This window comes from Anolis carolinensis, unplaced genomic scaffold (genome assembly GCF_035594765.1).
Source record: "Anolis carolinensis isolate JA03-04 unplaced genomic scaffold, rAnoCar3.1.pri scaffold_27, whole genome shotgun sequence".
In the NCBI taxonomy this organism is placed as follows: Eukaryota; Metazoa; Chordata; class Lepidosauria; order Squamata; family Dactyloidae; genus Anolis; species Anolis carolinensis.
Window position 1 is genome coordinate 361,588 of NW_026943836.1, and position 121,896 is coordinate 483,483.

General features: G+C 44.7%; 3 protein-coding genes across 6 annotated transcripts in view; 1 reads left to right on the plus strand and 2 right to left on the minus strand.

The window, feature by feature from the left end:
- fndc4 (fibronectin type III domain containing 4) overlaps positions 1-19,028 on the minus strand; it is a 24,298-nt gene extending 5,270 nt beyond the window's left edge. Inside the window, exons 1-5 of one of the 3 annotated variants that reach the window (XM_062966699.1) lie at positions 18,629-19,026; positions 13,763-13,878; positions 11,536-11,752; positions 8,570-8,659; positions 8,336-8,472 (exon numbers count right to left, since the gene is read on the minus strand). In XM_062966699.1, coding sequence (XP_062822769.1) covers positions 8,336-8,472; positions 8,570-8,659; positions 11,536-11,752; positions 13,763-13,878; positions 18,629-18,704 — 636 coding nt within the window. In that variant the 5' untranslated portion in view covers positions 18,705-19,026. Of the gene's footprint in view, positions 1-8,335; positions 8,473-8,569; positions 8,660-11,535; positions 11,753-13,762; positions 13,879-16,582; positions 16,890-18,628 lie in introns of those variants that run through there. The other 2 variants (XM_062966700.1, XM_062966701.1) reach the window with 2 other exon arrangements.
- Positions 19,029-46,317: 27,289 nt separating this feature from the next.
- znf512 (zinc finger protein 512) lies at positions 46,318-77,410 on the minus strand. The gene is made up of 11 exons (XM_062966684.1): positions 77,269-77,410; positions 66,903-66,986; positions 66,261-66,385; positions 64,157-64,243; positions 61,869-61,967; positions 59,101-59,268; positions 57,298-57,486; positions 57,023-57,124; positions 53,246-53,308; positions 51,686-51,784; positions 46,318-48,583 (listed from the first exon to the last, which is right to left on the minus strand). Exons 1-11 carry the CDS (start codon positions 77,408-77,410, stop codon positions 48,275-48,277), a joined length of 1,467 nt encoding a protein of 488 aa, XP_062822754.1. The 3' UTR covers positions 46,318-48,274.
- A 112-nt stretch (positions 77,411-77,522) lies between these two features.
- Positions 77,523-109,051, plus strand: gpn1 (GPN-loop GTPase 1). 2 transcript variants are annotated; one of them, XM_062966685.1, is made up of 13 exons: positions 77,523-77,667; positions 82,627-82,720; positions 84,334-84,373; positions 86,528-86,594; positions 88,118-88,155; positions 93,119-93,197; positions 93,359-93,453; positions 98,304-98,349; positions 99,329-99,475; positions 101,851-101,933; positions 102,206-102,245; positions 105,273-105,486; positions 108,669-109,051. In XM_062966685.1, the coding sequence occupies exons 1-13, from the start codon at positions 77,566-77,568 to the stop codon at positions 108,752-108,754; spliced, it is 1,131 nt and encodes a 376-aa protein (XP_062822755.1). In that variant the 5' UTR covers positions 77,523-77,565; the 3' UTR covers positions 108,755-109,051. The 2 variants fall into 2 exon arrangements, with proteins under 2 accessions (XP_062822755.1, XP_062822756.1); XM_062966686.1 differs by lacking the exon at positions 82,627-82,720.
- Positions 109,052-121,896: the final 12,845 nt, after the last annotated feature.

The window sequence follows — 121,896 nt, forward strand, 5'->3', positions numbered from 1 at the left end:
TTGAAGAAGGGGAAAATCATTGAAAGTGAGGGCATAAATATGTCTAATGACCAAACAATAAAGTGTCACCAGCCAGAGGCCTGTAAATATCTGGGCATATTACAGCTGGACAACATCAAGCATGAACATGTGAAGACTGTGGTCAGCAAAGAATACACACAAAGGGTCAGAAAAATTCTCAAAAGCAAGCTCAATGGAGGCAACACCATCAAGGCCATAAACACCTGGGCCATACCTGTCATAAGATATACTGCTGGCATTATAAACTGGACACAGGTGGAACTGGACAATTTGGACAGAAAAACAAGAAAACTCATGACCATTCCTCATTCCCTGCACCCTCGCAGTGATGTTGACCGGCTATATCTGCCTAGAAGATCAGGGGACAGAGGACTCTTGCAAGTAAAACAAGCAGTGAAAGAAGAAGAACATGCCCTGGCAGAATACGTAAAGCAAAGTGAAGAACCTGCTTGGATTGAAGTCAAAAATCAGAAACTCCTCAAAGCACAGCAGACAAAAAACCAGTACAAGAAAACCGCACTACAAACTAGAGCTGACAGCTGGCACAACAAAACATTGCATGGGAAGTTCCTTGACAAAATTGAAGGAAAAGCTGATAAGGAGAAGACCTGGCTCTGGCTCACGAATGGGACCCTGAAGAAGGAGACAGAAGGCCTGATCCTTGCAGCCCAGGAGCAAGACATCAGGACAAAGGCAATTAATAATAATAATATTAATAATAATAATAATAATAATAATAGAAGACCTGGCTCTGGCTCACGAATGGGACCCTGAAGAAGGAGACAGAAGGCCTGATCCTTGCAGCCCAGGAGCAAGACATCAGGACAAAGGCAATTAATAATAATAATAATAATAATAATAATAATAATAATAATAATAGAAGACCTGGCTCTGGCTCACGAATGGGACCCTGAAGAAGGAGACAGAAGGCCTGATCCTTGCAGCCCAGGAGCAAGCCATCAGAACAAAGGCAATTAATAATAATAATAATAATAATAATAATAATAATAATAGAAGACCTGGCTCTGGCTCACGAATGGGACCCTGAAGAAGGAGACAGAAGGCCTGATCCTTGCAGCCCAGGAGCAAGACATCAGGACAAAGGCAATTAATAATAATAATAATAATAATAATAATAATAATAATAATAGAAGACCTGGCTCTGGCTCACGAATGGGACCCTGAAGAAGGAGACAGAAGGCCTGATCCTTGCAGCCCAGGAGCAAGCCATCAGAACAAAGGCAATTAATAATAATAATAATAATAATAATAATAATAATAATAATAGAAGACCTGGCTCTGGCTCACGAATGGGACCCTGAAGAAGGAGACAGAAGGCCTGATCCTTGCAGCCCAGGAGCAAGACATCAGGACAAAGGCAATTAATAATAATAATAATAATAATAATAGAAGACCTGGCTCTGGCTCACGAATGGGACCCTGAAGAAGGAGACAGAAGGCCTGATCCTTGCAGCCCAGGAGCAAGACATCAGGACAAAGGCAATTAATAATAATAATAATAATAATAATAATAATAATAATAGAAGACCTGGCTCTGGCTCACGAATGGGACCCTGAAGAAGGAGACAGAAGGCCTGATCCTTGCAGCCCAGGAGCAAGACATCAGGACAAAGGCAATTAATAATAATAATAATAATAATAATAGAAGACCTGGCTCTGGCTCACGAATGGGACCCTGAAGAAGGAGACAGAAGGCCTGATCCTTGCAGCCCAGGAGCAAGACATCAGGACAAAGGCAATTAATAATAATAATAATAATAATAATAGAAGACCTGGCTCTGGCTCACGAATGGGACCCTGAAGAAGTAGACAGAAGGCCTGATCCTTGCAGCCCAGGAGCAAGACATCAGGACAAAGGCAATTAATAATAATAATAATAATAATAATAATAATAATAGAAGACCTGGCTCTGGCTCACGAATGGGACCCTGAAGAAGGAGACAGAAGGCCTGATCCTTGCAGCCCAGGAGCAAGACATCAGAACAAAGGCCATTCAGGCCAAGATCGAAAAATCAGCTGATGACCCAAAATGCAGACTGTGCAAGGAAACTGACAAAACCATGATTCATATCCTCAGCTGCTGTGAGAAAATCGCACAGACAGACTACAAACAGAGGCACAACTATGTGGCCCAAATGATTCATTGGAACTTATGCCTCAAGTCCCACCTCCCAGCAGCAAAGAACGGGTGGGATCACAAACCTGCAAAAGTCTTGGAGAATGAGCACGCAAAGATACTGTGGGACTTCCGAATCCAGACTGACAAAGTTCTGGAACACAACACACCAGACATCACAGTTGTGGAAAAGAACAAGGTTTGGATCATTGATGTCGCCATCCCAGGTGACAGTCGCATTGACGAAAAACAACAGGAAAAACTCAGCCGCTCTCACCTACTCAAGAGAGGGGACATACACACTGTCTTGCACAAAAGGGACCCTGTCAATCCTCAAAGGAAACAGGTCTTGGTAGTAGGTGACTCCCTCCTTAGAGGAACGGAAACCATCATTTCCAGACCGGATGGGATGGCTCGAGAAACATGCTGCCTCCCGGGGGCAAAAATACACCATATCACTCAGAGGCTCAGCAGGCTCCTAAAGCCCCATCACCCTCCCCACCTTATGTTGATTCATGTAGGTACCAATGACACCGCTAGGCATACTTTTCAAAAGATCACAAATGATTTTCGAGCTCTGGGAACAAAGCTAAAACTGTATAATGTACATGTGATCTTTTCATCCCTCCTCCCCGTTGTAGGACATGGCTCTACAAGGGCCGGAAAAATAGTACAGGTCAATAACTGGCTCAGAAAATGGTGTCAAGAGGAGCATTTTGGCTTCCTTGACCATGGTCTACTCTTCCAAGAGGATGGACTACTGGCAAGCGATGGGGTGCATCTCACACAAGTAGGAAAACATCTTTTTGCACACAGACTCACAAACCTCATCAGGCGCACTTTAAACTAAATCCACTGGGGGAGGGGAACAACAGCCTGGCGAACACTATATTACCCACGACCACAGGGAACCGCCGTAAGGCTAAACGGAGGGCTGCACAAACACAGCAAGGACCAAGTACAGAGAGCACAATAATCCCAAATAAACAGTTCGAGGGGAGGTCACAGGGGCTTACATGTCTTTACACTAATGCTCAGAGCATGGGAAATAAGCAAGACGAACTCCAACTCTTAGCACAGCAGCACACATACGATGTCATAGGCATCACTGAAACCTGGTGGGATGACTCCCAACCCCTGAATTTAACCATTGAGGGCTATAACCTCTTTCACAGAAATAGAACAAAGGGGAGAGGAGGGGGAGTAGCTTTATATGTCAAAAACAGTTACGTTGCAGAAGAAATGCAAGACTGTAATCCGGGAAACCAGCTTGAAAGCATCTGGATAAGAATCAAGGGAACCGGGACTCAAAAAGATCTTGTCGTGGGTGTCTACTACAGACCTCCGAGTCAGGATGAAGGACTTGATGAAGCCTTCTGTCAACAGCTGACCAAACAGGCACAAAGAAGAGATATAGTAGTCATGGGCGATTTCAATTATCCCGATATCTGCTGGAAAACAAACTCAGCCAAGAGTACAAAGTCCAACAAATTCCTCACTTGCCTTGCAGATAATTTTATGGTCCAGAAGGTAGAAGAGGCAACAAGGGGATCAGCAACTCTTGATCTAATCTTAACAAATGTGGAAGACCTGATCAATACAGTTGAAGTGGTTGGATCCTTAGGGGCAAGTGACCATGTGCTCCTGCAGTTTGCAATACAAAGGAATGCTGAAACTAAGACAAGTCAAACACGCATTCTGGACTTTAAGAGAGCTGACTTCCAAAAAATGAAGGAATTACTGAGCGGCATTCCATGGACGCCGATATTAAAAAACAAGGGAGTTAAGGATGGATGGGAGTTTTTCAAAAGTGAAATACTCAAGGCGCAAATGCAAACAGTGCCAACAAAGAAGAAAAATAAGACAAGTGCAAAGAAGCCAGAATGGATGTCCAAAGAACTTCTAACTGAGCTAAAGCTCAAAAATGACATGCACAAGAAGTGGAAAAGGGGAGAAATCACCAAAGAAGAATTCAAACGTATAGCCAACACCTGTTTGCAAGGCTAAAGGTTTGCAAGGCTAAAGTGCAAAATGAGCTCAGGCTTGCCAGGGACATAAAAAACAACAAAAAAGGCTTTTTTGCTTACGTTGGTAGAAAAAGGAAGAAAAAGGAGGCGATAGGGCCACTGCAAGGAGAAGATGGGGTGATGGTGACAGGGGATAGGGAAAAGGCAGAACTGCTTAATGCCTTCTTTGCCTCGGTCTTCTCACAAAAAGAAAGCCATCTTCAACCTCAGCAACACGGAATGGACGAAGGATTGGGGGAAATCCAACCCCAAATAGGGAAACAAGTTGTCCAGGAACACCTGGCCACTCTAAACGAATTCAAGTCCCCAGGGCCAGATCAGCTACATCCAAGAGTATTGAAGGAACTAGCGGAAGTTATTTCAGAACCACTGGCAATTATCTTCGAGAGTTCTTGGAGAACGGGAGAAGTCCCAGCAGATTGGAGGAGGGCGAATGTGGTCCCTATCTTCAAGAAGGGAAAAAAGAACGACCCAAACAATTACCGTCCGGTCAGCCTCACATCAATACCAGGCAAGATTCTGGAAAAGATCATTAAGGAAGTGGTCTGCAAACACTTAGAAACAAATGCGGTCATTGCTAATAGTCAACACGGATTTACCAAAAACAAGTCATGCCAGACTAATCTGATCTCTTTTTTCGATAGAGTTACGAGTTGGGTCGATACAGGGAATGCCGTGGATGTAGCATATCTAGATTTCAGTAAGGCCTTCGACAAAGTCCCCCACGACCTTCTGGCAAACAAACTAGTAAAATGTGGGCTAGACAAAACTACGGTGAGGTGGATCTGTCATTGGCTAAGCGAACGAACCCAAAGGGTGATTCTCACCAATGCGTCGTCTTCATCATGGAAAGAAGTGACAAGTGGAGTGCCATAAGCAGGGCTCCGTCCTGGGCCCGGTTCTGTTCAGGATCTTTATTAACGACTTAGACGAAGGGTTAGAAGGCACGATCATCAAGTTTGCAGATGACACCAAACTGGGAGGGAGAGCCAACACTCCAGAAGACAGGAGCAGAATCCAAAACGATCTTGACAGACTAGAGAGATGGGCCGAAACTAACAAAATGAAGTTCAACAGGGACAAATGCAAGATACTTCACTTCGGCAGAAAAAATGGAAATCAAAGATACAGAATGGGGGACGATGCCTGGCATGACAGCAGTGTGTGTGAAAAAGACCTTGGAGTCCTCGTGGACAACAAGTTAAACATGAGCCTACAATGTGATGCGGCAGCTAAAAAAGCCAATGGGATTCTGTCCTGCATCAAGAGGGGAATAGCGTCTAGATCCAGGGAAGTCCTGCTCCCCCTTATTCTATTCTGCCTTGGTCAGACCACACCTGGAATACTGCGTCCAGTTTTGGGCACCGCAGATGAAGGGAGATGCTGACAAGCTGGAAAGCGTCCAGAGGAGGGCAACTAAAATGATTAAGGGTCTGGAGAACAAGCCCTATGAGGAGAGGCTTAAAGAGCTGGGCATGTTTAGCCTGCAGAAGAGAAGGCTGAGAGGAGACATGATAGCCATGTACAAATATGTGAGGGGAAGTCATAGGGAGGAGGGAGGGAGCTTGTTTTCTGCTGCCCTGCAGACTAGGACGCGGAACAAGGGCTTCAAACTACAGGAAAGAAAGGAGATTCCACCTGAACATCAGGAAGAACTTCCTCACGGTGAGAAGGGCTGTTCACCAGTGGAACTCTCTGCCCCGGACTGTGGTGGAGGCTCCTTCTTTGGAGGCTTTTAAGCAGAGGCTGGATGGCCATCTGTCGGGGGTGCTTTGAATGCGATTTCCTGCTTCTTAGCAGGGGGTTGGACTAGATGGCCCATGTGGTCTCTTCCAACTCTACTATTCTATGATTCTATGATTCTATGATTCTATGATTCTCAGGACCTCAAGATTGAACTTCAAAGACTCTGTCAGAAACCAGTGCAGGTGGTCCCGGTGGTGATGGGCACACTGGGTGCCGTGCCAAAAGATCTCAGCCGGCACTTGGAAACAACAGGCATTGACAAAATCACGATCTGCCAACTGCAAAAGGCCACCTTACTGGGATCTGCACGCATCATCCGAAAATACATCACACAGTCCTAGACACTTGGAAAGTGTTCGACTTGTGATTTTGTGATACGAAATCCAGCATATCTATCTTGTTTGCTGTGTCATAATAATAATAATAATAATAATAATAATAATAATAATAATAATAATAATACATCACACAGTCCTAGACATTTGGGAAGTGTTCGACTTGTGATTTTGTGATACGAAATCCAGCATATCTATCTTGTTTGCTGTGTCATAATAATAATAATAATAATAATAATAATAATAATAATAATAATAATAATAATACATCACACAGTCCTAGACATTTGGGAAGTGTTCGACTTGTGATTTTGTGATACGAAATCCAGCATATCTATCTTGTTTGCTGTGTCATAATAATAATAATAATAATAATAATAATAATAATAATAATAATAATAATACATCACACAGTCCTAGACATTTGGGAAGTGTTCGACTTGTGATTTTGTGATACGAAATCCAGCATATCTATCTTGTTTGCTGTGTCATAATAATAATAATAATAATAATAATAATAATAATAATAATAATACATCACACAGTCCTAGACATTTGGGAAGTGTTCGACTTGTGATTTTGTGATACGAAATCCAGCATATCTATCTTGTTTGCTGTGTCATAATAATAATAATAATAATAATAATAATAATAATAATAATAATAATAATAATACATCACACAGTCCTAGACATTTGGGAAGTGTTCGACTTGTGATTTTGTGATACGAAATCCAGCATATCTATCTTGTTTGCTGTGTCATAATAATAATAATAATAATAATAATAATAATAATAATAATAATAATAATACATCACACAGTCCTAGACATTTGGGAAGTGTTCGACTTGTGATTTTGTGATACGAAATCCAGCATATCTATCTTGTTTGCTGTGTCATAATAATAATAATAATAATAATAATAATAATAATAATAATAATAATACATCACACAGTCCTAGACATTTGGGAAGTGTTCGACTTGTGATTTTGTGATACGAAATCCAGCATATCTATCTTGTTTGCTGTGTCATACAATAAAATAATAATAATAATAGTAATAGTAATAATAGTAGTAGTAATGACTCTGATAATACACACTACTTCTCTCCTTCCTCAGCTTCCTCTCTGGGGGAATCCTTTGTTAGGAGGTGTTAGCTGTCCCTGATTGTTTCCTTTCTGAAATTCCCCTGTTTTCTGAGTATTGTTCTTTATTTACAGTCCTGATTTTGGAGTTTTGTTCATTTTCATGGTCAAATCAGGACAGTAAATAAGGAATAACACTAAAACAGAGGAATTCCAGATATGAATTAGTCAGGGCCAGCTCCCAACAAAGGATTCCGCCATGCAGTAGCGGCCAGATGTTGAAACTGAAAGGCTATTCAGCACTAGTCAAGCTGGCCAATTGCAACAAGAGTTCTTTCTCCCACCCTGGACATTATTCCACAGGGATACAGTAGAGTCTCACTTATCCAACACTTGCTTATCCAACGTTCTGGATTATCCAACACATTTTTGTAGTCAATGTTTTCAATACATCATGATATTTTGGTGCTAAATTCGTAAATACAGTAATTACTATGTATCATTACTGCATATTGAACTACTTGTTCTGTCAAATGTGTTGTATAACATGATGTTTTGGTGCTTAATTTGTAAAATCATAACCTAATTTGATGTTTAATAGGCTTCTCCTTAATCTTTCCTTATTATCCAATATATTCGCTTATCCAACGTTCTGCCGGCCCGTTTATGTTGGATAAGTGAGACTCTACTGTATATATAAATCCCACTTTGCTTTGTTTCCATCAGACCTCACAACCTCTGAGGATGCCTGCCATAGATGTGGCTGAAACGTCAGGAGAGAATGCTGCTGGAACATGGCCAAACAGCCCAGAAAGCTCACAGCAATCCAGTGATTTCGGCTATGAAAGCTTTCAAAAACACAATCTTGCCCATGTTCAGTTCTCTTCTCCAGGAGACGGAAGGAGGATTGGTCATGTACGCATGGAGGGTGAATGTTTACATATGTGTGTGTGTGAATATGTGGGGTGTCCCCCCCCCGGCACCTTGCTCCGGAGCAGCCCCCCTCCGGCCGGCCTCTCGGGGGAGCTGTGCTCGGAGGACGGCTTGGCCTTCTCCTTGCTGTTGTTGGAGTCGTTGTCCTTGATGATGTCGTACTGCTTGCAGAAGAGCGCGATCACCGCTGGGGAGAGAACAGGGACGCAGAGGAGAAGGTGACCCTGCGGGGTCCCCCCCCCACCCCGGCCCCCCCCACTCACCTGCCCCCGCCCCTCCCTCACCTGCCCACATCAGCAGCACGGCCACCACGATGACCATCTCCCCGGTCTGCAGGCGCCGCCCCGTGTCCAGGCCCTCCATGGTGATGTCCCCTGGAAGCAGAGGAAAGGAGAGGAGGGGGCTCCCGAGGCTCAACCCTGATCCCGCCCCCTAGAGAAGCACCTGAAGATCAGAATCTAAAGCAGGCCTGGGCAAACTTTGGCCCTCCCTCCAGGCGTTGTGGACTTCAACTCCCACCTTTCCTAACAGCTTCCGGCCCTTTCCTTTCCTTTCTACTTAAGTGGCTGAGGGAAAGGACCTGAGGCTGTAAGGAATACTTAAACAGACTCAAGCCTCAACTGACTTATAACTTCTAACATTGGCTTCTGTACTTAGAAAGACTCAAGCTTCAGCTGACTTCTAACTCCTAACATTGGCTCCTGAATTTAAACAGACTCGAGCCTCAACTGACTTCTAACTTCTAACATTAGCTTCTGTACTTAAACAGACTCAAGCCTCAACTGACTTCTAACTTCTAACATTGGCTTCTGTACTTAGACAGACTCAAGCCTCAGCTGACTTCTAACTCCTAACATTGGCTCCTGAACTCAAACAGACTTGAGCCTCATGTAACTTCTAACTTCTAACATTGGCTTCTGTACTTACAGACTTGACCCTCAAGTAACTTCTAACTTCTAACATTGGCTCCTGTACTTAAACAGACTCGAGCCTCAACTGACTTCTAACTTCTAACACTGTCTTCTGTACTTAAACAGATTTAAGCCTCAACTGACTTCTGACTTCTAACATTGGCTTCTGTACTTAAAACACACTCGAGCCTCAACTGACTTCTAACTTCTAACATTGGCTTTGTACTTAAATAGACTCAAGCCTCAACTGACTTCTGAAGTTGGCTTCTGTACTTAAACAGGCTCAAACCTCAACTGACTTCTGACTTCTAACATTGGCTCCTTAATTTAAACCTACTCAAGCCTCAACAGCCTTCTAACTTCTAACACTGGCTTCTGTCCTTAAACAGACTCGAGCCTCAACTGACTTGTAACTACTAACATTGGCTTCTGTCCTTAAACAGACTCAAGCCTCAACTGACTTGTAACTACTAACATTGGCTTCTGTCCTTAAACAGACTCGAGCCTCAACTGACTTCTAACTTCTAACATTGGCTCCTGGACTTAAACCTACTCAAGCCTCAACAGCCTTCTAACTTTTAACATTGGCTTCTGTCCTTAAACAGACTCAAGCCTCAACTGACTTCTAACTTCTAACATTAGCTTCTGTACTTAAACAGACTCAAGCCTCAACTGACTTCTAACTTCTAACATTGGCTTCTGTACTTAGACAGACTCAAGCCTCAGCTGACTTCTAACTCCTAACATTGGCTCCTGAATTTAAACAGACTCAAGCCCCAACTGACTTCTAACTTCTAACATTGGCTTCTGAACTCAAACAGACTTGAGCCTCAACTAACTTCTAACTTCTAACATTGGCTTCTGTACTTAGACAGACTCAAGCCTCAACTGACTTCTAACTCCTAACATTGACTCCTGAATTTAAACCTACTCAAGCCTCAACTGACTTCTAACTTCTAACATTGGCTTCTGAACTTACACCCGAGCCTCAACTGACTTCTAACATCTAGCATTGGCTTTTGTACTTAAACAGACTCAAGCCTCAACTGACTTCTAACTTCTAACACTGTCTTCTGTACTTAAACAGATTTAAGCCTCAACTGACTTCTGACTTCTAACATTGGCTTCTGTACTTAAAACACACTCGAGCCTCAACTGACTTCTAACTTCTAACATTGGCTTTGTACTTAAATAGGCTCAAGCCTCAACTGACTTCTGAAGTTGGCTTCTGTACTTAAACAAGCTCAAGCCTCAACTGACTTCTGACTTCTAACATTGGCTCCTTAATTTAAACCTACTCAAGCCTCAACAGCCTTCTAACTTCTAACACTGGCTTCTGTCCTTAAACAGACTTGAGCCTCAACTGACTTGTAACTACTAACATTGGCTTCTGTCCTTAAACAGACTCAAGCCTCAACTGACTTGTAACTACTAACATTGGCTTCTGTCCTTAAACAGACTCGAGCCTCAACTGACTTCTAACTTCTAACATTGGCTTCTGAACTTAGACTCAAGCCTCAACTGACTTCTAACTTCTAACATTGGCTCCTGGACTTAAACCTACTCAAGCCTCAACAGCCTTCTAACTTCTAACATTGGCTTCTGTCCTTAAACAGACTCAAGCCTCAACTGACTTCTGACTTCTAACATTGGCTTCTGTCCTTAAACAGACTCGAGCCTCAACTAACTTCTAACTTCTAACATTGACTTCTGTACTTAAACAGACTTGAGCCTCAACTGACTTCTAACTTCTAACATTGGCTTCTGAACTCAAACAGACTCAAGCCTCAACTGATTTCTAACTTCTAACATTGGCTTCTGTACTTAAACAGACTCAAGCCTCAACTAACTTCTAACTTCTAACATTGGCTTCTGTACTTAAAACAGACTCAAGCCTCAACTGACCTCTAACATCTAACATTGACTCCTGAATTTAAACCTACTCAAGCCTCAACAGACTTCTAACTTCTAACATTGGCTCCTGTACTTAAAACAGACTCAAGCCTCAACTGACCTCTAACATCTAACATTGACTCCTGAATTTAAACCTACTCAAGCCTCAACAGACTTCTAACTTCTAACATTGGCTCCTGTACTTAAAACAGACTCAAGCCTCAACTGACCTCTAACATCTAACGTTGACTCCTGAATTTTAACCTACTCAAGCCTCAACAGACTTCTAACTTCTAACATTGGCTTCTGAACTTAGACTCGAGCCTCAACTGACTTCTAACTTCTAGCATTGGCTTCTGTACTTAAGCAGACTCAAGCCTCAACTGACTTCTAACTTCTAACATTGGCTAGTGTTTCCCCCCCACTCTTGACCCTTGCCCGCTTACCCTGTGGGGAGGTGCCGTTTCCGCTCCCCGGGAGCCTGTCGGTGCGGCGGAGGGTGCGGAAGTGGAGGCGCTTGCTGGCGGGCCCCTCCCCGCCCAGGCCGATGCTCTGCACCTGGATGACGTAGTCGGCGTCCTCGGCCAGGTCCCACAGCACGCAGGACCGCGTGGCCGTGGTGTTCACCTCCCGGATGAAGCGCTGCATCTGCCCGTCCTGCCGCTGTGGAGGAGGGGGAGCGAAGTAGGATAGAATCATAGAATCATAGAATAGTAGAGTTGGAAGAGACCTCAAGGGCCATCTAGTCCAACCCCCTGCTAAGAAGCAGGAAATCGCATTCAAAGCACCCCCGACAGATGGCCATCCAGCCTCTGCTTAAAAGCCTCCAAAGAAGGAGCCTCCACCACGGCCCCGGGGAGAGAGTTCCACTGGTGAACAGCCCTTCTCACAGTGAGGAAGTTCTTCCTGATGTTCAGGTGGAATCTCCTTTCCTGTAGTTTGAAGCCCTTGTTCCCTTGTGTCCTAGTCTGCAGGGCAGCAGAAAACAAGCTTGCTCCCTCTTCCCTATGACTTCCCCTCACGTATTTGTACCTGGCCCTCATCATGTCTCCTCTCAGCCTTCTCTTCTGCAGGCTAAACATGCCCAGTTCTTTAAGCCTCTCCTCATAGGGCTTGTTCTCCAGACCCTTAATCATTTTAGTTGCCCTCCTCTGGACGCTTTCCAGCTTGTCAGCATCTCCCTTCATCTGCGGTGCCCAAAACTGGACACAGTATTCCAGGTGTGGTCTGACCAAGGCAGAATAGAGGGGGAGCATGACTTCCCTGGATCTAGACGTTATTCCCCTATTGATGCAGGCCAAAATCCCATTGGCTTTTTTAGCTGCCGCATCACATTGTAGGCTCATGTTCACCTTCCTCCCCACGAGGACTCCAAGGTCTTTTTCGCACACACTGCTGTCAAGCCAGGCATCGTCCCCCATTCTGTATCTTTGATTTCCATTTTTTCTGCCGAAGTGAAGTATCTTGCCTTTGTCCCTGTTGAACTTCATTTTGTTCGTTTCGGCCCATCATCTCTCTAGTCTGTCAAGATCGTTTTGAATTCTGCTCCTGTCTTCTGGAGTGTTAGCTATCCCTCCGAGTTTGGTGTCATCTGCAAACTTGATGATCGTGCCTTCTAACCCTTCGTCTAAGTCGTTAATAAAGATGTTGAACAGAACCGGGCCCAGGACGGAGCCCTGCTTGTGGCACTCCACTTGTCACTTCTTTCCATGATGAAGACGATGCATTGGTGAGAATCACCCTTTGGGTTCGTTCGCTTAGCCAATTACAGATCCACCTAACCGTAGTTTTGTCTAGCCCACATTTTACTAGTTTGTTTGCCAGAAGGTCGTGGGGGACTTTGTCGAAGGCCTTACTGAAATCTAGATATGCTACATCCACGGCATTCCCTGTATCGACCCAACTCGTAACTCTATCGAAAAAAGAGATCAGATTAGTCTGGCATGACTTGTTTTTGGTAAATCCGTGTTGACTATTAGCAATGACCGCATTTGTTTCTAAGTGTTTGCAGACCACTTACTTCCTTAATGATCTTTTCCAGAATCTTGCCTGGTATTGATGTGAGGCTGACCGGACGGTAATTGTTTGGGTCGTTCTTTTTTCCCTTCTTGAAGATAGGGACCACATTCGCCCTCCTCCAATCTGCTGGGACTTCTCCTGTTCTCCAAGAACTCTCGAAGATGATTGCCAGTGGTTCTGAAATAACTTCCGCTAGTTCCTTCAATACTCTTGGATGTAGCTGATCTGGCCCTGGGGACTTGAATTCGTTTAGAGAGCCCAAGTGTTCCTGGACAACTTGTTTCCCTATTTGGGGTTGGATTTCCCCCAATCCTTCGTCCATTCCATGTTGCTGAGGTTGAAGATGGCTTTCTTTTTGTGAGAAGACCGAGGCAAAGAAGGCATTAAGCAGTTCTGCCTTTTCCCTATCCCCTGTCACCATCACCCCATCTTCTCCTTGCAGTGGCCCTATCGCCTCCTTTTTCTTCCTTTTTCTACCAACATAAGCAAAAAAACCTTTTTTGTTGTTTTTTATGTCCCTGGCAAGCCTGAGCTCATTTTGCGCTTTAGCCTTGCGAACCTTTTCCCTACAGGAGTTGGCTATACGTTTGATGGGGGGGGGGGCAGCGGTCACTCCACCTTCCCCCCCTCTCCGGCATCCTCTGTTGTCCTTACCTGCTGGGAGATGGCGTAGCCGATGACCCCGTCGCCCTCGGGCAGGTCCCACGAGACGGTGGCCGAGTTCGACCGCAGCTGAGTGATCGTCACGTTGACCGGGGAGGGCGGGCGGTCTGTTTGGGAGCATAGAATCATACGTGGATAACACCTCCCAAAGAGAAGGTGCCTCCAGGCAACAGAGGCCAGGCTACCTCTATGCAGATACCCTCACTGGCTGACTTTGCAGCTTCACGGCCACTCAATGCTATTCAAGCTTGCTCATTGCAACATCCACATTTGCTTGAAACAGACAAGGGTTCTTCCTCCCACCCTGGACATTATTCCACAGGTATATATCTACACACACACACACACACACACTCCACTTGCCTCACTGCCAACAGACCTCTGAAGATGCCAAGAGCCACAGGTGCAGGCGAAATGGCTGCTCAAATGCTCCGAATGCTCGTAATTCAAATGGTCCTAATTAAAGTTTGCTATTGCAACATTCACATTTGCTGCAGACAAGGGCTCTCTGCCTCAGAGTGGGGTGGAGGCTCCTTCTTTGGAGGCCTTTAAGCAGAGGCTGGATGGCCATCTGCCGGGGGTGCTTTGAAGGCAATTTCCTGCTTCTTGGCAGAATGGGGTTGGACTGGGCGGCCCACAAGGTCTCTTCCAACTCTATTATTCTATGATTTATACCTGGCCCTCATCCTGTCTTCTCTCTTGCAGGCTCAACATGCCCAGCTCTTTCAGCCACTCCTCACAGGGCTTATTCTCCAGACCCATGATCCTTCCTCTGGACACATTCCAGCTGAGAGTCAACATCTCTGTTCAATTCAACAGCAGGATGTGTGAAAAAGATCTTGGGGTCCTTGTGGGGAACAAGTTAAACATGAGCCAGCGATGTCGTGCGGCAGCTAAAAAGGACAGAAGCCAATGTTAGAAGTTAGAAGTCAGTTGAGGCTTGAGTCTGTTTAAGGACAGAAGCCAATGTTTGAAGTTAGAAGTCAGTTGAGGCTCGAGTCTGTTTAAGGACAGAAGCCAATGTTAGAAGTTAAAAGTTAGTTGAGGCTTGAGTCTGTTTAAGGACAGAAGCCAATGTTAGAAGTTAGAAGTCAGTTGAGGCTTGAGTCTGTTTAAGGACAGAAGCCAATGTTTGAAGTTAGAAGTCAGTTGAGGCTTGAGTCTGTTTAAGGACAGAAACCAATGTTTGAAGTTAGAAGTCAGTTGAGGCTTGAGTCTGTTTAAGGACAGAAGCCAATGTTAGAAGTTAGAAGTCAGTTGAGGCTCGAGTCTGTTTAAATTCAGGAGTCAATGTTAGATGTTAGAGGTCAGTTGAGGCTTGAGTCTGTTTTAAGTACAAAAACAATGTTAGAAGATCCAGGGATGGATGCCCCGCTCCCCGTCTCTTCTCTTCTCCCCTGGTTGACCCCACCTGGAATCCCACTGTGTCCCATTCTGGGCACCACAACTGCGTCCAGAGGAACAGGGGCACTCAAGGGCCTGGACAACAAGCCCTGTGAGGAGCGGCTTAAAGACCTGGGCATGTTGAACCTGCAGACCCGGAGGCTGAGAGAGAGGAGAGAGGAGGAGGAGGGCCGGGGATCAAGAGGGGAGAGAAGGGAAGTCCTAGGGAGGAGGGAGGGGGCTTGCCTTCTGCTGCCCTGGAGACTCGGGCACAATGGGACAATGGGTTCAAGCTCCAGGGAAGGAAGGAGATTCCACCTGAACATGAAGAATTTCCTGACGGTGGGAGAGAGGGCTGTTCATCAGTGGAACTCCCTCTGCCTCGGAGGGAGTGTGGTGGCTTTGAAGCCAATATAAATTTAGAAATTATTATTATAAATTTAGAAATTCAATATAAAATTAGAAATCATCCCTAGTGCCATTAATCTATATATATAAAAGAGTGATGGCATCACGGCAGCGGACAAAACAACAAAAGTAAACACCCCACAACCTCGAAAATTGACATCACAACCCTTCATCCATGCCTCTAGGTTGATACAACAAAAAGAAAAGAAAAATAAAGTCCTAATTAGAGAGAGAGGAATAACTGCTTTTATCCAATTGCTACCAGTTAGAAGGCTAAGCTCCGCCCTAGCAACCCACTCAGCCCAGGGGACAGGCAGAGTTAGGCCTCACTTAGGCCTCTTCCACACTGAGAAGGAAGTGAAGCAGTGTGTATTACCAAAGTCATTATTATTACTATCATTACTAAAAGGTCGCAGGTTTGAATTGAGGGAGAGGAGAGAGCCCCCACTGTTAGCCCCAGCTTCTGCCACTTAGAAGGCTCTAAGCTCTGCCCACTTGGTCTCCTAGCAACCCACTCAGCCCAGTGTTAATAAAAGAATAAAAAATAAAATAAATACAAATAATACAATTAAAAACACTAAACAAATTAATACAATAAAATACTATAATAACAGAAAATAACTAAAAATAATACAAGAAAATAATAAAATATAATAAATAAAAAGATAGGTTACAATAAAATTAATTAAAAGAATACAAATAACGTCAAATAAAAATTCCACAACAATTTTTAACCAATACCACCACCACTTTGCCACAGCAACGCGTGGCCGGGCACAGCTAGTATTTTATATTGGACCATACAATGCTTTGTTGATACTTAAATTTATTTACTGCCAAGAACTTGCCTTGTATTTATAAATAAAATGTAGTTAACTACAAATGTTGCTTCTTGGAATTTCTGAAAATGAGTACAAACTGAACAGGGCTGACCTCAGCACAAACTCACATGCTTTTTACATGACCGTTCAAGCCTAGGACAACACAAGGAAAAATCAGGGCATGTTGCCACACACATACATATAAACATAGACATAGTCGGATGCGGTGGCCCATGAGGTCTCTTCCATCTCTAGGATTGTATGAAGGAGCTTCCACCACAGTCCGTCCCAGGCAGAGAGTTCCGCTGCTGAACAGCTCTGACAGTCACGTTGAGGCGGAATCTCCTCTCCTGTCATTTAAACCCACCCAATCCCTCCCGACAGATGGCCACCCAGCCTCTAAAAAAGGAAGGAGACTGCAATGGAAGAAGAGCTTCAATCTCAAGGAAAGGAAGGAGAGGGTTGTTGTATGTCTTTCGGGCTGTGTGGCCATGTTCCAGAAGCATTCTCTCCTGACGTTTCGCCCACATCTATGGCAGGCATCCTCAGAGGTTGTGAGGTATGGAGAAAAACTAAGCAAAGAGGTTAATCTATATCTGTGGAAAGTCTCGGGTGAGAGAGGTCAGTGTGAATGTTGTGTAGTTAATCACTTTAATTAATTAGTAAATAAAAAGCAATACTCTGAAAACAGAGGATTTCCAGACATGAATCAACCAAGGGCAGTTAACGACTCTAAACAAAGGATGCCCCAGAGGCAGGAAGAAGACAGCAGATAAGCTTTTCAATGCTAATTAAAGTGATTAACTACACAACATTCACACTGACCTCTCTCACCCTAGACTTTCCACAGATATATATTTACCTCTTTGCTTAGTTTTTCTCCATACCTCACAACCTCTGAGGACGCCTGCCATAGATGTGGGCGAAACGTCAGGAGAGAATGCTTCTGGAACATGGCCACACAGCCCGAAAGACAGACAACAACCCTGTGATCCCGGCCATGAAAGCCTTCGACAACACACCTCACAACCTCTGAGGGGATGCCTGCCATAGATGTGGGCGAAACGTCAGGAGAGAATGCTTCTGGAACATGGCCACACAGCCCGAAAGACATACAACAACACTCCATTCTATACCTCACAACCTCTGAGGATGCCTACCATAGATGTGGGCGAAACGTCAGGAGAGAATGCTTCTGGAACATGGCCACACAGCCCGAAAGACATACAACAACACTCCATTCTATACCTCACAACCTCTGAGGACGCCTGCCATAGATGTGGGCGAAACGTCAGGAGAGAATGCTTCTGGAACATGGCCACACAGCCCGAAAGACATACAACAACCCTGTGATCCCGGCCATGTAAGCCTTCGACAACACACCTCACAACCTCTGAGGATGCCTGCCCTAGATGTGGGCGGAACGTCAGGAGAGAATGCTTCTGGAACATGGCCACACAGCCCGAAAGACAGACAACAACCCTGTGATCCCGGCCATGAAAGCCTTCGACAACACAAAGGAAGGAGATTCCGCCTGAACATGAGGAAGAACTTTCTCTGAGAGAGAGAGAGAGCTGTTCAGCAGTGGGACTCTCTGCCTCAGAGTCCGGTGGCAGCTCCTCCTTTGGAGGCTTTGAAGCAGAGGCTGGGTGGCCATCTGCCAGGAGGGCTTTGAAGGCGATGCGGTGGCCCATGAGGTCTCTTCCATCTCTGGGATTGTATGAAGGAGCTTCCACCACAGTCCGTCCCGGGCAGAGAGTTCCGCTGCTGAACAGCTCTGACAGTCACGTTGAGGCGGAATCTCCTCTCCTGTCATTTGAACCCACCCAATCCCTCCCGACAGATGGCCACCCAGCCTCTAAAAAAGGAAGGAGACTGCAATGGAAGAAGAGCTTCAATCTCAAGGAAAGGAAGGAGATTCCGTCTGAAGATGAGGAAGAACTTTCTCTGAGAGAGAGAGAGAGAGAGAGAGCTGTTCAGCAGTGGGACTCTCTGCCTCAGAGTCCGGTGGCAGCTCCTCCTTTGGAGGCTTTGAAGCACAGGCTGGGTGGCCATCTGCCAGGAGGGCTTTGAAGGCGATGCGGTGGCCCATGAGGTCTCTTCCATCTCTGGGATTGTATGAAGGAGCTTCCACCACAGTCCGTCCCGGGCAGAGAGTTCCACTGCTGAACAGCTCTAGGAGTGTAGGATTCCTCCTCCGGCTTCAGCCCCCTCCCCAGTCCCCGGGACCCCTTCCCGGACTCACTTGCGCGGACGAGGCCGAGGAGCCCGGCCCCGAGGAGGAGGCCCAGCAGGAGGCGGAGGGGGTCCGGGGGGGCCATGGCGAGGCCGGGAGGCGGCTCATGGGGAGGGGGCGCCAGGCAGGGACCAAGGCGGGCTCAGCCGCACCGGGACGCCCCCCAGGGCCGGGGGGCCACCTCCCTCCTGGGCGGCGCTGGCGCTCCTCCGCCGCCCCCGGACGCCCCCTCCTCCTCCTCCTCCTCCTCCTCTCCGGAGGCTTCTTCTTCTTCCTCCTCCTCCTCCTCCACCCCCGCAGCCCCGGTGCTCCATCCAGGCGGGAGACCCCCCGCCGCCTCCGCTACTTCCACCCCCGAGAGAGAGAGAGAGAGACCGAGAGGCGCAGGACTGGGCGCTCGGCTGCAGCCTCCTCCTCCTCCTCCTCCTCCTCCTCCCCCAGCGCCTCCGCCAAGCCCCGCCCCCTCCCCTCTGATTGGCAGGAGGCCTCGCTCAGGCCCCGCCCCCATGCCCTGCAGGGGGTCTCTCTCTCTCTCTCTCTCTCTCTCTCTCTCTGGGCAAGGGGTTGGGCCGCAGCCCCTTCAGGTGCCCATTCCATTTTCATTCATCTATATATATAAAAGGGTAATGGTATCACGGCGCCGCGATACCATTAAACTAAATGCCCCACAACCTCAAAAAACAACTAAATTAAATGCCCCACAACCTCAAAAAATGGACAGCACAACCTCTCATCCACGCTTCTACGTTCATACAACAAAAAGAAAAGAAAAATTAAGTCCTGGCCACAGCAACGCGTGGCCGGGCACAGCTAGTTCCTTTACAGTACAGTAAAGTCTCACTTATCCAAGCTAAACGGGCCGGCAAAAGCTTGGATAAGTGAATATCTTGGATAATAAAGAGGGATTAAGGAAAAAGCCTATTAAGCATCGAATTAGGTTATGATTTTACACATTAAGCATCCAAACGTCATGTTATATATACAACAAATTTGACAGAAAAAGTAGTTCAATACGTAGTAATGTTATGTTGTAATGACTGTATTTACGAATTTAGCACCAAAATATCACAATATATTGAAAACATTGACGACAAAAATGGCTTGGATTATGCAGAAGCTTGGATAAGCGAAGCTTGGATAAGTGAGACTCTACTGTATTTATTTTCCGCCCTTCTTTCTCACCCCGAAGGGGACTCAGGGCGGATCACAAAGCCCATAGACATGGCAAACATTCCATGCCATTAGACATACAACATATATAGACAGACACATTTTCCAGCTTCCAGCTTCGTGAGGGTACGCTCGATTCCGGCCGCTTCAACCGTCCACTTGTGACACCAAGTCCTTGATGGACTACTTCCCCATTCCTTTCAGGACTCTGCTGGCAATTTTTATAGCATTGTAAGTTACGTTATTTATTTATTTATCGCTTTTACCCCGCCTTTCTCCTCGAGGGGACTCAAAGCGGCTTACAATAAATAGGCAAAAATCCAATGCCTAAAAACAATGTAAAAACAACAATTCATATAAAACAATCTACAAAACAACATTTCATATAAAACAGATACCATTGCAAAATACTAAAGAAAACATTCCCATTGAAACCAGAATATTACTTATTGGGGCTGACAGACTCGGAAACAAATTTCAATTTAAATGAAGACAAAATCTTTACATACATCTCCACGGCAGCAAGGATTATCTTTGCGAAATATTGGAAACTACAAGGCGTTCCAACTAAAGATGAATGGCTAGGAAAAGTTGATGACATTAGAGACATGGACGAATTAACATTTCTGTTAAGATCCTATAGAGTACAATCAACAAATAAGACTGACTGGAATTTATTCAGAGATTATATGGCAACTAATATCATTTAATTCCTTTTTTTTTTTAATTGGAAACTGGTAAAATGACTAGAAGACATAGGTTCTACCAGGACAAGACATAAATATAATATAAGTTAATTAGATTCTCATAAGGGACGAATGGAAGTACAAAACATGTTACATGTGCGTTAGTGTTTTGTTTTTTTTTCCCTTTCTTTTTTTGTGTAATCTATATATATATATATATATATATATATATATATATATAAAAATGAGTGATGGCATCACGGCGACCCACAAAACAACAAAACTACAGGCCCCCCAACCTCGAAATTTGACAACACAACCCATCATCCACGCCTCTAGGTTGATACAACAAAAAGAAAAGAAAAATAAAGTCCTAATTAGAGGGAGAGCAATAATTGCTTTTATCCAATTGCTGCCAGTTAGAAGGCTAAGCTCCTCCAACTTGGTCTCCTAGCAACCCAATAAAAAATAATAAAAAACACTAAAAAATAATTAAAAACACCAAAAGATTAATACAGTAAAATACTATAACAGAAAATCACTAAAAATAATACAAGAAAATAATAAAATATAATAAATAAAAAGATATCTTACAATAAAAGATTAATACAATAAAATACTATAATAACAGAAAATAACTAAAAATAATACAAGAAAATAATAAAATCTAATAAATAAAAATATAACTTACAATAAAATTAATTAAAAAAATCCAAATAACGTCAAATAAAAATTACACAACAATTTTTAACCAATACTACCACCACTTTGCCACAGCAACGCGTGGCCGGGCACAGCTAGTATATATATATATATGTATATATATTTTAAATCTTTCACCCTTCTCTTTTTCATTATTACTATTATTACTTATATATATATACATATATATTTTCTCTCTCCTTACTTAAATTTTTGTGTTGTTTGTGTTGTTTTTGTTAATGTGACACTGGTAAACTCAATAAAAATTATAATGCAAAATAAAATCATTTTAAGCATTCATCCAGAATCCTCAATAAGTCTTCGTACAGTTAAATTAGCCTCCCCACATAAAGCAGTACCCAGAATTTTCTACTTACAGACACATCTGCTTTTGAGCTACTCAGGTCGACAGCAAGCTAGGCTATTAACGGTTGGGAGCTTTAACCCCAAACGGGGCTTCAAACCAGTGACTGCATAGGTCAGTGATGATTTAGTGCTGCTGGCTACTAACCAACTGAGCCAGGAATGGGATGCGGCAGCAAAAAAAGCCAATGGGATTTTGGCCCATTGCCTAGTGCCTAGATCCAGGGAAGCCATTCTACTCCTCTCATCTCTCCTGCCTTGGTCAGACCAACCTGGAATCCCACTGTGTCCAATTCTGGGCACCACAATTGAAGGGAGAGGAAGGTGGAAGGTGTCCAGAGGAAGAGGGAGACTCAAATGCTCAAGGGTCTGGAGAACAAGAATCCCTATGAGGAGTGGCTGAAAGAGCTCGACATGTTTAGCCTGCAGGAGAAAAGGCGGAGAGAGAGGAGACAGGATGATGGTCATTGATCACGATGGGAGGAGAAGTGAGTCCTAGGGAGGAGGGTCTGTGGTGGAGGCTCCTTCTTTGGAGGCTTTTACACAGGGGCTGGATGACCATCTGTCGGGGGTGCTTTGAATATGATTTCCTACTGCTTGGCAGACTGGGGTTGGACTGGATGGCCCATGAGGTCTCTCCCAACTCTACGATTCTATGTGTGATGACTCATGGGCCATGTAGTCCCGTCCCTAACACTGTTGAGACAGATGAGGAGGAAAACTTAGGTTTTCCTCCGTTTCAGTCAGAATTGGAACTTTCTCAGCCAGAACTGGAACCCTTGCACCTGCAGGAGATTTGCCTTCCAGAAGTTTGCCAAACAAGCCCTGAGCCAAAATCTCCCCCTTTTTCTCGCCGTGATTATTGTCAACAACAGAGAGGAGCTCAACAGGCTAATCGCAGAAGCCTGAGAATCGCGGCCAAACAAATGGTTGATTAAACCTGTTCCCATGAGAAACTTTAGGGAGTCATGCATCTGGACCCAGAGAATGGCTTTCGCTTCTGGTTCCCCAGAGAATCTGCCCTTGGCGGGAAACCGAGACCCTACTTAGGTGTTTTGCCCACGAAGGAGTCTTGCGGAGTCAATTCGTCAGCTACGGGAGTAGGTTGTGTGTGGACTACGCTACTCCCGCGGTCGAGTTCTTGCTCCTGTTTCCAGCCCTGTATTGCTTCCCAGGACCTTGCCTTGCTTCACGGACCTTGCCTTGTTTTTGGACCTCGCCACGAATTTACCACGGATCCTGTCCTTGCTCCACGTTCCTTGTTGCCTTGAATCAAGCTTTGTGTACCAAGAATCAAGCTATTTCCTTGCCTTGCCTAAGTTTCATGGACTAAAGGACCTTGTCATCTCCCCTCACTTTGCTTGGCAAAGTGAGTGTTTCGGTTACTGGATTACAACTTTGGACCTTACTATTTCATATTGGACATTGTTTTCCTGGACTATATTTGACCTTTCCTGAAAGGTCATCTTCTGAACTATATTCTACATTTACTTTTATTGACTTTACATATTTCCTTAATAAAGATATTAGATAGATTCTGGCCTCTGTGTATGGTTATTGGTGCTCTGCAGCCTGGGTCGTGACACTATGATTCTAGGGAGGGGCCTTCTTTTCTGCTGCCCTGGAGACTAGGACTCAATGAAACACCAGCTTCAAACTCCGGGAAAGAAAGGAGATCCCACCTGAACATCAGGAAGAACTTCCTGACTGTGAGAGAGAGCTGTTCAGCAGTGGAACTTATTGTGCCAAATTGCTATGTGTGTGTGTGTGTAAAGAAATCCTTGCAAAGTTGCTTGCAAAAGATCTCTGCAAAAAGGGAGCTGAGCTTCTGCAGAGGCAAGCCACGCCTCAAACAATGTATCGGTTTGCTGGCAGATGGCTGGGTTTGTCAGTTGGGAATCTGAGCTTGCAGGGAGAGCACAAAAAAGACAGGCTCTCCAGCTACGGTCAAGTAGCAGTTTAAATATGCTATGCTGGGTATGTTGATTGCTGATTGATTAGTTATTGATCCTATGCAACTACAAGGACATTGTACGATTGCTGAACTGTTTATTTGACTTCAACTCAACAAGTAAAGTTCCTTTGTTCTTTCAATTCCTCTGCCTGGTCTGAGTCTTTTGCACATGGTGTTAACTGGACGCTGCTGGTTCCGCTATACACACTCGCTAACAGAACTCTCTGCCTCAGAGTGTGGTGGAGGCTCTTCTTTGGAGGCTTTCAAGCAGAGTCTGGATGGCCATCTGTCGGGGGTGCTTTGAAGGCGATTGTCCCGCTTCTTGTCAGAATGAGGTTGGACTAGATGGCCCACCAGGTCTCTTCCAACTCCAGGATTCTAGGATTTCATGATTGAGCTTCCCATGGAAGGAGGCGGCAGAACAAGTGGGAAAAGAGAGGGCTGCAAGGGGTCCAGGGCCAGCCCCCTCCCCAGTTCACAACCACTGCTTGAAAAAGGCAAAGTGGACCATAGAGTACAGACCTAAAAGTACAGACCTAAGTACAACAGGTGGAACTAGGCTGCTGGGAATTGTGGGAGTTGAAGTCCAAAACCCCTGGCGGGAAGGCCCAAATTGGCCCACCCCCAAGCTAGACTCAAGCCACAACCCAAATGTGCCTCTTCTGAGCAGGGGCTCTGGGGCCTGTTCCACACGGCCATATAATCCAGTTCAAAGCAGATCATCTAGGTCAGAGGTCCTCAAACCTTTTAAGTGGACGGCCGATTCACAGTCCCAAAGACTGTTAGGGGGCCGGACTATAATGAAATAGTCCAAAATTAAGATTGTTGTAGTTGTGTGCCTTCAAGTTATTTCAGACTTAGGTCAACCCTAAGTCTAAAGTTTAGGACAGGGGCCAGGTCAATGACCTTGGAGGGCCGCATCTGGCCCATGGTCCTTAGTTTGGGGACCCCTGATCTAGACGAACTCATAAGACCATAAGTAAGCAAAGAGACCTCCAAAGACCATCTAGATGGTCTCATAAGACCATAGATAAGGAAAGGGCCACCCAAAGACCATCTAGATGGTTTCATAAGAACATAGGTAAGGAAAGGGACCCTCAAAGGCCATCTAGATGGTCTCATAGGACCATAGGTAAGGAAAGTGACCTCCAAAAGCCATCTAGATGGTCTCATAGGACCATAGGTAAGGAAAGTCACCTCCAAAAGCCATCTAGATGGTTTCATAAAGCCATAGCTAAGCAAAGAGACCTTCAAAGACCATCTAGATGATCTCATAAGACCATAGGTAAGCAAAAAGACCTCCAAAACCAGATAGACTTAGGTCAACCCTAAATCTAAAGTTTAGGACAGGGGCCAGGTAAATGACCTTGGAGGGCCGCATCCGGCCCCCGGGCCTTAGTTTGGGGACCCCTGATCTAGGTTTTCATACACCAGTGTAAGAGGGGCCTGAGTCTGTTACATCTAGTTACATCAATCAAACCTCTCAAGATAGGAGGAATTTTTTTTAATTCAGATGGTAAAAACATGAGCAACGGAGAGCCTTGCATTTCAGATTCAGCCTCCTGCTTCCCCGAGGAACAACAACATCCAGATGTTCAAATGCGGTCATTGCTAATAGTCAACACGGATTTACCAAAAACAAGTCATGCCAGACTCATCTGATCTCTTTTTTCGACAGAGTTACGAGTTGGGTCGATACAGGGAATGCTGTGGATGTAGCGTACCTGGATTTCAGTAAGGCCTTCGACAAAGTCCCCCACGACCTTCTGGCAAACAAACTAGTAAAATGTGGGCTAGACAAAACGACGGTTAGGTGGATCTGTAATTGGCTAAGCGAACGAACCCAAAGGGTGATTCTCACCAATGCGTCGTCTTCATCATGGAAAGAAGTGACAAGTGGAGTGCCACAAGCAGGGCTCCGTCCTGGGCCCGGTTCTGTTCAGGATCTTTATTAACGACTTAGACGAAGGGTTAGAAGGCACGATCATCAAGTTTGCAGACGATACCAAACTGGGAGGGAGAGCCAACACTCCAGAAGACAGGAGCAGAATTCAAAACGATCTTGACAGACTAGAGAGATGATTGGCCGAAACTCACAAAATGAAGTTCAACAGGGACAAAGGCAAGAGACTTCACTTCGGCAGAAAAAATGGAAATCAAAGAGACAGAATGGGGGACGAGGCCTGGCTTGACAGCAGTGTGTGCGAAAAAGACCTTGGAGTCCTCGTGGGGAGGAAGGTGAACATGAGCCGACAATGTGATGCGGCTGCTAAAAAAGCCAATGGGATTCTGTCCTGCATCAAGAGGGGAATAGCGTCTAGATCCAGGGAAGTCCTGCTCCCCTCTTTCTATTCTGCCTTGGTCAGACCACTTTACCTGGAATCACACTGCGTCCAACTCTGGGCACCGCAATTGAAGGGAGATGTTGACAAGCTGGAAAGCGTCCAGAGGAGGGCGACTAAAATGATGAAGGGTCTGGAGAACAAGCCCCATGAGGAGCGGCTTAAAGAGCTGGGCATGTTTAGCCTGCAGAAGAGAAGGCTGAGAGGAGACATGATGATAGCCATGTACAATAACGTGAGGGGAAGTCATAAGGAGGAGGGAGGGAGCTTGTTTTCTGCTGCCCTGCAGACTAGGACGCAAGGGAACAAGGGCTTCAAACTACAGGGAAGGAAGGAGATTCCACCTGAACATCAGGAAGAACTTCCTCACTGTGAGAAGGGCTGTTCACCAGTGGAACTCTCTGCCCCAGACTGTGGTGGAGGCTCCTTCTTTGGAGGCTTTTAAGCAAGAGGCTGGATGGCCCGTGAGGTCTCTTCCAACTCTACTATTCTATGATTCTATGATTCGATGAAAGGTGCCTGCTTCAGCGGCTGGTCAGTTCTGGAGGCCGGGAAGGCCCCGGCCCCTTCCTCTCCTTCCTGCAGCCTTGGCTTCTTCTCTCGGCCACTCCTTCAGGTCTTCCACATTCTTCTTCCTAATGTTGAGGCTCGGGGCAGCCCAAAACCACTCCTATCTCTGTTTCAATCAGACACTAGACTCTCAATCAGACCCTCGGGTGAGAAGGGCGGGGCATAAATGGTGTAAATAAGTAAATAAATAGACGGGAGAAGATCTAATACTTGCAAATCATTGGTTTGTTTTGGCCATGCGCCTCAACTGCGCCCCCCAACAGAATGGCGTCACAGGCAAGTGCCTGGTTCGCCTGCCGGTTGAACCGCCTCTGGCAACAGAAAAAATAACACCACACGACTGAGATGCAAATTCCAGTCAGACACTAGAAGCGAGGAGATCCAATGCAGTGGGTTTGTTTTGGCCAGAGCAAAACATTCTTGAGGACCTAGAAAAAGCCTAGAGAGGTGTGGATAGTTAAAGCTGCGGGGTCCAGCCCCGCGGATATGGGGGCCGTTCTCTGTATGCCGGAAGAACTTTGGAGCTGTTTGCACCATGCCTTGTCTTCAAAGGCATTTTCTCGCTTCTCATCCTGCCTGGAAGAGCTTGGCTTCTCGCAGCACACAATCCTTTCCGTAGTCAATCATGCTTCCCTCCCTCGCACGTCCCTGCACAAACAAGGTCTTAATGATGAGGCTAAATATTGCCTTGCTGGCCCAGCATCAAAGGCGCTCATTATATCATCCCTCCCCGATCAATAAGTGCTCCTTCGGCTGTTGATCAATGTCCGTCATGCCGCCCAAACGAGTCCCGCTGTCGTCATCTGGCCTGGGCTCTTGCCCCCATTTGTTTAATTAGATACGTTTTCTGGGCTGAGATCTCTCTTCCGCAAACTCTTTGCAAGGCAAGCTAGGCACCCTTGATGCTGCTGCTGCAGTTGTTGTTGTAGTTGTGTGCCATCAAATCATGTGCAACCCTAAGGCAACCTAATCACATGTGGTAAATGCACCAAAACACAACATGAGCAGTGCTCCTTCTACACTCCACTTGATGTTTCCTCACTGTAATGAAGTGTGAATTCTGTTTGGTTTATAGATGCTATGTTTAATTGTATTTTAAAAGGGTCAATATTTCAGTTATTGCATCTCTGCACTCAGAAGTTGGTTGCCATGGAGAAGTGGGCGGAGCCAACTGCCGTTTTGTTGGAGAAGTGCAGGTTTAAAAAAACGAAGCAGTTAGTCTGTGCCCTGATGAGGTACAGGGAAGACTGATCCTCAGTTGAAGGGATCAGGGAGACTCAAATGCTTATTTTTGAGTCAGTTTAAAGTTTGGTGACTTATTTTAGGTAGTCTGTGCCCTGATGAGGTACAGGGAAGACTGATCCTCAGTTGAAGGGATCAGGGAGACTCAAATGCTTATTTTTGAGTCAGTTTAAAATAAGTTTGGTGACTTATTTTAGGTAGTCTGTGCCCTGATGAGGTACAGGGAAGACTGATCCTCAGTTGAAGGGATCAGGAAGACTCAAATGCTTATTTTTGAGTCAGTTTAAAATAAGTTTGGTGACTTATTTTAGGTAGTCTGTGCCCTGATGAGGTACAGGGAAGACTGATCCTCAGTTGAAGGGATCAGGGAGACTCAAATGTTTATTTTTGAGTCAGTTTAAAATAAGTTTGGTGACTTATTTTAGGTAGTCTGTGCCCTGATGAGGTACAGGGAAGACTGATCCTCAGTTGAAGGGATCAGGGAGACTCAAATGCTTATTTTTGAGTCAGTTTAAAATAAGTTTGGTGACTTATTTTAGGTAGTCTGTGCCCTGATGAGGTACAGGGAAGACTGATCCTCAGTTGAAGGGATCAGGGAGACTCAAATGTTTATTTTTGAGTCAGTTTAAAATAAGTTTGGTGACTTATTTTAGATAGTCTGTGCCCTGATGAGGTACAGGGAAGACTGATCCTCAGTTGAAGGGATCAGGGAGACTCAATTGCTTATTTCTGAGTCAGTTTAAAATAAGTTTGGTGACTTATTTTAAAGTAGTCTGTCTCCTGATGAGGAACAGATAATCTGTGATTGTAATTCACAGGATGCAGTTTAGAGCAGTAAAGAAAGAAGTGACATTTTAGGAAGTTTGAATCAACTCATTCTAATATTGCAACTGTTAACTAAAGTGTCTCTAAAGAGAAAGTTATTGTAACCATTAAGCTCTGTGCCATAATAAAGTTGTTATTGTTCTTCAAACATCTCAGCCTCTATCACATATATTTACCATCAAGAGTAGACAAGAAGGAGGAAGAAAAAGAAAATTTAAAAGGTCTCCTCTCTGAGTAGCTAGTGGCTGCATCTTCCCATAGTGGTGGCAAGCGTTGATAATCCCCTTTACATTTGGCGGCAGCATTAAAAAGACTTTATCATTGGGTGGCAGCGTGTAAATAAACATCTTTACATTGGTGGCAGCGGTTATATAATATATAATATTTAATTAATAAAAACATCCTCCATACTCACCTTTATGTGACCAGGAAGAAGAAGCGCACATCTCCTCCATGGATGATCCCCCTCCCTGAGTGGACTGGGCCCATAACCATTGTTGGAAGGAAAGGATGGATAGATGGATGGATGGATGGATGGATGGATGGATGGAGAGGGAGAAAGAGGAAGGAAAGAAGGAAGGAACTCAGACATCCACTCAGGTGGATGACAGTGAGGGCTGTTCAATGGTGGGATTCACTGCTGCCTTGGAGTCTCCTTCCTCAGTCTCTGGAGACTTTTAAGCAGACGCTAATGGGCATCTGTAAAGAAGTATGGATTTTAGTTTACAGATGTCATGTTTAATTGCGTTTTAAAAGTCATGTTTAACTATGTTTGAAAGGGTATGTATTAGAGCAGGGCTCCTCAAACTTTTTAAGTGGAGGGCCGGTTCATGGTTCTTCAGACTGTTGGGGGGCCGGACTATGAAATGGTCCAAAATTAGGATTGTTGTTGTTGTGTGCCTTCAAGTCATTTCAGACTTAGGTCAACCCTAAGTCTAAAGTTTAGGACAGAGGCCAGGTCAATGACCCTGGAGGGCTGCATCCGGCCCATGGGCCTTAGTTTGGGGATCGCTAACCTAGATGATCTCATAAGACCATAGGTAAACAAAGAGACCTTCAAAGACCATCTAGATGGTCTCATAAGACCATAAGTAAGGAAAGAGACCCTCAAAGGCCATCTAGATGATCTCATCAGGCCATCATGTTGTCGACTGCGTTTTAGGGGATCGGGCCCTTAAGGAGAGACCCGATCCGGTCCTGAGAGAACGGACCTTGGCGGAGCCAATAGGAAAATATGAGCCGCAATACAACCTGAAGCCGAAATGAAGAAGGTCCGCCAAAGTTGAAGGAAAATCCGCCAAGGAGTCTTTATTGAGCAATTCAGCTGAAGAGGACTCTAGTAGCGATCATTCAGTCTACTAGGGTACCATACAATCAAAATAAAGCCATATTTATACAAAATTTCAGTCTGACAGCCCTTTGAATTTCCCGCCCTGCTCCCCCGCCCTCCTGATCGTTGATAGGCTAGAAGGTTGAACGAGGCGGGCTTTCGTTTCCCGCCTTGCTCCGTTGGCCCAATAGGAAGCTGCCTTTTGTCTCTACTCGGGCCAATCAGGAAAGAGAAGGCGGGAGTTATTGAAACAATGAGGTGACAGGACAGGAACTGGTGGATTAAGTCCTGCTAGACCGATTTCTAAAGGGTGCTTAATTTATTAATGGCAGCAATCAAGGGTGTCCGGGTTTCTGTCACGTATACAGATTTCAGATATGCCTTGGGGTGTCAGAGGTGGAAGCAAAGATGGGTGGTGATGAGCCATATTGACAGGCTCTGCAGGGCGCCTTCCTGAGGTGTCCTGGATTTTCCTTTGGGTGAGATATGACAATGTTTGCCTTGGGGCGAATCACCTTTAGGTCAACACTCCGAATTCGGCGACTCAAGCCCTATATTGTCCATGCAATCTGAATTTGATTGGGTTAAGCGGTGGCAGATTATCCTTTTGTTTTTGGGAAGGGAAGCCTGGGTCATAGGAAATGGGATAGGTTCTGGGGTTCAGGTTGAGTTCAAAATATTTCCTATTTGATTTCATGACTTGGCAATTATATGAAATAAAATGAAAAATAAAATAAAGTTGGAATATAAACCCTGCTGGGAAAAATACATATTTTCCGGGGATCCTAAAGAGTACAAATACATATAGGCAGATAGATAGATTTCATGGAAATAAGGGAGAATCCATAAAAGTGAGTTACATTTCATAAAGGGGAATCATGAATGATATAAACAATTGAAAATATTTGATAAGAACGAAGTTCATAACATCTGGAGAACCCAGCATGGAAATTCATAAAAGTGGAGTTTTAGCAGCATGATTTTACAATTCATGAAGTTGTTATCTCTTGCCTCAGGCTAAAAGGTCAAACACCTTTTGTGCAGAGAGTCACAGTAAACTCCAGTAAAAAGTCTCAATCACCTTCTACTATAAATATATGGAATATAGAACATAAAGTCTTGATTTTTGAACTATCTTTTACAAAGTACTGGGGGGTGGGGGTGGTCACCTCGATCACAATCAGAAGACCATAGGTAAGGAAAGGGACCCTCAAAGGCTATCAAGATGGTCTCATAGGATCATAGGTAAGGAAAGTGACCTTCAAAGACCATCTAGATGGTCTCATAAGACCATAAGTAAGGAAAGAGACCCTCAAAGGCCATCTAGATGATCTCATCAGGCCATCAGAAGACCATAGGTAAGGAAAGGGACCCTCAAAGGCTATCAAGATGGTCTCATAGGACCATAGGTAAGCAAAGAGACCTTCAAAGACCATCTAGATGGTCTCATAAGACCATAAGTAAGGAAAGAGACCCCCAAAGGCCATCTAGATGATCTCATCAGGCCATCAGAAGACCATAGATAAGGTTAGGGACCCTCAAAGGCCATCTAGATGGTCTCATAGGACCATAGGTAAGGAAAGTGACCTCCAAAAAGTATCTAGATGGTCTCATAAGACCATAAGTAAGGAAAGAGACCCTCAAAGGCCATCTAGATGATCTCATCAGGCCATCAGAAGACCATAGATAAGGAAAGGGACCCTCAAAAGTCATCTAGATGGTCTCATAAGGCCGTAGCTAAGCAAAGACACCTTCAAAGACCATCTCAACGATCCCATAAGACCATAGGTAAGCACAGAGACCTCCAAAGAGCAGGTAGACTTAGGTCAACCCTAAGTCTAAAGTTGAGGACAGGGGACAGGTCAATGACCTTGGAGGGCAGCATCTGGCCCCCGGGCCTTAGTTTGGGGACCCCTGTATTAGAGTATTAGAGTGCATGGGGGATGGTAGCCAGCCCAGCATTCTGAGGCAGGTTGCCATAGAAACGTAGCTGCTTCTGTAGAAAGGTAACCAGCAAGAAAGGGGCGGAACTAGCTGGATGAAAAAGGAGGGAATGTTTTAAAAACAGTTTAGTCTGTGTTCTGTTGAAGCAAAAGGGAAGGCTGATTCTCAGTTGGAGAATCAGGGAGACTCAAATGGTTGATTTTTGAGTCTATTTAAAATAAGTTTGGTGACTTATTTTAAGGTAGTCTGTGTTCTTATGAGACACAGGGAAGACTGATTTTCAGTGAAGGGATCAGGGTGGCTCAATAGTTTATTTGAGTCAGTTTAAAATAAGTTTGGTGACTTATTTTAAGGTAGTCTGGTTCCAGATAAGGAACAGATAGTCTGTGATTGAAATTCACAGGGTGACTGCAGTTTAAAGCAGTAGGGAAAGAAGTGACATTTTAAGGAGTTTGAAACATCTCAATATATCGTTGCAACTGTTAGTCTAAGTGCCTTTAAAGAAGTTACTGTAACCATTAAGCTTGTGCCTGAATAAACGTGTTATTGTTCCTTTTAACATCTCCGTCTCTGAAATCTATATTACCATCAAAAGTAAACAAGAAGGAAGAAAAATAAAGATTTAAAAGGTCTCCTCTCTAAGTAGCCAGTGGCTATATCTTCCAATAGTGGTGGCAAGAGTTGATAATCCCCTTAACATCTGGTGGCCGCATTATAAACATCTTTACCTCTGTTGGCAGCTTTTAAATAAAACATCTTTACAATTGGTGGCAGCGGTGGGATCAAAAGATTTCCCCCCTTGCCTAGAAGAACCTCAGCCGTTATTAGGGATTCACTGCTGCTTTGGAGTCTCCTTCCTCAGTCTCTGGAGACTTTTAAGCAGACGCTAATGGGCATCCATTGGCAATAAACATGAAATGCACTGATATAGGAATATGGGGACACAGTGGCGCAGCAGGTTAAACCGCTGAGCTGCTGAACTTGCTGACCGGAAGGTTGGCGGTCCGAATCCAGGGAGCTGGGTGAGCTCCTGGTGTTAGCCCCAGCTCCTGCCAACCTAGCAATTCGAAAACATGAAAGTGTGAGTAGATCAATAGGTACCACCTCGGCAGGAAGGTAACGGTGCTCCATGCAGTGGTGCCAGTGGCCACATGACCAAGGAGGTGTCTACGGACAACGCCGGCTCTTCAGCTTAGAAATAGAGATGAGTACCAACACATAGAGCTGGAGATGAAGAGGGAGCCTGTGTTTCATTGTTCCGAGGCATTGAATGTTTGCTTTGTGTCTCTGCATATCACTTCGCACTTTAACGACACAACTGTTCAATGCTAAGGCTTCCCGCCAAATGGAACTGTAGAGGAGAATCTACTGAACAAGCCAGGACCTGCCGCAGACTAGGACTGCCATTTGTTGAGGAGTTACGAAGGTGGAGGCATTACTTTTCATTCAACCCTCGTATGTGTGCCCACGATCCAGAGTCACCCGCAGAACAATAACATGCCACTCAGGTTTGCAGAACAAACATGCCAGAACTTTACTGATTCCAATAGATCAAAAGAAAAACAGTAGAATTCACAATGGTCCCTCTGATCTATATCTATATATATAAAAGAGTGATGGCATCACGGCGACCCACAAAACAACAAAAGTACAGGCCCCCCAACCTCGAAATTTGACAACAAAACCCATCATCCACGCCTCTAGATTGATACAACAAAAAGAAAAGAAAAATAAAGTCCTAATTAGAGGGAGAGCAATAATTGTTTTTATCCAATTGCTGCCAATTTATCCAATTGCTGCCCACTTGGTCGCCTAGCAACCAATTCAGCCAAAGGACAGCCAGGTTTCAGTTAGGGGACAGGCAGATTTAGGCCTCACTTAGGCTTCTTCCACAGATTATCTAATTTGCACTGGATTATATGGCAGTGTAGACTCAAGGCCCTTCAACACAGCTATTTAGAATCTTATATTATCTGCTTTGAACTGGATTATCTTGACTCCACACTGCCATATAATCCACTTCAGTGTGCATTTTATACAACTGTGAAGAAAGGGCCTCAGATAATCCAGTTCTGAGCAGATAATTTAAGATTATCAATATGCAGTAGAGTCTCACTTATCCAACATAAACAGGCCGGCAGGATAAGTGAATATGTTGGATAATAAGAAGGGATTCAGGAAAAGCCGATTAAACATCAAATTAGGTAATCGTTATACAAATTAAGCACCAAAACATCATATTATACAACAAATTTAACAGAAAAGGTAGTTCCACGTGCAGTAATGTTATGTAGTAATTACAGTAGAGTCTCACTTATCCAACACTCGCTTATCCAATGTTCTGGATTATCCAACGCATTTTTGTAGTCAATGTTTTCAATACATCGTGATATTTTGGTGCTAAATTCATAAATACAGTAATTACTACATAGCATTACTGCGTATTGAACTACTTTTTCTGCCAAATTTGTTGTATAACATGATGTTTTGGTGCTTAATTTGTAAAATCATAACCTAATTTGATATTTAATAGGCTTTTCCTCAATGCCTCCTTATTATCCAACATATTCACTTATCCAACGTTCTGCCGGCCCGTTTATGTTGGATAAGTGAGACTCTACTGTACTGTATTGACAAATTTACCACTAAAATATCACAATGAATTTAAAACACCAACTACAAAAACATTGATTATGAAAAGGCAGACTGCGTTGGATAATCCAGAACATTGTTTAAGCAAATGTTGGATAAGTGAGATTCTACTTTGATATGAAATAATTTCTGGGATAGAATAATGCAGAACAATATAATCTCTAAAACCAGGACATTAAATAAAGAAAGAAAGTAAATAAAGCAGTGAAATTGGAAATTCCACAAAGGAAACAATCAGGGCCAGCTAACACCTCCCAAGAAAGGATTCTTCCAGAAGCTGAGAAGGCAGTGAAGCACTGTGTATTACCAAAGTCATTATTATTACTATCATTATTATTATTATTATTATTATTATTATTATTATTATTATTGTGTTGCGGTCAACCGTGATAATGAATACAATTTGGCTCCAAGTATTCAAAAACACTAAAATCAGAATATATAAAAATTAATGTGGTATAATAAAACAGAACAATACAATCTCTAAAATCAGAACACTAAATAAAGAACAACACTCTGAAAACAGGAAACAATCAGGGCCAGCTAACACCTCCCAACAAAGTATTCCCATCATCAAAGACTGGCAAATCCTCTGTTTTCTCAGGGCCACAGACATTAGAAGCACATAAAATATCGCAAACAACACCACTCTGAAAACAAGGGAATTCCAGACAGGAAACAATCAGGGCCAGCTAACACCACCCAACAAAAAAATCACTCAGGGGAAACAGCCAGGCTTTAAAGCTGCAAGGCCATTACATCCTAATCATTTTTCCTAATTGCAGCATTCATACTTGCCTCCAAGAGACAAAAAAAAAAAAAAATCAGAAATATTGTATATTCACAACTTTTAGGAAATAATATCCCCTGATGGCGCAGCGTGTTAAAGCGCTGAGCTGCTGAACTTCTGGACCGAAAGGCCGTAGGTTTGAATTGGGGGAGCGGAGAGAGCCCCCACTGTTAGCCCCAGCTTCTGCCAACCCAGAAGTTCAAAAACATGCAAATGTGAGTGCATCAATAGGTACTGCTCTGGTGGGAAGGTATCGCCGCTCCATGCAGTCATCCCACATGACCTTGGAGGAGTCTACGGACAACGCCGGCTCTTTGGCTTAGAAATGGAGATGAGCACCAACCCCCAGAGTCAGACATGACTGGACTTAACGTCAGGGGAAAATGTTTACCCTTGACTTTAACTACCACCAATTCCTCAATACTTTATTTCCCATACCACCAGACTTCGCCACAGCAACGCGTGGCCGGGCACAGCTAGTCACTTATATAAATCGACAGTCATAAACAGTCCTTTCTCAGTCCACAAATCTGCATCAGAGAATAATGCAGTCCTGTTTCTTCACCCTCTTTTCTCAGCAGCAAACAGGCCTCAAAATAGTAAGGCCTCTCTGAGTACACTGCTTTCTTCACCATCTGCACTCGGTCAACACCGAAAAACGTGTCCAAACTAGTTCTGCAGCAGCAGAACAGAAACAGTATCAAATCAATTCCTACGTGTTTGCAGGCTCAGCTAATCAGCTTTATGCACTTCATTTTCCAGTTAACACACACAGCACAGTGCCTTTGCAAACCAAGACAGAGCTCTGCACTGGTTCAGGGGGAAGCAAGTGACGAATGTGCCATCATCCACAGAGCCAGAGGACGCATCAGGCCCAGAGGCACAAGGAGAGCTTTTCCAGCCGAGAGAAACTACCAGAAGACGTTGGAAGCTCTCAGCCAGCACCGACCCCGTGCAGGAGGGAGGACAGGACACCCAGCCGTGTTCTGTCGTCCAAGAGAGAAGGATCCCAGCCAAGGACAAAACACGTTGCCACCAGGCGTCCAAGGCCAGGCCTTGTCAAGCGGAGTTATCACCCTGCGGAAGAGGCGCTGCAGGACGCAACGACGCCAGGGGTTCTGCTCTCTCCTCAGTTTTCTTGTACTGGTTTTTTGTCTGCTGTGCTTTGAGGAGTTTCTGAGTTTTGGCTTCAATCAAAGCAGGTTCTTCACTTTGCTTTACATCTTCTGCCAGGGCATGTTCTTCTTCTTTGACTACCACTACTTCAGGAGAGAATGCTACTGGAACATGGACAGACAGCACCAAAAACTCACAGCAGCCCACTCTTTGAATGGGCTTTTCCTGCATGAAGGAACCGGACGGGATGGCCCGTGCGGTCTCTTCCAGCTCTATTATTTTCTCCACGTAGGCAGTATCCTCTCATGAAGGAGGAGGTCTTCTGTGAGGTCCACCCACCATCTTAACGCTTTGGAGGGGATGGGACTGTTCCTTCCAAAGGGTGTGTGTCTTAGATGAACACTCCACTTGTTGTGGAACCCAAAGGCATGTCATGCTGCATTTGAGTTCCTTTCAGCCCAGTCCTCCTCCTCCTCTTCCTCCTCCTTCCGCGACATCTCCCTGCTCCTTGGTGTCGCAGTGTTTGTTGGGGCCGCGCATGGGCTGGACCTCTGCCTGGATGCCGTCATGGCTGGATGGAGGCCAAAGGCCGAGGTTGAGCACTTCCAAACCCGTGGGCAACTGTAGTGTGCTCACACCGTAAGACAATTATCTTCAAAGGGTCCTGGCTCAGGAGGGAAATCAGGCAGAAAAGCTCAGTCTCGTGAGAGATGCAACAAGAAAAGTTTATTTTCAGCACAACTGTGAGAAGGCGACAGCCGTACATACCTGTAACGCTCTAGGCTGCACGAACACTGGAAATCAACACGTAGGCCAATAAACTATCTAATATCTTTATTAAAGAAATAAAAGAAACAAACAAAAATAAGCAGAGTATATAGTCCAGCAATTGACCTTTGTGGAAAGGTGAAATTTAGTCCAATAAAATGAAATTCAATGTCTAGTATTAGAGTTCAAAGTTTTAAATCCAATAACCGAAACACACTCAAACTCTCAGGCAGTTTGAGTGGGGAAAGGAGCAAAGTCTTCCAGGGAAGTTCTTGGAATAAATGTCCAGAGCAAGGATTCAAGGCAAGGCAAGGTTGTTCGTGGTGGATCTAAACGCAGTCCACACTTGGCAAGGAAAGGGTTGTAACTCCCGGTCTTCTCAAGAGTAAGTGCGTGGGCAGGCCGCTGGGAAACTCAGGAACAAGAGTCGAAGTATGTTACTCAACAGTCACGTTGAACTCCGCAACGGGTAACCTGTGCACAGAACTTTTATGGAAGTTCAAGAGCTCCCCGAAACAGGTGCTTGACTCCCCATTTTCCCAAGAGAACGAACTGGTAACAACAAGCCTGCCAGATGTTAGCTTCCCTTAATCTTCCCAAGGGAATAGGCTCAGTTTGTGGGTTCAAACACAATCACTCCGTTCTGCTAATCTAGCACTCCTGCGGATAATCTGCCTCCGAGACCTATCTGTTAGAAAAGAAAGTCTCCTATCAAACACTGAGCTCTCCGGGGAGTCTGGGATAATTGCCTCTGGCTCAAGGCCGGTCTTAATTGGGTCTTGCAAAACATCAACAGACGGCATCTGGAAAGGGAGAGAGACTTGCTGGGCTGGGAAAAACTCCTCAGCAGCTTGATCAGTAATGACTGCGGGGTCAGGGGCCAAAGGTACCTGAGACATCACAATACCCCAGAGGGCTGTACCATGACAATGGCTGTCGCAAAGGCACGTTGCAGCAAACAAAGAATTTATACCTTTGGCTTATCTAAAATGGACCAATGACTGAGGGTCTTTCTCACCTTCCACACCCACTTGGCATAAGTGATACCTGTGACCTCACTTAATAATAATAATAATAATAATAAAACTTTATTTATACCCCGCCACCATCTCCCCAATGGGGACTCGGGGCGGCTTACATGGGGCCATGCCCGGGAAAAATACAATATAACACAATATAAAAACAACATATCATAATACAATTACAACAATACAATAAAGAATCATATACAGTACAACACAAAATCCAAAGAGCAGTATAACAGGGCAGGCCGCACTGACACTCAGTTAAAACTCGGGGTGAGAAAAGGATAAGAAAAAGGATAAGAATAAAACCACAGGGAACTAGGAAAAGATAGCAGACAGTCTAGAGGATAAATAATGGGGGCGTAACAAAAGCATGTAACAGTTACTCTCCGAAAGCACATCGGAAGAGCCATGTTTTTAGATCTTTCCTAAAGTCTGAAAGAGTGGGGGCTTGCCTGATTTCAATGGGCAATGAGTTCCATAAACGGGGGGCCACAGCAGAAAAGGCCCTCTCCCTAGTTCCTACAAGGCGGGTCTGGGATAAAGGCAGTGGCGACAGGAGGGCCTCCCCTGACGATCGCAGAGATCGGGCAGGTTTATGGTAGGAGATACGGTCACGAAGGTAGGTGGGTCCCAAACCGTTTAGGGCTTTATATATGATGGTCTGCACCTTGAATTGGGATCGGAAAATGAACGGAAGCCAGTGGAGCTCCTTAAACAGGGGAGTAGATCTCTCCCTGTAATTCGCCCCAGTTATTAATCTGGCAGCCGAGCGTTGGACCAGTTGTAATTTCCGAGCCGTCTTCAAGGGAAGCCCCACGTAGAGCGCATTACAGTAGTCCAGTCTAGAGGTAACTAGGGCATGGACCACCGTGGTCAAGTCAGACTTCACGAGGTATGGTCGCAGTTGGCGCACAAGTTTGAGTTGTGCGAAAGCCCTCCCGGCCACCGCCGACACCTGCGCTTCAAGCGTCAACGCTGAATCCAGGAGGACCCCCAAACTGCGGACCTGTGGTTTCAGGGGGAGTGCAACCCCGTCCAGCACAGGTTGCCACCCAATACCCCGATCTGACGAGCGACTGACCAGGAGGGCCTCTGTCTTGTCAGGATTGATCCTCAGCTTGTTCCTCCTCATCCAGTCCGCCACAGCGGCCAGGCACTGGTTCAGCATCCGAGGGGCTTCCTTGGAGTCAGGTGGGAACGAGTAGTGGATTTGTGTGTCATCTGCGTAGAGATGGCAACACCCTCCAAAACTCCGGATGACCTCTCCCAGCGGTTTCATGTAGATGTTGAATAGCATGGGGGATAGGATAGACCCTTGCGGGACCCCACAGGTCAATGGCCAGGGGTCCGAGCAGGTATCCCCCAGCTTCACCATCTGGGAACGGCCCTCCAGGAAGGACCGAAGCCACAGCAGAACTGTGCCACCGAGTCCCATCCCGGCGAGCCTCCCCAGAAGGATACCATGGTCGATGGTATCGAAAGCCGCTGAGATGTCCAAGAGAACCAGCAGGGTCACACTCCCCCTGTCCAGCTCCCTGCGGAGGTCATCCACCAGGGCGACCAAAGCCGTCTCGGTGCTGTGCCCAGGCCTGAAGCCAGACTGCGAGCGGTCCAGAAAATCGGTGTCATCGAGGAACTCCTGGAGCTGCGTAGCAACCACCCGCTCCAGAACCTTGCCCAGAAATGGGAGGTTGGAAATTGGCCTGTAGTTGTTACATACAGATGGGTCTAACGAGGTCTTTTTTAATAATGGTTTTACTACCGCCTGCTTAAAGCAGGATGGAACTGACCCTTGAACCAGGGAGGCATTTATAATAGCCACAAACCAATCCAACAACCCATCTTTGGCCAGCTTCACCAGCCAAGAAGGACAAGGATCCAGAGCGCAGGTGGTCGCCCTCACAGACCCAAGAATCCCCTCCACGTCATCAGGAAGAACAAGCCGGAAAGAATCCCATAAGATCGCACAGACAGGTACCTCGGTTACCTCCGCTGGGACCACAGTTAAGCTGGAGTCCAACTCACGGCGTATCTGAGCAACTTTGCCTGCAAAATGGTGCGCGAAATCGCTGCACCGAGTTGCCAAGTCATCAGGAAACCCCTGGGCCTCAGGAGGCCGCAGGAGCTCCCCAACAACTCGGAACAACTCCGATGGCCTGTTGGCTGCAGACGCTATGCGGGCAGTCGTGAAATCTTTCCTGGCTGCTCGCAGAGCCACGGAGTAAGCCTTAATAGCGGCTTTAGCCCGTGCTTGGTCGGACACGTCCTGAGATTTCCTCCAGATGCACTCTAGTCCCCTCCTCCTACGTTTCATCACAGCCAGCTCCTCGGTGAACCAAGGAGTCGACGCGATTCTACGCAGTGAGAGGGGACGTTCGGGAGCGATCGTGTCCAATGCCCTTGATAGCTCACTGTTATAGCGATCAGCCAGGACATCGACAGGATCGCCAGTCTCCAGGACAGGAAGATCCCCAAGAGACCTCAGAAGTCCATCCGGATCCATCAGCCTCCTGGGGCGGACCATCTTAATGGGTCCACCACCCCTGCGGAGGTTAGAAGGCACGGCGATACTTAAACAGATCAGATGATGGTCAGACCATGACAATGGAAGAATGTTTTGCTCTTCCACTCTGACTGTCCCACCGTCCACAATAAAAACAAGGTCCAAGGTGTGTCCTGCCTGATGTGTGGGCCCAGATATAACTTGAGACAGCCCCATGGTTGTCATGGCAACCATGAAATCCTGAGCTGCTCCTGTCAATGTGGTCTCAGCATGAATGTTAAAGTCTCCCAAAACTATCAGTTGTTGGGAGACAAGGGCCACATTGGAGACCACTTCTGCTAGCTCGGACAGAGAGACTGCTGGGTCGCGGGGTGGACGGTACACCAACAGAATCCCCAAGATGTCTCGGGCTCCCACCCTCAGGAAAACACACTCGAACCTCGGGGATTGCGGAACGGCGCATCTGATCAGGGCGATGGACTGCCGAAAGATCACCGCAACTCCTCCTCCCCGCCCCCCAACCCTGGCCTGTTGATGCACCCCGAAACCTGGAGGACACAGCTGGGTGAGATTCACACCTCCCAGCTCATCCAGCCACGTCTCGGTGATGCATGCCAGATCCGCCTCCTCATCCAGGATCAAATCCTGGATGACAGCTGTTTTACCATTGACGGATCTGGCGTTTAGAAGCAGGACCTTAAGGTTGGGGGGTCTGTCCTGAAGACTACCACACCTAAACCTCTCCAGGGTCGCAAAAACTCTGTTGCGCTTCTCCCTGGGTTGATAGTGACCGTGCTTTCTCCTCCCCCATATCACCTCAATGGGGCCACCTCCATGAGAGCCCTCTTCCCCCTTGTTGATTTCAAGCTAACTTTTGGTCTTGGAACTTTCTGGAGAAAGGCACCAGCTCACAGGAAGAGAGGGGCATATGCACAGGCAAAGCCACATAGGCAAAAGTTTAAAATTTTCTGGCTTATGGTCCCTTCAACACCACATACGAGGCTGCATGGCAGAAGAGGCTGGACTGGATGGCCTTGAGGTGTCTTCCAGGGTTCTGTGAAGGCTCCCCTTCAGTCATCTTAAGGGGAATGATCAGACTCTGGTTAATAAATACGTGCCTTTGTGAACATTTAGGCAATTTATTTACTTCAACGGGGAGATCCAGAGAGGGGTTTTGGGGTATATTCTTCTTCTATATATATAAAAGGGTAATGAAATTTCGGCCTAGGACAAAACAACAAAACTCCACACCCCAGAAACACTAAACTTGGCAGCACAACCCCTCATCCATGCCTCTTCGTTCATACAACAAAAAGAAAAGAAAAATAAAGTCCTAATTAGAGGGAGAGGAATAATTGTTTTTATCCAATTGCTGCCAGTTAGAAGGCTAAGCTCCGCCCACTTGGTCTCCTAGCAACCCACTCAGCCCAGGGGACAGGCAGAGTTAGGCCTCACTTAGGCCTCTTCCACACTACCTATAAAATACAGATTATCTGATTTTAACTGGATTATATGGCAGTGTAGACTCAAGGCCCTTCCACATTTATAATGGACTTAATGTCGGGAAAACCTTTACCCTTGACCTTAACTACCACCAATTCCTCAATACTTTATTTCTCATACCACCAGACTTCGCCACAGCAACACGTGGCCGGGCACAGCTAATAGTTTATATTTGTTCCAAACTTTCAGAATAGCCGATCTTACAAAATGATTTCCAATTTTTTTTTCTAGCTTCGTTTTTCCATACCAAAGGTATGCATGCCAGCCAATTCGTAAACCATGTCCTTCAAGAGTTAAATTTTATTCTCTTTTCAATGTCATCCATTCCTTTGCCCATAGTAAGGCGCATGCTTCGTAGTATGATTTTAAGCCCGGCATACCCAGACCTCCTCTTTTTGTCTCATCAATTACATTTATGTATTTGATTCTGGGTTTTTTTTTTACCTTGCCAGACAAATTTGATCAAATCTTTCTCCCATTTTTTAAATATAGCCATATTTTTAATGATTGGTAAATTTTGGAATAGATATAGCATTTTTGGTAATATACTCATTTTTATTGCCGATATTCTACCTAATTATGATAAATTTAAATTCTTCCAATTTTCTAATTGTCTTCTTATTTCTGACCATTTTGCCTCGTAATTGTTTTTGAATGATTGAGCGTTCTTGGAGGTGATGGTAATTCCTAAATAATTGATTTTGTTTGTAACTTGCAGTCCGGAGATTTCTTATAGCCTTTCTTGATCTTTCTTAGTTATATTTTTAGTCAACATTTTCGATTTGTTTTTGTTTATTTTGAAGCCTGCTACCGTACCAAATTCTTCTATAGTATTAAGCCATTTTTTAATATCTTCTATTGAGTTCTCTATGATACTTTTTCAAAGCAAGAGCTTGTTTCCTTTCCTCTTGGCCAGAACCATGAGCATCTCACTCTGGGCTCCTTCCCATTTCTGAGCATCAAACATCTCACCCCACAAAAACATCCAATCATTCTAGGCTTCTAATGTGGGAAATGCTTGATTCCAACAAATAGGAACGAGCCATGTAGGGACATCACAATCCTCTGAGGAGTCTCCACTAAGAGGCAGCTTGGTAAGGAACGAAGCATCATACCTGGAATCTGAATCTTGGGATCAAGGCTTTGACTTATGGACTTGGACGTCCACCTGACCCTTGGCTTCCTGGCTTGACTTTGGAACTCTTGACTACGGTTTGTTCTCTTGAATTCTGGAACGTTGTTCTAAGTGGACTCTTGGCACCGGACTTTTGGATTGCAAAGCTGGCTCTCGCTTGTTTTTGCTCCTGGATCGGCTTGGTAGAACTCTTTGCATTAATTAAATTAATTAACTTGGTAGTGCTCTCTGCATTAATTGGACTTTCGACTTTGATTTGTGTTACTCCGGCTGGTTTTGTAGCCAGATCTTTGAAAGACCCAAGGCTTTAGTTTTCCATCCAAGTAAAGATGGCTTTGGCTTCTCCTGTGTTTGCTTGACAGAACTCAGCCCTTGTTACCGGAACAGCCTCAGAACACATGGGTCCCGTTTGCCCTTCTGGGGAGGGAGCTTTTTATGTGCAGAACATCCCCAAGTTACAACCAACTGTAATGAAGTATGAGTTTTGTATTCATGTTTGTTGTGTTTAACTATTTGCTTGTGGTTTGGTTAGATAGGTGTGAGACGGCGGCAGCCATTTAGTGGCTCTCCTCTGAGGCAGTTGCCATGGAGATGCGGGCGGAGCCATCTGCCGAGGGGAGGAGAAGTGAAGAGGTTTTCAAAAGTGAAGCCTCAGTCTGTGCTCTGACGAGGCACAGGGAAGATTGATTCCAGGTTGATGGGATCAAGGAGACTCAATTGTTTATTTTGAGTTGGTTTTAAATAAGTTTAGTGACTTATTTAATGTAGTCTGTGTCCTGGAAAGGCACAGAGAATCTGTGATAGTATATCACAGGGGTGATTGTGGTTTGAAGTCACTGGATAGTCCAAGTTTCAGACTTTGGGAACCAATCCCAGCTGGACTCACAGAGATCCATTGAAATAACAGTATAAAAGGAGCAGAAGAAGAAGTTTTAACTACTTAACTAAGTAAAAGAAGTGATACTTTAGAGTTTGATTCATCTCATTCTAGTATTGTAACTGTTAATAACAATACCTCTAAGTGAAACATCTTTTGTAACCACCAAGCTTGTGCCCGAATAAACTTGATATTGTTCTTTTTTACATCAAAGCCTCTGTTGTCTATAGACTCCCTCAGCACAATGGTGCTACCATTTTAACACCGAATAAAGTAAAAGGCTTCCTCTGAGCTATTGGGTGGTTGAGCACTTTTATAATCTAAAAGGTGTCTCTCCACACAATGGTGGCTGCATTTCCACTAATCGGTGGCAGTTATCTTTTATTATTTGGGGCATCTGTTATTAATTGGGTCTTCTAGGCTACCCTCTTTTACAAATTGGTGGTAGCAGTGGGATAAAGATTCCCCCCTGCCTAAAAGAGCCTTAGTCATTCATAGTTCTTCACACCAGCCAACTTACAAACTGGATGTTCCAGCAGGCATTCGATCAGACTGGCCCCTACCCTGCCCATTTTTCACAAAGCCCTAAAGACGTGGATGTTCCGGTGCGCTTCTGAGTAAGCACTCCCACCAGATACTCAGCCCGCTTACAACTCACTATTAGTTATTGCACTCTATCACTGTTCCTTACTCCTTTATGGTTTTAGTGTTTATTGCGATTGCTCCTCCGCTCCTATTTCTAATCACCCTTATACCTTCTAGGAGCCCTATTCAGAGTTCTGCACAATTTTACCCCTGGAATGTTTCATTATTATTATTGACCTGGTTTTAAATTCTGTTGATGTGTTTTATTGTTTTATGCAGTTATAGTATTTTTGATTGCTCTGTTTTAAATTGTGCTGTTGGGCTTGTCCCCATGAAGACACCCAAGTCCCTTCAGGTCAGCAGTTCAGCTGTCATAATGGTTTAACCTATTGCACCACTCATATCATCATATATATTATCATTGTAATAAATGATGATGAAGAAGTCTCTGTCTCTGGAAGTTTTCAAGCAGAGGCTGGATGGCCATCTGTTTGGAGGGCTTTGATGGTGTCTTCCTGCCTGGCAGAAGGGGGTTGGACTGAATGATCCCTTCCAGCTCTGTGATGGTGTGAAGAGAACCGTGGTTGCCCGTTACATGCAACTCCAATATGAGACCCCCCTAACCCACTGCTCCCCACCAACCTTGGTTAAGCCAGGCACCAGTGTAATGAAGTATGAATTTTTGGTTTACAGATGTTATGTTTAATTGTGTGTTTGTGTTTTAAAAGGGTAAGTCTTACAGTTATGGCATCTCAGCACTCAGAGGCTGGTTGCCATGGAGAAGTAGGCGGAGCCAACTGCCGTTTTGTTGAAGAAGTGCAGAGTTTAAAAAAAGGGATTCAGTCTGTGCTCTGATGAGGCACAGGGAAGATTAATGCTAGGTTGATCAAGGAGACTCAATTGTTCATTTTTTGAGTCGGTTTAAAATAAGTTTGGTGACTTATTTAATGCAGTCTGTGTCCTGGGAAGGAACAGAGAATCTGTGATCGTATATCACAGGGTGACTGCGGCTTAAAAGTAGCAGAGGAAGAAGTTCTAACTACTTTAAGTAAAAGAAATAACACTTTAGGGAGTTTGACTCGCCTCATTCTAGTATTGTAACTGTTAATAAAAGTGCCTCTAAGTAAGAAACAATAATGTAACCACTAAGCTCTGTGCCTGAATAAACTTGTTATTGTTCCTCCAACATCTAAGCCTCTGCTGCATCTATATATATAAAAGGGTAATGAAATTTCGGCCTAGGACAAAACAACAAAACTACACATCCCAGAAACACTAAACTTGGCAGCACAACCCCTCATCCATGCCTCTACGTTCATACAACAAAAAGAAAAGAAAAATAATGTCCTAATTAGAGGGCGAGGAATAATTGTTTTTATCCAATTGCTGCCAGTTAGAAGGCTAAGCTCTGCCCACCTGGTCTCCTAGCAACCCACTCAGCCAAGGGGACAGGCAGAGTTAGGCCTCACTTTGGCCTCTTCCACACTGCCTATAAAATAAAGATTAGCAGATTTGAACTGGATTATATGGCAGTGTAGACTCAAGGCCCTTCCACACAGCTATATAACCCATTTATAATGGACTATGTCAGGAGAAAACCTTTACCCTTTACCTTAACTACCACCAGTTCCTCAATACTTTATTTCCCATACCACCAGACTTCGCCACAGCAAGTATATTATAAATCAAGTTGCGTTACCATTTAAAGTGAATAAGAAGAAAGGGGAAAAAATTAAAAGGTCTCCTCTCTGAGTCTTTTGTGGTTGCATCTTACAAATTGGTGGCAGCGGGTGGATCAAAAGATTCCCCCTGCCTGAAAGAACCTTGGTCGTTCTTAGTCCTTTACAATTGGTGGCAGTCGTTATAAATTTGTTACAAATTGGTGGCAGTCGTTATAAACATCTTTACAACCAGGAACGGTGACTCGGAGATAGGGATGGCTCCCTCCAGCACCTCCCGGCCTCCCTGGTATTGCTGCGGGTCCAGCGCGTAACCAGTCAGGCCCACAGAGTATTGGAAGGGGGGCTCCCACAGCAGCAAGACCCCTCCCGTGGTCAGGGAAAGGAACATCTGCAAGGCTCAAGGACTCAGGTGGCATGGTGTTTGTTGGGAAACCTAGCGGGGTGAGAAGGATGGGGTATAGAGACTGTAAATAAACAAAGAAATAAATGCATCTGGGTATAGTGTCTCAGAGACCCCCGAGTCATGACCCCGTCGCCATTATGGATCAGACCGAAGAATAGATGGGGGTTTCTGCCATTTCCGCACGATTCTGTTCCCTTCCAGATGTCCCCTGTTGACAGTTTTAGCCCACAGTTAATTAAAAAGGGCCTTGACTCACAGCCCGGTTCTCCAGAGAATGCTATGTTTGACCGCAAATTGTTTTGGGAAACATCTCGCGCGGAGAAGCAGAATTTGAGGGGAAGCGCTAGATTAGCGGAGCGAGCAAGCGTTAATTAAGCCGGTTCCCTTGAGAGTTTCCCGGGAGGTTTGCATCTGGCAAGTTGTTGTTTTCCCTTGGGAAAGAGTGTTCAGACACCTGGCTGGAGAGGAGAGCGAAGTTCCATAAAAGTTCTGGGCGCCGACTGTCCTTTGCGGTGTTCAACGTGTCAGTTGAGGAATTCACATCGACTCTAGTTCTGCAGCGCGCTACTCTCAAGTAGACCGGCGTTGCATCTCGTCTCCCTGTCAAGCCTGGACAGCGTTTCAGCTTTACACGACTAACTTTGCCTTGCCTTGCATCCTAGCCTCGGATTTGAGCCCTGGAACTCTTTGACAGATCTTGCTTTAATCCCCACGCAAACAGCCTAAAGGTTTGAGTGTGTTTCGGTTATTGGATTTAAAACTTTGAACTCTAATACTGGACATCTACTTTCACATTACTGGACTATATTTGACCTTTCCTGAAAGGTCTATTGCTGGACTATATACTCTACTTATTTTTAGTTGTCTCCTTTATTTCCTTAATAAAGATATTAGATTGTTTATTGGCCTTCGTGTCTGATTCCCAGTGCTCACGCTGCCCTGAGGTGTCACACTGGGGATGGGGTTGGAGTGAATGTCCCTGGGTAATACGTTCCATCTCTTTAACCATATGAGCCTATTGTTTCCACACCCTCCCTCTCTCCCCAAAGAGAAAGACTGCAGCAGAGCACTGGCCACCCCTTTAGTTGGGGGGAGGGGGTTGTAAGAGGGCAGTCGTTTGTTGCACCAGTCCAGGCAAGCAGCACTGCATGCTTCCCCTTCTTTCCATCCTTCCGCCCACCTGCAAGATTCCCCCGGCCTCCTCCCTGGAAAGGCAGCAAGTAACAGGAGCCCTTGCAGTCTCTCCCAGACGTGAAGAAGCTGAGATGCTGCAGCACCAGAGCCTCACTCAGCACTCCCAATTCCCCACTTTCCCCAGGGTCCACATGGGAAGGGAGCCTTGCTGGGGGTCGGCCAAGAGTTCTGCCGTTCTGGCTGCTTCAGGTGCATCACAAAGAGGAAACCCAGGACAAGGCCTCCGCGAATGGGCCAAGCATCAGCAGAAGCTCTGCACAGAGTGTCCAGGCGGTCCGTGGTCCGTCCCCACTACTTCCTTGCGCGCTTGTGGCTGAGCTTCAGGGGCAGGGTCACCGTCGCCGCGTCCTGCCCGGCGCTCCAGCCCTCCCCTCCTGTGCCTCGCATGCGTCCGGCCTTGGTGCACGGGGGCTGGCAGGGGTCCGGTCCTGGGCGCGGGGCCCTCTTCGGGGAGTGCGCCCTGGGCGCGGGCGGGCGCCTCTTCCGGCTGTGCGCGGGGGGCTTCCTCCGGTGCTGCCGCTGCTTAGACCTGGAGGGCTCCTCCGGCCGCCGGCGTTTAGCCAAGCTCCGGGAGGCAGAGGCGTCCATATCAAACCAGTCCTGTGGGGAGGAGAGGAGTTCAATATAATAATAATAATAATAATAATAATAATAATAATAATAATAATAATGGGTTGTTGTGCATTTTCTGGGCTTTATGGCCATGCTCCAAAAGCATTATCTCCTAACATTTCGCCCACATCAACCCAGTGATTCCAGCTATGAAAGCCTTTGACAATGCAATAATAATAATAAAAATAATAGCAAAGTGAAGAACCTGCTTTGATTGAAGTCAAAAATCAGAAACTCCTCAAAACACAGCAGACAAGGAACCAGTACAAGAAAACCGCACTACAAACTAGAGCTGATAGCTGGCACAACAAAGCATTGCATGGAAAGTTCCTTGACAAAATTGAAGGAAAAGCTGATAAGGAGAAGACCTGGCTCTGGCTCACAAATGGGACCCTGAAGAAGGAGACAGAAGGCCTGATCCTTGCAGCCCAGGAGCAAGACATCAGGACAAAGGCAATTAATAATAATAATAATAATAATAATAATAATAATAATAATAATAATAGAAGACCTGGCTCTGGCTCACGAATGGGACCCTGAAGAAGGAGACAGAAGGCCTGATCCTTGCAGCCCAGGAGCAAGACATCAGGACAAGGCAAATAATAATAATAATAATAATAATAATAATAATAATAATAATAGAAGACCTGGCTCTGGCTCACGAATGGGACCCTGAAGAAGGAGGCAGAAGGCCTGATCCTTGCAGCCCAGGAGCAAGACATCAGAACAAAGGCAATTCAGGCCAAGATCGAAAAATCAGCTGATGACCCAAAATGCAGACTGTGCAAGGAAACCGATGAAACCATTGATCATATCCTCAGCTGCTGTAAGAAAATCGCACAGACAGACTACAAACAGAGACACAACTATGTGGCCAAAATTATTCATTGGAACTTATGCCTCAAGTACCACCTCCCAGCAGTAAAGAACTGGTGGGATCACAAACCTGCAAAAGTACTGGAAAATGAACATGCAAAGATACTGTGGGACTTCCGAATCCAGACTGACAAAGTTCTGGAACACAACACGCCAGACATCACAGTTGTGGAAAAGAAAAAGGTTTGGATCATTGATGTCGCCATCCCAGGTGACAGTCGCATTGACGAAAAACAACAGGAAAAACTCAGCCGCTCTCAGGACCTCAAGATTGAACTGCAAAGACTCTGTCAGAAACCAGTGCAGGTGGTCCCGGTGGTGATGGGCACATTGGGTGCCGTGCCAAAAGATCTCAGCCGGCATTTGGAAACAATAGACATCGACAAAATTACGATCTGCCACCTGCAAAAGGCCACCCTACTGGGATCTGCGCGCATCATCCAAAAATACATCCCACAGTCCTAGATACTTGGGAAGTGTTCGAATTGTGATTTTGTGATACGAAATCCAGCATATCTATCTTGTTTGCTGTGTCATACAAAGTTGTGTCAATAACAACAACAACAACAACAACAACAACTGATTTGTATTCCTCTCTATCTCCCCAACAACAAGAACAACACTTTATTTGTATTCCTCTCTATCTCCCCAAAGGGACTCAGGGCGGATTTCAACATACAACGGCCAACATCCAAAGCCTCCATATACAGACTATACCAGCAAAACCCCACATATGAAAGTAGCAATTAAAACCTAACATCAAATTATACCTAACATCAGTGAATTAAACTTAACATCAATAAATTGAACCAACATAGTCAGACAAAATTATTATATCTATATATATAAAAATGCAATGTGCATAATGAGGACCAAGTTAACAACAAAACCACTGGGCCAAATCACACCAAATTTGGCCACAATACTCATCACTTTCCAAGGAGTGACCTTGCAGCTTCAAAGACTGGCTGCTCCATATTTAAGGGGACTCCATTGTTGGCCACCTTGAATACCATTGAATAGCCTTGCAGCTTCAAAGCCTGGCTGCTTCATACATAGGGGAATCCTTTCTAGGCCATCTTGAATGCCACAAAGAAAACCCCACTTAGGACTACACCACAGCAACACGTGGCCGGGCACAGCTAGTAATGACATAAAATCTGAACAAGCGCTCACATCAATTTACAGATTTCAGTTGGGGTTCACAAAGTTGTGTGGGTTGGTTGTGAGGTCAATTCTGGTAAATTGGGCTGACATAGACTCACAGAGCCCAGATGCAGAATAGTTCAGGGTCTGGTAGTGGCCACTCATTGTCTAATCCTCCTCTGCGTATGCTAGTGAGCAGAAGTAGGTCTTCAGTAGTTTATTTGAAGAAGAGGAGGGAGTGGGCCAGCCTTATTTCCTTAGGAAGGGGGTTCAGAGTTGGGGGGCGACCACAGAGAAGGCCTTCTCTCTCTCTCGTTCCCACCAGCCATACTTGAGATGGGGATGGGACCGAGAGTAGGGCCTCCTCCGCTGGCCACAGTGCCAGGAATGGTTTGTAAGAGGAGATGTATGTCAGAGCGCGCGGTTTGGAGAAACACACATGCAGCAGAAGGTCAACGAAGAATCACTGGCACCAATAAAGAGGCTGAAGCCTGTTTGGCTATCTACAAAAGGTTTACTAACAAACGGAAAACTCTCAAGACGATATATACAGACAGAGTGCAGAGAGGCAGAGGGCAGAGAGATAACACAAGGAGCTATTTATAACCACCTCTGCTGTCTGATGCAATACAGTTAACTCCTTACACACTCGTATAGTGGACAGCAGACAGTGCATGATGCAATTTCCAGCTCACATTGCAACACTATAACTCAATTACATTTAAACAACTCTATATACAATCATTCCCACTTCAACAATGTAGACCCAAGCCATTAAGGGCTTTAAAGGTAATGACCAGCACTTTGTATTTAGCCCGGAAGCAGACCGGGAGCCAGTGGAGCTGCCGTAACAGGGGAGTGGTTCTCTCACTATCTGGCGCTCCAGTTAGTTACTTGGCTGCCGATCTCTGAACTATCTTCAAAGGCAGCCCCACGTAGAGAGCGTTGTAGTAGTCCAGGCAGGATATGACTCAAGACAGACCCCTACGCAGGCTGCTCAATGGAGGGAGCAGAGGAAAGACGCCCAATATCCCTCCCCCACCACTCACAGGGAAGGGCGGGACTCACCTCTGAGTGGACGGTGTTGATGTGGTACTTGACCCCGCTCTCGGACACAAACTCCTTGGAGCACAGCAGGCACCGGTACTTCCCGGCCACAAACTCACCCTGCAAGGACGTATTTAGGAGCGGGGAATGTTGGAACTTAATCAAACACCATCCTCTCTTCTTTCCAAGTAGCTATATAGGCCAGGCCTGGGCAAACTTGGGCCCTCCCTCCAGGCGTTCTGGACTTCAACTCCCATAATTCCTAGCAGTCTACTGACAGTAAGAAATTGTGGAAGCGAAGGTCCAAAACACCCGGGGGAGGGCTGAAGTTTGCTCATCCCTGAGCAAGGCCCTTTACTTTCTTTGCCATAATTGTAGTTACAGTATAGTTCCGGTTATCCAGCTTCCGATTATCCGACCTACCGTATTATCCGATGTGCTTGCCGGAGGGATGAGACTCTTCCCTTCAGCAAGCACCCGGTTTAGGGAAGCCTAGCGACATGCACCGGGTTTCCCTAAACGGGGCGGGCACTCGCCGGAGGGATGAGGCTCGTCCCTCCAGCAACTGCCCGCACTTGCCGGGAGGGGATAATAGGGCCTCCCTATTATCCGAAAATTCTGGTTATCCAACATTCCACCCGCCCGTTAATGTCGGATAACCGGAACTCTACTGTCTATGAATACAGGTTTTTCCAACTTCTAAAGCTTGAATCTGCTCCTGATGTCCTGAAGTTCATTCGCTCTATTGTTAAGATTAAATAATAATAATAATACTAATAATAGTAATAATCATAATAATAACAATAACAACTTTATTTATACTCCGCCACCATCTCCCAGAGGGGCGGTTCACAAAGCACTCAAGTTTTGCTGTTGGAGCTTTGCAACTGTGTATTCCAGCAACACACGGGTTAATGGCAGGCCAGTTTGAGTGATAGCCTGCCTAGCCAATAGATCAAGCCTTCCGGTCTCTGATGGCAGACAGGACGTTCATCATTTTGCTCTGGAATGTGGGAGTTGCCAACTGAAGAGTTTTGCTGATGATCGGCAAAGAGTAAGGTCATGCTTTGCCTTGCTTAGGAAAGCATGAGCCCAATGAGCGATGGACTTTGTAACTGTAAATATTCTGTATATAATAAAGCCTAAGAACCGCTGTGTTCAGCTGAATAACGACTGTGGTGTCGTTTGTTGGTGCTGCTAAGCCGGATGCTTGAGCAGTCTGACGAAGGATGGATTGGTGAGAGGCCTGGCTCACCAATAAATCAGGGTGGTGCGGAGATGATTAACCCCCTGACATAACTAAGGTGTGGACCACCGTGGCCAAGTCAGGTTTTTCGAGGTACGGTCGCAGTTGGAAAGTAAAAGAAGTTTCGGATCGACTAAAACCACTGCTATTGTTGCTGATTTACATTCCTTATTGAAATTACCCAACAGGAGTCATGTTTTGCTCAAGCTCCTTCCTAATGACAAGGAGAGGAGGTGAGGACCCCACTTGCCCTTTGAAGGAGGCTCTTATCCCCTCTGCCTGGAGAGAGACCACCAACCCCCTCTATGCCCCCCCCCCTTTACTGGGCCACTTACCAAGGTGCAGCTGCCCAGGTGGGACTTGAGGCCCGAAATGCTGCTGTAGACACAGGCACAGCCCTAGGAGAGAGAGAGAAAAGAGGCAGGCAGGTGAGAAGGAGGGGCAGGTATCTCAGGCCTCCCACTTGCAGAGCCCCATCCTTAGCTGGGAGCAACCGGGGAAGGGGCTTCTCTTGATATCCTCAGCAGAAGGGTCTTGGAAATAGCAGCCTCCCAAGCCTTTCACTATTTATTTGTTAATGTATGTATTTGATCACCTGTATTCTATGTGTATCCTGATTTGCCAGTTTGACTAGCAAATTGGTGTGTGGTTATAGAGATGTGATTGTACTGAGCATGTTCAGACTCAAGACTCCATTTTTGTATTCAGCCTGCTTAAGACCTTATTGGAGGTGGATGTGTCTGCTGAACATCTCATTGGGGGTGGATGTAATTTGCATCAGACTTCAGTGGAGGTGAATGCATGTTGCTGTTTTGGACATCAATACAGAAGTAGGACTTATGGACTTCAGTGAGTACAACTATACTTAAAGACTATGGGCTATTGATTAAGAACAATAGCCTGTCTACTCAACACAGAGAGAACTACATCCTATCTATAACTGAACTTTAATTGGAAATGTGCCTGTATGGTGAATTAATGCAAGACGTTTGTGAGTAAACAAGATATGTTGTTTTTCAAAGAGGACAACATTAAAATCTCTGAGTGCATACTTTAAACTAAGAGATTTTAAGGGAGTGTATGTCTTTTTGGGCAATTACAACTGCAACTGCAATTCAACTTTAAAGAAAAAACCGTCCTCTGCTAACCAAATATATTTTTGTAGTGCCTTGTCTTTATCCTTGGCAGTTCAAAGACATGGTTCTTAGGTTTAACAACTGAATTCCCTACATGCCATTACACGAATGTTTGTGAATATCACTTTTTCAAAGGGTTGATTTCCAACAAGGCCATGCTTTTCTTGACTAGTGGTTTTCAAAAGGTGGTTTCCACCTGTTCATGGGAGATTCACATTTGCCAAACGGATATGACATCATTTTTACCTTTTCAATAAAGTTATAACTGCCATTTATTCCCAAAGGGATATATGCCCAGAGACTGGGTGTAGTTATTTCCAATAGGTTATGGGATTTCCAATAAAGGGAAGACTGGCACCAGGCCAGGGAGAGGGCAAAGGGCTCAACAGGAAAAAAAAGACCCACCAGAGAGTGCATAATAATAATAATCATCATCATCATCATCATCATCATCAGGACCTCAAGATTGAACTGCAAAGACTCTGGCAGAAACCAGTGCAGGTGGTCCCGGTGGTGATGGGCACACTGGGTGGCGTGCCAAAAGATCTCAGCTGGCATTTGGAAACAATAGACATTGACAAAATCACGATCTGCCAACTGCAAAAGGCCACCCGACTGGGATCTGCACACATCATCCAAAAATACATCACACCGTCCTAGACACTTGGGAAGTGTTCGACTTGTGATTTTGTGATATGAAATCCAGCATATATATCTTGTTTGCTGTGTCATGCAATGTCGTTGTGTCAATCATTATCATCATCATCTTTATTTATATCCCACCACCATCCCCCAGAGGGACTCGGGGTGGTACACAGAACACTCAAGGTGTGACATACAAAATACAACAAAACATAGACAATAAACAGTCAAACACAACATCATAAATGCACAGTATCCCCTGGTAAAAACAATAAAATATACTCGCTGTAGATAAAACAGCAGTATTCGATCTCAGAATTGTAAAGTGCAAACAAAGAATCTAAAGGCCCGCATATGTATTATTAGTAAAGGTAAAGGTTTCCCCTGATGTTAAGTCCAGTCGTGTCCGACTCTGGGGTTGGTGCTCATCTCCATTTCTAAGCCCAAGAGCCGGCGTTGTCCGTAGACACCTCCAAGGTCATGTGGGATGACTGAATGGAGCGCCGTTATCTTCCCGTCGGAGCAGTACCTATTGATCTACTCACATTGGCATGTTTTCGAACTGCTAGGTTGGCAGAAGCTGGAGCTAACAGCGGCCGCTCACTCAGCTCCCGAGATTTGAACCTGGGACCTTTCGGTCTGCAAGTTCAGCAGCTCAGTGCTTTAACACACTTCGCCACCAGGGTATTATTAGAGAGTCTAAATATTTTATTTATTTATTTATTTACAGTATTTCTATTCCGCCCTTCTTTCTCACCCCAAAGGGGACGTTCGGGGGCGATCGAGTCAAGAGCCCTGGCCATCTCGGTGTTATAGAGATCAACCAGGGTCTCAACAGGATCGTCAGCCAACATGACAGGAAGTTCCCCAAGAGACATCAGGAATCCATCTGGATCCATAAGTCTCCTGGGGCGGACCATCTTAATCGCTCCGCCACCCCTGCGGAGGTTTTGGGTGACGGTAAGTCTAACACTGACCAGATGATGGTCGGTCCATGACAATGGAAGGATGTTTTGATCTTCCACACCAACATCTCCCCCATTTGTCACAAATACTAGGTCTAAAGTGTGTCCAGCCTGATGAGTGGGACCAGATATCACTTGGGACAGTCCCATGGTCGTCATGGCAACCATGAAGTCCTGAGCTGCGCCAGATAAGGTGGCATCCGCGTGGATGTTGAAATCTCCCAGGACAACAAGTCGCTGAGAGACCAAGACCAGGCCAGACACCACCTCAGCAAGCTCAGGCAGGGAGACTGCTGTGTCGCGGGGTGGACGGTACACAAGCAGAATCCCCAAACTGTCCCAGCTCCCCACCCTCAGGTGGACACACTCAAACCTAGTTGGTTGAGGAACGGGGCATCTGGTCAGGGGGATGGATTCCTGATAGACTACCGCCACCCCACCTCCCCGCCCCCCAGGTCTAGCTTGCTGGTGCACTCCATAGCCTGGTGGACAGAGCTGGGTAAGATTAACTCCCCCCAGCTCATCCAGCCAGGTTTCTGTAATGCAGGCCATGTCTGCCTTTTTTTCCAGGATCAAATCCTGTATTATCGCTGTTTTACCATTTACAGACCTGGCATTTAATAGCAAGACCTTGAACCCGGGGGGTCAGTCATGGAGGCTACCTGACCTATCTTTCCTCAGGGTCGCAAGGACTTTGCTGCGCTTCTCCCTGGGCTGATGGTTTCGACCGCGCCTTCCCCCTCCCCACACCACCTCAATGGCTGCCCCCCGACCCCAGTCATCTCCCCAGACATCTCCCCCCCTAGGTCCCCCTAGAACAGGAGAGCAGTCGGAAGTTGCTAGTCAGCTCTTTAAGCCCAAAAGATCATGGGATAACCCAACCTGAGAGATTCCTAAAAGGGGGGTTTCATGGGAGGGGAATAGGGGGGAATCAATTGAAATGTTTGAAGGGGAGGCGTATAAAAATTAATACAACAGTTTTCCTGGATAGGGACATGGGCCAGATGAGGGGTGACTGGAGCTTTATCTGAGATCTCTGAAGAGGATTCTAATGATGCTAAACTAGAGGTCGGGATGGAAGACCTAGGAGTGATATTTAAGCTAGTTGTTATCTGGGGGGCTGGTCTCAAACCTGTAAGCAGAGGACGAACCACTGGGTCATATAAGACCCTCCTAATATAAATACCCCAATGATTTAATCTCACATTGTGATATGATCAAAGGCTTGTCGAAAAAGCCAGGTCTTTAATTGTGTGGGGCTGGAGCAGACGTGGCACAAAGGATCGTGATGAGAAGCAGCCAGCCCCACACCCTCCAAGCCCCGGCACTGGCGGTCCCCTCCTCCCCGTCCCAATGGGACAATCCTTACCTGGTTGGGGCACTGGACCTGGCGGTAGGCCTTGATCTCGGCCCTCCACTTGCAGAGCACCTCCTGGCTCACGGTGGGCAGCCCCGGCCGAGTATACTTCAGCTGGAAGGGGGGAGAAGAAAGAGATGGGAAGCCGAGGGAGCGGGAACCGCTGGCCTCCATCCTCCCCTGCCCCAAAGGTAGCAGCCCCGGGTAGCGCATCCCCCACAAAGTATGAAAAGGGTCACTCTGTACAAGACTGAGGGACATCCCTTCCTTCCCCCCCTGCCCCATACCTTCCGGTCGTCGGGGACGAGATCCTGGAGGACCTTCCTCTTGGGCCACTCCTTGGCCAGCTCCACGTGGGCCAGCTCGTGCAGGTAGTAGGCCGCCACCTTGGCCGACTTCCTCTGGAGCCGCCGCCCGCCGCTGGACTCTGTCCCCGACTCCTTTGGCGCCTGGGTCTCTTCACGGAGGAAGGGGGCCTGAAGGGAGGGGCGGCAGAGAGGCGGGTTGGGGGGCTCTCCTTCCCAGTGGGGGCTGCTTTGCCCCCCGCTTGCAGCCCCCTCATCTTGTCAGGGGAGCAGCAGGGTAAGGGGCACCCCAGGCTGTTTTGACTGTACAGTAGAGTCTCACTTATCCAAGCTAAACGGGCCAGCAGAAGCTTGGATAAGCGAATATCTTGGATAATAAGGAGGGATTAAGGAAAAGCCTATTAAACATCAAATTAGGTTATGATTTTACAAATTAAGTGCCAAAACATCATGTTATACAACACATTTGACAGAAAAAGTAGTTCAATGCGCAGTAATGTTATGTTGAAATTACTATATTTACGAATTTAACACCAAAATATCATGATATATTGAAAACATTGACAACAAAAATGGCTTGGATTATCCAGAAGCTTGGATAAGCGAGGCTTGGATAAGTGAGACTCTACTGTACTTTCCTGCCTGCCAGAAGGGTGTTGGAGATAGCAACCTCCCGGGCCTTTCACTATCTATTTGTTAATGTATATTTATTTATTTATTTGCAGTATTTATATTCCGCCCTTCTTTCTCACCCCGAAGGGAACTCAGATCGGATCACATTACACATATAAGGCAAACATTCAATGCCTTTTAACATAGAACAAAGACAAGACAAACATAGGCTCCGAGCGGGGCTCGAACTCATGACCTCCTGGTCAGAGTGATTCATTGCAGTTAATTGCAGCTGGCTTGCTCTCCCGCCTGCGCCACAGCCCGGGCCCAGATTATGTATTTGCTAATCTGTATTCTATGTGGATGTTGATTTGTCAGTCTGCCTGTATCCCGTTGGTGTGGGAGGGGTTATAGACATGTGATTGGACTCAGCATATTCAGACTCAGGACTCCATTTTGTAATCAGTCTGCTTTACAACTCATTGGAGGTGGGTGCATGTTGCTGTTTGGACTTCTGTAGAGAAGTATGACTTATGGACTTCAGTGAGTAAAACTATGCCTACAGACTATGGCTTAAGAATGATACCGTGTGTACTCAACACACATCCTATCTATAACTGAACTTCAATAAGAAAAGTGCCTGTATGGTGAATTAATACAAGACGTTTGTGAGTATACAAGATATGTTATTTTTCAAAGAAGACTTTGTTTTTTATCTGAGTGCATATTTAAACTAAGAGGTTTCAAGGGAATGTAGATCTTTTGGGTAATTACAACTACAACTACAAATTCAACTTTGAAAAAAAAATACCTATTTTGTGGTGGTGTGTCTGTCCTTGGCAATTCAAAGACACGGTTCTTCAGTCTAACAGCTGAGTTACCTGTGTGCCATTACATGAATGCTTGTGAATGTCACTTGTTCAAAGGGCTGACTTCTAACAGGGTCATGCTTTTTTTGACTAGTGGTTGTCAAAAGATGGTCTCCACATGTTCATGGAGATGCACATTTGCCAAACGGATATGACATCATTTTTCCTTTTCAATAAGGTTATGATTGCCATTTATTTCCAAAGGGATATCTGCCCAGAGACTGGGTGCAGTGATTTCCAATAAGAAGGGGTCGGCCTGGATGGCCCTTGGGGTCTCTTCCTCCCCTGGCATCCCATGACTCACCGGCCCATGTTCAGACTTCAGGTGGTAGACCAGGCCGGCCTTGGAGCGATAGGCCTTGCCGCAGTGTGGGCAGCGGGCCACCAGCGTCTCCAGCTCCTCCGCCGCCTTTCCGCACTTCTGCGTGTGGTAGAGATACCCCACGATGCTGGTGAAGCTCCCGGAGCAGCCCTGCGGATGATGATGAGGAGGAGGGCTCACCATGGGCCCTGGGCAAGCGCAGCGGGGAGCAAAAAGGCCAGCCAAACACCTCCCCTCAGCACACACACACACACACACACTGGAAGACCACAACAGTTGGTCCACTTGACCATCAAAACACAGAGACTTTTGTTCTTTCCCAAATGAGCAGGAAGGCTTTTCTTTCTCCTTTCTTGCAGCAACAGTATACTAACTTTATTTTTTATATCTTGCCACCATCTCCCCAAAGGGACTCAGGGTGGTTTTGTTATGGTTGAGCCTTCGGGCTCCGGTAATAGAAGAAGGGGTCATAAGACTCCTCGAGAGTCAGACTCTTTCGAGGAGCGTGAAAGAAAACGGCTCCGGGATTTGTTTACAGACCCGACAGATGAGGACTCATTTGAGGGTTTTTCTGAGGGTTTGGAGGAAGAGATGGCCAGCTCGGAGGACGACATGGAATGGACTCGTGTGAGGGAGGATTTGGGTGTTGGGGAAACAGGCAATGAAAGCATGGGAGGTGATTGGCGGGTTGCAGGATCAGACCCATGGACTGGCTGGAGGGATGGAGCGGGATCCACAGCTGGGGATGCTGTGGGGCGTAGTCAAAGGTGCTTAAGCTCTGATGAGGATGATGATGTTGGTGCACCTGGAATTGGGATGGCAGCTGACAGCGATGATGAGCTTGAACTAGGATAAATTGGGGTTTGGGACCAATGTCTAATTGCATTGGGCAAGGTAATCTGGACGAACGCTTGGGCTTTTGTTGGGGAACTTCCTGAAGACGGGTGTGATTCGTTACTGGAAACGTAAGTTTACCAAGGACACTGGGCATCGACGGCGGGAGGAACTGTGCGGGGTTTTTCTCTGTGCAACTTGTGTTTAATCTCGATAGCTTGGACCTCCGTCGTCTTTTTGACGGGCAATATCTACTCGCACTGGATTGACGCTGGACTGACTGACTTTGATTCCGGATTATCCCTTCTGCTGGCTATCGGTGAGACCTTTGGATTTCTAGACGACTACGCTTGGCTATTGACCTCTGGACCGGATTGGGACCCTGCTGACTGCCGTTACCCTGACTGCTGTGCCTGGACCTGGATATCGTTGGCCGCTGAACCTTAAACTGAATCCTGACTACGACCACGCTTTTCGTTTGCTGCAGGAAGGAATAAACAAGCCTGGTTTATTCTCCTGCTGTTTCTGAGTAGCAGAGAGGAATCTGCTACCAGTCTGTTGTTTACATTCTGACTCCTGTTGATCCTCTTTTGTTTGCATTGTTTGCCAGGCTGAAGTAAGCACTTTTGATTTAATCCGGATTATACTTCTGTTTAACCCGGTTTATCCTTTTGAATTGTTTAAGCTCAAACTGAGTTGTTTTTTGTTACTTATCACACTGAAGTCAAGTGTTTGCCCTGTTCTTTGTCTCCTACGGGCGTTTTTAGTTCTGTAACCTCAATAAACTGAGTTTTGTTTTACTCGCTGGCGTTCTGTTAACCAAGTAAAAACACATTTAAAAATGCAATAAACATATGAAGACCTAATTAAACAATTTAAACAGTAAAGTATAAACAACATCATTAAAACAAATAAAAGACAATCTCAATAACCAGAGCTAGGACGAGAGTGGCCATATCAAAATTAGAGAGTATATTACAAAGTATATAATAATAATAACAATAATAATAATAATAATTTATTTATACCCCGCCACCATCTCCCTGTGGGGACTCGTGGCGGCTCACAATGTTACAAAAGTAACAGCACAAATACATTAACAATACACACAGTTTAAAACACAAGAAGATGATAAAACAAGTTAAAACAAAGATTTAAACAACAGTAATAATATCAATAGTAATAATGTCAAACAACCACCAATGCGATTCAATCAACTTCAAAGGTGGGGGACTATAGCAGCAATATAAGATAAAATCATTAGATTAAAATATCCCAGTGAAAGGAACCTAATAACATTCAGAATAGAATTATAATTATAATGAGGCTGGTCATCCAATGGCTGTCTCTCCAAAGGCCAGCCCAAACATCCAGGTTTTCAATTGTTTCTTAAAGGATGGTAGGGAAGGCGCCAACCTAATCTATATACAAAGTATATACTACAAATGTGAGTAGATCAATAGCTACCACTCCAGCGGGAAGGTAACCTGCTCCACATGACCTTGGAGGCATCTACGGACAACGCCGGCTCTTTGGCTTAGAAATGGAGATGAGCACCAACCCCCCCGAGTCAGACACGAATAGAATTAATGTCAGGGGAAAACCTTTACCTTATATACAAATTATATAAAATGTATAGCTACTTCATCCTCACTACTTGAAGCACAAATTATTCAAAACACTATCTATCTCTCAACAAGTCTCAACAATCTTATAACTACAACCATCGCATTAACCCCCACACCCTAATTACAGTGGCTTAACTCTTTTACAGATGGTCAAGCCAGAGGTATTAACTCTGCTATCACTTAGAAAATGCCAGGTAATTTCCAAATCCTGACATTTTCCTGCTAGAGCCCCCCCCCCCCCCCCCGGCCCTATCCTGGTCCTGCCTGGGGGCCATCCGAGGGTCTCACCTCCCTGGTGCACTTGAGCTTTCCCAGGCGCTTGAGCACTTGCCGCAGCCGCTCCCGCTGGCTCTGCTTGTCCTGCGCCTCCGTCTCCTTCCCCGTCAGCTGCAAAGGAGCAGAGGAAAAAGTGGACACATCTCACAGACACTGGGGCAGTACTCTGTGTAGTTATTGTTCCGCTATTTTAACAAAATAACCTAAAGGATCATTCAGTTGCCTCTTGATCCTCTTACGAGGGTTATCCACAAAGTAAATTACGTTTTGGAATTAAAAATTAACGTATAGGAATATTTATTATATACATTTGAAAGCCACACTGCAATAGTACTTTTAAATATAGTCCCCATTCAAAATTTGGCACGTTTCATAACTATTAGTGATTTTTGAAAGTTATTACCCTCAGCGCTTTCCCGCCGCCGCCCTGAAGAGTGTGGAACCCGCGCTATTGCAATGCGGAAGCTCAGCCAGCTGAAGAATGAATGCAAAAAGAAGGGAGGAGCAAGCCAGGACCCCGCTCTCTCTCTTCTTTTGCAAGAGAGAATCAAAAGTTTCTGGCGTCCCTTTCCCTTCCCTTCCTGCCAGCTTTCTTGCCTCCCGAGAAGCAGCGGCCAGGATCGGCCAAGGCTTCTTGGCAGCTTCTCCTCCGGAGGCAATGCTGATCTCCTCCAGACTGCTTGGCTGATCCTGGCAGCTTTTCCTCGGGAAGGGAAAGGGAAAGAGACGCCAGAAACTTTTGATTCTCTCTTGAGATCTTGCAAAAGAAGAGAGAGAGTGGGGTTCTGGCTTGCTCCTCCCTTCTTTTTGCATTCATTCTTCAGCTGGCTGAGCTTCCTCATTGCAATAGCGCGGGGTTACACACTCTTCAGCGCGGCGGTGGGAAAGCGCTGAGGGTAATAACTTCACTCAACAAAAATCACTAATAGTTATGAAACGTGCCTAATTTTGAATGGGGACTATATTTAAAAGTACTATTGCAGTGTGGCTTTCAAATGTATATAATAAATATTTATTCCTATACGTTGTTAATTTTTAATTCCAAAACGTAATTTACTTTGTGGATAGACCTCGTATATTAAACATCCTGAAAGGTCCAGACTTGAGACTGTCTGGATGGCGTGTTCAAGATAAATCGGCCTGTTTGGGTGCCATCATTCTTCCTGAGTTGGGAGCCCAGGAGACCACAAAATGGCGAGAAAGACCTCCCAAGAGACAAGTCAGCTGAGAAAGAAGCTTCAGCCCCTCAGTCGAAAGCAGAGTGTGTTGGAAATAGCAACCTCCCAAGCCATTCACTGTTCATTTGTTAATGTATATATTTGCTAACCTGCATTCTATGTGTATGTTGATTTGCTAGTTTGACTTTGGTGTGGGAAGGGTTATAGTTATATGAATGTGCTGAGCATGTTCAGACTCAGGACTCCATTTTGTACAGTAGAGTCTCGCTTATCCAACGTAAACGGGCTGGCAGAATGTTGGATAAGTGAATATGTTGGATAAAAAGGAGAGATTAAGAAAAAGCCTATTAAACATCAAATTAGGTTAATTATTTTACAAATTAAGCACCAAAACATCATGTTAATACAACACATTTGACAGAAAAAGTAGTTCAATACGCAGTAATGCTATGTAGTAATTACTGTATTTACGAATTTAGCACCAAAATATCACAATATATTGAAAACATTGACTACAAAAATGTGTTGGATAATCCAGAATGTTGGATAAGCGAGTGTTGGATAAGTGAGACTCTACTGTATTTAACACATCAGTGGAGGTGGATGCATGTTGCTGTTTGGTCTTCAGTTGAGAAGTGTAACTTATGGACTTCAGTGAGTACAACTATACCTAAAGACTATGGACTACTGATTAAGAATGATACCCTGTGTACTCAACTCACAGAGAACTACATCCTATCTATAACTGAACTTTAATAAGCAATGTGCCTGTATGGTGATGTTTGTGAGTAAACAAGATGTTATTTTTCCAAAGAGATTTTTTTTAATCTCTTTGCATATTTTAAATTAAGAGGTTTCAAAGGAGTGTATATCTTTTTGGTCAATTACAACTGCAACTGCAATTTCAACTTGGAAGAAACAACCATCCTCTGCTAACCAAATATATATTTGTAGTGGCCTGTCTTTGTCCTTGGCAGTTCAAAGACATGGTTCTTCAGTTTAACAGTGGTTTAACATGAATGCTTGCTAATATTACTCATTCAAAGGGTTGACTTCTAACAAGGTCATGCCTTTTCTTGACTAATGGTTTTCAAAAGGTGGTCTCAGCAGAGTTTTCCTTACCAGGCTGTTGTGGTCTGCCATGAGGTGGTACTTCATCCCGGCCAGAGAGCGCAGCTGCTTCCCGCAGTGGTGGCAGGTGAACACCTCCTGGGAGCAGAGAGGGAGACACGGGCATCTAGGGTGAGTGACCAGGCTGCTGTCCATGAGGCCCGAGGCCAGCCAGACCCCTTGCAGAGACCTCCCTGGGAGGCTCTTGTGCAGCACAGAAGAAGAGCAGTTGGGGAAGGAAGGAGACTGTTGGAGTATGGTTGTATTTGTATGAAAAGTAAATCAAGTGTTTACTGCTGATGAGCTAGAGTGTGTATTTTTAGTAATGAAATAGTTAACAGCAGGCTAGTTTTGACTGACAGCCTGTTGTGATTACTGTGACCTATCAGGATTGATTTCCTGCCTTTGAGGGTTGGAACTTCCTCTGGACAGAGGAATGTGTGTCTTATCTTATCTGTTGAGTTCGGCGTGAGCATTTCGCTGGAGATGGACAATGAATGCTATGCTCCGAAGCCGGGAAATGTAACTGTAAATATGTAAATAAAGTTTAACAACAGTTGGATTTACAACTGAACCTCCGGCTGCTGGAATTCTGTTGGCCAGTGCTGTTTCTCCGCAAGAGAAGTCAGTCTGCGGAAGAAAGGGGGCAGTGAGACCAGAATGATGTTTTTGGGAATCCACTCTGCTACCAATCATCCCCCCAACAGAGACCAGCCGGGAACCTTACACAACAGAAGCAGAGAGCAAGCCTCTTCCCTCCCTCTTTCTCCTCTCTTCCTTGCATCTCCTGCCGTGAACACCCCCACCTCAGGAACTCCCTCCCTAAAGAAATAATAATAATTTATAATAATAATTTTATTCTTATACCCCGCCCCATCTCACCGGAGGGACTCGGGGCGGCTTACATGGGGTCAAGCCCGGTCATGACAATAAAGATGTCTCCCTCCTTCCTCTCCTTCAAAAAACAACTGAAGACTCATCTTTGCTCATTAGCATATGGAGAGGAGGAGGATTAGACAATGAGAGATTAGTGCCGGACCTCAGGTTGAGAACTATTGTTGTATTTGGGCCCTGCTTGTCCATGTTGGCCCAGTGGTCATCACTGGCCACACAATCAACCCACATGACTTTGCGAACTTTGGTTGCCTCCTGGAAATCAATATGGATGTAGGATGTACGTCATTATATAATTTTGTTTGCCTATGTTTCGCTTAATTTACTGATATTTGGTTCTAATTTTACATTTACATATGCATTTATTCTGGATGTTTTGTCACTACATGTTTGTTTTTATTAAGGCATTGAATATTTGCTTTTTTGTATATTGGAATCCTCCATGAGTCTCCCGAGGGAGATAAATAGGGTGGAATATAAACAAATAATAATAATAATAGTAATAATAATAATAATTATTATTATGACGGATACCATGGAGCGCACCACCACCCTATCAGCCGTTTGCTGCCCTCGGATCCTGGTGGTGGGATCAGGGTCCCTCTGGACACTGAGTGAGATCCCCTGAAAAGTGGGTGGCCTTGCTGGGGGCTTCCCAGAAGTGCCTGCCCGGCCTCTGTGTGAGAGGAGACCTTGCTGTTTTATTTATTTACAGCATTTATATTCCACCCTTCTCACCCCGAAGGGGACTCAGGGAAGGTCACAACACACACGGCAAACATTCAATGCCGTTAGACATACAGGACAGACAGAAAGAGGTATATCTGTATTTTTTCCAACTTCGGTATCTGGAGGATATGCTTGATTCCGACCACAGGGGGGTGCTGTTGCTCTATCTGCTATGACAACAAGCCCTTTGATCGCAGAATTTTTTCCTCCTTGTTCTTTGATTGCTGGCATTTTATGGTGCCGCAAAATATCTCCCTGCTTAAGCGGTGCCTAATATCTCTACTAACAGCTCAGCTGTTTTCGAACTCCTTGGGTGCACAGTGAGCTGGGCTGATGATCGGGTGCTCACTCCGACTCAGGCTTCGAACTACCAACCTTCGGGTTGGCAATGACCTCTTGCTGCTTGTGATTAACCAGCTGTGTTAAAGCCCGGCCTGTTGGATATTTGTGACACAGCCCGGTGCCTGGGAGTGGAGAGGGGTTCCTGCCTCACCTGCTGACAGTTGGCCATGTGCTTCCGCAGCCCCTCCACGGTCTTCCTGGTGGCCGCTCTGCAGATGGGGCAGGTGACCCGGCCCTTGCCCAGGATGGCCAGCTGCCACTGCTCTTCCAGGCTCCCTGCCGGAGGGAGGAAGGGTGGGCGGTAAATGCATGTGCGTGGGAAGGAGAGGCAGAGGGGAAGGGGGTCCTGGTGTTCCCTGGGAGGGACGAGAAGATTTCCATTTAAGGCCCAAGGATGTGGCGGGGGGGGGGGGGGGTTCCTGCAGCTCTGGACACAATGGCGTCAGGTCAATTGGTGGCAGAAAAGGAAGGCAGCACAGCCAGCAAAGGGGATTCCTTGCCACCGGCAGCGATAGTGACAAACAACATAGGCAGGTCCAGTCTCAAGGACTAATTTCTGTTTCAGAGCAGGAGAGGTGCTGTGTGTACAATGACAAATCTGGGAAAGGTATCGGGGGCCACAGAGTCTGCGCTTCCCATCTGCCCCACACAGGGCTCCTCCAGCCAAGGCAGCCACCGAGCATGAAATAGAAGGTGAGCCCAGCCGGGGTGAGGACTCCCTTTGGCACCATGATGCTTGAGTGGCACTCTTGCCAGGACCCCACCCCCACGCAATCCGCAAGGGCTGCCTCACCTGGTGGGTAGGGAGGGGGCTCTCTCTTCCGGTGCCGGCCCTTGGGCTCCAGGGGCACCTGCCTCGCTGTCGGGACCTGTTTCCCTGCAAGAGAAGAGGGGGGGAAGGTGAGGTTGAGCCTTGGTGCGAGGAGGCAAGGAGACCAAAATCCAACAGATTCATTTTGGCCGGAGCAAAGTTATTGGGTGTGCAACAGGAAAAATACAGTCTCACATATCCAACATAAATGGGCCGGCAGAACATTGGATAAGCGAAAATGTTAGATAATAAGGAGGGATTAAGAAAAAAAAATCTCAATTTCTAAGCCAAAGAGCCGGCATTGTCTGTAGACGCCTCCAAGGTCAGGTGGTTACTGGCATGACTGCATGGAACGCCAATGTTACCTTCCCACCAGAGCGGTACCTATTGATCTACTCACACTTGCATGTTTTCCAACTGCTAGGTTGGCAGACGCTGGGGCTGACAACGGGAGCTCACCCAGCTCCCCGAATTCGAACTGTCGACCTTTCGGTCAGCAAATTCAGCAGCTCGGTGGTTTAACTCATTGTGCCACCAAGGGCTCCTTCAGGTATATATTTGTAAAAATATGAGTGATGTATTGTTTATTTCACCTAGACTCAGAGGTTTGGTATTCCATTTACACTGCAAGTGAGACACAGTTTGGGTTAGCTCTGGTGTAGATGCGTCCAAAGATAGACCTCTCAGGAGGCAAGATAATAATAACAGTAGAGTTTCACTTATCCAACATAAATGGGCCGACAGAACATTGGATAAGCAAAAATATTGGATAATAAGGAGGGATTATGAAAAAAGCCTATTAAACATTAAATTACATTATGATTTTACAAATTAAGCACCAAAACATCATGTTTTACAACAAACTGACAGAAAAAGCAGTTCAATACACAGTAATGTTATGTAGTAATTACTGTATTTACGAATTTAGCACCAAAACATTGCAACATTTACTACAAAAACATTGACTACTAAAAAGCAGACTGCATTGGATAAGTGAAGCTTGGATAAGTGAGACGCTACTGTACCATGTACCATGAGGCTGAGATGCAACTCAGCCTTTTTATAGTAGAGGTTGCTAAATAAACACGTGCACGTCTTTTCCCCTCATTCACACTTCTGCGCTCCTTTGTCCTTTTCTCTGTGCCTCATATAATCTTTTGACCCACCGCCTTGCTGTTGCTGGAGTCAGGGGGACAGCTTTAAATTGGCTGGCCTCCTTTCTTCACAACCATGGACAGCGAGTGGAGAGGGGAGGCCTGGTCTCTGAGAGGTCCCCTCTACTTTGTGGGGTTCCTCAGGGGGCCATTCTCTCCCCTCTGTTGTTTAACATCTATATGCGACCACTTGCTCAGCTGGTTCGAGGTTTCGGACTCGAGTGCTACCAGTACGCTGATGACACTCAGCTTATGTTGAAGATGGAAGGCCGACCGGACTCTGTACCTGATAACTTTCATCAATGCCTCGAGGCTATTACTGGATGGCTGCGTGCCAGCAGGTTGAGGGTGAATCCAGCAAAGACGGAGATCCTGTGGCTGGGTCGACCGGGCAGTGGGGATATCCAGATGCCTACCTTGGATGGTGAGGCGCTATGCCCGTCATCATTGCTAAAGAGTCTGGGAGTCCTTTTGGACCCTCTGCTGATGATGGAAGCCCAGGTCTCCGCCATTAGTAGAACCGCCTTCTTTCACCTGCGGCAGGCTAGATGGCCGGCCCCCGATCTGTCAAGGGACGACTTAGCTACAGTGATCCAGGCCACGGTCATCTCAAGACTGGACTACTGTTAACGCCCTCTACATTGGCCTTCCTTTGTCAGTGATCCGGAAGCGCAAGTTGGTACAAAATGCAGCTGCTCGACTTCTTGCGGGAGTCTCGATGAGATGTCATATAACACCAATCCTACTACAGCTGCACTGGTTACCAATTGAGCACCGGATCACTTTCAAAGTGATGGTGCTTACCTTTAAGGCCTTACATGGTCCAGGGCCGATGTACCTGAGGGACTGCCTCACCTCCTACCAACCCCAGAGATCCCTCCGTTTGGAGGACCAAGATCTACTGGAAGTTCCCAGTTTTAAGACCTTGCGCCTAACAGCAACGAGACGTAGAGCGTTTACATCAGTGGCGCCATCACTCTGGAACACCCTGCCACCTGAAGTTCGTGCCCTGCGGGACCTATCAGTCTTCCGCAGGGCATGTAAGACACACCTGTTTCGGCAGGCTTTTGATCTCCGCTATTGCTGTTTTTAAATTGCTTAGATTTTAGCTGTTTTTGTAAGCCACTCCGAGCCCTGGGGGAGTGTTTTTAAGATTTTTTAAAAAAGATATTTTAAAGATGTTTTTAAATTGTTAGATTTTAGCCTTTCTTGTAAGCCGCCCCAAGCCCTAGGGGAGTGGCGGCATATAAGTTTAAATAATAAATAAATAAATAAAATAAAAATAAATATCTATCTTCATTCCAGCCATTTCCCCCTCTTTCTTCCTTCCAGCACTCCGCTTCCCTTCTCCTTGGTCGTAAACTCCTATCTCTTGAAGCTTCTCTCACTTCCATCTTTCTAAAACCCCATTCTGCTCTGCTGTTTTGACCAGTAAGGAGTTTCCTCCTTCTTTCAAGTCCCTCCTGATCCTCCTCCCCTCTGCCTTAACCTTCCTCTGGCCTTCTAGAGAGATGGGCCGAAACTAACAGACTAGAGAGATGGGCCGAAACTAACAAAATGAAGTTCAACAGGGACAAATGCAAGAGACTTCACTTCGGCAGAAAAAATGGAAATCAAAGATACAGAATGGGGGATGATGCCTGGCTTGACAGCAGTGTGTGCGAAAAAGACCTTGGAGTCCTCGTGGGGAACAAGTTAAACATGAGCCAACAATGTGATGCGGCAGCTAAAAAAGCCAATGGGATTCTGGCCTGCATCAATAGGGGAATAGCGTCTAGATCCAGGGAAGTCCTGCTCCCCCTTATTCTCTTCTGCCTTGGTCAGACCACTTTACCTGGAATCACACTGTGTCCAATTCTGGGCACCGCAGTTGAAGGGAGATGTTGAGAAGCTGGAATGTGTCCAGCGGAGGGCAACTAAAATGATCAAAGGTCTGGAGAACAAGCCCTATGAGGAGCGGCTTAAAGAGCTGGGCATGTTTAGCCTGCAGAAGAGAAGGCTGAGAGGAGACATGATAGCCATGTACAAATATGTGAGGGGAAGTCCTAGGGAGGAGGGAGCAAGCTTGTTTTCTGCTGCCCTGCAGACTAGGACGCAAGGGAACAATGGCTTCAAACTACAGGAAAGGAGATTCCACCTGAACATCAGGAAGAACTTCCTCACTGTGAGAAGGGCTGTTCAGCAGTGGAACTCTCTCCCCGGGGCCGTGGTGGAGGCTCCTTCTTTGGAAGCTTTTAAGCAGAGGCTGGATGGCCATCTGTCGGGGGTGCTTTGAATGCGATTTCCTGCTTCTTAGCAGGGGGTTGGACTAGATGGCCCACGAGGTCTCTTCCAACTCTACTATTCTATGATTCTATGATTCTGGCTCTATAGCAATATGTGTGAAAAAAAATTCTGGAGATCTTGGAGGCAGAAAAAATGGAATGCAAAGATACAGAATGGGGGGACGATGCCTGGCTCGACAGCAGTATGTGTGAAAAAGACCTTGGAGTCCTCGTGGACAACAAGTTAAACATGAGCCAGCAATGTGATGCGGCGGCGAAAAAAGCCAATGGGATTCTGGCCTGCATCAATAGGGGTATAGCATCTAGATCCAGGGAAGTCATGCTACCCCTCTATTCTACACCTGGAATCACACTGCGTCCAATTCTGGGCACCACAGTTGAAGGGAGATGTTGACAAGCTGGAAAGCGTCCAGAGGAGGGTGACTAAAATGATCAACGGTCTGGAGAACAAGCCCCATGAGGAGCGGCTTAAAGAGCTGGGCATGTTTAGCCTGCAGAAGAGAAGGCTGAGAGGAGACATGATGATAGCCATGTACAAATATGTGAGGGGAAGTCATAGAGAGGAGGGAGCAAGCCTGCAGAGTAGGACACGCAACAATGGCTTCAAACTACAGGAAAGGAGATTCCACCTGAACATCAGGAAGAACTTCCTCACTGTGTGTGTGAGAGACAGCAGTGGAACTCTCTCTCTCTCTCTTCCCTGGAGGGAGTGTTGGAGGTTTTGAAGCAGAGGCTGGATGGCCCTCTGTCAGGGATGCTTTGAATGCGATTTTCTTGCTTCTTGGCAGAATGCGGTTGGACTCGATGGCCCATGAGGTCTCTGTCACCTCTAGGATTTATACATGGCCCTCATCTTGTCTCCGGTCCATCTTCACTTCTGCAGGCTAAACCTGCCCAGCTCTTTCAGCCGCTCCTCATAGGGATTGTTGTTCTCCAGACCCTCTTCCAGCTTAGTCAACATCTCCCTTCAGTTGCGCTTCCCAGAATGGGATTCCAGGTAACCACGGTCTGACCAAGGCAGAATTGTTTTTAATTTTTACACTGCCTGCTTTGACTGGCCGTAAGCCGCCTTGGGCCCTTGACGGGGAAAGGCGGGGTACAAGTTTCATACATAAATAAATCCCCAATATGCTTAAATAGGAGCAAATTTGGGTCCTCCCTCTCTTCAGGTGCTTTGGACTCCAACTCCCAGCATTTCTAGCAGCCTCAGGCCCCTTCCTTTTCCCCCTCAGCCGCTTAAGCGACTGCTGTTCTTTATTTACCTCAGCTTTTGGACTCCAACTCCCAGAATTCCTCACAGCCTCAGGCCCCTTCCTTTTCCCCCTCAGCCGCTTAAGCGACTGCTGTTCTTTATTTACCTCAGCTTTTGGACTCCAACTCCCAGAATTCCTCACAGCCTCAGGCCCCTTCCTTTTCCCCCTCAGCCGCTTAAGCGACTGCTGTTCTTTATTTACCTCAGCTTTTGGACTCCAACTCCCAGAATTCCTCACAGCCTCAGGCCCCTTCCTTTTCCCCCTCAGCCGCTTAAGCGGCGGCTGTTCTTTATTTACCTCAGCTTTTGGACTCCAACTCCCAGAATTCCTCACAGCCTCAGGCCCCTTCCTTTTCCCCCTCAGCCGCTTAAGCGACGGCTGTTCTTTATTTACCTCAGCTTTTGGACTCCAACTCCCAGAATTCCTCACAGCCTCAGGCCCCTTCCTTTTCCCCCTCAGCCGCTTAAGCGGCGGCTGTTCTTTATTTACCTCAGCTTTTGGACTCCAACTCCCAGAATTCCTCACAGCCTCAGGCCCCTTCCTTTTCCCCCTCAGCCGCTTAAGCGACTGCTGTTCTTTATTTACCTCAGCTTTTGGACTCCAACTCCCAGAATTCCTCACAGCCTCAGGCCCCTTCCTTTTCCCCCTCAGCCGCTTAAGCGGCGGCTGTTCTTTATTTACCTCAGCTTTTGGACTCCAACTCCCAGAATTCCTCACAGCCTCAGGCCCCTTCCTTTTCCCCCTCAGCCGCTTAAGCGACTGCTGTTCTTTATTTACCTCAGCTTTTGGACTCCAACCCCCAGAATTCCTCACAGCCTCAGGCCCCTTCCTTTTCCCCCTCAGCCGCTTAAGCGACGGCTGTTCTTTATTTACCTCAGCTTTTGGACTCCAACTCCCAGAATTCCTCACAGCCTCAGGCCCCTTCCTTTTCCCCCTCAGCCGCTTAAGCGACGGCTGTTCTTTATTTACCTCAGCTTTTGGACTCCAACTCCCAGAATTCCTCACAGCCTCAGGCCCCTTCCTTTTCCCCCTCAGCCGCTTAAGCGGCGGCTGTTCTTTATTTACCTCAGCTTTTGGACTCCAACTCCCAGAATTCCTCACAGCCTCAGGCCCCTTCCTTTTCCCCCTCAGCCGCTTAAGCGACTGCTGTTCTTTATTTACCTCAGCTTTTGGACTCCAACCCCCAGAATTCCTCACAGCCTCAGGCCCCTTCCTTTTCCCCCTCAGCCGCTTAAGCGACGGCTGTTCTTTATTTACCTCAGCTTTTGGACTCCAACTCCCAGAATTCCTCACAGCCTCAGGCCCCTTCCTTTTCCCCCTCAGCCGCTTAAGCGACGGCTGTTCTTTATTTACCTCAGCTTTTGGACTCCAACTCCCAGAATTCCTCACAGCCTCAGGCCCCTTCCTTTTCCCCCTCAGCCGCTTAAGCGACGGCTGTTCTTTATTTACCTCAGCTTTTGGACTCCAACTCCCAGAATTCCTCACAGCCTCAGGCCCCTTCCTTTTCCCCCTCAGCCGCTTAAGCGACGGCTGTTCTTTATTTACCTCAGCTTTTGGACTCCAACTCCCAGAATTCCTCACAGCCTCAGGCCCCTTCCTTTTCCCCCTCAGCCGCTTAAGCGAATGCTGTTCTTTATTTACCTCAGATTTGGACTCCAACTCCCAGAATTCCTCACAGCCTCAGGCCCCTTCCTTTTCCCCCTCAGCCGCTTAAGCGACGGCTGTTCTTTATTTACCTCAGCTTTTGGACTCCAACTCCCAGAATTCCTCACAGCCTCAGGCCCCTTCCTTTTCCCCCTCAGCCGCTTAAGCGACGGCTGTTCTTTATTTACCTCAGCTTTTGGACTCCAACCCCCAGAATTCCTCACAGCCTCAGGCCCCTTCCTTTTCCCCCTCAGCCGCTTAAGCGAATGCTGTTCTTTATTTACCTCAGCTTTTGGACTCCAACTCCCAGAATTCCTCACAGCCTCAGGCCCCTTCCTTTTCCCCCTCAGCCGCTTAAGCGACGGCTGTTCTTTATTTACCTCAGCTTTTGGACTCCAACTCCCAGAATTCCTCACAGCCTCAGGCCCCTTCCTTTTCCCCCTCAGCCGCTTAAGCGACGGCTGTTCTTTATTTACCTCAGCTTTTGGACTCCAACTCCCAGAATTCCTCACAGCCTCAGGCCCCTTCCTTTTCCCCCTCAGCCGCTTAAGCGACGGCTGTTCTTTATTTACCTCAGCTTTTGGACTCCAACTCCCGGAATTCCTCACAGCCTCAGGCCCCTTCCTTTTCCCCCTCAGCCGCTTAAGCGACGGCTGTTCTTTATTTACCTCAGCTTTTGGACTCCAACTCCCGGAATTCCTCACAGCCTCAGGCCCCTTCCTTTTCCCCCTCAGCCGCTTAAGCGATGGCTGTTCTTTATTTACCTCAGCTTTTGGACTCCAACTCCCAGAATTCCTCACAGCCTCAGGCCCCTTCCTTTTCCCCCTCAGCCGCTTAAGCGAATGCTGTTCTTTATTTACCTCAGCTTTTGGACTCCAACTCCCAGAATTCCTCACAGCCTCAGGCCCCTTCCTTTTCCCCCTCAGCCGCTTAAGCGACGGCTGTTCTTTATTTACCTCAGCTTTTGGACTCCAACTCCCAGAATTCCTCACAGCCTCAGGCCCCTTCCTTTTCCCCCTCAGCCGCTTAAGCGACGGCTGTTCTTTATTTACCTCAGCTTTTGGACTCCAACTCCCAGAATTCCTCACAGCCTCAGGCCCCTTCCTTTTCCCCCTCAGCCGCTTAAGCGACGGCTGTTCTTTATTTACCTCAACTTTTGGACTCCAACTCCCAGAATTCCTCACAGCCTCAGGCCCCTTCCTTTTCCCCCTCAGCCGCTTAAGCGACGGCTGTTCTTTATTTACCTCAGCTTTTGGACTCCAACTCCCAGAATTCCTCACAGCCTCAGGCCCCTTCCTTTTCCCCCTCAGCCGCTTAAGCGAATGCTGTTCTTTATTTACCTCAGCTTTTGGACTCCAACTCCCAGAATTCCTCACAGCCTCAGGCCCCTTCCTTTTCCCCCTCAGCCGCTTAAGCGACGGCTGTTCTTTATTTACCTCAGCTTTTGGACTCCAACTCCCAGAATTCCTCACAGCCTCAGGCCCCTTCCTTTTCCCCCTCAGCCGCTTAAGCGAATGCTGTGCTTTATTTACCTCAGCTTTTGGACTCCAACTCCCAGAATTCCTCACAGCCTCAGGCCCCTTCCTTTTCCCCCTCAGCCGCTTAAGCGAATGCTGTTCTTTATTTACCTCAGCTTTTGGACTCCAACTCCCAGAATTCCTCACAGCCTCAGGCCCCTTCCTTTTCCCCCTCAGCCGCTTAAGCGAATGCTGTTCTTTATTTACCTCAGCTTTTGGACTCCAACTCCCAGAATTCCTCACAGCCTCAGGCCCCTTCCTTTTCCCCCTCAGCCGCTTAAGCGAATGCTGTTCTTTATTTACCTCAGCTTTTGGACTCCAAGTCCCAGAATTCCTCACAGCCTCAGGCCCCTTCCTTTTCCCCCTCAGCCGCTTAAGCGACGGCTGTTCTTTATTTACCTCAGCTTTTGGACTCCAACTCCCAGAATTCCTCACAGCCTCAGGCCCCTTCCTTTTCCCCCTCAGCCGCTTAAGCGAATGCTGTTCTTTATTTACCTCAGCTTTTGGACACCAACTCCCAGAATTCCTCACAGCCTCAGGCCCCTTCCTTTTCCCCCTCAGCCGCTTAAGCGACGGCTGTTCTTTATTTACCTCAGCTTTTGGACTCCAACTCCCAGAATTCCTCACAGCCTCAGGCCCCTTCCTTTTCCCCCTCAGCCGCTTAAGCGACGGCTGTTCTTTATTTACCTCAGCTTTTGGACTCCAACTCCCAGAATTCCTCACAGCCTCAGGCCCCTTCCTTTTCCCCCTCAGCCGCTTAAGCGAATGCTGTTCTTTATTTACCTCAGCTTTTGGACTCCAACTCCCAGAATTCCTCACAGCCTCAGGCCCCTTCCTTTTCCCCCTCAGCCGCTTAAGCGACTGTTCTTTATTTACCTCAGCTTTTGGACTCCAACTCCCAGAATTCCTCACAGCCTCAGGCCCCTTCCTTTTCCCCCTCAGCCGCTTAAGCGAATGCTGTTCTTTATTTACCTCAGCTTTTGGACTCCAACTCCCAGAATTCCTCACAGCCTCAGGCCCCTTCCTTTTCCCCCTCAGCCGCTTAAGCGACGGCTGTTCTTTATTTACCTCAGCTTTTGGACTCCAACTCCCAGAATTCCTCACAGCCTCAGGCCCCTTCCTTTTCCCCCTCAGCCGCTTAAGCGACGGCTGTTCTTTATTTACCTCAGCTTTTGGACTCCAACTCCCAGAATTCCTCACAGCCTCAGGCCCCTTCCTTTTCCCCCTCAGCCGCTTAAGCGACGGCTGTTCTTTATTTACCTCAGCTTTTGGACTCCAACTCCCAGAATTCCTCACAGCCTCAGGCCCCTTCCTTTTCCCCCTCAGCCGCTTAAGCGAATGCTGTTCTTTATTTACCTCAGCTTTTGGACTCCAACTCCCAGAATTCCTCACAGCCTCAGGCCCCTTCCTTTTCCCCCTCAGCCGCTTAAGCGAATGCTGTTCTTTATTTACCTCAGCTTTTGGACTCCAACTCCCAGAATTCCTCACAGCCTCAGGCCCCTTCCTTTTCCCCCTCAGCCGCTTAAGCGAATGCTGTTCTTTATTTACCTCAGCTTTTGGACTCCAACTCCCAGAATTCCTCACAGCCTCAGGCCCCTTCCTTTTCCCCCTCAGCCGCTTAAGCGAATGCTGTTCTTTATTTACCTCAGCTTTTGGACTCCAACTCCCAGAATTCCTCACAGCCTCAGGCCCCTTCCTTTTCCCCCTCAGCCGCTTAAGCGAATGCTGTTCTTTATTTACCTCAGCTTTTGGACTCCAACTCCCAGAATTCCTCACAGCCTCAGGCCCCTTCCTTTTCCCCCTCAGCCGCTTAAGCGACGGCTGTTCTTTATTTACCTCAGCTTTTGGACTCCAACTCCCAGAATTCCTCACAGCCTCAGGCCCCTTCCTTTTCCCCCTCAGCCGCTTAAGCGACGGCTGTTCTTTATTTACCTCAGCTTTTGGACTCCAACTCCCAGAATTCCTCACAGCCTCAGGCCCCTTCCTTTTCCCCCTCAGCCGCTTAAGCGACGGCTGTTCTTTATTTACCTCAGCTTTTGGACTCCAACTCCCAGAATTCCTCACAGCCTCAGGCCCCTTCCTTTTCCCCCTCAGCCGCTTAAGCGAATGCTGTTCTTTATTTACCTCAGCTTTTGGACTCCAACTCCCAGAATTCCTCACAGCCTCAGGCCCCTTCCTTTTCCCCCTCAGCCGCTTAAGCGACGGCTGTTCTTTATTTACCTCAGCTTTTGGACTCCAACTCCCAGAATTCCTCACAGCCTCAGGCCCCTTCCTTTTCCCCCTCAGCCGCTTAAGCGAATGCTGTTCTTTATTTACCTCAGCTTTTGGACTCCAACTCCCAGAATTCCTCACAGCCTCAGGCCCCTTCCTTTTCCCCCTCAGCCGCTTAAGCGGCTGAGGGGGAAAAGGAAAGGGCCTGAGGCTGCTAGGAATGCTGGGAGTTGGAGTCCAAAGCGCCTGAAGGGAGGCTTGAATTGTCCCTCGGCCGCTCTGACCTTTCCTCCGGCCGGGCGCCTCCTTCCGCATGGCGACCTCCAACAGCGCTCGTCCTGCTTCCGGCGAAGGGCGGGGCTTCCGGGAGGGGCCCGGGGGGGGCCTCCGGTAGACCTCCGCCGCGCCGCCGCCGACGCCCCGCATCTTCTCGGCCTCCGTCAGCGCGCGTCACTTCCGCCGCAGTGAGGCCTAACTTCCGGGAAGCCGCCTCTAGGCGTCTCTCTGACAGAAGGAAGGAAGGAAGGCCTTCTTCTCCGGAAGCGGAAGCGGAAGCAAATTGGCGCGGCCCTCGGGCGAAGATGGCGGCCTGTGGTGCGGAGTGTCCGAGCTCGGCCTCCTCGGGGCCCGTCTGCCTCCTCGTGCTGGGCATGGCCGGGTCCGGGAAGACGGCGCTCGTCCAGGTCTGTCCCTCCAGGCTTCATCTCTTCCTTCCTTCCTTCCTTTTTTCATATACAGTAGAGCAGGGGTTCCCAAACTAAGGCCCGGGGGCCGGATGCGGCCCATTGAAGCCATTTATCCGGCCCCCACAGCAAAAGGGCAGAAGGGGGTTGGGCTAAATGATCTAAGGGGTCCCTTCTTCTCTTACAACCTTTATTTATTTATTATTATTATTATTATTATTATTATTATTATTATTATTATTATTATATTGTATGATACAGCAAATAAGATAGATATGCTGGATTTTGTATCACAAAATCACATTATTATTATTATTATTATTATTATTAACAACATTGAGGCTGGGTGGCCATCCGTCACGGGTGCTTTGCTTGTGCTTTTGGTGCACAAAGGCAGAAGGGGGTTGAACTAAATGGCCCAAGGGGTCTCTTCCAACCCTCTTTATTAATAATAATAATAATAATAATAATAAACATTGAGGCTGGGTGACCATCTGTCAGGGATGCTTTGCTTGTGCTTTCGGTACACAAAGGCAGAAGGGGATTGGACTAAATGGCCCAAGGGGTCTCTTGTAATTCTCTTTATTATTATTATTATTATTATTAACATTGAGGCTGGGTGGCCATCTGTCAGGGATGCTTTGCTTGTGCTTTTGGTGCACAAGGGCAGAAGGTTGTTGGACTCAATGGCCCAAGGGGTCTCTTCCAACACTCTTTTTTATTATTATTGTTAATAATAATAATTATTATTATTATTATTATTATTGATCAGTAGCCAACTATAGTCTGGCCCTCCAACAGTCCAAATGATCGTGAACTGGCCCCGTGTTTAAAAGGTTTGGGGACCCCTGCAGTAGAGTCTCACTTATCCAACATAAACGGGCCGGCAGAATGTTGAATAAGCGAATATGTTGGATAATAAGGAGGCATTAAGGAAAAGCCTATTAAACATCAAATTAGGTTATGTGTTTACAAATGAAGCACCAAAACATCATGTTAGACAACAAATTTGGCAGAAAAAGTAGTTCAATAGGCAGTAATGTTATGTAGTAATTACAGTATTTATTAATTTAGCACCAAAACATCATGATATATTGAAAACATTGACTACAAAAATGTGTTGGATAATCCAGAACGTTGGATAAGCGAGTGTTGGATAAGTGAGACTCTACTGTACATTAGAGTCTCACTTATCCAACATAAACGGGCCGGCAGACTGTTGGATAAGCGACTATGTTGGATAATAAGGAGGGATTAAGGAAACGCCTATTAAACATCAAATTAGGTAACGCTACGTGGTGATTACTGTATTTACGAATTTAGTACCAAAACATCACAATGAATTGAAAATGTTGACTACAAAACATTGGACTACTAAAAGGATAATCCAGAACATTGGATAAGCCAATGTTGGATAAGTGAGACTCTACTGTATTACTTTCTTCATGTCTTGTCGAAGGCTTTCATGGCCGGGTTGTTGTATGTCTTTCGGGCTGTGGAGAGTCCAGGGTGTGGCAAGAGTCCTTTGTCACTGGGAAGCCAGCATTAATGTTTCAGTTAATCACCCTAATTAGCATTGGAAAGGTTTTGTCTCTTGCCTGGGGGCATCCTTTGTTCAATCATTAGCTGTCCTCTGCCCTCAGAGTGTTGGTTCCCATCTACTGCTTTGATTTTGGAGTTTTGTAATACTGGTAGCCAGATTTTGTTCATTTTCATGGTTTCCTCCTTTCTGTTGAAGTTGTCCACATGCTTGTGGATTTCAGTGGCTTCTCTGTGAAGTCTGATATGATAGTTGTTAGAATGGTCCAGCATTTCTGTGTTCTCAAATAATATCCTGTGTCCAGGCTGGTTCATCAAGTGCTCTGCTATGGCTGATTTCTCTGGTTGAATTAGTCTGCAGTGCCTTTCATGTTCTTTGACTTGTGTTTGGGCAATGCTGCGTTTGGTGGTCCCTATGAGAGTCAAGACAGGGATCCACCCAGAGGAAAGGTGTCCTTGCCAGACATCAAGGGAACCACTGACCGGATAGGCAAACTGATGAAGAAGCACAACCTACAAACTATCTACAGACCCACAAGGAAAATCCAACAAATGCTACGGTCAGCGAAGGACAAGAGGGATCCTCTCTCTTCTGCAGGAGTCTACCGGATACCATGCAGCTGTGGACAGGTCTACAGAGGGACCACCAAACGCAGCAGCATTGCCCAAACATGAGTCAAAGAACATGAAAGGCACTGCAGAGTAATTCAACCAGAGAAATCAGCCATAGCAGAGCACCCGATAAACCAGCCTGGACACAGGATATTATTTGAGAACACAGAAATGCTTGACCACTCCAACAACTATCATGTCAGACTACACAGAGAAGCCATTGAAATCCACTAGAAGCATGTGGCCAACTTCAACAGAATGGAAGAAACCATGAAAATGAACAAAATCTGGCTACCAGTATTAAAAAACTCCAAAATCAAAACAGTGGATGGGAACCAACACTCTGAGGACAGAGGACAGCTAATGACTGAACAAAGAATGCCCCCAGGCAAGAGACAAAATCTTTCCAATGCTAATTAGGGTGATTAACTGAAACATTAATGCTGGCTTCCCAGTGACAAAGGACTCTTGCCACACACTGGACTCTCCACAGATGTATATTCTTTCCTTTCTTATCTAGTTTATTCCATACCTCACAACCTCTGAGGATGCCTGCCATAGATGTGGCCAAAACGTCAGGAGAGAATACTTCTGGAACATGGCCACACAGCCCGAAAGACATGCAACAACCCTGTTTCTTCATGTCTTCCTTTCTTCCTTTATTCCTTCCTTCCTTCCTTCCTTCCTTCCTTCCTTCCTTCCTTCCTTCCCTAATTCATACCTACCTTCCTTCCTTCCTTCCTTCCTTCCTTCCTTCCTTCCTTCCTTCCTTCCTTCATGTCTTCCTTCCTTTCTTAATGTCTTCCCTTCTACCTGCCTGCCTGCCTCCCCTTTTCATATACAGTAGAGTCTCACTTATCCAACATAAACAGGCCAGCAGAACATTGGATAAACAAAAATGTTGGATAATAAGGAGGGATTAAGGAAAAGTCTATTAAACATCAAATTATGTTATGTGTTTACAAATTAAGCACCAAAACATCATGCTTTACAACAAATGGATAGAAAAAGCAGTTCAGTACATGCACCAAGCCGTTTCTGGTGTGAGAGAATTGTCTGTCTACAAGGACGTTGCCCAGTTGCCCAGGGGACACTGCCCGGATGTTTTGATGTTTTTACCATCCTTGTGGGAGGCTTCCCTCATGTCCCTGCATGGGGAGCTGGAGCTGATAGAGGGAGCTCATCCGCACTCTCCCCGGATTGGATTTAACCCTGGCAGCCTTCAGGTCAGCAACTGTCACGACCCAGGCTGCAGAGCACCAATAACCATACACAGAGGCCAGAATCTATCTAATATCTTTATTAAGGAAATATATAAGGTTAATAAAAGCAAGTGTAGGAAATAGTTCAGAAGTAGACCTTTCAGGAAAGGTCAAAGTTAGTCCAAAGAACCAATGTCCAATATGAAATATTAAGGTCCAAAGTTGTAATCCAATAACCGAAACACCCACTTTGCCAAGCAAAGTGAGGGGAGATGACAAGGTTCTTAATCCAAGGAACTTGATGTGATGCTAGGAAGTAATTTTGATTCTTGGAACACAAGGCTTGATACAAGGCAACAAGGAACGAGGAACAAGGACAAGATCCGTGGTAAATACTTGGCAAGGTCCGGGAAGCAAGGCAAGGTCCGGGAAGCAAGGCAAGGTTGGAAACGTGAACGAAGGCTTGGAAACAGGAACGAGGCTTGGAAACAGGAACGAAGGCTTGGAAACGGGAGTAGCGCTGTCCACACACAATCTACTCCAGTTGCTGACGAATTGACTCCGCAAGATTCCTTCGGGGCAAGGAACCTAAATAGGGTTTCGTTTTCCCACCAAAGAACACTTCTCTGGGGAATCAGAACCGAAAGTCAATCTCTGTGTCCAGATGCATGACTCCCTAGAATTTCTCATGGAAGCAGTCTTAATCAGCTGAATGCCTGGCTGCGATTCTCAGGCTTCTGCGATTAGCCTGCTGAACTCCTTTTTGTTGTTGATAATAACTACGGCGAGAAAATGGGGGAGATTCTGACTCAGGGCTTGTTTGGCAGATTTCTGGAAGGCAAACCTCTTGCAGGTGCAAGGGCTCCAATTCAGGCTGGGAAAGTTCCAATTCTGACTGAAATGGTGGAAAACCCAAGTTTTCCTCTTCATCTGTCACAACAGCGCTAGGAACGGGACTACATGGCCCATGAGTCATCACAGCAACCCACCCTTCAAGTCACAAGGCTTTTATCCCCTAGGCCACCGGAGGTTCCATAAATATAAACTGAAAACATTTTAAAACTATCCAACAGATATTATACCATAAGCATATAACATTTAAACCTTGCATCAGCCCTATGATTATCATTTAGCTGCTCCAGTGATGCTATCACTCTCCAAATGCCTGCTTGCAAAACCAGGTTTTAAGTTGGCCAAGTCTGACTTCCCAAGATATGGGTGCAGTTGGCATGCAAGTTTTAATTGTGCGAATGCTCACTTGGCCACCGCTGAAACCTGGAGCTCCAGGCTCACAATGAACTCCCAAGCTGCCAGCCTGTGTCTTCAGGGGGTGTGACCTCATCCAGCACAGGCTGTAACCTTATACCTTGTTTGGCCTTGTGACTGACCAGGAGGACCGCTGTTTTGTCTGGATTCAGTTTCAGTTTGTTCACCCTCATCCAGACCGCCATAGCTGTCAAGCAACAGTTAAGGACCTAAACAGCCTCCTTATCTTCCTTCCTGCCTTCCTTCTTTCATATTTTACTTTCTTCATGTCTTCCTTCCTTCTTTGTTGTCCTGGGCCCCTCAATACTGATGCTTCTCCCCCTTTCTCCCTCCCATATAGCGCCTGGCGGCCCACCTGCAGGGAAAGCACTGCCCACCCTACATCATCAACCTGGACCCTGCTGTCCACACGCTGCCCTTCCCGGCCAACATTGGTGAGCACGGCTGCAGAGGGAAGGGCTCTCGCCTCTGGAAGAAGGAGTTTGGGCCTCTCTTGGGAACAACGGAGTGCCCTCGGGGCGGAAACTGAGGCCCCTTTTACACTGCCAGATAAAATCCATATTATCTGCTTTGAACTGGATTATCTGGCAGTGTAGACTCCTATGATCCAGTTTAAACCATATCATTTATATTCCGCCCTTCTCACCCCGAAGGGGACTCAGGGCGGATCACATTACACATATAGGCAAACATTCAATGCCTTTTAACATAGAACAAAGACAAACAAACATAGGCTCCGAGGGGGCCTCAAACTCATGACCTCCTGGTCAGAGTGATTCATTGCAGTGATTCATTGCAGCTGCTCTCCAGCCTGCGCCACAGCCCGAGCTTAGATTATCTGAAAATCTGTAGTATATGCCATTGTAGAAGGGGCCTGGGCCTACACTACCAGATAATCTGGAGTAAACAGGTAATCAGAGGTCGGACCCTGGGATCTAGAGCAGTGTAGATCCAGCCTTAGTGACTCAGGAAGAAGGGGGCCGAGAGCAACAGGCTGCCAACAGGAACTAAGGCTACTGTCATGTCTTTTCTTTTTACAACCATTGGTCCTTCCACACAGCCATATAACCCAGAATATCAAGGCAGATAATCCACAATATCTGCTTTGAACTGGGTTATCTGAGTCCACACTGCCATATATTACATTTCAATTATTCTTAGCCCAATAATCTACTAAAATTTGACTTCATTTCTTTATTTATTTAAAACATTTATATTCTACCCTTCTCACCCCAAAGGGGACTCAGGGTGGAGCACAACATATATATGGCAAGCATTCCATGCCAGGAAATAAAGTAAATATAAATATACACAAACATTAAAACATTAAACATTAAAATCAGTTATAACTTCTTTCCTTTGCTTCCCTAAGTTGGACAACAAAATGAGCAAAACAAGCGTGGTTGAAGATGTAAGACTAATTGAAAGCATAAAATAAGCAAAAAGAAGTTAGGAGGGTGGACTATGAATGTAGAAGCCCCAATTGGCATCTCGGAATCTGTTGTAGGCCTAGCATTCCAGTCTCTCATGATACAGTCAGAACTGGAGGCAGATACAGCTCTCTGCCATCAAATGTGAAAGCCGACTGTTATTGTTGTATGTTTTCCGGGCTGTCTGGCCATGTTCCAGAAGTATTCTCTCCTGAAGTTTTGCCCACATCTATGGCAGGCATCCTCAGAGGTTGTGAGGATGCTTGCCATAGATGTGGGCGAAACGTCAGGAGAGAATACTTCTGGAACATGGCCACACAGCCTGAAAGACATACAACAACCCTGTGATCCTGGCCATGAAAGCCTTCGACAGCAGACTGTTATTCCTGAGGGCAGAAATATAGCAGTTAGTAAAAGTATACAGGTTAGCCAAGGAGGCAGAATATTAAACTTCAAGCTCAGGTATTACATGTTTTCACAGTGAAATGGTGCAAAAACACTGTGGCGTGCTGCAAGTCTGTCTAGACTGTCACAAACCTGTGGGACGTGCTGAGGGTTGTTTGACTGTAGAAAATGCCTCACTTTCATGCCTCCTCTCTGTCTTCTTTTTTCAAAAGATATCCGGGACACAGTCAAGTACAAAGAAGTCATGAAGCAGTATCCTTGCCTGAGCGCCTGTTTCTGGGGCCTCGTGGGGTCACGGTGGGTGGTCTTCCCTTTCCCTGTGGCCAGCTGGGGAGGGGCAGGAAGGCTCCGGAGTGTGCCTGCAAAGATGCACAGCTGACCTGGCAGCATGCTGGCCTTGGCCCCTGGAAGCTCCAGCAGCTTGAGGGCCATCTAGAACAGAGCCTAGCAAAATCCCTGCACAAGAAACTTTCTGTTGCCCATGAGGCTCAGCATGGCTGCCTTTATTTTTATTTATTTATTTATTTTCAGTAAGATTATCCCGCCCTTCCTTCTCACCCCGAAGGGGACTCAAGGCTGATCACAATGCACATATGCATGGCAAACAATCAATGTCATTAGACATAAGATATATAGGCACAGACACAGGCAATTTAACATTCCAGCTTCATGAGCGTATCCTTGATTCACTGTCCACTTGTGACACCGAGTCCTTGGTGGAATGCTTACTCCTTTTTCTGCACGCTGCTGGAAGGTTTTTTAAAATGGTGTTGTCAATTAGTTAAATTAGCCTCCCCGCATAAAGCGGTACCTTAAATTTCCTACTCGACAGGTGCAACTGTCTTTCAGCCTGCTTAGGGCAACAGCATGTTAGACTATGAAATGGTCGGGAGTTCACTCCAACCCAGGCTGGATTTGAATCATGACAGTAGTGATTTATTGCAGCTGGCTACTAACCAGCTGCGCCACTGCCCGGTCCTTTACTGCTGCCTGTGGGCACCTTCATGAGTTCATAGGCGTCTGCGTGAAATGCACATGGTGTTTCTTCCTGCAGCTTTACCTAGCCTCAAGTGTAATTCCTCTGATGATCTGAGAGGCAGCCATAGGGACCACAGGAACCATCTAGTCCACCCCCTTTTCTGCCAGGCAGGAAGACACTGCTAAAAAAATACCCAAAAGGTGCTCAGTCTTCTTCTGGGGTCACCTGTCCCATTGTCAAGCATTTAGGTGGACTCTCTTTTCTTTTTGTCTCATCAACGCCATCAATTGAGAGCCCTATTCTCTGCTTCTGCCCAGCACTGTTTTGAGGGAGTCCCAGCTGAGACTGAGGTCTCATCCCAGCGCTAGGCAAGAAGTTGGCTTCTGAGTTGCCTGTCATTTGGCTCAGTGGCCCCTTTGCATTCTAGTTTTGTGTCGGAACGGGAGGTACTGCTCCATGTGGTATATAATTCCGCCCCATTTCCTCTTTCCTCATCTTTCCCCTGTTAGTGGAATAGCTCCATGCCATGCAGCCCCTCCCCTCTGGGAATTTATTCCCAGTTTGTGAAACAGCACCAGTCGTTTCTCTCCTGAAGCCAACGCCTTGAAGCTGGCTGTCTCCTTGAGCAGCTGTATTGAGATAAGTGGCCCTTGGTATGTGGCTTTATTGGGTGTGGTGGGCCTTTTGCAGGGAGGGATGGAGCCAGTGAGGCTGCCTTAGGCCCCTTCCACATGGCTGAATCAAATCCCACATTTTTTGCTTTGAGCTGGAATATATGGCAGTGTGGACTCAGATAACTGGGCTGTGGTGCAGCTGGTTAGTAGCCTGCTGTAATAAATCACTACTAAACAAGCCTGAGTCGGATTGAGTGTCTGACTGTTAAATAGCCCCAGCTCGTTGTTTACCTAAGCAACTCGAAAGACAGTTGCATCTGTCAAGTAGGAAAATTTAGGGACCGCTTATGCGGGGAGACTAATTTAACTGATTTACAACACCATAAAAAAAGTCCAGCAGCGTGCGTGTTGGATGAGGAAGTACTCCATCAAAAGGTCTTGTCACAGTGGATGACGAAGCAGCAGCTTCTCCTGTGGCCGGAATTGATCATACCCTCACAAACCCAGAAGCTGGAAAGTTAAATAGCCTCTGTGTCTGTCTGTCTGTGTGTTGTATGTCTAATAATGCCATTGAATGTTTGCCATATGCACATTGTGATCTGCCCTGAGTCCCCTTCGGGGTGAGAAGAATGAAATATAAATATTGTAAATAAATAATAAATAACCCAGTTCAAAGCAGATCTTGTGGGATTTTCTCCTTGATGTTCTGGGTAATGTGGCTGCGTGGAAGGGCCCCAGGAGCCCTTTGGGGAAGCCACACAGCCCGCTGGATTCCCACAACATGGCAGCAGGGCTTTCCTGAACACGCTCCAGATACGGACTGGGCCCAAACGGAGGCATTGTGACTTCCCTCAACCTCTTCGCCACAAGATTTGATCAGGTACGTTGTGCTTAACAAGCTTCTGGCCATCTCTTAGGGTTGATTGCATTTATAGTTAGCTCCCTCTCTATCGTCCTTCAGGAAGCAACGAAAGACTTGGATGTTTGGCTGGCCTTTGGTGAGACAGGCATTAGCTAATCAGCCCCAGATGGTATTAATCTATCTTGTATTTATTATGTCCTTACCATCTATGCACTTTAATTCAACATTTTATTCTTGCACTGCTTCTTCAGTTGACTGATTTTCTTTAAGTGTTATAATAGCCTCATTTTATATTCTACTAGCTGTGCCCAGTTATGCGTTGCTGTGGCTTATGGGAATGCTTTCATGGCCAGGTGGAATAGCAGTGAATAGCCTTGCAGCCTCAAAAGCCCGAACCCTGGCTGTACCCCGATGCCATTGTGGCCGAGAGGGTTGCTAGGAGACAAAGGGGGCGGGGCCTACCCTTCTGACCAGCAACCAGGGTTGAAAACGGTTCTTCCTCGTTCTCTAATTTGGACTTTATTTTCCAGGTTTTTTGTTTGAAAGACATAGATTGGATGACTATGTTTTTTGTGGCCAAATTTGGTGTGATTTGGTTTAGTGGTTTTGTTGTTTACTCAGTCCTACAAACGTACATTACATTTATATATACTGTATATAGATTACTGTTTTTATTTTATTATTCTGTGTTTATGTTGTTGTTTATTTTGTTCAATTATGTTGTTCGGGCCTCTGCCTCATGTAAGCCACCCCGAGTCCCCGTGGGGAGATAGTGGCGGGGTATAAATAAAGTTTTATTACTATTATTATTAGTTAAGGCATACAGTGTTCCCTCGCTTATCGCGAGTGTTACGTTCCAGGACCACCCGTGAAAAGTAAAAATCCGCGAAGTAAGGACGCTATATTTATTTCAATATTTATACATTATTTTAGTAGTTATACACTATTTTAAGTCGTTATAAACCCTCCCCGCACACTTATACACTACATAACCCTTTTCCATTCCCGGAGAAGGGTAGCTGCACACAAACGAAAGAAAACAAGATGTGACGGTGACTGAGCCAATCAGCGACCGGGATACAGAGCAACAATCTCTGGTTGATTGCTTTCCATCAGTCAACCAATCGTGTGTTGTTTACAATCTCACATCGGCAAGTCGCATCTCAAACGGCTGCTGCGCAAATCCTACTTTTCTGAGTAAATACGCTATTTACTGTAAATCGTACTTTTTATGATTTATAATATTCTTTTAGTGTTAGAATTAATATTTTTAATTTGCGAAACAGAAAAAAAAATATTTTACATTAATATTGATTGAAAAACAGCGAGTCCGCGAAAAGCGAACCTCGAAGTAGCGAGGGAACACTGACTTTTCGTTTGAGAGTCTTGGACCTTCTGCGTCGCCATTCTTTTGTTGAGGCCCCAATTTGAAGAAGTGCAAGGAAATAATGTCACACTGCAGAGGATTCCTGGCTTTGCTGAAATAACCACTGCTGCTGCTTCTCCAATAACTGAGGCTTCTCTCCTTTTCTTCTTCTCAGGTGATGACGTTTATTGAAAAACGACAGACTGCGTCTCAGTGAGTCAGTGAGAAATTGGAAGCCCTGCTGGGATGGAAAGGGACGGTGGGTGGGAGAGCCCTTAAAATAGCAGAATCTTAGAGTTGGAAGGGATCCTCGGGGGCACCCAGTCCAAGGCTATTCTGACATGCAGGAAGACACAAGCCCTCCTGACAGAGGGCCATCTGGCTTCTGCTTAAAAATCTACAGAGAAGGAGATGCCACTGGACTTTGAGGCGGCATATTTCATTAGTAAACATCTCTTACGCTTCTCTCTTGGGAATAGAAATACTCATTGCACCCTTCTCTTGGGCAGAGCTGCCTTAAAAATGGCAATTTTTAAGTAATAAAGCATCTGAGAATATCACATTGCACTTTAGTTCTAGTGTCCCCTCCTGGACATCCTCTCCTCCATCCCAGTGGCTTTTTCCCCTTCTTCTGTGATTCATATGTTATTTGAGTGATTATACTACTTCTGTTTATGTGATTGTCTTAGTCCAGGGGTCCTCAAACTTTTTAAGTGGAGGGCCGATTCATGCTCCCTCAGATTGTTGAGGGGCCGAATTATCATTTGAAAAAAATATGAACAAATTCCTATGCTCACTGCACACGTCTTATTTGTAGTGCAAAAAAAAAAAAAAGAAAAAAAACCCAGCGACAATTACTTATTTATTTACTACATTTATACCCCACATAGCATATTGTGCTATGCTAATAATATAATATATTGTACATACAATATATTATATTATTAGCATAGCACAATATTAGCATTATATAGTACTATATTTTACTATACCATTATACCGTAATATTATTAGTAATATTACATTTAATATATAATATATAATTAATATTATTATATTGTACAATATTATTATATTGTATTATTATTATTAGCCGTCCTGAGTCTCCTATTGGGTGAGAAGGACGGGAGTAGAAATAAAGTAATAAATAAATAAATAAATAAATATTATATTGTATTACATTATATTATATGTATACACAATATATTATACTATTACCATATCATTCATTTACAATATTTCATTTACAATATTGATAAATGAAAGAACAATACATTATTTAAAAAATAAAAATAATTTTAACCAACATACTGTAAACTTATCAAGATTTCAGTGGGAAGTGTGGGCCTGCTTCTGGCCATTGAGATAATCAAGTAGGATTGTTGTTATTGTGTGCCTTCAAGTCATTTCAGACTTTGGGCGAGTCTAAGTCTAAAACTGAGAGCGGGGGCCAGGTAAATGGCCTTGGAGGGCCGCATCCGGCCCCCGGGCCTTAGTTTGGGGACCCCTGTCTTAGTCAATTGTTATGGGTTTTTTTTTGTATTTTTATAGCGTTTTATAGTGTTTTTGGTGTTTCTTTTGTACAATGTTTTATGCTGATTTTATATTGGAAACTGCCCTGAGTCCCTTTTGGGAGAGAGGGCGGTATACAAATAAACTTTTACTTACTAATAAGTATTACAGTAGAATCTCACTTATCCAACATTCGCTTATCCAACATTCTGGATTATCTAATGCAGTCTGCCTCCCACCTGGATCCACAGCTGTTTCTCTAGGCAGCAAGGACTGAACTTTTTACACATTTATTTTCTGACAGTGTTGTTTCTGTAAGTTTATTTTATGCAATTCTATCTTTATTTGTAGTCAATTTGTCAGTAGCCAGTGTTTTTGTAGTCAATGTTTTGGTGCTAAATTTGTAAATACAGTAATTACTACATAACGTTACCCTGTAATGAACTGCTTCTTCTGTCGATTTGTTGTAAAACATGATGTTTTGGTTCTTAATTTGTAAAATCATAGTGTAATTTGATGTTTAATTGACTTTTCCTTAATCCCTCCTTATTATCCAACATTTTCATTTATCCAATGTTCTGCTGGCCCTTTTATGTTGGATAAGTAAGACTCTACTATAATCAGAAACGTTTGCCATCTCACTTCTCCATGCTCAAGTCTGCTTTGGAAAGACCCATAAGTGGATAGAAGAATAATCTAATGGGGAACCCAATTGGAGCCTGAAGGAGCGTGACTAATAATATCAACTTGAGTTAGAATTTAGGGAGCCAACCAGAGCCAGATTTGTTTTCCCAACCAGTGAACAGAGCAAATGTTGTATGTCATCCCAGGACTAACTGTCGCTCAGACTGAAGAAGGGGAGGCAGGAAGAAGTCATTCCACCATGTCTCCTGTGCCAATATAACAATATATAATACCCATATTATGCTTTATTAATAATATAATCTATTGTATATACATATAATGATAATAATATTATACTGTTATACAATATAATAATAATAATAATACACTATTATAATTGTATATTTACATTACATGTCATGTTACTAATAATATAATATATTGTATGTAAATATAACTACAGTAGAGTCTCACTCATCCAAGCCTCACTTATCCAAGCATCTGGATAATCCAAGCCATTTTTGTAGTCAATGTTTTCAATATATCGTGATATTTTGGTGCTAAATTCGTAAATACAGTAATTACTACATAACATTTCTGCGTATTGAACTACTATTTCTGTCAAATTTGTTGTCTAACATGATGTTTTGGTGCTTAATTTGTAAAATCATAACCTAATTTGATGTTCAATAGGCTTTTCCTTAATCCCTCCTTATTATCCAAGATATTCGCTTATCCAAGCTTCTGCCGGCCCGTTTAGCTTGGATAAGTGAGACTCTACTGTACTAAGTCACCCTGAGTCCCCTTTGGGGTGAGAAAGGCAGGATATAAGTGTCGCTAATAAATAAGTAAATAGAGGAGCAAGAAGGCCCTCAGCCTGGGAGTAAATGTGGGAAGAAGGGAGCATGGCCCCAGAGACAGGGGTGATAGGTGCCTGGGTGGAAGCTCCTCCAGTTGGGAAGCAGAGGAACATGGGACTCTGTGCCCTTAATAATAATAATAATAATAATAATAATTGTGCGGTTTTCTGGCATTGTATATTTTTGCCGCTTCTGTGACTGTTCATTTGGGTTTTGATGATTCCGTAGCCCACTTGTCGATGGATGTCCAGAATCAGCAGCATCCACCGCGGTCCTTTTTATCCTGGGCGACAACCGAGGCAGTATAAACTTCGTTTGGGTTTGATTCTCCATAATGCTAATGGGTTAGGTGCTCTTAGTTCTGCTCCTCAGCTGAGGCCTCTCTGGCTTGGTTACACTTCCGCCAGCACAGCCCTCAGTCATCATTGGAGCAGGTAAGCCCCCCCACCACGTCAAGGTGGCTACAAGTAAAGCAAGCAGTCAAAGAAGAAGAACATGCCCTGGCAGAATATGTCAAGCAAAGTGAAGAACCTGCTTTGATTGAAGTCAAAAATCAGAAACTCCTCAAAACACAGCAGACAAAAAACCAGTACAAGAAAACCGCACTACAAACTAGAGCTGACAGCTGGCACAACAAAACACTGCATGGAAAGTTCCTTGACAAAATTGAAGGAAAAGCTGATAAGGAGAAGACCTGGCTCTGGCTCACGAATGGGACCCTGAAGAAGGAGACAGAAGGCCTGATCCTTGCAGCCCAGGAGCAAGCCATCAGGACAAAGGCAATTAATAATAATAATAATAATAATAATAATAATAATAATAATAATAATAATAGAAGACCTGGCTCTGGCTCATGAATGGGACCCTGAAGAAGGAGACAGAAGGCCTGATCCTTCAGCCCAGGAGCAAGACATCAGGACAAAGGCAATTAATAATAATAATAATAATAATAATAATAGAAGACCTGGCTCTGGCTCACGAATGGGACCCTGAAGAAGGAGACAGAAGGCCAGATCCTTGCAGCCCAGGAGCAAGACATCAGGACAAAGGCCATTAATAATAATAATAATAATAATAATAATAATAATAATAGAAGACCTGGCTCTGGCTCACGAATGGGACCCTGAAGAAGGAGACAGAAGGCCTGATCCTTGCAGCCCAGGAGCAAGACATCAGGACAAAGGCAATTAATAATAATAATAATAATAATAATAATAATAGAAGACCTGGCTCTGGCTCACGAATGGGACCCTGAAGAAGGAGACAGAAGGCCTGATCCTTGCAGCCCAGGAGCAAGACATCAGGACAAAGGCAATTCATGCCAAGATTGAAAAACCAGCTGATGACCCAAAATGCAGACTGTGCAAGGAAACCGACGAAACCATTGATCATATCCTCAGCTGCTGTAAGAAAATCGCACAGACAGACTACAAACAGAGGCACAACTATGTGGCCCAAATGATTCATTGGAACTTATGCATCAAGTACCACCTCCCAGCAGCAAAGAACTGGTGGGATCACAAACCTGCAAAAGTATTGGAAAATGAACATGCAAAGATACTGTGGGACTTCCGAATCCAGACTGACAAAGTTCTGGAACACAACACACCAGACATCACAGTTGTGGAAAAGAACAAGGTTTGGATCATTGATGTTGCCATCCCAGGTGACAGTCGCATAGATGAAAAACAACAGGAAAAACTCAGCCGCTCTCAGGACCTCAAGATTGAACTTCAAAGACTCTGGCAGAAACCAGTGCAGGTGGTCCCGGTGGTGATGGGCACACTGGGTGCCGTGCCAAAAGATCTCAGCCGGCATTTGGAAACAATAGACATTGACAAAATCACCATCTGCCAACTGCAAAAGGCCACCCTACTGGGATCTGCACACATCATCAGAAAATACATCACACAGTCCTAGACACTTGGGAAGTGTTCGACTTGTGGTTTTGCGAAACGAAATCCAGCATGTCTATCTTGTTTGCTGTCCCATACAACGTCGTTGTGTTGATAATAATAATAATAATAATAATAATAATAATAATAATAATAATAAAAACTTTATTTATACCCCGCCACCATCTCTTGCCTGGGGGCTGCGGCCCTGATCCAGCCAGGCACGTGTTTCTTTCATGCCTTCGCGTCAGAGCCAAGAAGCTCAAGGCACACCTTTCCTTTCAGGTACGTCCTGATTGACACTCCTGGGCAGATTGAGGTCTTCACCTGGTCCGCCTCAGGGACCATCATCACGGAAGCCTTGGTGAGTGGGTGAGAGAGAGAGAGAGAGAGACAGAGGGATGGGCTCAGTGAGGAGGGCTCCCTGGTCCCACTTGCTCACCCCTCAACTAAATAAAATTATTATTATTATTACTGTATTATTACTATTATTAACTCCGCTGCTGCCCGGTGCCTCCTCTCCAGGCCTCCTCCTTCCCTTCGGTGGTGGTTTACGTGATGGACACCTCTCGCAGCACCAGCCCCGTCACCTTCATGTCCAACATGCTCTATGCCTGCAGGTGAGCAGGGCAGAGGGTGGGTGTGGGGGGTCGTTTGTGGGTCAGGGTGGGGTTTTGGGGAGTCATTTGCAAGTCCTGAGTAGACAAGCTGAGGTCTGGAGGTCCCTCAGACAAAGGGTCACCGCATAAGTCCCTCCGATTCTAACCTGCCTGATGATGTTGACAACCAATTCCTTAATTCATTGAATATATATATATATATACTGTATATACTTGAGTATAAGCCTAGTTTTTCAACCCTTTTTTTAATACTCGGGTGAGGGTCTTGGTTGGCTTATATTTGGGTCAGCTTATACTCGAGAATATATGGTACATTTATTATTTTTCTCTATTATTGCTACTATTACATTTTTATTCTATTTTATTATTATTATTATTAATACATTTATTATTTCACTCTGATCTTATTATTATTGCATTTATTATTTTACTCTATTTATTATTACATGTATTATTTTCCTGTATTTATTATTATTATTACATGTATTATTTTACTCTATTATTATTAAAAGGATACATAAGCACATTTACATCGAAGAAGATGAGAATAATGATTTAATCAAAGTTGGACATTCTTATCTTAAATTTGAGCTTTACGTAAATATTCAAAAACATTTAACCTACTGATGCCTCAATTAATGTAATTTTATTGGTATCCTATTTTTATTTCTGAAATTTACCACCCTCGGCTTATACTGGAGTCGATGTTTTCCCAGTTTTTTTGTGGTAAAATTAGGTGCCTTGGCTTATATTTTGGTCGGCTTATACTCGAGTATATACGGTATATAAAATGTTTATCTCTATATTTTCTATATTTTATGCAGATTTTAATAGCTTAACTGATTAAGGTGCTATTCACGAGGCCTGACTGAGTTATATGTTATCTGTTTTTGGCCAAGGTTGGTCATCTGTTTATTTGGATTGTTGTTAATTGTTTAAATGTGTTATTTGCACATGGCATTGAATGCTTGCCATTTATCATTTTTTTCCTCTGGGGAGAGGGGGCGGGTTAAGAATAAAGTGTATTACAGTAGAGTCTCACTTATCCAACATAAATGGGCCGGCAGAATGTTGGATAAGCGAATATGTTGGATAATAAGGAGGGATTAAGGTAAAGCCTATTACACATCAAATTAGGTTATGATTTTACAAATTAAGCACCAAAACATCATGTTAGACAACAAATTTTACAGAAAAAGTAGTTCAATACGCAGCAATATTATGTTGTAATTATTGTATTTATGAATTTAGCACCAAAATATCACGATGTATTGAAAACATTGACTACAAAAATGCGTTGGATAATCCAGAACGTTGGATAAGCGAGTGTTGGATAAGTGAGACTCTACTGTATTTGTCATGGTCTTGGCAGCCAATAATGATAAGACCAACAAGAGGCAACAGTGTTTGCCTTCTACCTCCCAGTGCCATATTTCTTTGCCTGTTGCAGCTGTAATCTCGGTACTATTTCCTACTGTGTCTAATTGGGCTGTGTTCTGTTGCTCCAAGAAGAATGCCCCAGGCATCTTATCAAAACAGTATGTGAAAACCAAACCATGAAATAAGCAGAAACTAAAGTCCCGGGGCCTTCAGGGTTTGGCCCAGGCGTAGGCAAGCTTCTGCCCTCCAGGTGTTTTGTGTTGTGGTTTACGCGGAATATAGTCCATCAGAGACACAGTAGCTTCACACAGGTGGAAGAGGAAACATAAATTTACTCTTGTTCAGCAGAGTCAAAAGCATTGTCGCATTGCATCAAAAATAAACCTTTCAGAATAACCAAACTTGCATAGTTATCTATATCTATATATATATAAAAGGGTAAAGAAATTTTGGCCTAGGACAAAACAACAAAACTACATATCCCAGAAACACTAAACTTGGCAGCACAACCCCTCATCCATGCCTCTACGTTCATACAACAAAAAGAAATGAAAAATAAAGTCCTAATTAGAGGGAGAGGAAGAATTGTTTTTATCCAATTGCTGCCAGTTAAAAGGCTAAGCTCCTTGGTCTCCTAGCAACCCATGCAGCCCAGGGGACAGGCAGAGTCAGGCCTCACTTAGGCCTCTTCCACACTGCCTATAAAATACAGATTATCACATTTGAACTGGATTATATGGCAGTGTAGACTCAAGGCCCTTCCACACAGCTATATAACCCATTTAGAATCTTATATTATCCGCTTTGAACTGGATTATCTTGATCCCAAACTGCCATATAATCCACTTCAGTGTGCAGTCGGACACAACTGGACTTAATGTCAGGAGAAAACCTTTACCCTTGACCTTAACTACCACCAATTCCTCAATACTTTATTTCCCATACCACCAGACTTCGCCACAGCAACGCGTGGCCGGGCACAGCTAGTAATAATTTAATACAATAAAACAAACACATTAAAAAGGAGTATAACAACAACAACAATTTATTTGTATTCCACCCTAACTCCCCAAGGGGACTCAGGGCGGATCACAGAACACATACACAACAAACATTCAATGCCGTTTGGACAGACAGAACAGAACTGACAGAAAGGAAGTATGTTGTGTTGATGTCCAGTTTTTTGGCACCTTGGAGGTTGTGCTCAAATCCAGCCACAGAGGGGTCCTTTTGCTCCATCCTCTATGATTACGAGCCATCAGGACTTCCTCCTTCCTTTTGGTCACTGGGCATGTTCTGATCTTTTATGGTGTCGTAAATTACCTCCCTCCGTTTTTAGCGGTATCTAATTTCTCTACTTACAGCTCTAAGCTGTTTTTGGACTGCTTAGGTCAGGGATCCCCAAACTAAGGCCCGGGGGCCAGATGCGGCCCTCCAAGGTCATTTACCTGGCCCCCGCCCTCATTTATAATATAATATTTTATATCCGTTTTAATAATATAATATATTATATATACATATGATATTGATAATATTATCATGTTATACAATGTAATACTAATAATAATACCATATAATAATATTAATTGCATGTTATATATTACATATAATATTATAGTATAGTGGTATAGTTCAATATAGTAATATAGAATGCTAATATTGTGCTATGCTAATAATATAATATATTGTATGTACATACAGCTGCTCTGAGTTCCCTTCAGGGTGAGAAGGGTGGGATATAAATGTAGTAAATAAATGTAGTAAATGAATAAATAAATAATTTTAGACTTAGGTTCGCCCACTTGACTTGAAGGCACACAACAACAACAACAACAACAATCCTAATTAACTTGACTATCTCATTGGCCTGATAGGTTTATGTTGGTTAAAACTGTTTTCATTTTAAAATATTTTATTGTTCTTTCATTGTTGTTGTTTTGCACTACAAATAAGACATGTGCAGTGTGCATAGGGATTTGTTCGTATTTCTTTTTCAAATGATAATTTGGCCCCTCAACAGTCTGAAGAAATGTGGACCGGTCCCCTGCTTAAAAAGTTTGAGGACCCCTGGCTTAGGTAAACAGTGAGTTGGGCTGACAGTTGGGAGCTCATTCCGACACAGAGTTCGAACTGGCAACCTTTCTCGGTTGGTGGATTATATTGCTGCTGCTGATTAATCATAATAATAATAATAATAATAATAATAATAATAATAATAATAATAATAATAATAATAACAACTTTATTCTTATACCCCGGCCCTTGTATGCATCACATAAATGCACCATCCCCAGAGTGAGCAAGGGAGAGAGCACCATGTATCCCAAAACACACCCAGTTATACCTCGCCAGGTGTGGTCCACACTTACTGGCCTTAATGAGCACCTGCATATAATGACCACCAGAATGAGTTTTTTTTCTTAATACATACGAGGGTTATCCAGAAAGTAGATTACGTTTTGGAATTAAAAATGAACAAAGTATAGGAGAAAACATTTATTTATTTATTTATTTATTTATTTACATCGCTTTTACCCTGCCTTTCTCCCCGAGGGGACTCAAAGTGGCTTACAATAAATAGGCAAAAATTCAATGCCTAAAAACAACAATTCATATAAAACAATCTACAAAACAATTCATATAAAACAGGTACCATTGCAAAATAAAATCACATTATATAATTTTTTAAGCATGTCCATGTTCAACCATATGCAGTTGAAAGCCAGACCCAAATACCACTTCTCAACATAGTTGCCATTCAAATCTAGGCACTTATCATAGCGATGAATGAGCTTGGCAACTCCTTCCCCACAAAACTCTGCCGCTTGCGTCCTCAATGCAGCGTTTTGGTGATGATGCGCAGTTGCGGTAAGGGGTGCCCGGCTGGTTGAGGATGCAAGCGGCAGAGTTTTGTGGGGAAGGAGTTGCCAGGCTTATTCATCGCTATGATAAGTGCCTAGATTTGAATGGCGACTACATGAGATGTGGTATTTGGGTGTGGCTTTCAACTGCATATGGTAAATGTTTTCTCCTATACTTTGTTCATTTTTAATTCCAAAACGTAATCTACTTTCTGGATAGCCCTTGTATATCTACTCCAACCGTGATGTTGATCCTTGCAAAACGTACCCTGTTTTCTGTATACCTTAACATTTTGGTATAAGGTGCTTACACCTTACTTGATTTGATTTTTGGTTATTTGATATTTAATGTTTATTTTACTTAAGTGATATTTGCCTTTACTGTTCTAATGTAGCACAAATCTTACGTACAATCATACTACGCATTTTTGACATTAATATTGAAATCTGAAATTTATACAGAAAGTCTTTACTTTTGGAGTTGAAGTCCAAAACACCTGGAGGGCCCAGGTTTGCCCATGCCTGGTATGGACTCTGAAGGAGACGGAGGTGGTGCAGGGGACCCACCCCTCCGCAGCCTCCTTGACCACCCTTTGACTCTTTTTCCAGCATCCTCTACAAGACAAAGCTCCCGTTCATCCTGGCCATGAACAAGGTAAGTGACTGGCCTGGTTGTATTTCATCTCCCTCCTCTTTCTAGTCCTTTCCCTGCCTTTGGCTGGGCTCCCTCTTTTCCCTTGTAAAGGGGCCTACGAACGACTAAGGTTCTTTCAGGCAGGGGGAATCTTTTTATCCCACCCACTGCCCCAAATTTGTAAAGAATAATAACGACTGCCACCAATTTGGAAAGATGCAACCACCAAAGACTCAGGGAGGAGACCTTTTACTTTTTTTCCCTTCTTCTTATTCATTTTAGATGGTAGCGTAACTTGGTTTATAATATATGCGACAGAGGCTTTGATGTTGGAAAAACAATAACAAGTTTATTCAGGCACAGAGCTTAGTGGTTACAATATTGTTTCTCACTTAGAGGTATTTTATTTAACAGTTACAATACTATAATGAGATGAGTTAAACTCTCTAAAGTGTCACTTCTTTCTGTCATACTTTTAAACCACAGTCACCCCTGTGATATACGATCACAGACTCTCTGTTCCTTACCAGGACACAGACTACTTTAAATAAATCACCAAACTTATTTTAAACTGACTCAAAATGAACAATTGAGTCTCCCTGATCCCATCAACCTAGGATCAATCTTCCCTGTGCCTCATCAAAGCACAGACTGACTCTCTTTTTTAAACTCTGCACTTCTTCAACAAAACGGCCGTTGGCTCCGCCTACTTCTCCATGGCAACCAACCTCTGAGTGCTGACTGTAATACTTACCCTTTTTAAAACACAAACACACAATTAAACATAACATCTGTAAACCAAAAATCCGTACTTCATCACACCCCTCTTTCATAAAATGGGGGTGATGAGAAAGTGGGAGATGAAGTGACACTGAAGACCACTGCTCGTAGTGCTTGTTCTGCCCTCTTAGCGGCTCCCATGACCCCCAGAGTTTGGGGGTCCCCAGAAGCAGCCATCTCCCTTGCATTTCACAGCATCACCTCTCTCTACCCCCCACAGACGGACATCATCGACCACCGCTTTGCCGTGGAGTGGATGCAGGACTTTGAGGCCTTCCAAGAAGCCCTCAACCAGGAGGCCTCCTACGCCAGCAACCTGACACGCTCCATGAGCCTCGTTCTGGATGAGTTCTACGGCTCTCTCAAGGTGCGGACCCTCCTTCCGACGCCCCTGCCCTCTTGGGCTGGCGGTGCGTCAATAGGGATGGGGTGGTGGGTTTCAGTGCTTCTCAAGGACCAATCTAGAAGGCAACTGCAAATGTTCTGGTTCTCCTCTCTGCCTGTAAAAGGGGTTGCATTTTGTGCTCCCCCCAACTGATAAATTCCCTCATCCTTCTGGGAGGGGAAAATATTCCTGGGGAAGAGGGTTGGGCCTTTAGTGGCTCCCCTTGAATACTTAGAAGCAGATGCATTGCAGGAAAAGAGGCTTCACCAAACAATTAGGAAGAACTATAGAAGTACTATTTTGATAGAACTTGCTGCCTCAACTTCTGCGAGAACCACTTAGGAAGAACTGTTGGTGGAAACAGAGCTGCTTGGCAGTGGAGTAGGCAGCTTCTTTGGAATGTTGAGTCTCCTTCTCAAGGTATTCTAGCAAATGCTGGATTTGTCTGGAGGGCTTGGATGATGTTTCCCTGCCTGGTTGGACTAGATGGCCTTTGGGGGTCTCTTCCATCTCTAGGATGCTATGATTCCTAGGGGGTGAAGAATGTTGAGAGTTGTAGAAATAAATAAATAGAAGCTTTACCACAGTTTGTGAATCAAGATTTTTTTTTTCGTGTCAGGAGCAACTTGAGTTGTTTCTGGAGTAAGAGAATTGGCCGTCTGCAAGGACGTTGCCCAGGGGACGCCCAGATGTTTTTGATGTTTTACCATCCTTGTGGGAGGCTTCTCTCATGTCCCCGCATGGAGCTGGAGCTGTTAGAGGGAGCTCATCCTCACTCTCCCTGGATGGGATTCGAACCTGGCAGCTTTCAGGTCAGCAACCCAACCTTCAAGTGACTTAGTCCACTACGCCATCTGGGGGCTCCGTGAATCAAGATAAATCCTGCAGTATAATAAAATGTCACTCAGGCTTTGTAGTAAGTAACAGTATCTTTACTTCAGTTCAAAAGTTCAAACAGGGCAACAATATATATAACAGTCTTTCCGAATTCACACAAAGAATGTAGGGAATAAACAGTCCCTTTAAACAGTCTTTAAATATGCCTTATTTGCCTTATAAATCAGGCTTTAGGGAATATGCCAGCCATTTCCTTCCTGACCAATTTCCAGTCAACTGCTCTCCTCCCTCTCCAAGATGAAAGTGGCAGTTAAAACCGTTTGTCTCAGCACCAAGCTAGAGGCAGCAGCCAATCGGAATTCCGGCTCCTGGCTGGCTCAGCCAATCAGCTGTCCGCACATGCCCTTTCTAGTTAACTCACCACATCATGGTGCCTTGTTTACAAATCCTCACAAAGAGCACACCGTCCCAGGCTGGGACTGGGCCCTTCTGCCTGTGGGTCTCCATTTGTGCTTTGCCAGGCTGCACTGAGCCCAGAGAGGCCCCCAGGGAAACTTTTGCCCTGCCTTGGAAACTCAGTGAGTTTGGGGACTTTGCCTTGGAGGGAGCATTGCCAGAAGTTCTACTCAGATTGGCTGGCCTTGCAAGATAGCCCTCCTGTAAAGAGGCTATGAATGACTAAGGTTCTTTTAGGCAGGGGGGAATCTTCTTATCCCACCGCTGCCAACAATTTGTAAGGAGCTAATAATGACTCCTACCAATTTGTAAGATGCAACCACCAAAGACTCGGGGAGGAGACCTTTTACTTTTTCTTCTTTCTTCTTCTTATTCACTTTAGATGGTAGCGTAACTTGGTTTATAATATATGTGACAGCGGCTTCGATGTTGGAAAAACAAGAACAAGTTTATTCAGGCACAGAGCTTAGTGGTTACAATATTGTTTCTCACTTAGAGGTATTTTTATGAACAGTTACAATACTAGAATGAGATGAGTCAAACTCTCTGAAGTGTCACTTCTTTCTCTGCTACTTTTAAACCACAGTCACCCCTGTGATATATGATCACAGACTCTCTGTTCCTTACCAGGACACAGACTACGTTAAATAAGTCACCAAACTTATTTTAAACCGACTCAAAAAGAACAATTGAGTCCCCTTGATCCCATCAACCTAGGATCAATCTTCCCTGTGCGTCATCAGAGCACAGACTGGCTCTTTTTTTAAACTCTGCACTTCTTCAACAAAACGGCAGTTGGCTCCGCCTACTTCTCCATGGCAACCAGCCTCTGAGTGCTGAGATGCAACAACTGTAATACTTACCCTTTCAAAACACAAGCACACATTTAAACACAGCACATTCTACTCACATTGGCTGGCTTTGCAAGATAGCCCTCCTCTCCAGGCCTGTCTTCCCCATGTGATTTGGGGAGGGGGGCAGAGCGGCAAAGGGGGTTCCAGACACTCTCCTTGTCTTTGGTCCTCAGCCCCTCCCTGAGAGGAAGGCACATGGTTCTCTTTCAGGTGGTGGGGGTCTCTGCTGTCCAGGGGACTGGGATGGAGGAGTTCTTTGAGCTGGTGTCCCAAGCGGCCGAGGAATATGAAAGGTGAGAGAGAGGGAGGTGGGATGGTTGCCTTGGCCTCTGCCAACCTCCTCGGGGTCCAGCAGAGCCTGGGCATGGCACTGTGGTGGTGGTGGTGGGAGGGACGCTGCTTCTTCTGGCCAGTTATGGGGCAGGAGGGGCCAGACCCCTTTGCATGCTGGACACGGGGGTCTCAGACTGGCCATGGGCTCCTGAGGGGCTGCCGGCTGGTGCTGGGCTTCCCTGCCTGGGCTGGTGAGGGGCGCACTGAGCCCTGTCCTTTCTGTTCTCTCCAGGGAGTATCGCCCAGAGTATGAGCGGCTGAGGAAGAAACTGGTAAGCAGCTCCTGGGCAGCAGAAGCCCTTGTTGGGCAAGTGGGCTTGTTAACAAAAAAACCCCATAAATGCACAGCAAAGTAACTGATAATAATAATATAATAATAAAACTTCATTTGTATTCCGCCCTGTCTCCCGAAGGGACTATTACGTAGCAGCGGGGTGGCCCAGCACCAGTAACTAAAAGTGATAAAAAGAACAAAAACTCACAGATCAATGTAAGGATTTTCTTTGTAGCAAAATAATATGGTTGCACTATTTACAAGAACAAGGTTTCCATAAGACAAAGTTCTTTATACTTCCTTCTTCGCTTCCATGCTGGGCTTCTTTCTGTCAATATGCAGAGCCAGGGGGTCAGGGTGCGTGTGGGTGGGTTTCTTCAACTACCATCGATCAATCATGCTCCGGACCAGCACCCTGATGAATTGGTGAACTTCTACCCTCACCAATTCCTCCAATTTCAGACTCAAAGACATCTGCAGTCTGAAGTTCAAACACTTATTTAATATTTACAAATATATTTACAGTTGCAGCAAAGTCCATCACTAGAAGCCGGCATTCATCGGCGGCTTGTCTCTCACAGAGTACAACAGATAAGAAAGCACATTCCTTAGTCCGAAGGAAGTTCTGACCTCCAAGGCCGGAAATCATGCCTTATAGGTCACAGTAGGCTGTCAGTCAAACTGGCCTGCTGTTAACTGTTTCATTGCTGAAACACGCACTTGCAAAACAGCAGAAACACTTGATTTACATTTCATAAATACACAACCCAAAATCCAACACTTTCCCATGCAGATAAACAGCTTCTAGCTTCGCTCTCACAGAGCCTCCTCTCACACTGAACTTACACAGGAGCTTTACACAGTAGCTTTACACACAGCAGCCTTCACACTGGAGCTTCACACAGTAGCTTTACACACAGCAACCTTCACGCTGGAGCTTCACACAGTAGCTTTACACACAGCAGCCTTCACACTGGAGCTTCACACAGTAGCTTTACACACAGCAGCCTTCACACTGGACCTTCACACAGCAGCCTTCACACTGGAGCTTTACACAGTAGCTTCACACAGCAGCCTTCACGCTGGAGCTTCACACAGTAGCTTTACACACAGCAGCCTTCACGCTGGAGCTTCACACAGTAGCTTTACACACAGCAGCCTTCACCATGGAACCTCACACAGTAGCTTTACACACAGCAGCCTTCACACTGGAGCTTCACACAGCAGCCTTCACACTGGAGCTTTACACAGTAGCTTCACACAGCAGCCTTCACACTGGAGCTTCACACAGTAGCTTTACACACAGCAGCCTTCACGCTGGAGCTTCACACAGTAGCTTTACACACAGCAGCCTTCACCATGGAACCTCACACAGTAGCTTTACACACAGCAGCCTTCACACTGGAGCTTCACACAGCAGCCTTCACACTGGAGCTTCACACAGTAGCTTTACACACAGCAGCCTTCACACTGGAGCTTCACACAGTAGCTTTACACACAGCAGCCTTCACACTGGATCATCACACAGTAGCTTTACACACAGCAGCCTTCACACTGGAGCTTCACACACTGAGGCCTTCCAAGCTCCAGGCACACCTGCTTTTTTGAACTGCAGCCTTTGCTGAGTCATTGCATCTGTTTAACCCTTTCAGTGCTTGACTCACATTTTTATAATCAAAAATACCTCGTTAATTTTTAATATTTCCAACAGCCCTCTCTCTCCTTTCCTGGCTTCCAGTTTCAGGGCCTCTGGAGCCTTGGCTGAGGTGAAGGCCACCCCGACCGATGGGTGCGTGGATGCCTTGTCTTTGTGGGGGTGTCCATGTGCTTCTCTCCTGCTCAGTCTAAGCCCTAGACCAGGTCATGACTGCAGAGGAGCTGTGACTGGCAGGCCCAGGCTGGTTCCTTCTGTCAGTGTGTGCTCGCTGCCTTGGTTTCCCTCTGTTGAGTTTCCACCAGTCTGTGGTCTATGGGAGTCTTGTTCCACATCTTGGAAGAGGCTGGAAAGGAGAGCAGGTTGGAAGTTTGCAGCCCGGGTTCAGGACGAGGGGCCTTTAAAGCCTGACTGGAACTGTGATGACTCATTGGCCATGTAGTCCCGTTCCTAGCGCTGTTGTGACAGATGAAGAGGAAAACTTGGGTTTTCCACCGTTTCAGCCAGAATTGGAACTTTCCCAGCCAGAACTGGAGCCCTTGCACCTGCAGGAGGTTTGTCTTCCAGAAATCTGCCAAACAAGCCCTGAGTCAAAATCTCCCCCATTTTCTCGCCGTAATTATTATCAACAACAAAAAGGAGTTCAACAGGCTAATCGCAGAAGCCTGAGAATCGCAGCCAGGCATTCAGTTGATTAAGCCTGCTTCCATGAGAAACTTTAGGGAGTCATGCATCTGGACACAGAGATTGACTTTCGGTTCTGGTTCCCCAAAGAAGTGTTCTTTGGTGGGAAAACGAGACCCTATTTAGGTGTTTTGCCCTGTAGGAATCTTGCGGAGTCAATTCGTCAGCTACTGGAGTAGGTTGTGTGTGGACAGCGCTACTCCCGCTTCCAAGCCTTCGTTCCCGTTTCCAGCCTTGTTTGACTTCCAGGACCTTGTTTTGCTCCACGGACATTGCCTTGCTTCCCGGACCTCGCCACGTATTTACCACGGATCCTGTTCTTGCTCCTCGTTTCTTGTTGCCTTGAATCAAGCCTTGTGTTCCAAGAATCAAGTTTACTTCCTAGCCTTGCTTAAGTTTCATGGACTAAAGGACCTTGTCAGCTCCCCTCACCTTGCTTGGCAAGTGAGTGTTTCGGTTATTGGATTACAACTTTGGACCTTAATATTTCATATTGGACATTGTTTCTTTGGACTAATTTTGACCTTTCCTGAAAGGTCTACTTCTTGACTATTTCCTACACTTGTTTTTATTAGCTTTATATACTCTTACAATAAAGATATTAGATAGATTCTGGCCTCTGTGTACGGTTATTGGTGCTCTGCAGCCTGGGTCTTGACAGGAACGGGTCTTCCTCCTCTTTTGCAGGAGAAGGCCCAGAGCCGGCGGCAGCAGGAGCAGCTGGAGCGCCTGCAGAGAGACATGGATGTGGCTGCGGAGGGAGGCCCTGCAGCAGCAACAGCAGCAGCGGGATCGTCTTCGGTGGGCCCCTCGGGCCTGATCCTGACGCGAGGGACGCTGGTGGAGGGAGAGGACCAAGAGGAAGCCCTGGACAGCGACACCGATGACATTGACCACGAAGGTAACGGCACTGGCTGCTCCCCAGCATCCCTGCCCTGCGCTCAGTGGGTCGGCGTTTTAAACTGACATTGCTCTTTTACTTCTCACTAGCTGTGCCCGGCCAGGCGTTGCTGTGGCAAAGTGGTGGTGGTATTGGTTAAAAATTGTTGTGTAATTTTTATTTGATGTTATTTGTATTTTTTAACTAATTTTATTGTAAGTTATCTTTGTATTTATTATATTTTATTATTGTATTGTATTATTTTTAGTTATTTTCTGTTATTATAGTATTTTATTGTATTAATCTTTTAGTGTTTTTAATTATTTTTAGTGGTTTTTTTATTATTTTTTATTGGGTTGCGAGGAGACCAAGTTGGAGGAGCTTAGCCTTCTAACTGGCAGCAATTGGATAAAAGAAATTATTCCTCTCCCTCTAATTGTTGTGGAATTTCGTTTGGACGCGGGTGAAGAAAGCAGACTGACAGCAGAAGTTGTCTTCAAGATAGTTTACTTTTGGCCAAGAGCAGGTGACAATGTTAGCTAATGCCCAGAAAACGCAATGCCACCCCTTGCCTGTAGTGGCTTTCCAATTTATACAATTTTACAGAGCATGCGCAGAAGCTAACTGACAATGGAATTTGCTGACTATTACAATCCTTTTGGACATGCGTAGTTGCCTTGTAACTTATATAACTCATTACTCATCACATCAGGTGAAGTGTCCATAGTTTGCTCCACGTATGCACTATCCTCAGGTGACATGTTCATAGTTCATCCAGCAGCCAAATCATTACTGTAGTTTGCATGACCTTACATTGTGAGCAAAGAGCAAATGTCAGGCAGAACATGTCCTGTCAACACTTTCATGGAAAAACAAGATTTTTGAGTAAGGGTCATCTAGGTAAGGGATTATTAGGGTCTTTAAATAAAATATTCAAGAGCTGCTACATTATAATTAGGACTTTATTTTTCTTTTCTTTTCTTTTTGTTGTATCAACCTAGAGGCGTGGATGATGGGTTGTGTTGTCAAATTTCGAGGTTGGGGGGCCTGTAGTTTTGTTGTTTTGTGGGTCGCCGTGATGCCATCACTCTTTTATATATATAGATAGATTATTGGCCCTTGCATCTTTGCCCACCGGCCCTGTTCTGAAATTCTACTGCACTATTTCCTTCCACCTGAATTTCAGTACCCATTACTGCTCAGACTGTTGGCTGTTGATGATACTGTTTTTATGTTACTGTTTTCTTGTCATGTCATTGACTTCATTGAGATAGGTTTTAATCTGTGTTGGTTTTAATCTTTGTTGGATCGGGCTTGTCCCCATGTAAGCTGCCCTGAGTCCCTTAGGTGAGATGGAGGCAGGTATAAAAATAAAGTTGTTGTTGTTGTTGTTGTTGTTATTTGAAACACAAGAAGATGAGTCCACAGCAGACACTCTGCTGGCTGTTGTATTGGATCACACTTCGGACCCTTCCCAAGTGTCTAGGGCTGTGTGATGTATTGGCGAATAATGCGTGCAGATCCCAGTAAGGTGGCCTTCTGCAGCTGGCAGATGGTAATTTTGTCAGCGCCGATTGTGTTTAAGTGCAGGCCAAGGCCTTTAGGCACTGCACCCAGTGTGCCAATCACCACTAGGACCACCTTGACTGGCTTGTGCCACAATCTTTGCAATTCGATCTTTAAATCCTATTATTATTATTATTATTATTATTATTATTATTATTATTATTATTATTATTATTGGCTTCCCTCCTTCCTGGCTCAGAAAGATATTATTATTATTATTATTATTATTATTATTATTATTATTATTATTATTATTATTTTATTATGACACAGCAAACAAGATAGATATGCTGGATTTCGTATCCCAAAATCACAAGTCGAACACTTCCCAAGTGTCTAGGACTGTGTGATGTATTTTCGGATGATGCGCGCAAATCCCAGTAGGGTGGCCTTTTGCAGTTGGCAGATCGTGATTTTGTCAATGTCTATTGTTTCCAAATGCCGGCTGAGATCTTTTGGCACGGCACCCAGTGTGCCCATCACCACCGGGACCACCTGCACTGGTTTCTGCCAGAGTCTTTGAAGCTCAATCTTGAGGTCCTGATAGCGGCTGAGTTTTTCCTGTTGTTTTTCGTCAATGCGACTGTCACCTGGGATGGCGACATCCATGATCCAAACCTTTTTCTTTTCCACAACTGTGATGTCTGGTGTGTTGTGTTCCAGAACTTTGTCAGTCTGGATTCGGAAGTCCCACAGTATCTTTGCGTGCTCATTTTCCAATACTTTTGCAGGTTTGTGATCCCACCAGTTCTTTGCTGCTGGGAGGTGGTGCTTGAGGCATAAGTTCCAATGAATCATTTGGGCCACATAGTTGTGCCTCTGTTTGTAGTCTGTCTGTGCGATTTTCTTACAGCAGCTGAGGATATGATCAATGGTTTCGTCGGTTTCCTTGCACAGTCTGCATTTTGGGTCATCAGCTGATTTTTCGATCTTGGCCTGAATTGCCTTTGTCCTGATGTCTTGCTCCTGGGCTGCAAGGATCAGGCCTTCTGTCTCCTCCTTCAGTTGTTGTTGTTGTTGTTGTTGTTGTTGTTGTTGTTATTATTATTATTATTGGCCTTCCTCCTTCCTGGCTCAGAAAGATATAAAGTTGTTGTTGTTGTTGTTATATTATTATTATTATTATTATTATTATTATTATTATTATTATTGGCCTTTCTCCTTCCTGGCTCAGAAAAATATAAAGTTGTTGTTGTTGTTATATTATTATTATTATTATTATTATTATTATTATTATTATTAATGGCCTTTGTCCTGATGTCTTGCTCCTGGGCTGCAAGGATCAGGCCTTCTGTCTCCTTCTTCAGTTGTTGTTGTTGTTGTTGTTATTATTATTATTATTGGCCTTCCTCCTTCCTGGCTCAGAAAGATATAAAGTTGTTGTTGTTGTTATATTATTATTATTATTATTATTATTATTATTATTATTATTATTATTATTATTGGCCTTTCTCCTTCCTGGCTCAGAAAGATATAAAGTTGTTGTTGTTGTTATATTATTATTATTATTATTATTATTATTATTATTATTATTATTGGCCTCCCTCCCTCCTGGCTCAGAAGAGGCAACACTCTGGGGTCTCCTTCACGGGGGAAACCCACTCTCTCCTTCCCCCTTTTGTCTCTTTCCTATGCAGCAAATGAAGAGAGCCACGAAGAGCCGGCCTTCCAGAACTTCCTGCAGGAAGCCAAGCAGCGCTACCGGGCCAGAAGCAAACACTAGCCACCCAAGAAGGAAGGAAGGAAGGAAGGAAGGAAGGAAGGAAGGAAGGAAGGAAGGAAGGAAGGGAGGAAGGGATGCAGACTCTGGATGGGACTCAGCTGGACAGCAACCCACCCCCAGTATACTAGAGACGTTGTGGTTCCCTGGGGTCTTCAGGGTGAAGTGTCCCCTGCTCCCAAAATCTCTGGCTCTTGGGAAGGACTCAGCGCATCTGCCTCCTGCATCCATTTGGGAATTCTGTAATATTTTCTCTTGTGTGTGGCTTTTGTAACTTATTAAGAAACATCTATTTTGCTACTGGTGGCTGTCTGTGTCTTCCAGCCTTGTCCCTGGGCGAGGAGGGGGCTCAGTGCTGTCTTCGGCCGAGGGGCTTCTTTCCCTTTAAGGGGAGGGGGAGGCAGGCTGGGCCTGGTCCCAAGGGGGCAAACCCAGGAGGGAGGGGGCTTTGCATCATGGTCAGAGTGGGACTGGGCTCCAGTGGGCAGGGTCTGAATCCCTTCCTGAAGACCCCCTGGGCAACCCTGGCCGAGGAACTCTCTCTCGAGGAGCGGTTCATAGAATAGTAGAGTTGGAAGAGACCTCATGGGCCATCCAGTCCAACCCCATTCTGCCAAGAAGCAGGAAAATCTCATTCAAAGCACCCCTGACAGATGGCCACCCAGCCTCTGCTTAAAAGCCTCCAAAGGAGGAGCCTCCACCACAGTCCGGAGCAGAGAGTTCCACTGCTGGATTGTAATAAGGTCTCTTATATAGCAGTATTTCTGTGGATGTCATCCCAAAGTTGTAAATTACTGACAGGTTGTGTTGTCGAAGGCTTTCATGGCCGGGATCACAGGGTTGTTGTATGTCTTTCGGGCTATGTGGCCATGTTCCAGAAGCATTCTCTCCTGACGTTTCGCCCACATCTATGGCAGGCATCCTCAGAGGTGGTGAGGTATGGAGAAAACTAAGCAAAGAGGTTAATATATATCTGTGGAAAGTCTAGGGTGAGAGAGGTCAGTATGAATGTAGTGTAGTTAATCACTTAAATTAGCATTGAAAAGCTTATCTGCTGTCTTCTTCCTGCCTCTGGGGCATCCTTTGTTTAGAGTCGTTAACTGCCCTTGGTTGATTCATGTCTGGAAATCCTCTGTTTTCAGAGTATTGCTTTTTATTTACTGTTCTGATTTACTGTATTGACAGGTTGTTTGGCCAGCTAAAACATCCTGGCTCCATCTGTTTCCTGGACAGATGTTTATTCTGCGTAATTGGTGTTGATAACACAAGCCTTGTGCTGACCTTTGAGTGCTCTAACTGGAGGTCAGCTGTGACCAGCAGTGCTGTGGAATTCAAAGAGGCACGGATGGAGGTTGAAAGGGAGAAATGTACCTATATACTATAGTTTCAGCTCTTGCCACCACACCACACCACACCCCAAATACAGTGACATCCCGGAGACACTGATCCTGTTTTCACTTACAGAAATGCTGTGTGACTTACATATCTTGACATGACTGACAAGCTCTTGATAGGTTCGCTGTGAGTTGGACTGTAAAGGCATGCAAAGGCACCAGGAACAGCCAAACCCCAGGCAAGGCCAACTTGGGCTCTCCCTCCAGATGTTTTGGATTTCAACTCCTATAATAATTTCTAAGAGCTGGTAGACTGTGAGGAATTGTGGGGGTTGAGGTCCAAAATACCTGGAGGGAGGGCTGAATTTGTCCCGTGCCTGATCTACATCCTGAAACGAATTGAGCAACATAAAACCATGCTATTCCATTGTAAATAAATTTGTCCAGATAAAATAGAAAAATAACACCATGTCACACGATTTTTGTTCCTGTTTCCCCAAGTTCTATCATAAATACTTGGGGGAAAGTTTATTAAACTGCCAAATCTTTTTCTTTGTGGGAGGGACTGTCAAGAAATGGTTAAATTGAGACTCATTCACCTTCCGTCTTAATTTACCTCCTTCTCCGGCGATCTGGCTATCTGCTCAGTCTCACAGAAATAAATGCACACTTACGGCTGTCAGCTGAAACCAGCGGCTTTTATCTTTATTGTTGTAATTTACAATATTTACATAGTCTTACCGGAGCATAGCATTCAAGCACCCGACTTGATTGATCACCGCATGGGAAGCTTTCTGCTGTTGCCTCCCACATTCCATAGCAATGACAAATGTCCTGTTGCATACCGAAATCTCTGTTTCCCTCTAGCAATAAATTTCTACTCTATGCAGTTAACTCTTATATTACTGGAATGCTGATTACTTGCTGCATTACAGACACACACACTATCAGTTAGCTTCAAACCATAAGTGAAATTTCAAAACTACTGTCAGGACCCAGGCTGCAGAGCACCAATAACCATGCACAGAGACCAGAATCTATCTAATATCTTTATTAAAGGAATATATAAAGTCAATAAAAACAAGTGAAGAATATAGTTCAGAGGTAGACCTTACAGGAAAGGTCAAATTTAGTCCAGGAAAACAATGTCCAATATGTGATATTAGAGTCCAAAGTTATAATCCAATAACCGAAACACACACCTTGCCGAGCAAAGTGTGGGGAAATGACAGGGTTCTTTAGTCCAATAGAGCTTGACAACAAGGCTGGAAAACAAACTAGATACTTGGCAAACAAGACTTGATTCGAGGCAACAAGAAGCAAAAAGCAAGAACAGGGTCCGTGGCGAGGTCCGGGGAACAAAGCAGGCTTGGAACGAGAACAAGGTCCTGGAAACAAGGAACTGGAGTAGCGTAGTCCACACACGATCTCACTCCCGAAGCTGACGAATTGACTCCGCAAGGATCTCCTTGCGGGTAAACACCTATATAGGATCTTGTTTTCCCGCCAAGGAACACTTTCCCTGGGGAACAAGAAGTGAAACCCATACTGTGTCCAGATGCATGACTCCTTAAGATTTCCCAAGGGAAACAGGCTTAATCAGCTAATTGTCTGGCAGCGATTCTGGCGCTTCGGCGATTCGCCTCCCGAGCGCCTCTATCTCGATTATAATTATCCTTACGAGAGAACGGGGAAGAATTCTGCCCAAGGCTTGTTTGGGTAACTTCTTGAGGGCAAACATCCTGCAGGTGCAGGGGCTCCGATTCTGGCTGAATCGGTGGGAAACCCAAGTTCTCCTCTTCGTCTGCCACAATAGTACTAGGAACGGGACTACATGGCCCATGAGACATCACAACTACACAAAACTACCTTCACAGGGACTTCATCCTGCTATGGCACATTTTGCTCTGAATATCATTGTTATCGAGCAATTCAGAGTGGCAGTGGATAGTGAGATCCAACCTGCTGTGGGTGGAATCTGGTGAGAAAAAGAAGCCAATATTCCAGAATAGATCTCACCAAGTTGAAGCAGAAGCCACCGAGGTATTTTATTTATGTGGAATTTGAGGCATGAATGGAAGGCGGAAGGGAGGTCACAGCTGGTTAGTAGCCAGCTGCAATAAATCACTACTGACCAAGAGATCATGAGTTCGAAGCCAGCCCAGGTCGGAGTGAGCACCCGACCATTAAAAAAAAATAGCCCAGCTCGTCGTTGACCTAAGCAACCTGAAAAATAGTTGCATCTATCAAGTAGGAAAATTTAGGTACCGCTTATGTGCGGAGGCTAATTTAACTAATTTGCGACACCATAAAAATCGCCCAGCAGCATGCGGAAAGGAATGAGGAAGCAATCCATCAAGGACTCGGTGTCATGAGTGGACGATGAAGCAGCAGCTCCCCCTATGGCTGGAATTGAGCATACACTCATGAAGACGGAAGCTGGAAATGTTAAACTGCCTCTGTGTCTTCGTCTGTCTCTGTCTGTATGTCTAATGGCATTGAGAGTTTGCCATGTATGTGTACATTGTGATCTGCCTTGAGTCCCCTTCGGGGTGAGAAGGAAGGGCGGAATATAAATATGGAAAAAAAGAACGAAAGAAAGACAGACCCACCAAGACCCTACACTTGGAAGGCAATCAGACTCAATCCTGAGTGATAGCCTATGATGATGCTAAGGGTATTAGCACAACCTCAATGAGCACCCTGGAGAGGTGGTCTCATTCAGCAATTGGGATGAGGAAATAATCATAATTATTATTATTATTATTATTATTGATCATATCCTCAGCTGCTGTAAGAAAATTGCACAGACAGACTACAAACAGAGGCACAATTATGTGATGCAAATGATTCATTGGAACTCACAAACCTGCAAAGGTTGTGGAAAATGAGCAGGCAAAGATACTGTGGGACTTCCGTATCCAGACTGACAAAGTTCTGGAACACAACACACCAGACATCACAGTTGTGGAAAAGAAAAAGGTTTGGATCATTGATGTCGCCATCCCAGGTGACAGTCGCATTGACGAAAAAGAACAGGAAAAACTCAGCCGCTCTCAGGACCTCAAGATTGAACTTCAAAGACTCTGGCAGAAACCAGTGCAGGTGGTCCCGGTGGTGATTGGTTGCCATGCCAAAAGATCTCAGCTGGCATTTGGAAACAATAGACATTGACAAAATCACGATTGCCAACTGCAAAAGGCCACATGACTGGGATCTGCGCTCATCATCCGAAAATACATCACACAGTCCTAGACAATTGGGAAGTGTTCGACTTGTGGTTTTGTGATATGAAATCCAGCATATCTATCTTGTTTGCTGTTTCATACAATAAAATAATAATAATAATAATAATAATAATAATACATCACACAGTCCTAGACACTTGGGAAGTGTTCGACTTGTGATTTTGTGAAATGAAATCCAGCATATCTATCTTGTTTGCTGTTTCATACAATAAAATAATAATAATAATAATAATAATAATAATAATACATCACACAGTCCTAGACACTTGGGAAGTGTTCGACTTGTGATTTTGTGAAATGAAATCCAGCATATCTATCTTGTTTGCTGTTTCATACAATAAAATAATAATAATAATAATAATAATAATAATGATACATCACACAGTCCTAGACATTTGGGAAGTGTTCGACTTGTGATTTTGTGAAATGAAATCCAGCATGTCTATCTTGTTTGCTGTTTCATACAATAAAATAATAATAATAATAATAATAATACATCACACAGTCCTAGACACTTGGGAAGTGTTCGACTTGTGGTTTTGTGATACGAAATCCAGCATATCTATCTTGTTTGCTGTGTCATACAATAATAATAATAATAATAATAATAATAATAATAATAATAATAATAATACATCACAGTCCTAGACACTTGGGAAGTGTTCGACTTGTGATTTTGTGAAATGAAATCCAGCATGTCTATCTTGTTTGCTGTTTCATACAATAAAATAATAATAATAATAATAATAATACATCACACAGTCCTAGACACTTGGGAAGTGTTCGACTTGTGATTTTGTGAAATGAAATCCAGCATATCTATCTTGTTTGCTGTGTCATACAATAATAATAATAATAATAATAATAATAATAATAATAATAATAATACATCACACAGTCCTAGACATTTGGGAAGTGTTCGACTTGTGATTTTGTGAAATGAAATCCAGCATATCTATCTTGTTTGCTGTTTCATACAATAAAATAATAATAATAATAATAATAACAACTCTGCATCTGTAGGCTTGCCCACCATGCCCTGCCTCATGCACAGAGGAAGATGTGTTGAAATCTACAGACAATGCAGTCACTGTTGCCCGTTTTGGGTCTAAAACTATTTAGCCGCTTGTCCTCCCTCTCTTTTATCTGTTTTATACTTATTTATGCAGTGTTTTTGACACGAAATAGATAAATACATTAGATGAACTGCATTTTAATGGTGCGTTTTAAGTTGGAGGTCACCTACATGGGATAAAAGGGGAATTCAACCCCAAACTTGATAAGAAAGGCCTGTAAGGATCCCTGAGATGGGGAAGGGTCTCGTCAGCAGGGGGCGCTCTTGCATCACAGAATAGTGTTGTCCAAGGTTTTCATGGCCGGAATCATTGGGTTGCTGTGAGTCTTTCGGGCTGTATGGTCCTCTTGCAGAAGCATTCTCTCCTGATGTTTCGCCTGCATCTATGGCAGGCATCCTCAGAGGCTGTGAGGTCTGTTGGAAACTAAGCAAGGGAGGTTTATATATCTGTGGAATAATGTCCAGGGTGGGAGAAAGAATCACCTTGTTAATCACCTTGATTAGCATTTGATAGCCATGTGGCCTCCAGGCCTGGCTTCCTCCTGTCTGGGAGAATCCTTTGGAGGTGTTAGCTGGCCCTGATTGTTTCATGTCTAGAATTTACTGTATATAATCAAGTATAAGCCTAGTTTTTCAGCCCTTTTTTTAGGACTAAAAAAGCCCCCCTCAACTTATACTCGGGTGAGGGTCCTTGTTGGCTTATATTTGGGTCAGCTTATACTCGAGAATATATGGTACATTTATTATTTTTCTCTATTATTATTGGTATTATTACATTTATTATTTTTCTCTATTATTATTACATTTATTATTGTACTCTATTATTGTTGCTACTACAGTACTGTTGCTACTACACTTATCCAACACTCGCTTATCCAATGTTCTGGATTATCCAACGCATTTTTGTAGTCAATGTTTTCAATATATCGTGATATTTTGGTGCTAAATTTCGTAAATACAGTAATTACTACATAGCATTACTGCGTATTGAACTACTTTTTCTGTCACATTTGTTGTCTAACATGATGTTTTGGTGCTTAATTTGTAAAATCATAACCTAATTTAATGTTTAATAGGCTTTTCCTTAATATCTCCTTATTATCCAACATATTCGCTTATCCAACGTTCTGCCGGCCCGTTTATGTTGGATAAGCAAGACTCTACTGTATTACATTTATTTTACTCAATTTTTATTATTATTTTATTATGACACAGCAAACAAGATGTCTATGCTGGATTTCATATCACAAAATCAAAAGTCAAACACTTCCCAAGTGTCTAGGACTGTGTGATGTATTTTCGGATGATGCGTGCAGATCCCAGTAGGGTGGCCTTTTGGGTTGTTGTTATTATTTTTATTATTATTAATACATTTATTATTTCACCCTGATCTTCTTATTATTATTTTTTCATTTATTATTCTTTTCCATTTATTATTACATGTATTATTTTCCTGTATTTATTATTATTATTATTTTATTATGACACAGCAAACAAGATAGATATGCTGGATTTCGTATCAAAAAATTCACAAGTCAAACACTTCCCAAGTGTCTAGGACTGTGTGATGTATTATTATTATTATTATTATTATTATTATTATTATTATTATTATTATTATTATGACACAGCAAACAAGATAGATATGCTGGATTTCGTATCAAAAAATTCACAAGTCGAACACTTCCCAAGTGTCTAGGACTGTGTGATGTATTATTATTATTATTATTATTATTATTATTATTATTATTATTATTATTATGACACAGCAAACAAGATAGATATGCTGGATTTCATATCACAAAACCACAAGTCGAACACTTCCCAAGTGTCTAGGACTGTGTGATGTATTTTCGGATGATGCGTGCAGATCCCAGTAGGGTGGCCTTTTGCAGTTGGCAGATCATAATTCTGTCAATTTTGTTTCCAAATGCCGGCTGAGATCTTTTGGCACGGCACCCAGTGTGCCCATCACCACTGGGACCACCTGCACTGGTTTCTGCCAGAGTCTTTGCAGTTCAATCTTGAGGTCCTGAGAGCGGCTGAGTTTTTCCTGTTGTTTTTCGTCAATGCGACTGTCACCTGGGATGGCGACATTATTATTATTATTATTTTATTATGACACAGCAAACAAGATAGATATGCTGGATTTCATATCACAAAATCACAAGTCGAACACTTCCCAAATGTCTAGGACTGTGTGATGTCCAAATGAATAGTCACAGAAGCAGCAGAAATACACAACGCCAGAAAACCGCACCATTATTATTATTATTATTATTATTATTATTGACACAACGACATTGTATGACACAGCAAACAAGATAGATATGCTGGATTTCGTTTCACAAAATCACAAGTCGAACACTTCCCAAGTGTCTAGGACTATTATTATTATTATTATTATTATTATTATTATTATTATTATTATTATTATGACATGTATTATTTTCCTGTATTTATTATTATTATTATAATGACATGTATTATTTTCCTGCATTATTTTTAAAAGGATACATAAGCACATTAATTGAAGAAGATGAGAATAATGATTTGATTAGAGTTGGACAGTCTTATCTTAAATTAGAGCTTGATGCAAATATTCAAAAACATTTAACCTACTGATGCCTCAATTAATGTAATGTTTTCCCAGTTTTTTTTTGTGGTAAAATTAGATGCCTCGGCTTATATTCGAATATATACAGTATCTGTTTTCAGAGAAACACGCTTTACGTGCGGCAGCCTTTGAGGACTGTTCAGAAAGTTCAAATAGCATGATCAAATGGGCCCAAAACCTAGGTAAAACAATACATCTAACAGAATGGGAAAAGGCCTGGAACTTTAGATTGAAATTCACCTATGCAACCGAATTAAAAGAAAACTGGATCAAAATGTTCTACCGCTGGTATTTGACCCCCCCAAAATTATCAAATTTTAATAAGAAAATCTCAAATAAATGTTGGAAATGTAATGACCAAGTGGGTACATTTTATCATTGTTGGTGGACTTGTAAAAAGGCGAAAAACTATTGGAAGAAAATCCATCAAACAATACAAAAGATGTTGCAAATTAATATAGAATTAGATCCCAAATACTTTCTTCTGGGGATGATTAATATAGAAAAGGATAAAGATAAAGAAATTCTTTTCAATTATCTCATAACAGCTGCAAGAATAGTTTATGCCAGATATTGGAAAAAGAAAGAAATTCCGGAGCTGAGCCAATGGCTAGTCAAGATTTTGGAAATAGTGAACATGGATAAATTGACGTATTTACTCAAAAATAACTATGGCATTCCCAAAAAGCAAACAAACTGGGACCTGGTTAAGAATTTTTTGATTGAAAGGCAAATGAAGGTGCTAATTTAACCCCAATAGAAAATCTAACGCTAATGATGGAAGAATTTAAAAAAATAATAATAATTAAATAAATTAAAAAAAAGAGAAAAGGCTGACACCAAAGCAGAACGAACGGAAAGACTAATTAAAGATAGAAATTTTTCTTTAAGTATCTGTGTAAGAGATGGAAGTGACCAATTATTTTATATTTCTGTTTATTTTACTTTACTTTCCCCCCTTTTTTTTTCTTTTCTCTTTTTTCTCTCTTTCTTCAATTTCTACTCACTCATTGCACTTTTTCCTCTAAGAACCCAATGTGTTCTTAAACACGTACTGTAAATTTTATTTGAAAACTCAATAAAAAATTTTTTTTTAAAAAAAAAAGAAAGTTCAAATAGTTCAATGAGGAGGCGCAGGTTCTCTCGCTGAGCCTGGAACCCCAGGTTTCGTTGGTGGCGGGGAGGCTTTTGCACAACTAAAACATGCGCACCACTTGCACCCTCCCTTGGGAAGTCAGACTTGGCCACGGTGGTCCATACTCTCGTTACATCCAGGATAGACTACTGCAACGTGCTCTACATGGGGCTGCCTTTGGAGACTGTTCAGAAGCTTCAAATAGTCCAACGAGAGGCAGCCAGGTTAATAACTGGGGTGGCATACAGGGAGCATGCAACCAACCCTTGGTTGGCCAGTTTGACTAGCAAGTATGAATGCTGCAATTAGTCACCTTGATTAGCACTTAATGGCCTTGCAGCTTCAAAGCCTGGCTGCTTCCTCCCTGGGGGAAGTGCTAGCTGGCCTTGATTGTTTCCTTTCTGGACTCCCCAATTTCCCTGCTTTCAGAGTGTTGCTCTTTACTGACTGTCCTGGATTTAGAGATTATATTGTTCTGTATTATTATACCACAGTAATTATTTCATATTTCAGTAGTCTCTCACTTATCCAACATTCGCTTATCCAATGTTCTGGATTATCCAACGCATTCGGCCTTTTAGTAGTCAATGTTTTTGTAGTCAATGTTTTCAATACATTGTGAAGTTTTGGTGCTAAATTTGTAAATACAGTAATTACTAAATAGCATCACAGCGTATTGAACTACTTTTTCAGACAAATTTGTTGTAGAACATGATATTTTGGTGCTTAATTTGTAAAACCATGACATAATTTGACATTTAATAGACTTTTCCTTAATCCCTTTTTATTATCCAACATATTCACTTATCCAATGTTCTGCCAGGGTGTTTATGTTGGATAAGTGAGACTCTACTGTATATTGATAATCTTATATGATCTGCTTAGAACTAGATTATATGAGGCCCCTTCAACACAGCTGTATAAAATTAATACTGAACGCGGATACTGTGGATTATGTGCCTTGGCATTCTAGACTATATAGCTGTGTGGAAGTCTAACTGGCAGTTAGGGGGAGAAAGGCTCTTCCTCATCCTCTGTAATTTGGACTATTTTTCTAGGTTTTTTTGATTGAAAGACATAGATTAGATGATTACGTTTTTTGTGGCCAATTTTGGTGCGATTTGATTCAGTGGTTTTGTTGTTTACTCCATAGTAAAATCGCACATTACATTTTTATATATATAGACTAGCTGTGCCCGGCCACGCGTTGCTGTGGCTTAGTTTGGTGGTGTTGGTCAGTCTACATTAGGTTGTATTTATGCGGTGACCTCCACCTTCTTTATACTCACATTAGTAATAGCATTTGAAGTCTGTTACCTTCTTCAATTTTTGTGCTGATTGATAATTGCTTGAGATCCCTGTTGTCTTTGGTTTGTTGTTAATTGTAATGTCTGATTCTGCTGAGTGCGGTACAATAGTCTTTTTTTTTGTTTTGCCTGTGTAGGTGTTTATTATTATTGTTGTTGTAGTGGTCATGAAGATTGGATAAGTTAGATGCTACTGTATTGTTTTTTGGAGGCACTGACTGGCCTGTCAGCCTCAGTGCCTGGCTGTTTCTTGCCTGTGATGGTGTTGATTCTTATTGTTGTTGTTGTTGTTGTCATTGTTATTATTGTAATTGTTTTTTTGGAGGTCAAGTGTGAATGTAGGGATTGGGGAGGTGGATGAGTTGTGTTGTCAGATTTTGTATTTGTTATAGTCACAATGCGTTGTTGTGAGTTTTGTGGGTCCGGATTGTGGTTTTGTAGTGTGGTTGTGTTGTTACAATCGGGAGGGAATGCTTTTGTGTTGTGTTGCCAAGTTTTGTATTTCTGGGGCGTTTAGTTGTGTTGTTATAGTCACGATGCATTGTTGTGAGTTTTGTGGGTCCGGAGTGTGGTTTTGTGGTGTGGTTGTGTTGTTACAACCTGGAGGGAAGGCTTTTGCGTTGTGTCGCCAAGTTTCGTATTTCTGGGGCGTTTAGTTGTTTTGTTATAGTCACGAGGCGTTGTTGTGAGTTTTGTGGGTCCTGTGTGATTTTGTGGTGTGGTTGTGTTGTTACAACTGGGAGGCAAGGCTTTTGCATTGTGTTGCCAAGTTTTGTATTTCTGGGGCGTTTAGTTGTGTTGTTATCGCATGATGCGTTGTTGTGAGTTTTGTGGGTCTGGATTGTGGTTTTGTGGTGTGGTTGTGTTGTTGTAACCTGGAGGCAAGCCTTTTGCATTGTGTTGCCAAATTTCGTATTTCTGGGATGTTTAGTTTTGTTGTTATAGTCACTGCGCAAACAACTTTATCATTTTATATATATAGATAGATTTTATGTTCCGTATATATGTTGTGCTCTGCCATAAATTTCCTTCGGGGTGAGAAGGGCAGAATATACATGCATTAAATAATAATAATAATAATAATAATAATAATAATAATAATAATAATGCATCAAAATTAGCCAGATCACCCTGTACTGCTCCTTTGCCTGTTTTGGGCTGTATCTCCTTTCTTGCATCCCCTGCTCCTTGGCACTTTTAATTAATTTAGATTAGCCAGATCTTCCTGTTCTGCCCCTTTACCTCTTCGGGGCTGCATTTCCTCTACTTATTTCCCAGAAAACCCTAACCAGAAAGAATCACAAGGGCTTGAAAATGAGAGGCATGTTGTGACTCAGCTGGGAATGATGGGATTCAAGTTCAGAGTGTCCCTGTTGTGAGAGATGAGGAGCAGGGAGACATTCCCACAGCAGGGATGGTGTTGTTGATACTGAAGCTAGTGTGATGTCCCATGGACCCTTGGGCCGTGAACCTGACTCCATTGTGGACAACACTGATGAGGAAACAGGTTTAGTGCCAATTCAGCAAGACTCTGCCCCGTTCCAGATGTTCCCTATTGACAATTCTAGTTCAGTGCTCATTAAAAAGGGCCTTGAAACGGAGTCTTCTCTTCCCAGTTCTCCTCCCTTTGATAGAAAGATGTTTGTGGAAACTAACAGACAGGAGAAAGCTGGCAGGAGACGAAGCGCGCGATTAGCAGCAAGGAAATCTGCTGATTAACCTATTTTTCCCCTGAGAACTCTAAGGGAGGATTGCATCTGGTCAAGATGTTGTTCTAGCTCTTTTCCCTTGGGAAAAGAGCAGTTGAGACACCTGTTCCGAGGGAAGATTCGAAGTTCTTAAAAGTTCTGTGCGCTGCCTAGCCAGCGCGGAGTCAACATGTCAGTTTGGAGGATTAACTTCACTTCCAGCCAAGTGTGGACTGCGTTTAAGTCCGCTACCTTCCAGCCTTGCCGTGCCTTGCCTAGCCGTGTTCCTTGTCTTGTCTTGCTGTGAATCCAGCCTTGTCTTGTCGTGCCGTGTATCCAGCCTTGTCTTCAATTCCTTGCCTTTCGACTTGCTTTGAACTCTAGTAAAAGACTTGGACGTTTTCCCCACTCAAACTGCTTGGAAGTTTGAGTGCGTTTCGGTTTTTGGATTACAAACTTTAAACTCTAATATCATATATTGGACAATATACTACTGGACTATATTTGACCTTTCCTGGAAGGTCTATTGATGAACTATACCTTCTGCTTGTTTTCATTTTAATTTCTTAATTCCTTAATAAAGATATTAGACTGTTTATTGGCCTCGGTGTATTGGTTTCCAGTGCTCTCGCAGCCAGGGGCGTCACAGCTAGCCAGGTGCAAAGGGAGGATAGTTCCCAGTTAGATAATGTGCAGAGGCTGCTGCTAATGAGGTGTCTGGCCTTGATGGAACAGAATCTC

Excerpts from the sequence above, each read along its gene's own strand:
- znf512 (XM_062966684.1), bottom strand. The coding sequence starts at position 77,410 with ATGCGGGGCGTCGGCGGCGGCGCGGCGGAGGTCTACCGGAGGCCCCCC. Across the intron at positions 64,244-66,260 it reads ACATGGCCAACTGTCAGCAG|GAGGTGTTCACCTGCCACCA; the intron begins GTGAGGCAGGAA and ends CTCTGCTCCCAG. Across the intron at positions 48,584-51,685 it reads TCAACACCGTCCACTCAGAG|GACTGGTTTGATATGGACGC; the intron begins GTGAGTCCCGCC and ends TCCTCCCCACAG.
- gpn1 (XM_062966685.1), top strand. The coding sequence starts at position 77,566 with ATGGCGGCCTGTGGTGCGGAGTGTCCGAGCTCGGCCTCCTCGGGGCCC. Across the intron at positions 93,198-93,358 it reads CCATCATCACGGAAGCCTTG|GCCTCCTCCTTCCCTTCGGT; the intron begins GTGAGTGGGTGA and ends CCTCCTCTCCAG. Across the intron at positions 99,476-101,850 it reads AGTTCTACGGCTCTCTCAAG|GTGGTGGGGGTCTCTGCTGT; the intron begins GTGCGGACCCTC and ends GTTCTCTTTCAG.